The sequence below is a fragment of the Diprion similis genome, chromosome 2 (genome assembly GCF_021155765.1).
Source record: "Diprion similis isolate iyDipSimi1 chromosome 2, iyDipSimi1.1, whole genome shotgun sequence".
NCBI classification, from domain to species: domain Eukaryota; kingdom Metazoa; phylum Arthropoda; class Insecta; order Hymenoptera; family Diprionidae; genus Diprion; species Diprion similis.
The window spans coordinates 15,568,481-15,685,495 of record NC_060106.1 but is presented as its reverse complement, the minus strand read 5'-3'; the positions used below and the strand labels follow the sequence as shown (position 1 = coordinate 15,685,495).

Here is a 117,015-nt window from a genome sequence, read left to right as displayed (position 1 = left end):
AGCCTTGTAGAATCAAAGAAAGATTACCTTTAACAAAAGATAAATGTAAACCATTAAATTATGAGAAAGTATACTACTACTACACACACACACACACACACATATATATATATACATATATATACTATATATTTTATATATCTACGTCTTCTACATCTATATTTATTAAGAATGAGTCACATACGTCTAACATTGACTAATCTGCAAGTAAAAATAAATTTAAAAAACAAACCACCATATAATACTGAAATTAGGAAAATAATTTCCTTATGACCGGTACATAACTGTAGTGATTCCTCTTACTTGTGCCCACTGTCAATCTCGATTTTCCAGAGTAATATTCTTCGCCAATAAATGAAACTATGTACGTAATTATATTGATATTTCCGTCATTCTTATTTTTCATTTATGGAATTGCACGTAGAAAATCCACGCCACGATGCTACTGTCTCGTATCGGTAACTTGATAAAGTTTTAAATCTGCCTGTGAAATGGTTAATTAGTCGCATTTCTAAAAACACTTCTGAATCATGTCGAATTGATTTCGCCTCATCGCCCCATAACGAAAGGCTGTAAATATGAGCATTGATTAAATAAGATAAATTCCCAAAGTATCTCGCAAACAAAATGAAGCTCCACACATGCCTTGTCTGCAGCTCACTAGGATTTACCCAATGAGCATGTGACGCTGTATTACCGACCGTATTTAATAGCGCCGGTCCCATCGCAGCCCCCCCCTGCCCCCCTTCACGCCCAATATCCAGCAAGTGCTGCCCTCTGCGTATCGTTTATTTCAGATCGATATTAACGACGCGATGAAGACTTATCAAATCGAATGAATTGAAACCGTATATAATTCAAACGCGTTATGCAAAGTCATGGGTCGATCTCAGGCCACGCACGACGCACACGTATTTAATTTGCTCTCCATGATCGGTCGATATGATCAACTTATTTCTGTGTTTTGCTTGTGTGCTTGGCTAACGAGAACCGAAGTTATGATGCGGACGATCGATATCTAGAAGAAAGTTTGGAACAGCAATGGTGAATATGTATACGATGAAAAAGTAGTCGAGTGATTTGAAAAAGCGGGAGGGAATCACTTCGGAGGAAAATTTTTCGTTAGACGATGGAACCTCGTGCCTTTCGTTTTCTCGAATCGATCTGTTTATGCAGTATTGCGCGTATTATCGATCAGCCTTGAATGGGACAAACTATTATCCCCATAGATATTTTTTTGCATTTTTTCTCTATGTATTTACGCAGATGCATGCAAAGGTATAAGTACCTGTGTACTTGCTACGAAATAGAACACGCTGAATGGGACGTGGCATACGCAACACAACATAGATGCGTATGCATATGCAAATCTTTTCTTATAACATTTGCGATTCAGTGGTTCTCTATAATTTCATGATTATTCCAAATGACGGGTTGTGACATTCCTTGTTATTTCGCATAATTCCTTGTCTTTGTTTTCTTCCAACTGGTAATTTTGTATGTTACCAACAATGGCACGCGATCAGCAGCAACTCATTTGCCGTTATTATAGCTATGATATCGTAGATTTGACCTAATTGGGATCAACCGGCCTGAATTTGGTATAACTTTTATCGGTTAAGGTAAACAACTGTTACCGCCGCATATGCATTCACACACTTACCATCTGGCTCTTGGACGAATACTTGTTTCGAACTGGCCGATTCCGTGGCTGGTTTCTATCTTACAATGACAATTGTGTAAGATGTTAAAATAGAACTGAAACACCAAGCCGGTATTATTTTCGTTTAAACTACCGCTACACACTAATAAACTTACATAACTAGCTTATACCCACGTGGGTCGTGTCACCGCGTATGCATACAAGACTAATTATATACTCTACGAGCAGCACGTATGTACATACGTACACATCGACGATTTGTGGATATCTCATGAGTACATATCTTTTAGCTCGGAATAATTTTTCGAATTGTTATTCAAATTAAATGTTTCGCGTGCCAACTGATCCAGCGGTACTTCAAACCAGCTGCCCGACCATACGTTCCTTGTTCGCTGTGATATCTCTGGAACACGTTAGGTAACGCGTTAAAAAAGCCTGGCTGACTTTGGATAATATTCATAAAATTTTGCGTAAAGCGGAAAATTGCTTGTTTATTTCAGATGATAAAAGAGACGCTGGAAACTAGATGCTTCAAGGCAACCCGCGAACTAGCTTGCATGAATAAACACGCGTAGGAACGACGTTATTCTTCTTCTGTACACATCGTCGCGTGGTGGATCGGCGGTTCGAACAGAGACTAGCCAGTTTCCTCCCACGTAGTGTTTAGCTTGCTTACTCGCCGACCAGAAAGCGATCGGATTTATCTCACGAGCATGTATTTGTATACGGAGCCTAACCGGCAACGATCTCTGAAGAAGCTGAACAAGATGAGACGAAACAAACATATAGAGAACCATAGAATTACATAATCTTTGACAGAGCAAGTGAGCAATCCAGCCAACCAGCCATCCGTCCGTCCGTCCGTCCGTCCGTCCCCCCAGCTTGAGATTAGTTTGTGAAAAGATTACGTCAACGCAAATACGCGTGTCCCTATATACGTATACCGTATAACCAGTGTATTGCGTAACAACAGAAATACGGACACCGTCCGACGGCGATCGGTGCGTATAATCTCCTTCGAGCAATAGGCGAAGAAAGAGTTTCGTACGGGGCCAAGTTTATTTATCGTACCCAACGCAAGTATTTGAATTACACTTGAAATAACTGTTTAAGCCCAAGACAGAGATAGAAAGAATACCGAGAGAGGCAATAGTTCGTGTCAGCTGTCGCTAAGGGAGTTTACTGGACGGCGGCGTGGCCGGGAGCAAAGCGCGAGGTCGAACGAACTGCGTTATGTATCGCGGATGGATCCAGGGTGCGGAGTGCCGGCGGGGAACTCGAAAAAGACGCGGCAACCCAGCAACGCCGGACTCTCAACGAGGGGAGTGAAACGAAACGGCGCGGAGCGTCGAGGCGACGAGGAAAGAGGTTAGGAGCGGAGGCTAGCGGGCGTCGGAGGGGCGAGACGGAGAGGGGAGTGGAGGTCGTCGTCGTCGTCGTCGTGTCGGCGCGGCGCGCGGCAAGGGCTGGGGTTAGCTCGTTCGACCCGTTATTCCCCATCTCTCCCCCTCTCGCCCCCGGCCCCCGCCTCCTGGCCCATCGAGAGCCGGCGACGGAGTCGCAGTCCCTCCCCCCCATGCGACGCCGCTCGGCGCCTTCCCCTCGCGCCCCACCTGACCGCGTTTTCTCGTTCCCCCACCAGGAGGGATGCAACCGACCGGAGGCAGACTCGCTCCGCTCCCCACCATCGGTCGCTTCCCCACCGCGACCCGCTTGCAGAGGCTGACCAGCGAGCCACGTTCGGATCCCGCCACGGTGACGTCACTCCGAGTAGTGTAGTGCAGTGCGAAGGAGCAAAGTCGGCTCCGTCCATGTACATGCCCAAGTGAACAAATCGTACGTATCACATACACACGAGTAATAAACCGCATACCCCTAATTATAACCTTATAAACATAGATAGATCGAGATCGTTTTATCACCTTGCCGCTGCATTACCGCACGAGTACGAAACGATCACCTATCCTCCCCCAACCCCACCTCCACACACCACCCCTCCCCTCCCTCAACATCTTAGCCAACTTGTTTAATAATCGACAACAGTGTAATAATAAATAGTATGTACCAATATATATATCTATATTTATATATATACATATATACGCATATGCATATATATTATCTATACGGTCAGTGTGAGGTGTGAACTTCTGTAACCGCCGTCATGAGTTAAAGCATTACAGCCTAGTGTGTAATCGATCGAAATCCATCACTTGAAAGGTTTAATGTAAGATACATAATAATAATAATAATATAAATAACAATTAATCGTTAATAATATCGGTATAAATATAAAACCGTATGCACGTAGAGAAACAAAAAAATAAATAAAATAAAAAACGAAAATAACTTAGATGACGGTGTAAAAGTATCCGTGCGTAGGTATCGCCGCGTTGCTCGTCGATTTTAAACTCGGTGCCGAAAGTATAACAACAACCACAATAATAATAATAGTAATAATAATAAATAATCTTAATAACGACGGTAATAGTAATGGTAACAATCGCATAAACGTACAATTAAGAAACGTGTGGTACACCCTGTGTGTAACGGAAAGAAGTATAAATCGCGAGTGAAATAAATAAAAAATAATCGTCGGAGAATGGATAAGTGTGGTAGTAGTGGGTGGTGTGATGTGTGATTAGCGGGTAGATAGATAGTGTGTACGATGTGGTGTCTAGCAACAGCCTATGCTAGTGGTGTCTCCTCCTCAGACCCGTCGCGGTTTTATCACGAGCATCTGATCCCTCTGCGTTGTTGCTACAACCCTCATCGCTGTGCGTGGGGCCATAAGCATCTCCTTGCCATGAGCATCCAGAGTGACTAGTGACCGCGCGTTGTGTGATGATCGTTGATCTACTCGTTCGTCGTTTCATTCGTCGTCCTCCCGCAATCCCTGTTGTTGATGTTAATGTTGTTGTTGGTTTTATTGTGCGTTTACGGCGGTAATATCGCAAGGTATATAGAAGGAAGGAAAAGTGTTGCTAACAAGAATTAGTTTTTGGTATCTATTGTTTTGTTCTCTGTGGATATAAGAGAAGCGAATACCCGCTAGATCTAGATATCGCCGATAGTTGGGCTCTGGCTGTGTGGCTGGCTGGCTGGCTGGTTTGTGACGCTGGCCTCCGATACTAGTTCCTCGTTGGTGCAGAGTGCGCGAGATCGGGCGAGAGTTGTGTGTCGTTGTACAGTGTCGCCAAACGATACCACAACATCCGATCCCAAATGAAGAGTTCGGAGCAAAATGGTTAGAGAGACACGACACCTGTGGGTTGGAAATCTGCCGGAAAACATCCGAGAGGATCGCATAAGAGAGCACTTCAAACGGTAAGTGGTTCTCATTCAAACCTTTATCCATATTTCACCCTTGCATACCCACCGCCATCAACTATCTACACATGTTCCCATGTATAGCGCACGACTCACGACGTTCGGAAACCGGCGTTCGACTGTGCCTTGTTATTTTACCGGCGGACGCGTCCTCCTACGAAGCAAACTATTCCCTGGAAGCGTGCCCTGCCGCATGCCGTCTCTGCGACATGCATTTATAGCTTTCATAGTTTCTCATCGCTCTCGTATGCCCAAACTCGTTTTCCGTGCAGCATCCAGAGGCTACTCGGGCGTTATTTTCCTGTCCTTTGAGCCCGAATCGATGGCTACCCTACCCTACCCTTCCATTCCCTTCTCTTTGCGTCCCTTGCCACGCGGCCTTTCAGATCCAGTTTCAAATGGTCGGTAGGTAGGTAGGTAGGCAGAGGGGAATAGGTAGGTAGGTAGGTAGGTAGGTAGGTAGCCTAGCTAGGTAGTTCCGAGGTACGCGACCGTAATGTTTTTGCCTCAGGGCGTAGTTACCCGAGGTGGTACCCTGCACACAGGGCCTTGGACGCCTCGAACCGTGAGTGCGCCGTCATTTGTTTTTTTCCCCTATGTAATAATAGCGTAGGACAGCCATTTTGATCTCTCGCGGCGGCACGGCGTTATTGTTGCCCAGTGGCTATCAAACCGAGGATCCTGGGGCGACGACTGATCTTCGACTCTCTGTATCTATCTACATATTTCTCTTTCTCTCTTTCTCTTCCGAAATACCGAGCAGGTACACGACCCAGAAGGAGAGTAATGAAAGAAAAGGTCGAAGAAGAAGAAGAAGAGAGGTTTCGAAGAAGCGTTCTCTTCTCGCGTTGACCCAGAGTACGCCCGTTAGGAAATATAATTCCAAGAGCGAGTCGAGACAGCAGGCGCCGCCTCGGGACGACGCTCCGAGGGCAGATGCCAAGCTTAAGTCCAGTTTAATTAAATTCAAGATAGCTCTCTCGCTCTCTCGCTCTCTCGCTAAGCCATTATTTCCGAGTCGGACGTTCGGTATCCTTTCAATGGGCGATCTTTGAGCCTGGGAGGCTCATCTTCCCCCTTGATTAATCTCGGAATCGTGAACCGAAATTACCTACTCCTCTGCGACCATTTGCCCATTTGCTCTCTCTCCGTGGCTCGGGACAATCCTTCAAATAAATTGCGCCTGGAAGGCAAGAGAAACCGTCCAAGTTTTTCAAACGAGTCGTATTCGCCTACACGAAGGTGCGAGACGCTCGTTCTCCCTATAAATATTCTCACACTATGGGTATATCCGATGATCCGCCAGCGCCTGTTTGCAGGTCCGATGACGATTGACGCTATTGCCATAAGCAAAACGCTGTGCGACGTCGTCGTTCTTTTTCGATTCATGCCGTGTTGACAACGGCGACAACCCGGAATATTAATTGGCCGACAATGCGTACCCTGAGTTCATGTTTGTCTCTTTTCGATACATACGTTCGACGAACGGACACGGCGATGACAAAATGGCCGCCCGTCTCGACGCAGCCGTGACCCCTGGTACCGAAGTAAATAAACTCGTAACACCGAACTACTCGCGTATGTGTCTTCCTATACACACGGTTCTCGATATCACGCTTCTTACATACGTTTGGGATAAACGGGACGTTTCATCGATAATTTCGAGTATTCATCGACGACGGATCCAAACATATCCAAGGAATTAGAATTAAGTTAGTAACGTTACTGCAACGATCCACGTTGAGGAAAGATCGTTGCTATGCACTTTTAAGAATGTCTAAAATTCAGTAAACGGTGATAAATAAAATATGCTCGTAATTTGCAAAGCCAGCACTTTGACAGTCATTCTATAAAATTGCGCAATAATTACTTTTTCACTGATGTTTCCTTACGTTAACTTCACTATCTTCGGCCTCGTTCCAAATATTGTTTATACTTCGGGTACTTTTCACCCACCTACGATTAGATTCGAAATGAGTTTTGATTCTTGATGGAAAGTAATCATTTTTGAACCGCACAAGCATCGTTTTGTGTCTAATCTTTTTCCATCTAATCATTATCTATATTCGCAACAAACTTCGCGCATGGAAAAATACTGTCCAAACAAAAATCGCGAGATTTCTTGAACACCGAGTAAAGGCGGTTTTCCCCTGCAGCACCCTGCGGAGCAACGCCTTGTCTTAATCTCGCGTACGTTTCTATCCATCTCAGTTCTTGATTAGAAATGTAATTACGAGGCCACGAGGCGCGGTGAATCGAATCGCAGTGGCGGCATGTACGAACGTGTAAGTATAGACGTGTATGTTTTATATACATATATGTATATATATATATATAACATATATAACATATATAATAACGACTCTCTCAGCTGACTGAGAAAGCCGTGGAAAAATTGGTAACGAACGAGTCTTTCAAGGAAGACGAGGAAGAAACCTCTACTTCTGCAATCACGTGTCGCAACGCGCTTCTTTCGTTAGCACACGTCGTCAGCTGGTGCGAATTTATCGTCTCTACTTATCGCGAAAAGATAAACGGCACATTATCCCGATTTGAATGGAAAATGTCACCGCTCGGCACCTGCCGCTTACATTCTCACATACCTACCAGTCCTATTCTCCAATTCACCGTCACAATTCTGCATACATATGTATATTATACATATACCTAGTATTTATACATACTATACTATTTCTAACCGACGGCAATGCCACTCGATCCCGCATAGCAACTGTTATTCCTAAATAACATCCGTGCTCTCTAGTTTGCGTGTACGTCTTTTTTTCGTCGTGCAGGCAAAGTTTCTCCACTGGAGTTTCGATTTGCGCCGCGGTGTCGTCAATGAGACGGATTTGTGTCTAGGTATAGGGCTCTTTCAAAATTGCATCAACCAGTTTTAATCAGGTTTCACGTTTCCAGCGGGTCGTCAGAATTCATTCAATTAGACTTCCCTCCGGCGTTTGTTTAGACGTTTCGCGTTTATCTAAGGTTAGCTTTGAAACGATCAGTTTGTGTCGTTTTCAGAAGCCTTGATTAACAAATATTTTGAAACAACTCCAAAATTACGGCTTTTTCTTAGCCCTTTAACTCTTTTTCAATACACTGACTGACAATACTCGCCTGTATAAAATTTTATTCTACACTGTCGGACTTTGCGAAAAATGGAATGATTATTCGCACGCAAAAATTACTTAATGTACCAATTTTGTAGAGAATTTTAGTGAAACGTCGATTAGTAAAATGTCCAGATAATTATTCAAAATTAAGATTAGCCCATGTAAATAAGGTGACTCGATATTCAGAATATCATCATAAAATCCTAGAATCTGTTCTACTTATTTCGTATTTAATTTGTATATATATATATGTAAATGAGTCATTGAGAATAAATTTGACATTAGGTAAAAACTGCAGAACCATTGAAAAAAAAGGTGAATAAACAGAGAAATAAATTCTCTGTAAAACTGTTAATAGTATTTTAATCTGTGTAATATACCTATGTGTAAAAAAAAAATACGATTTTGCAGATAAAAAGCTCATATTATCTACATGGGATGATTTTTTTTACACTTATATTGCGTTGAAACGGTTAAAAGTGAATCGTAATCGTACATCCACCTTGTAGAAGAAAATATATGTTATATATACATATATGCCATTTTTCCTCTGGTTTTCATTGCGCCCGCTCAGCCGTTAATCGGCGTCGTATCTCCTTCCGTCTTTTTCTTTTCTCTCGATCTCCTCTTTTTACATCCTTTTATTTACCAATTCTGGGGAGTAAACGAGGAAGAAATGACCGGGAAACGTTACCGAAGTATAAGAAAATACCTAGGGAAGAAAGACTATTTGGGGAGGGGGGCTACTGGGGATGATAACGCGGTCGCTGGCGCCTCGTGCAGCCTGCTGCAATCCACCTTGCCTTATCCTTATCCTCCGTCACCTCCCCGCCTCCCCGCCTCGCTCCTCTCTTGGCTTAAGCTCTGCGCTGCCTGCTGCCGTGGTGGTGGCCTGCCGGCGTATTTTGGTATATTGATCGCGCGACGACTCCTCCACCCTCCTCCACCCACCTCACCCCACTAACACCGCGCCTCTACCCTTGGCTAAACCTACGTTCCGTTCCGTTCCGTTCCCTTCCCTATACGCGTATCTGTACATACACACGTGTCTATATAATTCGTTACATACGCGAACTCTTCTCAGCCCGCATGCATACGCCTCTACTATTCTATACTGTATATCATATATATGTATATACAAACATATATATAAATATATGCGTATTTGTGCGTTTGTAACAGATATTCATACATGTGTATGATATATCCCCACGCATGAATGTCACGTCGATACTATTGCCCCGCGCATTTCGATGTAAGTAGATCTATATGCGTGTGTGTGTGTATACATTCTACATATATCTTTTGTGCCTTATACTCGAATGTGTGTTTGTACATAGTAATATCCGTGAATATGATAAGATGTTTCTGTATTATACGGTGTAAGTCGGTATTTATACCGTATTTTAGGTTTTTTCTTGTATTTTTTATTCTTCATTTCTTTCCTTCTCGCACTTACGCAGAGGCAGACTTGGCTGTATATATATATATATATATATATGTACGATTATTACAACAGTCCAGTTCGCTTTTTGCTTTTTTCTTGAAATGTTCCGGGTTTTAGAATTGTTTGTATAATATACTTGAAGGTTTTGGAAACATATCGGGGAATTAATAGCTGTTAGGAATTCCGATCGTTTTGAAACGACGAGTATATATTGAATAAACATATGTAGGCTTATGTTTGAATATATGAACTAAATCTACGTGATAATGTACAGAAATACTAAAATATTTTCAACTAGAAAGTAAAGAAAGGATCATTTATTCGCTAATAGTTTGAAATTTTTGTCTTATTTAGGTAACGTGCAGATTTATTTACAATTAGTTAATTTATTAGTATTATTCGAACGTAATTCCAACAGTATTCATTCTTGTTGCTTAATTAAAGTATGAAACAAGGAACTTTTTGTCCTTGTCGGCTGGGAAAATGTAGGAAATGTGGGAAAGTTTGAAAAGTGAAAGTTTGCGGGAAAAACCACGATGAGTATACGACTCTATCCGTTGTACTATGCATCATACCCTCGATTATATCGTCGTCTATATACCTACGTTATATCTATATAGCTCCGAAAGTAGCAGCGCTCAGACGAAATTAAGGCACACTGATGATGTTTGGTTGCGGCTAGTGTGTGCAGTCTGCTGCTGTTGGTTCGCCGTCGTCGGTGTTGGCACGTCGGAGAAACTCGAAACCAAACTCTGGGAATCCCCGTCAAACGGGAGGAGAGGATACCTTGCGTTCCCTGCCCTGACGATACACAGTCGCGGACGAAACGAGTCCAGGACTCGCCGGAAGTCATCGGCGTTAAGTTTAGTCCTCCTATTATAGCTGCGGACGATATTCATCCGTGGGAAAAGAAGACATACGCATACGTACGCGGATGAATTCTGAGTGTCGTGTCGCTTCTGCACACCCTAATTTCTACTACCAACCCTGCCACGACATCCGAGGGACAGACAGACGCCGGCCGGGGTGGTGCTGGAGTGGTTTTCGCTTCCCTTTTTCTCCCTCTCTCTTTTTCTCGCACTCGAACTCGAACTCACAGTTCTGTGACTTGAACGATGACGACTATCGCGTCAAGGTCGAATCGACCCTTGGTTAGAAATATTGCTTGCAGACTAGAGTCCTTCCTCGAGGGATAAAGAAGGAAAATTGTTACGAATACGAAAAGCTACGAGGCTTCGGTCGGCGTCGAATATCGAAATTTAAGTGGGTTTTTACTTCTGTAGAGTTTAGGTAAAACTGTAGAGGTATTGTGGTGTGTAATAACTACTTGTTGATAATTTCGAATTTAATTGTACTTTCGAAAATGTAGTATATGGGATAAAAGATACGCGATCAAAAAATTTTCCAGTTATTAGAAGAAAACCGTCGAAATTTTTCAAACCATTCGACGTTTCCTGAGGATTCTCGATTTTTTTAAATGACAATTAATGAGGAAGTGAATTTATTTACAATCGCAACACCTTGCCAAGTTTCGTTTCAAATCTTGGAATCTTAGTGTGATCTGACGATGACAGCTGATTTGCGACCTACGCACTGGATTGTACTACTTCTTTTGTTCATCTCGCCACAAATTAACGGGAGCCTGAGATTTTGTGAATTCGTGTATCCACCCTCGTGAAACCAGATCCTGGATACTATTCACCAGCTCCGTGGGTCGTGGGATACATGTGTATAGATTCTATTAATAATCCCGAAGCCCCTCGATGACCTAATCGCAAGTAAAATAGTTTATCGAACGTGTATATGTATGTATACACAATCTATATACATACATAGATATACATATATATAGGTATTATATATCCAGTGTCATATACATACGTGTATACATATAACATTGTGCTACCCAATACAAGGCAAAGTTGTATCGACGTTGTTTACTCCACGAGGAACAAGCTCAAAGAGAACAACACATTTTGCTGGTTTTGTATGCATGCATGTACATGTGTGCCGTCTCGTTATCGCGACTTTCGTGTGTGTATATATATATATATATATATATATATATATTGTATGTAACAGGTAGCGAGGGACAATTTGATCTTATTTATCATTAGACGGTGTGCATATAACCACCCACGCTCGTACGTTGTAAGTGTACGTTGCCAATCATTGCATACAAAGGTATATATATGAGTATGTCCGAGGCATGGTAACGTGTGTCTGTGCGTATGAGAGACGTCGTGAGGAGGCGGCGGCTGCTGCTGCTGATTGTGAGATAGACGCCCGATTGCCGTTGAGCTTTGACATCATCGAGAGATCGAGTCGCGGCGGGCTGTGCTACTGCTGCTGCTGCTGCTGCTGATCTCGCGTTGTACGTATATCTCGACCTAATTCGAGCATTCGGCATGACGGCATTCGAATCCGAAAGATCCCGGCCGATCTGCGTCTCAAGCACGAAATTTATTGCCCTGCGCGCGAGTGCGATGTCGAATTATTTAAAGAACGGAAAAATTCCCGATTCTAGCTTTCTCTCTTTCTCTCTTTTTCTCTCTCTTTCTCTCCTCGCGACCCCGCAACACTGAAATAAGTGTGTACTAGTCGTCGTTATCTGTACTTCGGCCTTGCCGGTAGGCGTGTAACATCACCTCGTGTAATCTGCCGCCTGTTTTGTAAACTACAATAGTCACGGGCATATAGCAGCGAGGACACAGTAGCGATAGGGCATCGCGATAAAAACTGGACTCGGAAGTTTTATTCGACCGACTGCAGACACTCTGGAGTACCACCGAATAGTTACTCGAATTTTTGACACTTTCGCAGGTGTGTTAACGATTCATGTACCTCTAAGCCATTTCTAAAATCTTGAGCCTACATTTTTATCGACGTTTCTTTCCTGTCACGTCACATATTCACAACTACTCCACCTTGAATTCTTCCTCGCACGCTATCGATGCCTCTCCGTCTATACCGTGCGATATATATGTTTATCTGGGCGTTGTCGCGCCCCCGTTTCTATATAAACACACACGCACTTACACACGTATAAATTTACTATGTGTGAAAATCTGCATGATACACCGAACGACGGGGAAAAAGAACTTTCAAACTCGAAACCCTGGTTCGACGTCACGCGCATATTATACCTGGAAACCCAGACTTGTATAATGTACCCTGCTGCCTACTTATATGTACCTCGATCCATCCATTCGCTGCACCTCAGAACCTCGTGTAGTATTATTTATAATTATAAATAATTACTGTACCACGTAGGCAATGCGATGTAATCGTCCCTGTACGTGCATGTATAGCTGAGTATAATCTCTGCTAATAAACGTGCTTTGCACTGTTCGAATGTTCGGATTTTCTGCAACACTGGTTGGAAAGTGTTGGAATTTGAATTAAAAAAAAAAATCAAAAAGATGATAAAATGGAATCCATTTATTCGTATTTGCGTGTTATATTATGTGTTTGTTTTACTTACCAATTTCTTCTCATAATTCTGCAATCGTTTCAAAAAATAACCATTGTGCAGTTCTTTTTTTTTTTTCGTAGAGTTCTCGTCTTTCCATTGGCGGCGCGGCGAGTTGGATTATAACGCTGATTCTAATCAACCGATGTATTACATTATATAAAGATATCGTGTAGATTTTGTCCTCCGTATAGAGATAAAATTCTTTTTCCAATTGCAGATTATTTGCGTCTTGTATACAGTATATATAGATATATATGTATGTGTTGATAATACATTACGTTACACGTAGAGTTTTGTTTTTCATTATTTTTAACTATTCGGATTATATTTGTTTCACAGCTGTCGTGTAGTTATGAGTAAACAATTTTTTGTTCGCGAAAAAACAAATAAATTTTGATCACCTACATGTGTATATAGGTATATACGTATTTAGTTTATACTGTAAATAACAGGTGTTAAATTTCTCTTGGCGCACGTACGTCCAGGAATTCGCTGTAGAACTTTTCAATTCTCACAATATCGTGGGTAATGTCATTCCTTGAATAATTAACGCTGCATAAGCAGCTGATTGACAACGCATGAAAATTTTCGCAATTTTTGTACCGTGTTCAGCGGCACCATTTGGAATCGGAGCTCAAGCTTTCTGAAATCAATCGATTACATGCAATCGAGCATGCGATTATCGTGAAGAGGTGACAATAGTTTTCAACAATGTTACTCGTTGGATCGTTGGTCTGATTTTGCTTCTTTTTTATTACAGTTTCAATAAAAGTGTTAAAAATTCAACGGTCTGGGAGTGATTTTATTCACACCATCGACAACAATTGTACATGCATTGAGTAAAAGTTAAATACTGAATACCGAAGCGAAAATATCGATATTATTATATTTAATATATATATATATAACCAAATATCGAAGTGTCCACGTGTCTCAAATGTAATTCTGAACAAAAACACTCTGTGTAGCTCTGCTGGTAGCTCATTTTTACGTTTCAGATACGTGAAGACTTTGATATTCGGAAATGTATGCGTTAACGACGAAATCGACCAGGGCAACCCCTCAAGACTGGCAGTGAAATTTTGTTTATTTTGTATGGAAAGTTAAGGCGATCTCCTGCGCATTCGTTCAAGTTCACCAAAGTTATACTCGTATATACATGTATATTTCTGCAGCAATTTACATTCGCAGTTCACCGTTAAGCAAGAATATACGAGCTCATATAACTGCGCGACGCAAGTATGCACAGTATGCATATAGATACGTGTATGCACATCTACAATGTCTATGCTGTGGATGCGGCATGAAAAAGATGAAGAGAAAAAAGGGTCGCCGGCCCAGGAGAGGGGGTAGAGCTGATGGCACATGGAAGAGAGAATATATCTCGGCATATCTCTCTCTCTCTGTCTGTCGTGTGTCGTTTGCGACTGCAGGCCAGTTCTGTATGTGTATCTGTGCGGTCGTTCGGAGAATTGAGTAGTGTCGTAGGCTGACTTTCACCGACTGCAGCAGCAGCAGCAGAACAGAGAACAGAGAATACAGAACAACCGAGTCGAGAACCAGAGGCCGACAACCTACGTCCCTTTCTAAAAACGTATTACTGGGGTAAAACCGAACAAAATTCATCAACGTAAAGTGGATGGATGGATGGATGGATGGATGGATGGATGGATGGGTGGGAGCAGACTAAGAGTGAGACGTGACAAAGACGAAGACGAGGACGAGGACGGAGAAGAAGCCTCTTTGCTGCAAAGAGCAGTAGCAGGTCCAGGGACTCGCGTCCTACTTGTACGGAGGAAGTGCCGAATACGACACGCTTGTCATTATATCTTAAAACTGGATTCGAGGACAAAGAACGGAAAGAGAGACTTTGTCTTCTCTCCCCTTGTGACCACTTGACTTGACGCTTCTTCTTTTCATTCTTCTCTTCTTTTCTACTCTCCGCTCGGTAACTTCCAACAACGCAGTTTCTTTCCCACATTATATGCTGCGGTATTAACGTACCTATTTAACCTGTTATACATGGAGTTGCATAGAACTATATATTTTTCTGTAACAGCTTACTTTAATCTTAAAAATTTCTGTCTTCGGATGCAGAATGAAATAATAATAATGTCTAGTTGCTGGGGAGGGGGAAAAACTAATTTACCTCGTATAATCGTAACGTAATGGATGAAACTAATAAGAAAAGTAAGAATTCGCGTTAATTTTTCATTTCAAATGATATCGTGAAGTTTATTGGAATCTTCGTGAAGGCTCGAAGAAATTTATTGAAAAACAGAATTATTCTGAGCGGTGAAAAAAATACCTTTTATGCGATTCGATTCTTAACAAGAAATGACTGGGTACGGTATTCATACTTTGTGTATTTAAATGTAGAATAAAGTACCTATCCCAAGAGAGAAAATCTCCCAGCTGCTGCTACTACTCATTGTCAGCATGCTTCGCTCGATGCTTCGTATCTTGCGCCATGTGAAATCTCGTTCCCCATTTATGCTAATGCAATTTAGCCACCCAAACGGGCAGATCCGCTTTAGTATACGTAAGTCACCAGGTAATCCAACGTTGAAATAAGGTTTGAACAAAAGAAAAGAAAAAAAGAAAAAACAACCGATAGAAAGAAAAAGAATAATAAAAAACAAAGAACGAAATACGCTCCAGAAAATCCGGGATTAACACGAATACATAAATACATGGATTAATTAGAAGTCGTTTTTTGGAATCTACAGCGTAAAACTAAATCGATAAAATTATTCTTTAACACTGTTTTGTATTTCCTTTCTTCATTCGTATCTATTCATTTCCGATATGTATACGCTACAAGCAGAAAGTACGTCACAGTCGTCATCGTTGACGGCATAGCTTCCTTTGATACAGATAACAGAATTGAAAAGAATGCGGATAGCACGACGTGTTTGTAGGTGGGTGTACACAAACACACAAACACACACACATATAGTACAAGTTTCTGCACGAGTATATCCGATAAAAAAAACCCTCATCTTATGGTAATTCCCAATAGGCGATATAAATTCCACGCTTACTTCCTTCCGTCAACGATACACGAGGCATCAACGTTGTTATCTCTCGTACGCAATAACGGTACGCGTGTAATTAATTGCACAGTTGCCAAGTCTTGATGCAAGCCAACCGACGACGGTGGAACCCCGCGAAAAAAAACTAACGCATAAATGAATGTAATTTAAACATAGCTCAGCACGGACATCGCGAATCAAAATTTCCATACTTCGTATCGAAACCGGAAATGGTACAAGTGAAAAGTTTTGTCGTTGAAACTCGCCACATGGATGCAATTTTTTTTTTTTTTTTCTTGTTGAACGGATATTATCGCATCGCTTTATAGGTACGCGAGATATGTTTGTTTGTTTTTTTATTTTCCTTCTTTATTTCTTCTTTTTTCCAGTTTATTTGTTTACATACATGCATCGTGTCCACGTTCTGGCCACGCATTTGCTCTACCACCAATCCGTCGTTCTCATTAATCATTCCTCCGCACAGTCGGATTAGACTCGATTCTTGACCCCCGCGCCTATTTTTACTTATTTGCAACCGCCGTCCCCGACACACTTAGAGTTCATTTCCATCTCTGAACTCGCGAGAGCCCCGCGATCGAACGGCGGCTCAGGTAAAAGGAAAGGAGAACTCGAATTTCGTACATTGTATACGGATATGGAACAACGCACAACCCTCAGCCTGCATTTCGTCATCAATTTTAATGAAAATATCTTCTATCAAATTGTGATTCTCATTAAATCGTCGCGATCTATTCAACCCTACCACCTACACGTTCACAACTAGATAAAAGCGTGACATTTCTATGTGCAGATGTGAGTGAGCTCTGCCAGTTAGTTTAACGCTAGTTCAACTACCCATTCTCTCGTTCTCTCCCTTTTTACCTTCTTATAAATGTTTGATGATGTTAAATTAGCCGTAATAGTTATGTCGAGGAGATGGAGAAGGTAGATGAGAAGGGCTCAGGGTACCTAATTGCGTCTCTAATATTAACTCCACGAACTAGTGTAGTAGAATTGTTCGTGCGCGATATTTTCGCGCTCCAGAAGACGACGGCAAGGCGTACAACCGAATCGTTTCGTATTCTCCTACAGCGAGTATCTTCCGGAATTAATTTATCAATTTTACGACAGACGTATCAGGAACGGGAATCTAATTCATCGTTTCAAGTTATAATTTTACGCACCCCGGGACACCGTGTTTTGTAATATAACGATTTTCATTGCTGTTGAATGGAATATAATATCCATTATTTACTCGCGAGTTGAATTACATATATTAATTGATATTTCGACACGAGTGAACTCGAATGAAATTTGTTTTTTTTTTTTCTGTCACTTACACTTTACAATTGTATTTTTCATGTAATGTCACAACATGACGATGAACTTTTTCCGAAAATTTTTTCTAATTTCGCAAATTTAAAATTATAATCATTATATGGCAAACGCAATTTCTTCAAAGTTATTCTTCAAGTTTTATCATGGTGTTTTTTTTTTCTTTTCTTTTTCTATTCGATATCCTTACCCTAAAGTTACAATTTTCGACCTTGCAGTTACCGCCAGTGCAGATCATATAATCGCGAGAAAAAAAAAAGAAAAAAATCAAAAAATGTGATTATTCTCTCTCTATTCACGCAATTATAGAAATAAATTATATAAAATAAATAATCAATTGAAAAAGAAGTCAATAAGTTTAAAGATAATTATTTCCGTTCGGTTTTGGGCGAGGCCGGAAAACAGCTTGCATTATATGTATTTATACACATACACACACACCGTGTATACTTGTAGATATATAATTATATCAAGTGCCGACGACGACGACGACGAAGACGAAATTCTGCGTACGGAACATGCGCGCTCTTTCATTCATTGACCGAGAGTCGAGTTTGTGCCGTGCAGCTCTCTCGTCTCGCGGGGCTCGGTTGTTCGTTATCTCTCTCTCTCTCTCTCTCACTCCCCCCTCCCTCACTCTATTTCTCTCTCACTCTCTCTCAACCCCGCCAGGAGCCTTCCGAGCCCGAGAAACGGGCCGCCGCATGAGTCAGGGGTATCCCGGCGTCAGGGGACGACCTCCGCCTCCTCCTTCGTCTTCGTCTTCGTCTTCGTCTTCCTCTCCGTCTTCGTCTTCATCTTTACTGCATCGCGTAGCGCGTGCATCTGTTCCCACAACCTTTGGTTAATTATTCCATATTCCCATCCCGTATTTCAAACCACGCATCAGAACAGACTAACGCGTTTTTGATCATCATTATCATCATCATCATCGTTACTATTATTAATTATTATTGTTGTTGTTGTTGTTCTTCTTCTTAATGTTGTTATGCACAGATATATTTAAGTCAGCTTTGCATTTTCTTTTAATCATATGTACATATCTCTTTTCGTCTCTCCTCTCCTCTCCTCGCATCGCCTCGCATCGCCTTGCCTTGACCTTTGATGTCAGTCTTGTCTACGCGTATTTTCGCCTTTCTCGTTTATAATTCTCCGCCCGCAGCTGCGGTTCTTCGTTAAGACAGCAAAGCTTTATATGTTGCGTATGGAATCCGTACCCAAGAGACTAATGCTTTCATTTTAAACTTGTTTTTCTTTTTCATTTCTCGTATTGATAATTATAGAATTTTGTTTTCGTAAACATTGTCGAAAGAATGCGATATTCAATTCATGGGGGTGGTACGAAGTATATTGCGTAAGAACCAATTAAAACCGTTAGAAATACTTTTCATAAAATTTTTAGTTTCTCTATTCTAACTTGTTTTCACATCCCATATCCGCTGAACGTTGCAACTTTTGCGAGCGTCTCGGTATAGGAACTTGATACATAATTCGTCTGAAAGAACCGTCCGGTCTTTCGGTTGGAATAATTTTGCGAACGGTGTTTCTCGACGAACGTCCGGTGGAAAGTATGCAGCAGTGACGGACGGCAGGGAGGCAGAGGACTACCTGAAACAGGAAGGCTCTCCTTAAAACTTGGGACAGCAAACAAACAAACGAGCACCGAGCATAATGCAATTAGTGGACTCAATACGGAGTCCTCGAGTTCCGCTGCTTCCAACACCGAATGCTGATGCTGCAAACGGTTTTGTGCTCTTTTCTTCACGCTGCAGCCAGCCAAGAGCTCGCCTTCTGGGTTGTAAACTTCATTTTCACCGTCACTTTATCTCTACTTCACATTTCTGTCACTTTTCACAAGGTTAGCGAGATCCTGTATTTTTATTTATGGATTTCCATTCATGCAACTTACGAATTTATCACGTTGTCGTTGTTTCGAGTATCACCCTTTTCTTCGACTTCGATTATGTGCGTGTATGATTCGGTGTTGATGTTGCAGAACAACGTACACCGCGGCTTTTCAAGCTCGTCAACAAGTCCTCGAAGGTTCGGAGACTTTTGGCACTTCGTCACGTCGCGATATTTATATCGTCGACAACCTGGCTTTCTGTTTTTCTCCGTTAATTCGAAGGCGCCTGCTTTTCTCGTTTATCATTTATTCAAGCTTTTAACCGCAAACTTATTGCCAAGAAGATGATTGTTTTTCATTTGCTCACAGTGCATAGTGGGCAAAAGTTTTCTGCAATCAATTGTAAATATCATACAAGTATCAATTGCATTCCAATAGACATTGTGTCGTCGTACAACTGAAATAACAAATTGGCTTCTATGTCCTCGCGAAGTTCAAGTGAATTAGTATATTCTGTGACAAGGATGCAAACTCAGTCTTGTCGGACCGAACGTAAATTTGCAATATGAATCGTAGGTGAGCCAAAGACGAAAGAAAACCTTTAACTCCTAGTACTTGAAAGTGGTCTTTTCTGTACACCGCGCAAGCTCATTCGTGGACTCATTCTACCGTCATTGAAACTGGTACTTCGTGTTTGGAAAATACGCATGAAAAAACGCGTAAAACATGCTCTCGTTACATAAAATTATTTGCTTAATCATAGATATACTTAGCATGAGAAGTTTAAGGAGAAAAGGAAAATGATGAAACGGGAAAACTACGACCATTACATGTAATGAGTAGAAAGTCCAGTGCTGTAAACAACTCTGACAGGCAACAAACAGAATCAGCGGGTGAGTGTTATGCGGTGCACCAATTTAGACGCGCAGGAACGGAAACGAAGGCACTCGACGTGATTCCTTGTGGATATTTTTAGCACTCAACGCGTCCTTTTACTGCAATTCACTATCTCCTTCTCCGCTTCTCTTTCTCTCTGTCTTTCTCTCTGCAGCATGCCTGCACTTGAGTTGGTGCCAGTATTCCGATCGATGAGTAGGAAACATCGTTGTGATTTCTCGTGTCCGTCGCTGATGAGTTTGATTGACATTAGAAACTGAGTCACTAAGTTCGTCTCCTTATCGTTGTATGCTGATGTACATGTGAAATTGTCAGAAATCCGTCAGGAGCGGGATCACGTCATGGATCGTAGGACGAGAAAAGCTCGTCAAGGCGACCGCCTTTCGTCATCTCATTGCCCAAAATTCCCGTTATTAAATATTCCAGCACCGGTGGATGCCGCATATATATAGTATATCAGCTGAAGATGAGCGGTGACACGGGTTTAACATGTAAAAAAAGAGAAAAAAAATTTGAATCTATTAGAATAACAATGAACCATACATACGCTTTTCAGAAATAAGCGAAGAGAGGATGAAAAAAATGAATGAAAAAAGAAGAAAATGAAAAATAAAACTACAACGTTCCGCTAACGAGCCTTTCGTTACATGGCGTATGCATCATTATACCGTACATACGGATATACCTACCTAAGTAGATTATACAATGTGTAACTCACAAAGGTGCAATGCATACCATACCTACCATGTACCCTATGCATTCATCCATCCAGCTGCGTGTAGTCAGCGCGTGCGTATAATATCCGGTCTCTCTCTCTCTTCATTTCTTCCTTCCTTCCTCGTGTTCCATCCATACGAATATTACTCCTGCAATGCATCACGTATGTAGATGAAAATGGATATATTCGTATGTATATATCATGCTAATCAAGGAAGAAAGATGCACGTACGAAAGTACAAGAGTTTCAGGTGGAGCGCGCTTTCCAGCGAATAGAAGCGGTTCACCGCGTACTTCATGTGCATAAATAACTATACGAACTCCTGCCAGGCACCACCTTACACATCGTGCACCTACGATGGCGACGGGTATCCATCCAACATAACGAGCTTCGCAACCAGCCCCAGTCTCTGTAGTATGTAGTGGGTACATACGTAGCAGTCGTAGTACGATGGGTAGACGGTAGGAAGGAAGTTCGCCGTGGTGATCAGATCGATCCGGCAACGTCGCACAAGCCGTCCCTCGCCGAGGAGACGGCAGCGTCGCCCTGCCTGCCGCTGTTATGTAACACCCGGCAACGTCGCCGAGGTGGGGGCAAACCGGCGTTGCCAAGAAGATCGAAGGGCAACGGGGGGGCGGAGAGGGAATGAAATGGAAGGGAAGGGAGCTTCGAGCATCCCCGTATACGACGACTTACTGCGTCACGCGGGCAATCCCACCAACCCCTGTGCATGTAAGCGTCGTTGTTACTACAACTCGCCGATGGCCTTTCTCCTACATTATTGTCCATGGGTCATTATTTTTTCCATGTGACGATTATCGTTATTTTTATTGATGCTCTTGATGTTGTTATTGTTTTTGTTATTTTTGTCATTCGAGGGGGAAGTAATGAGCGCCGAGGTCAAACCTGTTTCTGGCTTTTCTTTTTTATAGTGCTCGTTTTACCTGGACATCTCTCTCTCTCTCTCTCTCTCTCTCTCTCTCTCTCTCTCGAGATCTCTCTCTTTCTTTCTTTATCTCTGTCTTCCTGGTTATATCGCAGCATCGTTTGATATTACAAGGCATCCTACCCACAACTATTATTCCAGAATCGAAGTGGTCGGACGTTACAAGGAACGTAAAGCGTTCTTGGTATATCCTATCTGTATACCTGATGGCGTACAGACTGTGTAGAAGCTAATAGAGAAGACCTTGAAACTTGATGGCGTCCAAGGCAGGAAGAAGAAGAATGAATAGATAGATACTCGTTGCCGCTCATCATCGTTTTTTGTACGCGGCTTTCTTTTTTTCTTTCTTTCTTTCTTTCTTGCCTATTATATATATGCATATTAAATACTATATATGTATATTACATGCGAGCGTGCGTCATCGGTGTATGAAATAACGTGGCTATTATTAGGGACTTGTCAAATCTTCTCGTGACACATTCGACCTTAAAATAAGGAGCTGAACAAAGTATAACCATTTGTAGTTTTTTTTTTCTGTTTTTCATCCTCGACGAGTTCGCCAACGCGCAACGCAAGGAAGTGACGGAAACGAATTGGTGCGTGGTACGCTGGCATAAAGTTATAACAATAATACAACTTACACACAATATGTATGGAGTTACATACTCTAGCCGACTGCATCACAATGTACGCGTATATGTGTGTCTCTGTGTGTGTTTGATGTGTATCAGAGGCTGAGGTATGCATGAATTAACTGCGGATTTATTATGTAGGACGCATTGGTGCGTGGGTGTTACTGTATTATGTAGATCCGTGAAAAATGAAAAATAAAATCCGGAACTTCATATTTGCAACGTTTTTTATTTTCACGTGTAACGAGGCTGTGTCATTGTCAATTTTAATTTCATCTCAACGCAGGGGGGGGGGGATATCGTTGAAAGAAGGGATACCGAAAACTTTTGCTGCTTGTATGAAATCGTTGAATCCCCTCCGATATTTTATTCTTTCAATGTAATTAAGTCAATGGTCGTCAAGGTGAGAGGTAAAAAATTTCTACAGTGAATTGTGAAAATTTTTCGTGTTTTATTTTTGATTTTTTAAACCGTTCTCTAATCGTCGACATCCTCTCGTTGTCGCAACGCGTTCAGTTAGACGGGGAATTGTTTTCATGTACATACTTGTAATTCACGTATACCTACCTGTGAAGACTAGGAGAATGAATAGGACAATCGATAGATTGCTTAACGATGCTTCTCTCGCGCATTGTTTGATCTTGCGATTTTCTACGGTACGGTAAGCGCGACATTGCAAATACCGTCGACTAAAATGACTCGGCGAAATCGTTAGATGTCAGTCAGTCAGGCGTCTTTGACAGCTCGCTACGTTAGCGAATCATATAATAGTTCAATACACGGCCCTCGAGCCATCTGTGCAAGGCTATTTAGGTTTGCGATCGTTATATATATATACTATATATTTACAATCAACGTCTGTTTCTTTGATAGATCGTTTCTCGTCTGCTCATTTTTGTTTGCTCGAGGGTTTTTTTTTTTCGTTTGTTTTTTTCTCCTGGTTTTTGTTTTGTTTATTTTTTTTTTCGACTACCCGTTTTATCGCTTCCTTCTTCTTCTTTTTCTTCGTTTTACTAATCTCCATTTTCTTTTTCTGTTTTTTTTTCTCTTACATTTCTTTCTCTCACCGATGTTTCCTAGCTTCCATAACAATTCCATAACAATTCCATACCACTCACGTTACTTATACATACCGACGCCCGTCACTCTTCCGCCTAGATACGTTGAGCTATAACTGTAACGGTACTCGGTTATAATTACACGTCGCTTCTGCAAACGCTTTTTGTTCGCTACTTATTTATATTACATGCACACAGCTTATATCGTATACATATATTTATGTATATTAGGTGTAATGTTTTTTATGAAAAATTGCTGAGGTGTTTATTGTATATTGTATAATAAACACAGACGCTTGATCGATAAATTGATAAAAAAATTGACAATTCGTTTTAACATTTAATCTGCAATAAAATTTGTAATCACGAATTATGACACGTTATAATAACAACGGTAAATATCTCAAATACAAGTAATTTACATAAAATAAATAGGCGTATCACAATATTATGTTACAAAATTTGCCACTTCTAGTCCAATAAATTTCTATAGAAATTATTAACATCACTGGCATTGCACGGATTTTTAATGAAAATGCAATATAAGAATAAGGATCGTCCAATCGAAAGCAGATATCAGAGCTGATACGTTGTTTATTCCCGGCAACACCTTGGGGCGTTTGTTATCCATTATACACATTTGCAGGCACGATGGCAAGGAGGCGACGTTCGCGAAGATATCTGCAACTGTAACTGCTGCACCCACGGTTAAAAAGGCGGTCGCCCATCGTTCGTTTCTACCTATGTAATGTACGCAGCGTTATAAGAAACAGCAGCAGCAGCAGGATGGAGATACACAGAAGCAGAGAGCGTGTCCAGGCTCCGTTCAGCTAGGCTAGGCTAGGCAAGGCAAGGCTAGGCGAGGCGGCAGTGCCTAGCTGTCGAGAGATCTTCTCGATGTTTTTAGACGGTCACGGTTCTTGTTTTGTAGTTCAACGACACGAACCTCACCAACGTTGTCGCCGCGCCTCCATCGTCTTGTATCTAGTGGGATAGATAGGCGAGAGCTGCGCTGCTACTGTTGCTGGGCTTTTACACGGACATTAAAAATCGCCTGAAAGTGCCCGCCCAAATCTCTGTTATATTTGTGAATAAATATCCATTGGGTCCTAGCCTACCTCTATGCGTGTGTGTAGACGTCCACGTATCCACCTATGTATAACTGTCGCGAGGAATGGCTGGGGAGAAAGATCCGCTAGATTTTTCACTCGGGCTTAAATCCTGAGTTACGACTTTGAGAAGAAATTCACCGGCCTGTGTGCTCCTTTTTACTGGATCTCGAACTATCCAACAGTTTCTTTGCAACTATCTTATTCCTACGTATATTGGATACACGATTAGAGAAAAAAAATGTCCCAGCGGGTTTACTAAAAAAGTTTTGGGTTGATTTAACCATTTTTTAATGCATTAATAAGTTTGTAAAGAAAAAGTAAAAATTACAAATTAAATGTTGATGTGACTACTTGAGTATTGAAATTCAAATTTTTTTTTTCATATTCACTAACAGGTATGTAAGAAAAAAATACAAATGTAAAGATGACTTGCTGGGACATTATGTTTAGTTAAATTTTTCTAACAGTGTATACTCTTATTTTTTTTTTTTCCTCAAATATAAGAAAAAAATTTATTCTGTATCTTCCTCCCTAAAAAAAAAAACAACAAATTTTGCATCATTATTCATTTCAAATTGTATTGGTCGTAGATTTCTGTTCTGGTATCGTTACTGTACTCGTTCCCTGGCGTTGATAATTTATTAATAATCGATTGGCCCCGTATTAAATGGAAACGAATAAATAATTTGTTATATGCCAGGGCGTTTTGTGGTTCGTGTTATTTATCTCGTTTCACGTCGATTACGATTTGTGTTATTGCCATGTTTTTCTCCTTCTCACATCTCCTATATATATCTACCTTTCGTGCCTCGACGCCTGCATTGTACGCAAGTATAAAACCGAGTCGAATTCACGCGGACCGTTATTTAGCACTGTCATATTTTAACAGAATCGTACTCCTCCTCGGCTCGTATTATTGTACCTACACACACGTTGCCCAGTCATTGGAACCGTTGCAGCGTTACATCTCACGACTCGAGATGTATAATTTATTCCACTGCTTACCAAGTCACAGTACCTTTCCGTATAATGATTCCAACTAACCACCTGCAAAAAAAGATGTTGGTAAAAAAATTTTGAAACATCTGCAATGACGATAAACAAAAAAAATTATGATAAATAAAAAATAAATCCCATAACAAACTGTCTGCAACCACAAGGCTCTTGGGAGGCATTATAATGGCGTTGTACATACGACGTAGTCATATACCTACACACATATATTCGTACCTGGGTATCTTACCATCGCTAGGTTATATATATATATATAGACAACTCTATAACGCGTCGTAGTGCAAACATGATGCAGCGGTAGCAGAGGTCTGCTGGAAGTAGCGGGTAGAAGCTAGCTGGGTGCTGTAGTGTTCGAAGGAGGTATAGAGGTTCGTTCCCTACGTTCTCATATCAATCCTGCCTGCCTGCAGGGATTTTAACAGCGTTGCAGGAAGGCTGATGTACAACTAGGGCGTCTTGCCTTGCTCTGCCTGTTGTTGTTGTTATTATTATTATTATCATCGTCGTCGTCGTCGACGTTATTATTGTTATTACACGCATGCCTGCACGCACGAGGTATATCACGAACTACACGAGAGACGGAGGATTGATGGCGGTGATGTGCTCAAAATTGACTCTCAAACCTCGTCGTGCACCGCGTCCGTTCCACCCATCCATCCATCCATCCATCCATCCTTGCGTTCGCTCTTATATATATATATATAGGAGCGTGTTATAGCGGGAGTTGTTGGAAATATTACATATGCCTATATATATATATATATATATATATATATATATATATATATATATATATATATATATGCTTATATTGCTCATGCGTGTGCAGGATAAATTCTGCCCGCAGGTACGAAATTCGGGGGAGGGATTTCGACGCGTGCTTCTATGTCATAATGTGATACAACACAATGTCTAAAATATATTCGAATTCGCCTCCACATGGCATCCATTATGTTACTCATAAGCTCACGCTGTGTTTGTTCCTGGTGCTCCTGCTAGTACCCGCTGTGTAGCAAGGTCAACAGCATTGGCTAGCTACTGCGTATTATTTTCTTCACCTGGCCGGTTAACTTGCTAGCCGGATACACATTTTACATGTTGGGGGTTTCCAGAGAACGTTGGGCCTTTGGACCATTAGAAGTTGTAACTATTTATAGCCGATTGCATACGAGATTCAAGTTGGTAACGTTATCGCAATGAAACATTGGGGAAAGGATCACTAGTTTCTTTATTGTCGTACAATGATTTTTAAGGAACAAAGATTTCGAAGTATGAGTTTGTTTTGGTTTGTTACGATTTACTGAATTTTAAACAATTGAAAAATTATGGAATAACAGTTTTTTTGCTCAGCATGAATCGTGACGATAACGTTTAATAACTTCAACGTAGTGATTGGAGTCTTTTTGAAGATCAACGTACCGAAGAACCACGTGTTTCATGGTACCTAGAACGCATGAAACTTGCCGTGGCGATGGGATCATAAAATTTTTCTTTCCTCATAGAAAAGAAAGATTCTCACGATGTTTTTGTTTCGTGCTGAATTTTGTGCTTGTTCAGAAAATAACTGTTCATTAGAACTGTGCCGCGGGAGCTTCTGAAATGGAATAACGTGACAGTCGAAATTTATGAGATGTCAAGTATCATGAGTTGATTACATCGAGGTTAGAGTAAAAACGGTTACGTCAAGGAGGGACCGTACCTGCAACGACTGATTACATTTCCGGCCTTCGTGGTTTTTATGGTCTCTAATTACAGAGAATGGAAGCCCTACCCGAATAGCTGAAAATACACGCGTGTTTACGCTCTTACCAAATGTAAATTTAACCTATAACGTACTTCCACGAAAATCATACTTAACTTCAACTTCTAACTCACTTATATCCTGGCAGTCCATGGCGATGATTTTTCCGTCTACTAAAAAGACGGTAACGAGGCACGTTCAGAAGGCGTAACTCTAGACGGTTACTTACTAGCGCAACCTTGTAATTATAAACCATTCAGGGTAATGTACCAGTCTTTGTATAGCGTATGTGTATTTAGTGACATTAGTGCTGTACGCAGATATACCCACACTTGGACGAGACCCTCGAGTCGGAGTCTCCGACCATCAAAGCCCATCGCAGCCTTTAATTGTCTCTTTCCCTCCTCGTTTCTTCGCCCTCTCTTAAACCTGCCCTACAATTGTTGTAAACACAGAACTCCACTTCACGTCAGAGTAGTCCTTCCCAATCTTCGAAGCACTCTGTTAATATATTATACAACGACGTCGATGTGTGACGGGTTTTACTTTGTACCTACATATGTACATAACCGTATCTGGTTGTGCACGTCCACTACTACACATCTTTTATGGAAAATTGTTCTTTTCTCAATTGATATTGATTTTTGCATCTCGTAATTATGGGTAGAAGAACACTGTACAATAAGTTTCGGTATCTAGATCGACTGTACTTTGCGGTTGCGACTAACGATTGTGGGAGGAATTTTATTCCGTAACCTTCTTGGATGTTGGCCTGGAAATATGAATCCCATCACGGTCAGCCAACAGACGGCTGCTGCAGAATCGTGGAGAAAACGTTCTCTCCGAAGAAGGAAGAGCAGGGGGTTGAGGAGGGGGAGGGGGAGGAGGGGGAGGAGGCGAAAACAGCTGGTTACAGACGGACCAACGTCCCGATCTCCGTCCGCGCGGCAATAAAACGTGTGTATATAGGGACATTGACTGCATCTGCGAACGGGAAAACACGCGAGCTGGTTGTGCCTCCTTCACCGTCGCTGCCCCCGACGCCGTGTTTGTAGGTAGATATAGAAAGGAACTTGGAAAACCAGGTGCGTTTGACAGCCGCGGCGGCTCTATACGTTTAATTGCCTGCCTGTGAGCAACCAGCGATCGGACTTCTGTTACGTAGAATAGAAGAAGAAAGAGTAGAAGAAGAAGAAGTTCAGAAGCCTTTGGCACCGTTTTATCGTTAATAGTTGTGTCGAAATAATGATGATTCTTATTTTTTCTTTTCTCTCTCTCTCTCTTTCTCTCTCTTCAATCATGCAGCTGTTTATTTTTCTTCCCTCATCGCAGTTCGAAACGACCCAGCGTTTAAATCACCGATGATTTATCCATCTGCAACAGCTGCCCACGCGATTTCTCTAACGGATAATGACAGCCGGTGAACAGCGTTGCCTATATATCGAAGGTTAAAGGAGTAACGAACGAAGAAGGTTACGCACGCATACAACAATGTGTACTTATATCTATGTACCAACAATCGTATACCTCATACCTGACTGCGCCTAATTGCGAAATAAATATCACGCTAAAACACATCGTTACTAATTATCCTCCAACGCGCTTGGTATGCTGCAATTCGAAATTTCTATACTATACTCGGTTCGCGGTATACGCTGGAATTGTGTAACAGGTTATTTATTATTTATTTTTTCATGTCTTCGTTTTCTTTTCTTTTTTCTTGTTATACCTTTTTAAACACACACACGAGCTCGATACGACGCTCTGAACGCTCGAACTATGAATAGGTACACGTATGTATACAAGAAAGTAAAAGATTCTTTTAGCTGTGTGAATCAATTGCTGTTGCATGCTTTACTCGCGAATAACTTTGGCGGTGACCTGCTTTAGAGTTTATTCACCTCGGTTCGCTGATGCTACGTACGCTAAAGAAGAAAAAGAATGAGAAGAAAAAAAAAAAAAAAAAAAAACAGAAAGCTTTATTGAAATAAGAAGGAACGATGTATGTTGTGTACGTAAATACGAATACGTAAGTCTTGCGATCGTTCAACACCGCGGCCATAACGAACCGTCGCGCAATACCAGATCTCTACTCGAATGATAGAATTTTGTTAGGAAATAGTAAATTTCGGTACAAGTGATCTAGAAATCGTTATGCAGGGAAAATTGAAGCGAAATTTTTAATCTTATATTTTTTTAAACTATTGCCAGTTCTCTGAATTAGAAAACTGGAGGTAATTCGAATGAATTAAAAAATATCGCAAGCCAAAGTATGGACAAGTAAAAAAATAAAAAGATCAGAATATAGAAAGCTGAAATATAGAATCGTCAGAATCCGTCTCGATAATATGAGATCGTTTGTAGATTTTAGATTTTGCCGTTCTGTTTGACTTTTCTATATTTCGACTTTCTACATTTCCAATTTTAAATTTCCACGTTTTTGAAAACTCGATATTTTGGCACTTCTAACAATCCCTCATTCTAGTTTTTCACCCCCACTCGACCATACCGGTTCGTTTTATTTTTGGCCAAATTACGACGCCGCGTGGCCCGTTTTCCTCGTCTCGCTGGCATGCACTCACAATCAGAGTCGTCTGACCGTCTGATGCAATTGTGGAAATCGTTGCAGGTTGTTGTTGTAGTACCACCGACTTAGAACTCGATATATTTGTCACGCGTATGTGTGTACAGGCTAGTTGTGTAAAACCTGTCCAGAAAAGTCCCGGCTTTAGCCTATGACCTACCTCAATATATCTATCGTTATATTACGAGCTGCACACACCAGTCAAACACACGTACGTGTTCGTTCTTGGTATGTCTCCCTGACTGCTTGCCTTCTCCTACCAACCAGCTGGCACGCTCACCTTGTCAGGCTAATAAAACATTGCAGGCTGCCCCGCTGTGGACGTCTGGCCGACTCTCATTCCTTGCTTGTTGCAGCCTGGCTTAAGTAATTGCGGTTCCTGGGCTTTCGGATATTTCGGATCTTCTTGTTTGTCTGCGAATTATTCATTTTTTTTTTCACCTCTTTTCGCGTGTAATCAAGGTTGCACAAATTTGTGAAAGTAGGAAAGGTCGGGAACTTTTACTACTTTACTTGTGGATTACACCTATAGTCATGGATGACGCTTTTTTTTTCTTCATTCCAATGATCTGAAAACTCGGTAAAAATCATAGATGATTTCAAATCTAAACATCAGCAACTGTGTACACTTGAATGTTTCTTCTTTTTTTTTTTTTTCCTTCTCTTTTTGTTCTTAAAGAGGGTAAACCTGAAATGAACGCGAGTTTAAGTTTTTATAGGCAAAATTGTGCGCGAGGAGGAAAATATTGATATCGAGGGCGGAAATTTATCGAGAGTGAAGATATTGGGTCGTCGTCGTAGCAACCGGATCGGCGTCTTCGGTGCTTCGCTGCGGCGGAAATTGACGCATTCGACTCCAAACGTCGCCGTGGAAGTGTGTCTGTGCGCGTGATAGTACAATTTTTTTTTTTTTCTTCTATAGCGTATAAGAAGAGTGGGGGCGAGGGCGGTAAATTGGGAGGTCTCGAATCAGCGGGAAGAAGGGTCAGACCTCGCCGGATCGTCACAACCCCCGGGGAGTTTCTTCAACATTTCCATTTTCGAGTCGTTGCGATTCAACGCCTCTTCTTCCCCAGCGAGAGAGCGAGAGATTCAGAGACTGAGAGAGTACACAGGGAGAAAGGCTGAAAGCGGGTGGCGAAAGCGAGACAGAGAATACATATTCAGCCTCGAAAATTTTCCCTTCGGAGAAACCCGTTCGCTCTCCTTAGTCGCCCGGTCCTTTGAGAAGGCTGTGCCCTCTTCTCTCCTCCTCTCGCGGACAGCTTATTGTGCGAGATTCGGTTAAAACTCTTCTTTCTCTCCCCCTCCCCCCCCTTTCTCACCCTGCGCGGACTTTATATTCGAGTACGTTACCTTCACACGTGCGTCGATGTCGTGGGGGACAGGCGACGGTGTATCGCCTCCTCGTCGTCTACGTCGTCGTCGTCGACGTCACGTCTCCGTGGCGGCTACCAATTTAGGTCGCCGCGTTCGAAAACCGGTATGGTAATGCATGATGGGGAAAGGCGGAGGGAGGGGGGAAGGGGGGATACGTCTTGTGGTACAAAAAAACAACCCCCCCCCCTCCTTTCGCGCCGGCTCCTGGTACACAATCGTCACCCCGAATCCTCCTCTCTTCCTCTTTACCCGTTTTTTACAACGCTGACGTCGTTGTTGTGTAATATATTCTCCTATTCTGCTATCGAGCGCGTTTTCCTTCCTATCGTGGAACGGATCCCTACTTTCCTCCCTCCTTGCTGCTTTTTATGTCATACGATTCGAAATGTGCGGGGAAGTTTGTTTTTATTTTTGTTTTTAAAAGAAAAAATACTCTAGTTATTTTCAATTACGTACTATTTTTTCTTGTTGTAAAATTCTTTCGATGATAGTTATTCGATACTTAGTATGTAATGTATAATGTGTGTTGTGGGTAGTTGGATGAATTTTGATAGTCGAAAAAACGTTCGTCCGGTGATAATAATTGAGAATAAAGACGCGGGAGAATAATAAGGAGATACGAGATGGAATTGAAGAGGTAGAAATCTGCGGGTGCAGGGATTTCGGTGAAATTAAGTTTAGAGATATCGCGGCGGGTGGGGAAGAAGCGCAAACCCTACGTAAGCACGACAAATGCTTACCTGGCACGAAAAAAGGCTTAAGGCTTTCGCCAACGAGCCCGTAAAAATACGACGCTGAAGATTTAACGTCAATATGAAATGAAGAGGAGGAAGAACGGGCAATAGGAATGGAAATGGGAATGGGAATGGGAATGGGAATTGGAATGGCAGATAAACGAATCGATCGCATAATTGCCTGCTTACTGTCCTTAAGCTCGGCAATATTGAAATCAAAAACTCATATAGAGGCAGAGAAAAAGAAAGAATTTTATTGGAAATGAGTAATCAGTCCGCAGGAAATAGTTGTGACGCTCTATATGTGTGGCCTCGTACTGCTGCGAGTACTTCGATGCGAAACGTGCATTCAATGTCTTTGAATTAACTTCAATTCCTGCGATTCATTCCGGGATATGGAAAAGTAAGGCATATCGCGTAGGTCCACGGACTGTGTGATTACCTAACGCGAGTCGAGTAGCGGCGCAGAACGCAAAGTGAATGAAACTGGCCTCCGTCCACTTCTCGGAATGAAAGCAAACCTCCTTCCATATTCCGTAACTCCTGATTTCACACGAAGAACCGAACAGTCTTCCACTGTCGAGGGGATCGTGAGACGAGTTTTGACTACACTCGGATGCCAAGTGCACGCTGCAGTTTGTCTTCTCTGTTCGACATTGACCTGATGAAAAGAAATTGGAAAAAGAAGAAAACTCGAAAGAAAAATTCACGATATTTTTACAATAAACCACCTATCAACGTACTATGTTTGTACATGACTTGTTATGTGTGTACTTACCACCCTGCGTAGTTGGTATGCTGCCAGGTTGTGGTACAGCTTTAACACACAGGCTCTCTTGTTGACTTTCGAAAAAGCGGTCGTGGTGGAGTGTAGAAACGGAAGGTGGAGGATGAGGACGAGGAAGAGCTGCTGGAGTTGGAGCTGAAGGTTTAATGAGTTTAAACTTTACATGGGCGCAGGGCTAATCATATTGTTTGGCAAATATTACTTTCAATTTCCGAGTCCTCTAGTCACCTGCAGCTTGGGGAGTTATTATGTTTTAGGTAAGCGAGGAACTAAGGAACAGGTACCTACGTAATACCGATGTTATCCGAACGGTTAGTAGGTCCGGATGCTTTACCTGATGCGCAACCCTGCAGGCGTTTGCTACTTTCCCCGTATTTTACATCGATCGTAACACAAACCAACGTCTATAATGCACTTCCTCCTACTGCGGCTACCATTTACTACATTGTGTCTGATGTACGCGTCTTGCGATGCAATATGCTTGCGGTTGTGGTGCAAAGGTATGTATCCTTGTGCTGCTGCTGCTGCTGTATTCGGGCTGTAGACTCTTCTATAGGGTGTCCCACTTTGGAAAATACGGTCGAATGTATCCCGAAGTGTCTTGAATGAATTTCTCAGAACTTTAAGGTATCCGCAGTCAATCCCAGTGTATCAGTTTCACTACAAAATCACACGGTAATTTCGAGGAATATTCATGTATATATCAGTGGCCAGTTTCGTGAAATGGAGATAGAAATTTTCTCTACTTTATGATATTTCCGGTTCACGAATTCTTGATAATTTTTTCATCGGCCAAAATTTCTTTTATATTCACTAAAAAATTATATCCACAGACAAAATCTAAGAGAAGAAATCTGAGAGAAAAAAATTGTCGAATTAAACTAAATGCACGGTAACGAGCGGCGACATAAATATTGATATGTCGTCATTTAAGATCTGTTAATCTAACAAAATGTTTAAGTTTTTAATAGTAATGTTCAGAGTTTTAAATGTTTGGATTGAAAAAAAAAAAAAAAAAAAAAAAAAAAATACGACTGTTTAGATCAACTAAACATTTTGTCAGCCCAACAGATCTTGAATTAGCATAAATCAATATTTATTTCACCACTCGGGACGGCATATTTAGTCGATTCAACGAATCTATTCCTCTACTGTGCTATTTCATTTTCGACCTGTTTCGAATTTCCTTCGAATTCTGGCCCTCCGATTTACAAAAATTAAACACCCTATGGCACCTGCATGTACAGACAGTGATTATTATCTATCGACAGAATGTTTTTTCGCCTGATACGGCTTAATGCGCATGCGCTAAAATCCGAGAGCAGTCTTTTGCCAGGTTGACCAACCGTCATGAACGTAACTTGACAAATTTTTACAGTTGATCTAAATTCACGACTGTTGGTCACGCTGACAGACAAATGTTATAGAATTTTAGCGCATGCGTATTAAACTATCGAGTCGTTAGCAATTCACTCTGTACATGTACATGAATCGGTGGACACGAAAGGTACGGTACGACCGCCGTTGTAATACCTAACAGAGATCTCAGTTCAAACTGTACTACTTTCTAGTCAGTGTGTTATATACGTGCGTATTACTAATGCAAATAATTTTTATATATACCGTCGACTGAATTAAGGTTGTGTGGGCGCCATGGGTAACACACCGATGGTTTTTGTCCTTTAATTGCAAGTGTGCGGGATGTTATAATACCGATATGTCGTCGGGGCGAAGTACCTGAGTATGTAGGTAGGTATACCGCTTGCTTTCTCGCATGCAGCAGCAGCAACGTGTGTGCTGTGTTACACGCAAGCGCACACATGTGTCACGTTTTGCGGGCAGACACGGATGGCAGGTATAGGCAAGGTATGAGAAGTACGTGTTGAAACGCGACGCGAGTAAAATTCAATGACCTCGACGTGATCATTTTCTAAAATCCAGTTTTGGCTGATGACAGTATGCTGATGCTGCCTCCCCCCCCCCCCCCCCCCCCCCCCTCGCCGGCCCGACTTGCTTGCCTGCCGCTCACAATCAGAGAGAACAGGTTACCGTTTGCGTGTCGAGCCTTGTGGGAAGATAGTCGAGAGTCCGCCTCCAGCGGCTCGCCTTCTTCTTCTTGTTATTCTTGTTATTTTTCTTCTTCTTCTTCTTCTTCTTTTCCTCCTCCACGTCGCACAAGAGCCTCGTTTCGTCTCTATTCAGCTTCATTTCTCTCTCTTACTTCTCTTCTCGCTGTGTTTTCCTCTTTCAGACTTCGGCTGACTTGGCTTGCTGCTCGAAAAGAGGAATAAAAGTAAAGAGAATAAAAAGATTGAGAAGGTCTCAGTAAGTCTCGACACTTCCATCTTTGCTGCTGCTGCTGCTGTTGCTGCTTGCTTCTGCTTGGGCGTTTCGAGATGTCCGCGAGTCAGTTTTATCCCGAAGCGGGCGGGCAAAACTCGTTACGGCTTGCCGGTGCTATAATTATCCGTTTTACTCACCTTTTTTGTACTCTTTTAAACCTCCATTTTCCTATTTTATTATAGTGTCGTCGTTCACAGGATTCTTCCTTCTTTGGGTGAATTTCGCTTAATTATCTCACGGATGATTGGTTTTTTGTGTTTTTCTTTTTAACTTATTTCGTCGTTTTACTCAAACGACGAACTCGATGCATACACTGAACATCCTCTCTCTCTCTCTCTCCCTCTCGCTCTCCACCCTTGAGAAAAGTCAATAACGTCGTCTCGAGGTACCGTTGCCTTCGTCATTGTTTTTCGTGTAAGAAAGCTGGCTCCTTTCATTTCTCTCGAGATGCAAATAAACCCGATAACGGTTTTCTCCTCAAAGTAAACGCTCGAACTGAAAGAAAAATAAAACTGCAGCTCTCAAAAATATAATAATATTATGCACTCTTCGGCGTAGGTCATGGTGCCCGGTTTAACATATTATAATATCCGGAGACGCGAGGATCGTCTTGAGATTCGAAACAGCTATGATGATGAATACACCTTTTTAATTGACACCGCAAAGTGGCGATAAATATTCCAAAGGCAGTTATCATCTCTCTGGCATTCATATCATCCTTCACATTACAAGCTTCTTTTCTTTTCCCTCTCACGACGAGGCACACTCAGCCTCGCGGTTCTTCCTAGATAACCGGTCAAATTGGTATGGACGTACTTTTAATTCTTCCCGTAGAGTCGAACGCTCTTCGAACTGGCCATTTACCTCATATCCGGCCAAGAAACGAGACGTAGGTAGGTACCGAAACGCTTCAGGCACGTATCGTCACGGTTATCTTTAATCGAGTAATCCGTGAAGACGTTTGGTAGCTTCTTCATCTTCTTCTTATTATTAATCTTTCTCCTTTACCGCTCAACGATTCGTGTAAAACAACCTGGAAGAATTATTTACTTTTTCTTCCAAGGGCTGCTGGTCAGATGAAGAAAAAAGATCTATAATACACCAAACGGGATAAATAGATTTCACAGCATCTTCTCGAGAATTTTTCTTAAAATTATTTACTTTTACTATAAGTTGGAGTAGAAACGAAACGTTTTTATATATCTCTCTCTCTCTCTCTCTCTCTCTCTCTTTATCTCCATGTCTTCCACCTACATTATACCTACGTGTCCGTATCATTGGAGGAAAGTGTCGTGACGATGGCGATCGCGATGGTACATAGAGAGAGCGAGCGAGCAAAGATGCGCGTCTCTCGATGATCTCGTAGCTCGGAAGCCGCGGTATATACTCGTGGAATATTTTACCGGCGTCGACACGCGCTTAACGGGAAAATCCCCACCTGCGGGTTAATTACGAGCCAAGCCAGCAACGCGCACCGCACGCGTTCGTTCATTCCTCTTCGAATGGGTTTTGCGCTTTGCGCCGCGCCTGTTCGCCGCCTCCTTCGCGGTTTCTAAGCTCCGCAACGTCGAGCGGAATCTTTTCGGCACGTTTCGTCCGCATCCGCGATTAATGCCTTAATTAAAACACCGGACGGTATAATCAGACATTGTCGTCGGTCGAATTGCCGACTCGAGACACCGATTCCGGAATACATATATATATATATATATATTCATTTATCATCCCACCATCAGCACCGTTGCTGCCACCGTCTTCCTTTTCACACTTCTACGCGTATCCGTCACCTTGTTTACTTCCGCCACCCACCTTGCACCGTTCGTTACACCCTCAATTCTCCACCTTCGCTACGGGATTTCTAATCGAAAGCTCACTCGAGCGAATTATACCCTGTTTGCTCGATAGTCGGTATAAACAACCTCGTTCTCTCTCTCTCTCTCTCTCTCCCTTCCTTTCTTTCTTTCTTTCTTTCTTCTCTCTTCCTCCCTCGCGCTCTGTTTTTACTCCCTTCTCACTGCTCGTACTGTATATACGCGTACGTATTTTCTTTCTTTGTATTTTTCTTGTTTGTTCTGTTAAGAGACAGGAAAAAGCGGCCTCTTTAACAGATAACGTCAAAATTCATAATGCTAAATAAAATCTTTCTATACAGATAACTTGTAGAATTAAAAGAAAAACCGACTCGCAATCGGTTTAGCTGTTTTAGACACTCTAGAACATGTACGAAAAAAAAAAAAAAAACGGTGAATTCACTCACGTTGTGTACAATTTAAATGTGTAATAGAGAAAATAGAATAAATTATAAGTAATTTTGTCTGACGATCGAGCTGTGAACTTATTTCGTCGCCATTATCAATCCGTCTTAAATGCATAGAATTAAAGATGAAAAGTATAATACATGTATTCAAAGAACAGTCTACATATGTACGTGCATACAAAGTATGGACCGTGACGGTGTGCGTGTAACGCGTAAATTAGGTTCAAGCAAAGTGGCTGCTTCGGAGGTTGAATTCGCCTTCCAAAGAAAGAAGAGGCCCGGATGGACGGACCCAGAACGAACTGTCTGTCTGTCTGTCTGTCTGTCTGTCTGTCTGTCTGTCTGTATACGTAAATTTAAGCTCCGCTCTGCTCTGCTCTGCTCTGCTCGGTTCTGCTCTGCTTCGGAGGGATATAGATTGGAAAGGGGGTGGGGATGGGGATGGGGATGAGGATGGGGGCGCCCCGAGGAGGAGGACCCAGCAGTCTGCGGCGGGTTTGGGTTAGGAATTCTGCCTGCGCCGTGGCTCGGCGGCTCGGCCGGGTCGCTCGAGGTCGGAGGGCGAGTTCGGGGGAGGCGAATCCATTCTCGACCCTTCCACTCCCCCCGAACCACCGTCGGCTCTCTATTCCCTAGCTGATCAGGGACGTCCCACGCTCCCGGCGAACCCGACCCCACGGGATAAACCGCGTGTACCTACCTACCTACCTAACTACCCTCGAATTCCTTGTGGCTTCGGGTAGGTATTCCACGATCTAATTTCATCGGGCTCGGGTTCACTCTCTTCTCATTTCGCAAGGCCTCGAGCTGTTCCTCGGCAATATTCTGCGATACCGAAACACCGCGTTTTTATAACATTTCGATATACATTTCTAAAATTCTACTTCTATTAATGAATCCTTTCGAAGTTGCGGCGAAAATCTTGAATTTAATCGAGATTCTTTTCTGTAGATTTATTTACTTGCAAAATTGCAACGACTTGAATTCGTTGCCGAAGTTCCGCACATTATACGTAACTACGTCAAAGAGGCGTCTCTCTTTTTCTCTCACCTGTATATCACGTATTGATCGTAAAGAAACACGAGGCGGGATGTCCGAGCCGTGCACAGAGAGTCGTTCGGTTAATTCTCTCTAGAAGAGTAACGTTATACACCGATATATACATATATACATATAATATGGGTGCAGCGACTTCTAGCTTCGGGCCCCGTTTCGGCTAGGCGCGGCCCTAACCACCCACCCCCGACCGGCCGGTCGATATTCCAGCGTTGCCGTTTTAGCCCGCACGCGCTCTCTTTCCCCCTCGCGTACTCGCCCCAACCCCCAACCCCAACCCCAAACCCAAACCCAAACCCCAAACTTGAAACCCCGCAGCCCGGTTGCCCTCACCCACTTCAATGTCTCCACTTGTCTTTTCTACGCGGGCCACCCAGTGCCACGAGGACAGTAATTTTCCCTCCTCTATCTGTGTACCGCGGATTAAACTTTCCAACCCTTCCTCGCCCCTCCCTCCCTTCCTCCATCCCTCTCTCCCTGCGATGCATTCCCTCCTAGCTGCTGTATACGCAGGTCCGCCTCGTTTTTCACGCGTACGTGTGAGTGGAAACGCGTCAGAACCCCGCCTTTGGCTCGATCTCCCTCGTTCTTTTCCACCCTCCGATAATCTCTTTTCTATATCGTATATGTATACACGTGCAAGCGCGCATGGCGATCGGTTGGTATGCGTTCGGACGGACAAGGCCACTGGCAAAATTCACTCGCTCTTACTGCTGCGTTATCCTCTCCCCTGCCCCTCTTTCTCTCTCTCTCTATGTATATATATATATATATGTATATATATTATAGATCTATACAATAAAAATCCCTCCAGCTTCCCTGACGGTGTGCTGCGGCTGCTACTGGTGGTGCTGCTGCAACGTTGCTTTGTAACCACGAGTACACATTTATATTGTATATTGTACATATATGTATAGATGGGTATGTAATACCTAGTGAAAGTTGTGAATCGATGCTGAGGTATATTGTTTACTGCGCCTCCTGAATTCGTTCGTTCGTTCGTTCCATGTTACTTTATGCATACATTGTCATTCTCGTTATGACGTCTGATTGGCATTCGTTATGTTTGACGGTATTTGTATACACAATATCTCTACTGGTAATGTACACTACGCTTCGTACAATGTAAATTAGCGTTACGTGTTGGGTTGTTATATATGAATAAGCACGTGGCTATTACACTTTCGTTGAAAATGTATGAAAATAAAAAGATATTATATCTTACTGATACGAATTCCGAGAAAAAAAGGTAATTGCAAGAGAGATTCAAAATTACGATATATATAAACGATGATGAAAATTATAATTGATGGATAAATAAAAATACACCGAAAACGTGTGTTTTGAACACTTGCACAGTTGTAACAAGTCAATTGTAATTGTCCAGTACGTATGTTATTATTTTTTCAAAGTATCCGCGCATTTATCTCGGGTTCTTTAATTGACAATGACAACCGCGCATAACCCGGTTATAATCGATGCTCCACTGTATCGTTATTATTTGTTATGACGTACTCGAGTGGGTGGATACGCATGCATCGAATCTTCCATGCACCTATTTTCAATTGATTGGCTGACAACCCGTTCCGAATGCCTTCTTCCCGTCTCGCTCTTCGTCATTTATAATTATTATCTCACCGTATATTATCGGTTTTCCCATGATATTTCGCTACCTACCTCGCGGCTCTCGGATGTTGATAAAATCATGTATATTTTTACTCCATTTCTTTTACGTGTCCGCGAACGACTGCAGGGTAAAAAAAAAGTTGCGCAACTTTTAACGTCTCAATGTCTTTTCACTGATTTGTTATGAGTTTTTATACCGAGTCAAGAAATCTACTCTTACTTCCCTCTGAAATTTATCGCCGATTAATTACCTATCGGTTTTACAATCAACTATTGCAGGCAACTTTGCGCTGCTTTCCTTTTCTGCAATTTTTCTTTCATTGCTTTCTTCTTCTTATAAAACAGCGGAAGACGGTAAACTGGCAGAACAATTGCAAATTTTATATAGCAAACCGTACGCAAGCATGCATACAGTGAGTTAAAGAATTGACGATTGTATCGTGAAAAGTGCAATAATGTTTACTGGCACTCAGGAACACCAGTCGTTTCGATTTGTCTGCAATAGTGCTGTTGTTGTTCGTTGTTTTTTTTTTATCTCGTTGTTGTAGGAGTGCCCAGCTTTCAACGAAGGCGGTAAAATCATTCGACGTGTACTTTTGCAACCGCAAAACAACGTGGTTTCAAAACCGAATGAACGTATCTTGCGGTGTTTGGTCAAGGAATATTACTGGTTTATACGGATCTGCGAAATCACTGATGTGCTCATATTATTATACCTACTCTAGACGATAAGCTTGCTGCAGTGGAAAGTAGAAAGTATTTAAATAAACAATGGTAATGAAAGATTACGGTATCTTTCTGAAAATAACAAATTACATACCAACGTTCATTCGAATTACATCGTGACTGGAAAACGAACGACATGGTGGCTGAGATTGTTATTACCGTTTACTGGATACTATTCATATTTTTTAATCTAACATGCACTACACGTGATGAGATTGATTATTCTGTTGAGAAAACTGAAATCAAAAGGCTTCAATAAAATGTAAAATCGCACAGAGAAACTAGGTATTACGAAATTTCGCAAGAACAGAAATTCTGATTCACATTGACCCCTGTCGTCCAAAGTCACGAGAAGCGCCAGGAGAGTTTCTTTCTAAATTCAGGCCTTATCCTTATACTGTATAAAAATAAAACCTTCTCCACGCAGTAAGTATATTCGCAAATAAACACCGCGTGGCCATTGTAGGTTCTCGCCTACCTTATACGTGCAAAACGCGACCGTTATACCGTCCGACCTAGTTTTTGCGGGGAGTCATAAAATTCTGTATGGTAGCATCCGGGAGTACAGGTAGAGTATATTATATAGCACAATATGCTAGCAGAAGCAACACAGGCGTACAGTGCGCGGAGAAACATGTAGAACGTTTTCTCGATTTGAACCTGGCGCTTCTCGTCGCGTCGCATCGTATCGGAGATGACGAGAAGAGTGTCTCCCTGTCATTCGTGTCGTATCTCATACGTATACCTATATGTATACGTACGTATTATACATATAGTGAGTTCCCGGCTTTGTGCTCGTTTTCATCCTTTTGTATCCCCTTTCATTTCCCTTCCCTATCCCGCCTCTTCCTCCTTCTCCTCCTCCTCCTCATCCTCCTTCTCGCTCGTCCGGCTTCGGCTTTGGCTTTGGCTTTGGCTTTGGATCTGGCTTCGCGGCCACAGAGAAGCGAAGGAGCAAAACCATAGAATTGGTCCAGCGGATGAGAAGCAGCGAGCACAACGACGCGTTCTATTTCTGTATTATGTACATATATACATATATACACGTAGGTATATGTAACGAACTCTGTTGCGCCTATCTCATGTATGTATGTATGAACGAATGTCCCACATATCTCATATACCGTCTTTCGCGTTTGTATATTATGGCCTGTCTATTTCTTTTTCTATGTATCCATGTCCTTTTCTTCTTCTTTTTCTTTTTCTTTTTCTTCTTCCTTTTTTCATCATCCATTTTATACGCTTCTTTTTTCCTCTCTCCCTTATAGATTTTTCATCCTGCACCGCAGATTCAATAAAACCTTCAACACCCCGTCCCTCTCGTCCCTCTCATTCCATCCACAAATTCCAATATCCAATCTGAAGTTAACACCGAGCAGAATCGTACTTTCATCCTCCTTTCGTTCGCGCTCGGGTTTCGTCGATGAGACAATTATTTTTTTACTTTTCTTTCATTTCGTTACATATATATATATATATATATATATATATATATATATATATATATATATATATATATATATATATATATATATATATATATATATATATATATATATATATATATATATATATATGTATTTTCGCCCGGTTATACTCGATATTCTTTCCGGCAATTATTTTTGTTAATTAACAACGACGGCGACGATAACCGAGGATCCAACTTGACGATGCACCCCTCTCCCTTTCCCTTTCCTGTTACCTTCCAAGATTTCTACCCTCGGTTGACGTATTATAAAGGCGATGGTGCGGTTCATGGTCGATTAAAATTTTTCACCCTTGGATTATTACGCAGGTATAACCAAAGGGCGGTGTTGCTTTTGTTCTCTCCCATCGTTCGAAGACAAAAGACTATTATTACATGATGTTCAAGCTCGTGAGAAAAAATGAATAAAAACACTCTGTCGTTCTTTGATTCTAACGAATATAATAAAAATATACTATACGTATATATATATATATATATGTATATAAAATAACGTTCAAGATTCAGGGAGAGTGTCGAAAAAGAAGGTGGGATATAAAAGAAAAGTAAAGTAAAGAAAAGAAATTATACACCGCAGGCGAACGAGGATGAGCTAAGAGTGGCAGTTGGGTGCAGGCAGGAGCTGCTTTCCTCTTCTTCGCTACCGTCGTCGTCGACGACGACGACGATGCGATCAATTGAATTCCGACCGAGAGAGAAAGAACTGGCGGGGGCTGAAGGGCGGAGGGGGGGGGGGGGGGGGGGGAGAAAATAAAAAGGAAGAAGAGAGGTCATAAAAAAACGAGAGAGGGGAAAAAATGAGTTCCTGATTACCAGGCTCCCCGTGGCACGCATTTGTGACTTCGGAACGTTCAATTCCTTCAATTTGGAGTCCTATATTGCCCCTAGACCCGAACCTTCGCATTTGTGTATACGTGTCCATGAAGACGCTGCAGTGGTGGTAACGCGTGTGTAGACGTGTGTATGCATGCTCGTATACTACGAACTCCAATTTTCCCTGTTCGGGGAAATCCCTTTCTCCCCTGCCGCGCCCCTTCCATATCGGCTGATTCCCTTTCCCCTTCTACCTACCTACCATTCTTCCTTCCTTCCTTCCTTCCTTCCTTCCTTCCTTCCTGCGTGCAGGCAGGCAGGCAGCCAGCGTGCGAGGCTTCGTGTGCGTGATTCTTTGCACGAAATCCCCCGAGTCTGCGCCCTGCGAACCCCTCTTCCTGCCTCCCCTGCAACCCCGTGCGTCCCAACATCGACCGATCCGTCCTCAACGTCCTCCCTCTTCCCTTCCTCTTCCTTTCGCTCTCGCTCTCTGTCTCTCTCTCTCTCTTTCTCTTTCTCTTTCTCTTTCTCTCCACCCGGTTGGTTCCATCAACAAACCCCTACCATCAGCCGGTGCTCCCCGCAGTCTGGGATGGAGAGAAACGCCTCCGCGACCACGTCGAACACTGCATCGAAGACGAGGACGACGTCACTATGGCATGAAGTATAACACGCGGATACGCGGGGAGAATTATTCCAAATGTTTCTATACCTATAAGGGGGTGAACGTTATGTTTTTTTTTTGTTTTTTTTTTGTTTTTTTTTTACGGAATTTTTTTCCACCAGTATAGTCAGATATACTGCGGTATATCCGCCAATGGCGTCACGCTATCCGAGGATAGAGCGCTTTTCGCTATACTGACTCTGACTTATGGCTGTATCGCGCAACGTGCTTATACGCCTGAACTCACGATGCTGAATTATTTACATACCCTAGTTATGCCCTACACACACACACACACCCACAGGCATGTAAAACTGAGGATGAAGACAAAATTTATTATATATATGTCTATTAATATTGTACGCAAAAGTTATTCCATGTATCGCCATGCAGACTTGACGAAATGAAGGATCTGGCTATGGGAAGTATACGATAAGGATGAAAGAAAATTGTACTGATCGTAGATGATGAGGTTGACGGTTTAAAATTCAGTGTAATAAGGATATTTTCCGTAGGTACCGGGAAGAAAAGTAATTATACTGAAATTCGCCCTTCGCAATTGTGCTTGCGAAGGGTTAAAATCAAAATATCGTATTATGCCGGCTGTGTGACAGAAGATCTGAAATATAGCCGGTTCCTCTGCTAGTCTGCAGCTGAATTGTTTCGCTGAAAGTCGTAACCCCCATCCACATAACGAACTAGTACAATTAACTACAGTGTTCTACGTATCCATACACGATATGCATACTTGTACATACATGTGTAGGTACGATACTCGATTGTCGCAGACTGTTTTATTAAGAGTAAATTTCAAAACCGAAGTCGCCTTCCTGCGTACAGTGAAGTACGCGGGTATATATGATGTTGATGTATGTTCTCCCAATGTTCGTCTTATGCGAGCAAATTTGAATACACTTTAAACGTATATATGTATAGATATATAAATATATATATATATGTTTTATGTATGTACACACATACGTATAGCGAACGAGGCGGACTCGCTGACACGTCGTGAATGCAGATCCCCTACTGAATGCGGTACACTCACTCGTACATGTGTCTTGTGCAGATATATATGCGTGTATAAATGGTGGATAGATTATACCTACACACGACGAGGTATAAGCCCGCGTATCACACACGTATACGGCTGTTGCGGACGCGGTATAATGGATGGACCTCATTCAGTCACCTCTGCGCACTGACGAGATAAGGCTTGAATTGAGTTAAATTGGATCTTTGGCCTGCCCGGGATGAAATATGGCAGTGCGGAATAACCGAGGAGAACATCTTGAATGCCAATACGAGGGGTAAAGTCCTTGCTGCTACTCTTTATTCCACCACGACCTGCCGATTACCTACATATTGCATTCATATTGCATGGATGTATATTATGTATATACATATATGTACCTTAAATTTCTTTTCACGGAATCATTATTTTGCTAATTCGTTTTTTCTTATTACGCGTACCTTGGCTACTGGTGTCGTCTTAACAGGACCATGAATTCACGACCCGCAATCAAGAAGCGTCATCATATATTTCACTTTTTAAACGATCCCAATTCACTCGCGGGCAATAAATGTCAGTGTATGAAAATTATGCTTCTGGCAATTATTAATTAGAAAATAAAACACGCGTTATCATGCGCGTGTCGTACGTTTATTCAGGGAATTTCTTTTGGTCGACGTCGATGTGCTTTATATATGTATCGTATTATCAGCATCGTCTACTGGTACGTAGACTCGTTCAAAAGGGACGATGAAACCTAGTTTAACTAGAAACCGGAAATTAGTGGGAATGTTTTAGCTTGAATATTTAACGCACTTGCATTCCACGCGCCTTATGTATCCACATGTGTATTCAAAATAGCCGGAGAATCATTCATTCTTCTTTATCCATCGTCGTATGACGTCAAAAAGGTTACAGCGTTCACGGGCTCGATGACAATGTGCTTTCTGCATGGTGGTTGGTATCACGTGGCTCATTCAGGACGAGACTCGTGCACGAAAATCGTGATTGATAATTAATTCTTCGTCTGTAGCACACGTTTTGATCGGTGGTATTAACGTCGTTGCATAATTTGGCTGTTCATCGTTAGCCGCGATGAAAACTATTTATTCTACGACTTTGGAAAGAGATTATGTGTTATTCGTACAAACGGTCTTACAAAGCAATTCTTTTGCACAACGAAGTTGAAGTATAACGTGTATTTACGCACATCGAATTCCGCCGATTCGATCGCGGAACTTGACTGTGCAAAACGGAAGTTGTCCTGAGGGTTGGACGCGCCAATTATACGTCAAGCCTCGCGTTCCTTCCTCCTGAATATTCCATCCTCCAGTCCTCGGCCGACCTGTACTAAAGTCTTCTTCTCTGTGCAGCAGGTATAACGAGAACGACATGTAAAGAAAAGAAAGAATCGTTAATTCTTAACGACTCAACCCATGGCTTATTGCTCACACAGACGACATAATTATCTCTTGTTATAAAACAAAAGGCCCGTTTTCCTGCATGTGGCTGTGTTGAAATGTGTTTCTGTTTCTCTCTCTCTCTTTCTCTCTCTCCTCTTTGCACTCAACTCGTCGAACTTTATTTCTTACCCAACCACGCTCTCCGCTCTTTATAATCACTCTTTGTACACCGTCGTCGAGTCGCTGCCGCAGATTGTCTTGACGAAGAACGGGGCGCGGCTGGCTGCCGTCGTTGACGGTCGCATTCTCACGACGCCAACGAAGCCAACTTACAGCTCACACCCATAACACTCGCAATCCGTTAATCGATGGTAGGTACGGGTGTGAATCGGGCCTCGAGAGCAGGATATGCGCCATTTTTTACCTTAGAAAGTTCTTGGTGTTTCTGTTGTTGTTTCAAAAGAAGACCGTGTTGGGTCAAAAACAAAGACCATGTTAGATAGCTACGAATTTTATTTCCAAGTCTGTGACAATAATTCAATATTCGCCAGTTAAAATTATCTACTTTGACTGCAGTGAGTGAATTGAACATCGTTTTTTTATATAGTATTAGTCGCGTATGAAATTATGTGGTGAAATTCTTTTTGACCTTGAGCAATTTTTTTCTTTCGCTCAGGGTTGTTGGTAATCAGGAAAAACCTGTAGACTATTCTTTATGTCTCTATGCCACTGGTGTAAGGCAAGCTAGTGTTTTTTCTGTATACTTTCTCACCAACTTGTGCCAAAGTCACCTTGCCTCAGGGTAGGGTGGATAGAGGATGACGTGCCAATTGAAATTTGCCGTCTGAGATGCGCCAAATGAAAACCGCGGTATCTTTAGCTTGTCGACAACTAAACTTTGAAAGATAAAAACATGGAGTTTCAAATTCACCCTAACGGAGAAAAGTAAAAAAACGAAATTCGTTTCGAAAGAAACGTATAACCAGAATTGGTATCCAAGGTTCAAGTACAAATATGCTCGGTAAAAAATATCCCAGCGTACCATCGCTATGAATGAAAGTCCCCTCGTTCTTCTTCACGAAAAAAAACGACAACAACAATAACAATAAACAACACGCAGAACGGAAAGTTTATTTAAGTCAAATCAATCAATCTCACCGTACATCAAATGGTTATATTTTCAAGTTTACTTTGAACAAGTGCTCGCGTCATGTATAAGATACGGTAATGCAACGTCAATCGTTCAGTTTTGCACGTGTCGGTGAAATTGCGATGCAGCGTATCGACGAGCAGTGCTATAACTGCAGCGGAGCACGAATATAGCTATTATATGCATGCACACGTGTCTCGCAGATTATTTTCAAGATGGTCGATTATACCTATGACTGCATTTAGAAACTTGTTTTGCATGCTCGGCCCAAAGTCACTCCCAATTGGTCAGGAGTCACCCTCAGACTGGGTCATGTTTTTCTCAACTTCTTATGCTTCTGATTTATCGTCTCACTTTCACATTTATTACTACTTGAGACATTTTTTATTCACCAAACACATATACGCTTACGTTATATCGAATACCCAGCAAGGTCGCTCTGTACAGTCAGACTAAACTTAGACTACTCTTTATCGCTCCTTTTGTTTCTATACATTTTCCACACACGTCAGTTTCCGATACCATTCAATTCCCGCAAATTACGTTCGATTACCAAATTGGCGCCATTTCCAACGAGACGTGTCTGGCTTGTTGTAAAACGTCTTGCGCCACGGTCTTCTGGACGTTCAGAGATCGGTGAATGGTTGCGCTACAACGTAAGAAATACTCGAGCCAGCCCTGCGTGGGTGGGCACACCTTGAGCCAGGAGGCTGCGGAGGTTACGAGCCAACTTGTCTTTCATCTTTCACATCTACGTGTCCACCATATCTTATCCTTCGTCCATCTTCTCGTATTCTGTCCACTCCATTATTATTATTATCATCATCATCATCGCCATCGCCACCCCCCCCCCCTCTCGTCAACGTTTTATTGTACGCAACGGTCGGGTCACATTTGTATCTATTTCTCTATTCTACTGTATGTATATAATTCATCCGTTCTCTCCGCACCATATTCATTGCTCGATCAGTCGTCTGCTCCGTCTCTTTTTCTCTTTCTCCTTCACTCCTTCACTTCTTCTCTATTTCTTTCCGTCATAGACGAGCGCAACTCGCTGCCATGCAGGTCAGGCCATCCGCTATAAGTTCAACTCCGCCAGTACGACCATCTTCTCTTGCGCAAGACTGTTATATACGTACATGATGTACAACGGCGGAGGCGGTATATAAAACGACGAAACGGTGTACAAGACTAAAAGAGGAAGGAAAAAAAATAAATAAATTTGAAAAAAAAATTCTTTCTTCTCTATGGCAATAGTTCTTCAATTTTTTATATCTCTGTTCTTTTTCTCAATTTTCACCTGTCATACACCGTCTCGTCAGACTTTCGTATACACTGCCTGCTGGCTGACAATGATTGACAACTGCTCTTCTCAGCGTACGGAACTGTAATTATATATTTTAATTTTAAGTTTTATTTTTTCTTCATATCACTGTACCTACATAACGATAATTCCGTTGCGTCGATGTTGACTTACGGCAAATCTTATTTTTGTCCTTGTTTGTTTTTTGTTTTTTTTTTTTTTCTTTTCCCTCGCGGCGCAAACTCCAAGTACTTCATCATGGCTTCGAATTACATAGAAAATGTCAGTATGCATTTGTAGTGTGCGTGCGTCTGTGTGTGTGTGTGTGTGTATATATCGAGCTACAGGTACTTAATCCCCTCACGTATAACTTTGCACATAACATAGATAGAATCGCTCGCTTCTAATTCGTAACAAATTACGGCCACTTTACATAATAATCGGTATGGTCCCCTCGGTCAAACTATGTTTTATATCTACACACGCACGAGTACCTACCTACAGGTACATACACGCGGTCATGTCCTAGCTGCGCGTTTACCTTGCCTTCGTTACGCAACAATGTAACAACATAACGTGGTAATAGTCGATGTGTAACGATAATTTGACAAGTTGACCAATTTAGAGCTTGAAGTTTTTTTTGTTTTTTTTTTCTTTCCTTCTCTTTTTACTTTTGTTCGTTGTTGTTAATTTTCTATCTTCCTCCTAAGGCTTCCCTCTTTTAATTCGACGCTGCCCTCTTTTTGCTACCAAAGAACTGCTGCTGCTGCTGCTGTTGCTGCTGTACTGTTACGTCACACAGCCCACGTCACTACTACTCCCTGCTATACTTATTTATACCTACCGGGCTTGCTTATGGACGGAACCATACGTATGTCCATATAAGATTCAGGCAAGGCTCGAGTTCAAATGCCTAATAATCTATACACCAGCAACAGAGGGGCGAAGGGAATTCGGACATGCGTTGGTAGGCTGTTTAGTTGTGTTATTTTATGTACCTTCTCTCTCGTCTGACAAGATATCAGATTCGAGAAGTCTACAGGTGAGATCCGCATATAGGTTACAAGCAAGGAAATAAAAGGTATCGTACGCTCGAAATGTGCGGCATCGTCTAGACGTCGTAAATTGATAAATTGATCGAACCTGAGTCTTTCTTGTCCAGTCTTTCTTATTTTTCTTCTCTCGTTTTTACCCATGTATCTATCAACAAAGCTGAAACAGATGAGCTGAACTTTTTATTTATATTATATAAACTAAAAAAGAAAAAAAAAAAAAGAAAAATTTATACACCTCGATTGTTGGTAGAAATTTTTTTGTCCAAAGGATTTGTCGCACTTTTTTACTACCAAGGATCGATTACAGTTATCGAATAATGTATAGTAAAAATATACTTCGCGCAGTGATGATGGTATTTTCAATTCATTTTGCTTGTCTACGCGCTCGTCTGCCTGTATCCATCATGTCGGTCTTAACGAAGGTGTGCAAAAACTCTCATCCTCTGCAGGCTTCTGCGATATTATAGTCAGCTAAGTGAAGTATCGTTCCTCTTTGCGTTCTTCGGTGGCTGGTAAATGCATCCCTTGTGTAAATTGACTTTATCGGTACGTGAATTCTGTACGTGTATAACGAACTTTACGCCGAACTTTACGGCGGGAAAGTGCACTGTACACAGCGATGAGCAATCGACCTCAGAGTGTGTTGTTATGGGTATAGAACGATGGGAGGAAGGAAAAGGCGAGACTTGCTTGAAAGCCAGAAGACAACCTGATGGCATTTCACTTCACCTAGAAGCCGAGCCTCGCGATGGAGGTTTGGTATGCAGATTTATTATATATACCGACGACATTCATTGTAGATTGTACATGTATGTCATGTTGAAACGAAATAGACTCTGAACCGAAGTCTATGGGCTGCGTGGACATCCAAAATTGGAATCTAGGTCCAGTGCGTACGGGATATTATGTAATAGCTTTTTCTTGTGGTAATAAAATTTTTCTCGTCATGAAAATGTTGAGAATACAGATGTTGAATCGCGAGATTTTGTTTCCAGTGAGAAATTGACGTCGACTTGTTATTCGAGTTATTACTAAGTATTTGGAATAACCAACAGGCGGAATTTAATTCAACGGTTAGTCTGCTCTTTTTCGAAGCTGCATAGGTACGTTCGTATATAAGAGAACTAAAGAAACTTGGTTTTTTTCCATCGTCGTTCCTGCTCCTGCTGTTGCTGTTGCTCGTGATATGACAATGATTATATCGTATCGCCGAGCTGTAAGGACGAGTAAAATAAAAACTCGATGATAAAGTGTAACGAAAGTAGACGAGATGATGCCGTGTCATGTTACAAAAAACAGCTCCGTAACTGCAGCCGCACGGAAAGGTTGTTTTCTTGGAAATTTAATCGATTAACTCACTAGTGGCCAAACGCTCTCGTTTTCTTTTCGAAATTTTTTTTTGTTTTCGTTTTTACCTCGATCTTCCACACCAGAGCGTAACAATTTCTATATCCCGGTATCCTGTAAATCGGTCGGGATCAGAATTCGTTTACTCTGTACGTGAGTGAATATCTTGTTCATTTGCAATTACAGCCATGTATAATTATTGAGGAATAGATCAAAACTATAATTGCAATCCTTATAGGTAGAACGGTGAAGGTCTTTCATGCAGGCAATCTTATTTTTGTTAATGCGATCACATCAGCATGGTGAAATTACCAATATAAATATGTAACGAATGTTGTATAAGGAGTCTATGTTGGTATACGGATATTACAATAATGATAATAATAATGACAATAATAATAATACTCTTCCTCGTGCACGTCGATAGTCCTGCAGGAGAGAGACTATCGTGCTCTCGAAAGGCTGATGCGATCGAATAAGAGTTGCGAAGGCGATCCGGTTACACCGTTACGTGCTGCAACACGGTCTAATCTCCTCTGCCGACTTCGTTGGCTCGTGATCAAGTGTAATGAAAGCAGGAGAAAAAAGGAGAAAGAAATAAAATGAAAAGAAAAGAAAAGAAAGAAAAAGGAAAACAACAACAACAACAACAATAATAATAAGAAGGATACTGTTTTGCCGCACGTGCTGCATGCAGGGTGCATGGGAGTTAGTTGCATTCGAAGCCTGCAGCGGCAATGAACGATAATATGTATAATAACGAGGAAAAATATAATCGCATTGTTATCCGACAGAATTTTCTCTACGAGTTTAATAAATACACATGTGCGATGATGGTTGGCAATTCCAATCAACTCTAGTGCATACGGTGTATACAGAGCGGTACAAATAAACAAGCACAGCTTGTAAATATGATTGCAATTATATTATACATATATATATATATGTATATTATAACCGAACTAAATTTCGAACTTGTTATGTAACCGCAGGCTTGTAGCGTACGTTACGCAACGTTTTCCACGTTGGTTAAAATGACTAAATATCGCAATGCGTCGTCGTTGCAGCAGGAGCAGCAGCAGCAGCAGGTCTCTCGAGGGCCTCGATTCGGGTTCTAATAACTTCGCTCTGATCAACGACAGATGAAAGAGTGTGTACTCTACACATACACACATTGCATGCAATACGCGGCCTTATATAGCCTGCAACGCGTCAGCGTTAATCGAATTCAATTCAAATATTTCAACCACATACTGCGGACGTGGATACGCTATCATGCAACTGCAGCAATTCGCACCCCAGTGTTAGTATCGACTTTGTGATTATATATATGTAACGTATAATTGCATATTTGCTTCGTTCGTCGCACGTAGAATGAAGTCAAATAATGAAACGATCTCGCGTTTATATAAAGAGAAGCGAAACGCCGAGGTCAGGAATATTCTTCCTCTCTTCGTTGCAGCACTCCATTGCAATTTACGCTTTATGTATACATACACTTGTTGTGTTGTTATACGTACTTCGGTTTAGGTACATTCACGACGACGGTGCATGTCTTGTAGATACAATCATCGGCGCTTCGAAGAACCTACGGTGTATAGAAAATTGTGCAAGTGACGGTGTTACGTACTGTATTTGTCATTATTCGCTGCTGCTGCTTCTGCTGCGGCTGCGGTTGCCATTTCGTTATTAAACAACCTGGAGATAGATTTTTCGTATTTGCAGACTGACCTTTATACATTATATGGTATATGAAACGACTACCTATCTATCCAGATATACCTACGTAGTTTTGCGCGCTCCGCTGGTGTCTCAAATCTATAATCTATATTGTAGCAAGTCATGTGACGAGGCGATTGTGGAAAGAGAATTATTCTCAAGTCCTTGATTGCGGTGACTCGGTGAATTTGTCGAAGCGAACTTTATGCGATTGTTATACTTATATAGCTCACGACAGCCCATCGCGACGACTATTGAAGAATCGATATTCACGCTCCTATTATCATTATTCTTATATATACACATATATAAACGGATTCGAATTCGTGTCGCGATGTTTGTGGGCGGGTTTTTTAATACTTATTATGTATACACCTGGGTAAACGCACTGCAGATATGTAGGTAAAGTATGCGCTTAGCACCGGCGCAGAAGACGATTTACGTTGTAAAACGTACTTGCGGCACACGGAACTGAAAATATTTGCCTTCAGGCTCGTTTACATGGAGTATGCGAGGAGAGTGTGTTTGTTTTTATTTGCTTATCGCCAACACAATCTGACTGAATTTTTTTTTCTCTTCTTTTTTTTCAATTCTTTCTTCTTCTCTTCTCTTTTTTCTTTTATGGTCTGAATGTTGATAAGCTCTGCAGGCATTAGGCAGATCGATTACATTGACGCCGCAAAATCATTATCGTAGAACTATAGTATTTCATTCAGGTAAATCACAATGCTACTTTGTTTTTGTTTCTTTTCTTATATTCTTTGAATCTATTTATGCAAGAATACCTTCTTCATCGTCATTATTTAAATATTTAAACAAGCAAGGCTGTAGACACGTACGTTTATGAAATCTGTCTGCAGTAACAATTACGCATATGCAAACGGAATTATATTTGAATTTTACAATTTTCATTCCGTTATTATTTGCTCATTTCCACTGTAATATTACACCATTTCAGAGGTTGCCTCAACTTGTCATTTGTTGTTTTCATTAGCAGTCAAGGTATTTAACAACTTATTTTCTGTCTTAGGTTACTATAGATGTAGGATATTGTTTTTTTTCTGCTTTTTCACTTTCGAAACCCAAACTGACGATAAATCGAATCAGTGATATATGGTGTGTAAAATATTGGGCAAAAACGCGTTAATCATTTATTCAGAATCACTTTGGAAAGTGAGTATGTCAAATAGGTACAATATAATATAAAACATCATCGACAGGTCGTATGACAATGTCAAACAATAAACACACGAACCGGGTTTCGACGAATGAAATTGGTGATTATTCCATTTGCACAAGCAGACGTAACTGCCTTAATTAAAGAGCCAATCATACGCCTTCGCTATCCATTAAGGCATCGTCATTGTACAGTTACTGCTTGTACTGTTGCATCGCAGTGCCGTCGCCTGACTGTCTCCTCGGTCTTACAATCTTCAATTCTTTCAAGTGTCAAAAATTTGTAATCAACAACTCTATATCTGCGCATTTTTACTCTTCACTTATCACGTGCGTGAAAAGATATTCTTTTCTGGCAAAGTAGAAAGAAAAAGAAAAAAATTCAAGTCACAAATAATCGTTAATATGAATCGCACAATTGAAAATATATTTTGTTTACCCAGCTTCCTCAGCTGCGTGGAAAACTTCGTTGTAAGGTTTTAATTATCGCAGGCTTTCTTTTTGAAATATTTTATTTGTCTGTGTATGATTATTATTCCAAGTTTCCAAGTTTTAACGCCGTTATCATACTCGTTCGATTTGTCGTTGTCGTTGTATGAACAACAATGATTCGTTGGCAAACCTAAAAGCAATTCGCAATGTATACCCGTGTAACGTATATTATACATACTCGTAGACCGTTAATGAAGTAGCCAATAACGATTTTTCCACTTATTCCAACGACAAAGCATGCTACTATACTACCAATTTATGTATACCCAATGTACTGTTACACCTATTCTATTGTGAAGTAACACGCTCGTTTCAATTTATTTTTAATTAGCTTTTAAATATAACGGCTGCCGAATCATGTCTATCGTCTGATACATTTAACTATTTTAAATCACGGTTATACCTTTGTATCCGTGGATTTTTTAAACGAATTGTTAAAACAAAATTATTTATCTTGTTGTCGCGTTTAAAATATGACGTAAATTGTGTATCAAGCCAACTTCCGGCTTTATCTATTCAGCATCATGTACGTACACTATGTACACAGTATAGTAGTACGTAGAGACACAATAGACGAGCTTGTTTTACAACAGTTTTGTATTCGCGAGAGCGGAAACTAGGTGCATGGCATTTTATTCGAATCATCCGTCGATTGTTTTGACAAACCTGCGACAGAAATGACGTCGTGCAGTGAAGAGAATAAATTAATCAACGAACAAGTAGATGGCAACACAAATGAAGTACAAACTTTGAAAGGTAAATCAAATAAAGAAAGTGCAGAGAAATAGATTAAAATAACAGTTTATTTATCTCCATAACAATGCACGTTAGACAAGGTATACCAGATCGCAGAACATTACAAAGAACTTGCTCCACGACGAAGGACAAATAGGGATAGTAATTGTAACACAGCAAGAGGGAAGTAAACGAAATAATGTTTTTCTTATCATGTAGATGTGATGATTATAAATCGCCATTTCAAGTACGCGCACATTCGTACATCGCATAAAACACATTTTCTGTGAATTTTAATGAAGTGGAAGTGGAAAAGTCAGATGCGTTATATGGATGTATATAATACATAACATTATATATATATATATATATATATATATATATATATATGGAATACTATGTTAAAGTAACCGGTGACCTGCCCACATGTTTCTTCGCCCTCTCTGGCACGGTGTTAAAGTCGGAACAGTTTGTGTTACTTTTGATGCCTAATTTTATTTACGTTAACACCGTTGCCAAGTTGTCTTCGTCGTCGTCGTCGTCGTCGTCGTCGTCGTCAGTTTCGGAAGGTGATGGAGGGGGGTGGCGAGCTTGTATAAAAACCAATTCGTTCCGCGGCCTCCACACAAAGGCAAACGCCAGTTTTAACCTTGGCCTTCGAATGTCAGCTGAACGACGTGTGACGTTTACGGCAAAGATTGGTGTATACACTATACATATGTATAATATATCATTCGGTATAATGCTAACCCAATAATAATACCCTGTATTTATAAAGGACAAATCTGAAATTATTTAACCGCTACCGCAACGACAAAAAAACATTATTTTTTCTTTTTTTCTTTCGTTACACTTCGGGACAATGGATTTTTTTTTCATCCACGAGCTGTATGTGTTCGCTGTATGTGTTTGTTTTTAATAGTTGTTTGGCCGCGACAAATTTCAAGACAGTATGGAATGTCTTCAAGGATTTGTCACTGCAAAAAAATGGTTTTTTTTCTTCTTCTTTTTCTAGTAAGGAGCAATTCTCTTAGTCAACTTGAAAATACAGTGCGTATTTCGTCATTTGCCATTTCGAGCTACTTATTAAATATTGAAGAAGTGTGAAATTACTGACGCCTACGTAGGTTCTTGTATCAGGTATACCTGTGACCTTGACTTATGGCAAAACCAGACAATGAATATCGATATTGCGTGTATTGTAGTGCCCCCCCCCCCCCCCTCCCTGTTATTGGGATAATAATTAATAATCATTCCGCTGTACGCTATTATTGCAACTCGGGAGGTGTGCGGAAATACTTGTTACGTATGCAACGTATACGCACTTCGGTTATCCGCATTGATAACATCATTGTATATGAGTATGTGTAAATACACATTCACTATAAATTCATACACACGCTACGACGAGGTCATGCGAAATACCTGAGCCACAACTGCGACGCGATACGATCTATCGTGTGATAAAATTTATTATAAAAATTGTATAGTAAAATGAATACAAATTCAACTTTAAACTAAATTTATACGCGTTACGAAGAAATAATTAAAGTCAGTCCGCATCTTATGTGGATACTCTGCGTATGGTGAATAGCACCGAAGATACGTGAGGTAAGTCAATGTACGTTGCAGTCGGGAGAAAGTCCCGGTGATACTAGAGTTCCATGTGCTAGGGTATCGGGTGTCTGTCTATATATATGTATATTTATATATATATTTATACAAACTCCAAGAAATGCGTCTGCGCATGACTGAGTATAGGTATGTATATACATATATATACATATATATATATGCATCAACAGTGGCATTCCTTGAAATTTTTCTCCGCCTTCTTATTCCCCGCAGTATGCATGAAACGACGTCATGTACGTTTCTATAAAAGTTATACTACGTCCCCTACACTAAACTCGTAGTCACTAAACCGTATAAAATCGATCGAACCACCCAGTTCGATAATGATAATAACAACGAACTGACACTTACGTGGTAGTATATATGTATACCATATAGGAATCAATGTATACGTTGTATGCAGGTTTGGGTTTGTGTGTAGATAGATGTATGATGCTGCAACAACAAAACGTGGCGACGTCGATAAATCCGCCTCCTCGGCTGCACGTGGTGGTCGGCGTGTACCTGTGCAGAGATTAAAATCTCGCGCGATATCTTCGATTTATCGACGATGCACAATACCAATACACACATATGTTAGCACGTTATGTATATGACGATGCATTCATACTCGGCGAAAGCTACGGAAACGAACAAATTTCTGGGCTGCCAAGTCAGCTCGCGTTTCGTTCAATCTTGTGGAAAGATAGGAGTATATACACGCGTTAAACTCATTCCTCTTTCACGGAATTGTGCTCGTGGTGTATTGGCAAGTTTTGGAATTGGAATTTGATTTGAAAAATGGAAGAAGCGATGCTCTTTTGAGTTGATTAAACTTAACATTAAATGTCTAATTATCTATTTGCTGTTAGGTTCTTGGATCATTCGTTTCGTGCAATGTTGTTCTTTCCAGATCGACTGCGTGTAGGTATTACGAAAGAGGATCGACCGAATAGTGACTGCTGCCAACCTTGAACATTGCACTTTTTCAACCGCACACGTGTTAACCATTACGATTCGCGATGTATTTCGAATCGCTCGAAGCGTGACAAGCTCCGGGAGTTTATATCCTGTGTAAGTACAGTTCGGAGGTGGTTGTAGGAGGAGAAACGGCAGCCTTGTTATATCGCGTACATTGTATGTACATACACCGGTATTATAGTATACGTGTAGTAACGCGGTGGGTGGTGCGCTGTCCGAGAGTCGTGTGGCGTCTGTTTGGTAACGTTGCTCTATTTTCTCCCTCGCAGTAGCGGGGGGGATGTTTTTTTGAGTATTTTTGGTCGCCGCGCGTTTGCGTTTCAGACAGGTTCCGTTGCTCCAGGCATCGGTGTCGATGTTGCCGAGAGACCGCTGCAGCAGACGCACGTTGCCTCGAGTTTCTCTTCTGGCGGTGCCGCCCGACCGACGAAGCTGATGCTGCACCGGCTCCGCAACGCCAACGTCCTTTGTCGCTATTTTTAGGGTAAGAAACAGACGAGACAGACCCCGCGAGTTATGGACGCCGAGGGTCGAGTGGCAAACGTCTCTCGCGATGCCAGGTTATTCAAATTCTATCTCCGGACAATTACTGTCGTTACGTTTAATCTCTCCCGGATTTCGAAACCACCGCGTTTTTGGGTACAGGGTTTCGCGTTAGAGCAGGAACATATTCATTATCCATAATTGAAACGGTGTAAGTGGATTAGACAGTGCCAGAGCGAATATTTTGAACAGTGGGATTTCAAAACCTGGTGGAAACGATAGAGTTCACGTAGTCACTGATCTAACTACCTGAAGTCGAAGTACCTGGATGTCATTTTATACGATGAAACGTGTTACACGGATAGGGGATACATAGTAATAATAATAATAATAATAATGATCGCATCAGGGAATAATTTAGCGGAGGTGAATTTGCGGGAACTGGTCTCGTGATGGTGATGGTAGTGGTTAGTAGTACAGTAGTATTACACCAGTGTACCTGGATGGTCGGGGAAGGCTGGGGAAATACACCGAGGAACGATGCGAATTAACATTTTATCAAGGTTACAGGCTCGTTGCGTTACGCATCGAGTATATAACGGTTACGAATACTAGGTATATACCTATAGATACGTACGATCGCCTTATCGGCTACACCTCGAGAGTCAGACCACCATATACGTGCGAATTTCCCCACGCAGGCACGCGCTAAGCTGTTTTGCTTCGCGCCATTTTTCTTTTTTTTTTTTTTTTGCACGCACGTGTGAAAATATTATATATATATATGTGTGTGTGTGTGTTTAATTAATTGGTACATAATAATAGTGGCAATAATAATCAGAATAATAATAGAAAACTGGATTTGTCATTGCAATTGTAATGTAACTGCGTATATATGGTGGTCACGTTTGCGGTGTGTAATTCGCAGTAAGTTTCGTGTGTGTGTGCGTGCCTGCGCTGTACAATAAGGAAATAACTGCCGGAGGATGACTTCCGTCATTGTACGTCGTTATCCATGTGCGTCAACGGCGACCTTCTCTCGTATGTAAGTATAGTATATAGACGGCGATTAATTGTAGAACTGAATAAAAAAAGTATGAAAAAAAATCAACGATACCAACAAACGGGATCGAATTGCTTTACGAAATTTAGCATGGTCTTCGAGTTTGCAAGGTGTTTCCTCAGTTGCCACGTCGAGATTTCTCCAGACGTTAGGCAAGCACGTTTACGATGTCATATGAGGAGAAGTCTCGCGGTTCTCGCCAAATGCGAAATACATATTCTATTATATGTATTATATATATACATATACATATACATATATCTATACCGCGGGCAAACTTTGCGGTACAAACAAAAGAATCGAATTTCTGCATTCTAATTTAAAACCATTCCTATATCCTGCGAAAGCTTCGAACCGCTCACCGAATAACTTTTATAGGTAGAGAAGTACACACTTTAGAAGGAGAGCTTCTCTTGCATAACGATGAAACCCAACGATGACGGTATTCTTTTTCAATGTGAGTTTGAGTTTATTGTGCGCGCGCTGCTTTGTGTTACGTGCGCATTGAAGAGTCTCCGGAGAGGGTATAGAAAAATTCATCTATAGCGCTTACGTGTGAACATTCTGTTCTCGAGATTCTGATGGTGGTATTTGCTGGCGCAATGGACAACTTGTGTGTGTGCGTGCGTGTGTGTATTATACGGCGTGTAGGTAAAGCGCGAGAGCGCGGGGCTTCTTCTTCTCTCTTTGGAAAGCAGAATGCGTTCCTGTTTTCTTCTCCGTCCCTCCCTCCTACCCCCCCTTTATTTTTCATACAACACAAGTGAAGTATGCGCACATTCGTGTCCCGATTGCACTGAATTGTCGAACCGTGCCAGGGACGATACGGAAAATAAAAAGAGTCAAAATATAAACATTCTGATCGAATATTTTTCGCATTCAAACCCCGCTAGTGTGAACCGAGAGAGATATATGCTAGTTGCACTCGCGGAATACAATGGCAAGCTTTCTCTGCCACGCCATGCCATGCCATGTCATGCAGGCTCAGCTCACTGTCTTGAACAGGAAGAAATCGGACCTCCGCGCGCGTTTACGAGGTCAATAAATTATATCCCTGGCATTTTGCGAGTCGTATAATGAGATTGTTGTGTTCAGGTATACGCGAGCCTAGGCGGCTATGTATCTGCACGGATAAATGATAAATTGCATTTAGGATATACGCGTCGGCAGGTACGAGGGTTGTAATAAAACGAATGCTTACCCGCGTATGGACAAAATGTTCTACAGTATACCGTGTACGCTTCGATAGAAGAGAAATTATTATTATTATCATCACCATCATCATCATACGGACGAAGGCGTAACGAGGTTTCTTCCCCTCCGCTTTTCGCTGGAATACGTTATGCTCTTCGAAGGGGGAATTTTCTTTCCTACCTTAGTCGTTCGACGTGCGCGGTTCAGGGGGAGACAAATTATTTCTATATTATCACTGTTTGTTTGTTTGTTTGTTTGGTTGGTTATTTGTTTGCTCACTGGATCGCGTGTTGTTTGAGAAAATGGGGCGATACGAGGACGGGTGGTCACAGGGGCGAGGGAGGGCGGCTGGTTACCCTCGACCTCGTGCCTTCGACGCACGCCTATAAATTTCTCTCTAATAAACGGTCCTGGTTATGGCGACAAATTACGCACCCAGCTATGACCCTTACTCCTATACCCGAGCTGTCCCGTTCCTGTGGTTCAAGGTTACCCACTTATAGACGAGCAAAGCTACTTGCGTGACATTTCGATTGGCCCATATGTGGTAACTAACTATGTGTTCATTTCTTGTCGCACGATCGCAAAATCTGTGTATACCTATTGCGAAAGAGTTTACATGTATCCAGTAAAAGTTTTATACACGCGAAAACAGTATAATTGTTTAACTCGGGGTAAATAACGGACTTGAAAAAACATTTAATGCAATAACATTCGACAATCTCGTGATTAACGGGTTGTTACATCGCGCGGAGTCACGACATGCAAAATTGCTCTGTCAGAGGAGAGTAACAAAACGAAGAAAAAAAAACAGAACTTTATTTAATCGGTAAATTTAGGTGCAGTTTTGTGCTCGTGTGAGATCGTCGCTTACCGCTTCTATTAGCGCCTCTGCGTTAGTCAATGCTTTTCGTGTGTGTTTACACACACACATACGTTGTGTGTACAGAAAACCGTAGTTAAAAGCAAGAGAAAAACGAATGGCTTGGAACTCGGATAACTGGCAACACCTCGGGGCCAACAACGCGCGCTTTTGCTAATATTATAATTCGTTTGTATCTGTACGCGACGGAAGGAATGTGGTAGCAGCCGGAGGGAATAGCAGCATTAATACACACAACAGAGACAGGTAGGAAGGTAGGAAGGTAGGAAGGTAGGGTATTGCTGCAACGGTATCGAAAGGGGCCCCGAGAGAGTCGAACACTGTAACCATGTTTTACGAGGTGCCAACGCCACGGCGGGCATAACGCGGTTCTGCAAAGCCCGAAAAAGCGAAGAAAACGAGGTGGACGCAGGAACGAACGAACGAGCGAACGAACGCGGGCGTCGTCGCAGGTGTATCGCGACGTTGCCAAATCTACTCCGCTGCTGCATGCCATAGAACCAACGAACCAACCAATGAACCAACCAACCAACCAACCAACCAACCAACCAACCAACTAACCAACGCTGTGGTGTTTGGCGACGAGTAACGTCGTGCTTCAATAGTGCCGCAGAAAATTACTCGGCAAAAGCGAGAACGTGTCGTCACGCTGCGGAGGCACGTTGTTGAAAACTGCTGAACTCGACTAGGCAAAAAGAAGGCTTATTTCGGAGGCTGAGTTTTAAGAGATGATATATTTTTCTTCTTCTCTCGGAATTGAGAGAATAATAATCGTCCGTGATGTGCAACAAAAACTTACGAGATGCACGCTACGCCACGTCACTCGCAGCACAGCTGACACCGCCGCTCCCTTCGGCCGCGCTCGATCTCTTTCTCTCTCTCTCTCTTTTCAGTTTTTCTTCCCCCTCCCCGGCCCTCGGCGCGTCTTCTTTCTTCTTCTCTTTCGTCACGGGCCGCCCGCTCTGATCGTTCAATTGTTGCCAGTGGATGCATACATGCATGTACACACATATACAAAGAATACAATAGCGACGAAGAGTCGCATGGCGGCGGGTCGTCTTCGTCGACGTCTTATGTTTTTTCCTCCGCCTTGGTGGGTTTTTGCGTTCGCTTCGCACGTCGTCCTCGTCCTCGTCGTCGTCGTCGTCTTTCTACCACCGATGCGTTGGGGGAAAAGAAAAGAACAGCAGCAGCAGCAGCATCGGCATCAGCGGTGGAGGCGATAGTGCGGCAACACCAGGAGGGGGAGACATAGAGAGAGAGTGTGTGTGTGAGAGAGAGTGAGAGAAGTTTAGAGAGGGGATCTGAGGCACGGAACAGGAGGAACGATATTCGGCGGGGGAAGGGGACGAGGAGTGGAGCTGAGTCATAGCAGCGTTGCCATGTCGTCTCCGTCGCAGTTCCGTACCTCTGGCCATTTCAACGCTGCCACGAGATATCCCAGGAGCTCGCTGGTTCTCTCTTGGTCGCTCTCGCTCTCTCTCTCTCTCTAGTTGTATTTTGTTTGTTTCCTTTTCCCCCCTCTTCTTCCTCTTTTATCACGCGCTCGGATAGCAACTTTGATCCCCCCGTACCGATAGCGCGTTGTTTTCACCGCTAGTATGATGCGATACGTGCGTCACGTCCTCGTTTTTCCCAGACGGTTATTTTAGACACTCAAAATTTACACTCTGGCGTATGCGTAGTCGACTATTCGATAAAACCGTATGGTTATGTTATGGTTATTCATACACGGAGTATCGTATGTTTGCGTTAATTTCGTATTCCTCGACGCGGTTTTCTTAGATATGTATAGGTGGTGTACTGCGATTTTGACGGTTGGTTGCCTCGGTATCGTTGCGATTCCGACGCGCCCCGCTAACCTTCAAGAAAGAAGAAGAATAACAAGGAAGAAGAAAAAAAAAGTTTTCTTTCAAAAGCCTCCGTGGCGGCGGTGATGCCATATTTAGCCTAGCTTTACTTTCGGCCTCAGGTCTATATGTGTATATATATATATATATATATATATACATTCTTTATGATGCAGAAATCGATGATGCGCCTTCGCGGCACGTCAACCCGTCGAAAGTCTCCGGATGCCGCCTCTGACGGGTTCTCCAGGTTCAGTTCCCACCTCCTCCATTCTCGCCGAATCGTCGTCAACTATCGGATGCCGACTTATTGATTTCCTCTTCACCTTTCCGCTTCGTATGTACGTCGAAGGTACACACACACCCTCCCCTCTCACCCTTGTGACGGGGGGTAATTGTGTTCACCAAACGAAGATCAGACGAACGAGCACCAAATGTGCGCAATTACGTATCGTCGTTATTTTTTTGCAAGCCATTTGTCCAAGGCGGATAGAAATCGAAGCGATAACATTTTTCGCATCAGTCGCAGCTTAACGCAATCGATCGACTCGACATCGTCGGGTCACATGGCTTCCTTCGCGGATAATGTCAAAATACGTTGCGTAACCTCGCAACCTTATCGATATAATAATCATCATCGGTTATAATTGTTGTGCTGTTGTTATTCTGCGTGTGTATAGAACGAGACATAATTACAGGGGTATGCATTTTACCCTGTGTATGTATGCGTGTTTGTATGCATGGATGTGTGTATGTACGTACGAACGATGGACTTTGGACCGAAGGCACTTTTTGGCTTACAGACGAACGAGTAATAAGTCGGTGCATATTGTAGCGTGGCGATAAATCTGCAACCATTTCACACTCACACGACTCACTGTCGTAGAATATTGTCAAATTTTTTTCGTCTTTAACGGAGCTCTGTGTTTTGCCTGTGCGTAGAAATCGTCTCTTTCTTTATCTACGTCTCTCCTCTCGCGGTGTAAGTATCATATATGTATGTATGTAACCATCGACAAATTTTCATAAATTTATTCATTATCCAGTAGTTTCGACTGTTCGGAAGCAACGGTTTAATAATTCCTATTCCGTAACTTTGCCACAACGTGACCGCATTCTGGGCTGAGCTTCGAAACGGAACGGTTTATACGCGACGCGGAGAAACAGCAGTGGTGGACGACCGGAGTACCATGTTCGTTCATGTCGTTCGTTTCGTGGCTGCGAATCGTTGCGTTGTTTATATCGCAGCCCATCGAATGCATATTCCCGAGGTGGGAAAGTTACAGAATAACCAGCCTGACCTACAGACTCTCCAATTTTCCGTACTTTATTATAAAACGGCGACGGGAACACACCACGCTCTCAAATGTCTCTTGATCAAACTTTTCGCCAGGCAAAGTACTATCCTCCTCCACTAATACGCGCCATTGCGCCGTCGGAGCAGCCAGGGAGCGAGTCTTCCTCCGGTCTAAGATTCCTCGGCGGAATTGCATGAGTGGGGGACAAGTAGAACCTGGCCGAGCCAAGGCTTGCCGGGGTGGAGTGGAGTGGAGTGAAGTGAAGTGAAGTGGTGTGGTGTGTAGTGGCGTGGCGTGGCTCGTAGGCTCGCTCGCCAGCCCCGCCATCGTGGCGTTTATACCTCGCCTCCACCTCCACCTCACCCTCCTCCCCGCCGCCCCTCCTCCTCGTCATTCCATCTCCACGGAACTCCGTAGAGGCCGTAGTCCGTGGAAGTTGGATGGGGATGCGTATACCGTGCGCGGTGCGCCGCACCGTTGAGGAGAGGCCCCGGGGATAGCTTGTGTGCGTCGGACTTCGTTCGTTCGTGTTCCTGACTCTTCCCGCCTGCCTGCCTGCCTGCTTGCCTGCTTGCTTGCTCGCTTGCCGCGCTTGCGTGCGTCGTGAGAAGAAAGGGGCTCCGGCGGCCGCACGGAAACTCGCTTGCCTGCTTGTCTGACTGGCTCGCCAGCTTTAGCCACGGTTCTTCGGAGCGATGACGATCACGATGCGACGTGGACTTGGTCGACGCACGTATTTATTCCCTTGTAGGTATTATGTACGTGGTCCCGGTATCACCGTGTCATCCTCGCACACACTTACACACCGATACAGAGAGAGATATAGAGAGAGAGCGAGGGAGAGAGAGTGAGAGAGAAAAAACTCTGTTCACTGTTCATCGTTCGTTCGTTCGTTCGTTCGTTCGTTCGATGACGAAGCAACGGCGTTATATTTCTCTCCCTGGCATTAAAACCCCCGTGTTCTCGTTATAATGTTTGTCGTCGAAGACGGAGAACCGTTCGTCGATCGTAAGGGTGTGCGCCGATACGAAGGGTATTTTATGTACTCTTTTTACTCCGCGTTAAATTCGTTCGTACGTACGAAACTGACGGAAAGGAGGCCTTGACTTTTCGTCGGGACACACTCAACACAACGTATATTGTATGGACCGATGGACAATCGCGTTGCAGTTTATCCCTTATCCTTGGAACATGAATAAAAAAGGAAAAACCAAAAAAAACTAAATCAAACCAACGAACGAACACACTGGCGTGCAGAGGGATGATCTATCTCTCCCAGCGAAGCCCCGAAAACAAGGAGGGCAAAAAGAACGGCGACGCTGACGCTGACGGTGACTGTGACTCCGAAGCTTCGAGAGAAGAGCCCCACCCATCTTGTTTCCAGCGAACCAGCCGCCATTTCCGTGTGTGTAATCCAATAAATAATTATGTAACCATGGGCAGGCACACTAAAGCATCCGAATATCGTGTTGCTGTGTATAATCCTTAAAATCTTCATTGATGATAATTTTATATATATAATCCAAATGCTTTTCGTAAAAAGGCGTGCAAGGAATTTTTTTTATATTTGTTTGAAATAACAAACTCCTATAACGTCGATCGTAGGTTTTTCTTTGTGCTTTCGGTCTCTCTTACTAAAACCCAGGCCGATAAACTTTCTACTTATAACTCTACGTCGATAAATTTGTACGAATTTTCTTACTATTCTCATCTCGATATAAACGATAGTTATACGATGAGTCGGGCTACAACAGTACGGTTTTCTGTAATATTAGCGAAATGATAAGGGATCTAGAAAACGTGAATATAATACTGCGCAGATTTGGTCGCAAGTATTTTTGTCTCAGAAATATAAGAAAACGGAAACACTCGATGCTCTGTTGTTGTTCTTGTCCTTGTTCTTGTTCTTGTTCTTGTTCTTGTATAAAATTGAAATTGAGATTTTTATTCTGACGACGTGATGTACAGATGGATATGTTAAATGATAATTCCAAGCAGAGAGCGAAACGAGAGGACGTGCGACTCCCGCGACTAGGCACGAGCTACTCCCCGGACGAAGCGAACGCTGCCCGGGACGCCGCGCCTGCGCGACTCTCCTCCACCTCCACCTCCACCTCCACCTTCACCTCCTCAACCTCCTCAACACTCCTCCCAGGAACGACGCTCGTCGTCGAGCTGCGTCGGCATCCCCACTCCGCGGTTCTCTTCTGTGTTTATCCGTATTTCATTCCCACTCCGAGTACCTACTCCGGTCGGCCGGGCCGTCATGGCCTCTCTCTCGACAAAAACATCCGAGAATTTTTATCTTTATGGATCCAAACGGAGATGGAAAACTTTTGACCCCGGCGCTGCCTTTGATAGCTAGCTATTCTCGGTCTTATTCTCGTTCGATAATTAACCGAGATTCTATTTGAATCGTTTCTTTATTATTTCTTTTTCACATCTTTTTTTTCTTTCATCTTTCTTCATCTTCTGTTGAGCTAAGGCGAGTCTAGGTACGCGTCCACCTTCACCTTTTACTCGGTTTTTTTCTACATCTTTTTCTCTTTCTTCTTATACCCGTCATTTGAATCTAACTTTTATACGACGAGATGCCCGGCGTTCTTACATACGTTTCCATACCACGGAGATAAGCAGAGTGTGTACGAGATGTGCGCAATCTCCTCTTTTCGCTCTACGACATCCACGAGTTTTATCGTTCTGTTTTTCGCATTCATTTGTTACGCTGAGCCCCGGTGTTATTTCGAAGTTGTCGCTCATTTCAAGGCACTTCCTGTTGTATCTGTTACACGACCCTTTCACCGATGGAGGAACATCGTCCTTGCTAGGACGTGGCGTATTCGGAAATTACTTTTATGTGTAGCGATAAGGCTTGCCCAGACGTATACGACTGGCAAGAATTATTAACGAGCAACTCGATCTTTGGGGGGACACAAAAAAAATTCACATTAAACAGACAGAAACCTGGCACGGACTGCGACTAACGCGAAATGAACTTTGCTGTTATACTCTCCAGGAAGCTGGCTTAAAGTCAAGGCCAGCAGCATCGTTTAACTGATATATGGCGTTGAGATACTTTTTCCAAGGCATATTCTTGTGCCTCTGTAATGTTTGTTTATACCCAAGTAATCCATAATTGCTTGTACAATATCGTTTCGCCATGTCTACGTATGTGTATATTCGGCTATTGATGTACATGCAATTAGGTACTATGCAAAAACTTTATGGACACAGTTGCGGTATCGCGTTGTCAATAAGATGATTTTGGCGACCCTCTATCTCTCACCCTGCTTCTCAATTACGAATAGATGTTCATTTTTGCTCGCAATCCAAGCGCACTGGCGAATATATATTTTTTTTTTTAGCATGTTACAAATTCGCTTTGCAAATGTATCTTTGTATTACTGTTATACGCGCGGAAAATAACTGTGCACCGTGCTTATTTCGTTATACGTAATATGTAGCGGTATTCCGAAACAGAAGATTATCCGATTCGATACAACCGATTCTGAATGGTGTTGGGTAACCACGTTGACGTATGTATAACAGTTCCCGATCAATGATGGATGCACCACGATTTTTAACCCCGCTCTTTCCGTTCCTCTTTCTCGTTGGATATACGCTGGATTGTATATATTTATAGAAATATATACAGGCGAGTAACGGAGTTGTAACCGCGATTTACGCGTGCTCGTTTTGCGAGTGTGCGCTTTCAACTATACACCTGGAACCTCGTACCCGCAACTACGAAACGTCCTATACGTGACCGCAGGTGATGTCAGCGTTTAGACATTTTGAAATATTTATATCCAAGCACCAGTTCTTTGCAGCGTTCCCTCTCCATCTAATCTCCCCACCCCCACCCCCACCCTTAGCCCACATGGGCATCAATCACCTGTTCCCCGGGTCGCCTCGCGCCTCTCCTTAGCGAAACGGGAAGGCAGTACAACACCTAGTCACCGATTGTCACGTTCATTCGCGTTGTGCATGTCTCTCATGCAGCAGTCATATTTACACATATACGGTGCATGTGGGTGAAAGCAGTAGGCTTATCGGCGCAGGCGCGCGAGACGTTAGGCATTGCCGTGTATACATATATGCAGAACACTCGTCGCGTGTGACACCACACCACGTTTACAAAGGCTATTTATCCGCTCTTCGAAATGCGTGGAACGAGACGGTAGTCAGTAACGCTGAGTTTCGGAGCAGCCTCGTGTATTTATATTGAGAACATTGTAAGGTCGAGATTTGATTTAGGATTTTTATAGCTTTAAAATTTCACGACATTAAACCGGAACATTTATATCTACACCTAATCTATGTATTATATAGATTTTTACTTATCGGTGGTTGTTATCTCGTTTCAGGTATGGACGCGTACAAAGCGTCAAGCTGCTGCCACGGGGAGAAGAATGCCCCGTCGATGGGAGCTCCGGCGGTGAGGGGAGCGAGGGCGGGGGCGTCGGTGTCGGCGGCGTCGGCGTCGGGAGCGTCGGGTCGACGGGCACCGGGGGTGCCTCAGCGACGGTCGCGTTCATGGACATTAAATCCGCTGCGAAGGCTCACGCCACCGAACACACCCTGGACGAAAGAGCCCTCACAACACAGTACTACGAGCCACAGCATCTTCAACATAGGTTTCCTCCCCACGGGTACGTTGCGATCTTTTATGCTTCTTATTGTCGTCAGTTGAACCATCTACCCCCCCGTTCCATCTTATCCTATATATATTATCGATTTATATCATTCAAGTCAGCGTGCGTGAGTGCAAAATGCATGCTCGATCTGTCGCATTTCGTCTTATATTGTATGTATACATTGGTATATATGCATTTATTCCGCAGGCAACGTTGACTGTGTAACGCGTAACGCTAATGTGCTTTATATCGTGAGGTCAGACCACCGATCGTCGCAGTTGACAAAACATTCGTAAGAAGTTTGAAAATGAGAGAAAGGAAAAAAGAAGAAACGAATAATGTCGCGGAAATAAACGCTATGTGTTAAAAAACTCTTTTTTTCCTCCCCAGTGTCGGTTTGGAGAAGTTGCCTAACTCCGATATTATATTAACATCTTCTTTTAATTATCATATAAATTTGAATAGTTATACTTTATGCGAATGTGTCGAGAGAATACAGCGACGCCGGATCGGATGCTGTGACGATGCCTAAAATTCCTGACTCGCTTAACAAGGTTGAATAGATATTTTGTAGTAATTTTGTTATACCGGTATCAGCGGACCAGTCTCGCGAAAAATTGCCAAAGCGTGACTTCCCACAGTTTATTATCCTTGATTCGCGATTCTTTTACAGAGGTATTAACTTTTACTTATGTATTAGAAATACTGGCTTTGAAAGAAGGAATAAATTTAAACACCGCGTGTTTCTACCGATGAGGAAAAAAATGTCTGTCTTAGTCCACAAGTTAGGTAGGTACGTCAGCGTTTAACAAAACATTAATTCCTGTAGAAATTTTTTTTTTTTTCCAACGAGTTTGAAAATTAAACTGATAGTATATTTTTTACTCGTTTTTGGTAATATCTGAATGGTGATTATCGCGTTTGCATAATGAAAACCTGTGACAATGACTCGCGGAAAGAGTCTTTCTCCGATTTGTAAGCCTGAATCCGATTCGTCGTCGAGTTTTGCGCATCGCCTCGATTGTATCAGGTATATATGCATATAAATATTCATAGCACAAAACATGTCTGGAATGAAATTTAAAACGGTTGCAATTGATTAAGTGGACGATCTTCGCAGATTGAGTCGTCGGTATTGTTCAGAACGTATAGTATATAATTTTATTTCTCTTATTTCACACACGACTCGTCTGAAACCATTATTCATTATATTGTAATTTATCTTTTGTTTTTCAATACTCCGCAGTCCCTCGTTCGCCTTATATTCTTGTTCACTGCTAATCGTAAGCGGGAAGCTAACCGGAGAGTAAAAAATACTTTATATCTCTTACGGAGATTCGGTAAACGTGACTTTCGTGTCCTGTTTGAACGTATACCTCGTCAGAGGATTCTTAGTGGAGCACGCCTATGATTTCACTCCGAAGTTTCATTATTGGATATACGTGCAACCGATAAGGCGTCACATGTATAACAAGGATTAGCATAGAGGAGGTATATTTTATAGATCCTAGACGAAGGCGAGGCGGAACGAGCTGCCCGTTGGTTAGTCGTATAAATGAATAATGCCCGCAATGTCCCTGGATTACGTTTCATTCACTCGCTAGACTATCTGCATCTCTGAGGCTGATCTGAACGGTATTTGGACAGACGCCCATTCGTCTGTCTCCTCTTCCTCCTCCTACTACTCTTCTCTGGAGTCGTTTTAATGCTACTCTGTTAAATAATAAGGAATCACCGCGACTTGCCGAGGTCGCGACCTTCGCGGTCTCGTCAATCGTTCCTCTGCCGGTAGATAGATTCGAAGGATTTGTGAGTAGTTCGTATGTAACGCGACCCTATTAGAATACGATTTGAAAACTCTTTATTCCGCAAACAAGCAACGCAACGCGCGAGTTGTTGAGGTAGGCTTATTATATAAGTCGGAAAATTTGTGTAAACTCTAAAAGGTAAAAACCTGGAACGTTGGGTGTTCGACACTTAATTGTAAAACTTACAACAGCTGAAGTACGATCTGCGTATTTTTTTCGCAATAAATTACGATTTTCTTTCTTATATCTTTACACCAATGTACAGCAGGATAACCAGGATGCCATTTTGAGGATGCTGGTCAAGTGTGTATGATAATAATAAATAATAAATGTTAAACAGTGATAAAGTGACGTTATAATCTACAGTGATCTTGAAGAAGTTAAACAAAGTTCAGTGATATGTGAATGTATTGGTGGTACTCAATCTATGCACAAAATTTCCTACAATTTATACCGAAGGATTTGTCGGTAGAGGAAACCAAAAAAATAACCCCCTCCTCTCCCCCGGTATTGGATGCAGTGTTGGAATACAGTGGATCGGATTATTGTGCGGCCTACGACGGTTTTTTTAAATAATATTATTTAATATATATACCACTGTGAGATGGACGGTATATATTTTTAAACGAACGCTTTCGGATATTTTCTCTATGGAGTATTCAGGTAACAGGCAAGTATCGGAGGTGAGTATTTACGCTTATTCCCGCGTACGCAGATCGTACAAATTTTTCTTTTTCTTTTTTTGTTTTCAATTTATAATCACTAGGTACTCTGTAAAGCGGACGAAATGCGACAGATCGTTGAATCGACCTCCATTATCCATATCTGAGTTTTGTAAGTGTTAAGCTGGCTTTTTGACAAATTTTGATAAATCTTATTATAGATTTAGACATAATTTGTTAGCAAATGACGTGAAATGGTTGGCATGTGGGTAAAATTGTTGCGAATTATGAAATTTCAGCAACTAAAAAATTTATACAGCAATTTACAAGAATATAAATACATTTAGAGAAGTTCCACTGAAATATTAGATATCTTTTTTTTACGATATATGTATATACGTCGATAAAATTCACCTTGAAGCCGAAATATTCGTTGAAAGGCTGAACATTTTTTGGAAGAAGAATAACTGTAAGTTTCAGTTGGTCTGGTTTTACTCCTCATGGAAAACGGTAAAAGTATATGTTGTTCATTCGAATTAGGAAGGAAAACGGTTCGTTCCGTCAGTGAGACGCAAATGAAATCCTCGCACGCTAATATATTTCGAAGGAGTGAGAAAGCATCACGCGATTCGCGAGTATATTGCTTATTGATTTCGAGCGAGTTAGTTTTTAAAATGCTTCCTGAGATCTTTCTCTGATAGAAGAAAAGTCGCTTGAAAAAAAAGGAGAGGGGAAAAAAAAAAAAGAAAAAACCATCGAAGTATTTTCATCTTGTATAAAATATTCACGGAAGTTTTCTTACGACTCTGGAATAAGAATAGAGAATAAAGCGACGTTGAAAGTTGTCGAGTTTTAACCAAGATGAAAAAAGACCAGCGCCTAACGAACACCGTTTCCATCAAGAGGAAAGAATTCACCGCAATACTGATAATAAAGTGGAATTCCCATCAACCACTAGATTGTAGGCAACGGGTATACATAGATACATATTATACATGTGCCTACGTACGGTCAGCAGCATGAAACTACTTGAAAGTCGATAAAAGTCGACGTGGAATCACCACTGTGAAAGCTTCTTATTCATTTTATATCTTATAGCGCGCACGAATCTGACCCGACCTTGATATTCGGACGATTGTTGACCTTTGTGCCGCTAAATTGGTTCAGCAATTTCAAACCGATTTCGTACAATGTGCATTGGTATTTCCGATTTCTCATACACAGCTAAACATAAATCTAATTATTACGTAATATCTTTGCAGAGGGATGGTCCCGATATGGCCTTGCCCTCCTGTGCAGTTGTTCGACGGTCTTTCTATCCTCTCTTTGCACATCGCGCATGTGTGGACGAATCTTGTGAGAAGTAGGTGTATTATTGAAGTAGGGGAAGGAGGTAGATACGCGATGGTTAGCTTAAAAAGTCTTCTTGTTCCGTCGCGTGAGCTTATCCTGACATAGGCACATATGTGTATACATGTATACATGTATAATAAAATGAGATACGCTATCGATGTGCTGCTGCTGCCGTCGTCGCCTTCGTCGTCGTCGGCTTCGTCGTCGTCGTCGACGTGACCCACGCTTACATAGATATTGGTGCTGCTGCGTAACACGGTGCCACGTGTTCACGTATGGAAACCGAGTGTACAAAGTGCTACGTGGCCGTCGGCGTCTCGATTGTTTTTTGTTGTTGCATCATATTCGGGTTGTTATTGGTCTTCTTCGTATCCCTGAAAGAATATGCATATATATATATGTATTTATTTTTTCTTTACTTTTTCTTGTTTTCCAACTCTCCTTTCAATTTTTCTTGAATTTTTTTTTTTTTTATTTTGTCCGCTCTAACACGCACACTTTTATTATATTATTTACTCGTGTTATATATATATATATAAATATACCTATATATACCACGTACAAGCTATAGGCCAATCTCTCTTCAACACGATAAATAATAATTGCGAAAATAAGGCCTTCGAGCTGGTGCTGATTCCGGCTGTTAAGTTTCGTGCAATTTGTCACGCATAGATACAACGTTTTCTTCATACGCACGCTGTCGAAAGCATCAACCGTGCCTCGACACAAAGCGAAGATACGTGTACTACCTCCTATGCCTATTTGCGCGCGCGTACGAGCTTCGTGCTCGATTTTTTTTTCCCTTATACCCTTCATTTTCCGTAATATACAGAAAGTCTGCGATGTTGGGATGTAACCACATTATACGGATAAAATTGAAAGGTCGAATAAGAGGAAAAAAATATTTACCTACTTGTTAGACTTGTTTGACTTGTTTTACTAACCTGTAACTGTGCACATTGCACGCGAAATTGATTGTAACGATACGTTCTCGGAATTGAATTACACAGACATTTATGCGTGTATATGCATATGTGTATGAATAACACAGGCTGCCACGTATCGCTTTCAGGGTATGATAACAATTACACGTACATGTTCGTGGCGAAAACAATGGATTATAATTGAAATTCCACTCGCGCCTTCCGGCGATAATAATATAATTGCACGTAGTCGGTCGATTTGATATATTTTTTATGTATATCTATATATATATATCTATATATATGTATATTCGCGGGGCGATGAAGCTACCTACCTACGTGGCGATCGACGAGGGGAATGATCGAGTCTTCGTCAGCACCGCATTCGATACATGCGTGTTTATGTATTTATATATTTAATGTAACGCATGAAATCAGCTGCCGATCGTGGCGGGAGTTTCTACTTGATGGCGAATATCCATTTGACGTTGCTGCTTTTAGCGCGATTTTAATACCTGACATAGACGTCGAACGACGTCGAAGACGTTGACCACCTGCATCGACTCACTCACTCGATTCGCCATCGGCAGGCGCGTGTCTCGTTTTGCAAACGATTACGAGCAGCGCCGATTGTCATAGGCATACCCTACTTATACTTATAAGCTGAACGTTGCCTTGGCGCGTTTCCACTCACCTTGGCACCCAGTTAAAGACTTCGTTATGCACTTTTGCCCGCCTGCAATTGCTCGTTCCGTTTGCATAAATTAGACGAAATGAAAAATATCTTCTTTCTCCAGTGTACAAGTGAGTCGCAAGCGTATCACGCACGTGGGTATAATAAACAGTCGTGACTAACGACGTAATTGGCGGAAAAAGAAATAAAAAAAAATTGATGAGACGATATTTTATACCTTATACGTCTCGTCGTTTTATACACTATTACGGGCAACGTATGAATTACTAATCGACTAACGTGAAATTTCTACCTATAATCAACAGATGTACATTACGTAATAAGTAATTAGTCCTCGATAGTGCTTCACAGAAAATTAATGTTTGAATATTGGTCTCAAGTTTGACGTGTGCAGGGAATTTTATTTTATATGAATTTCTAGACAACACTTGACGGAGATTTTCAATTTTAACTAAGTTAAATTTCGCAAAAAGTTTTCGCAAATTTATTTATTGTTTTAAACACTTTTGAATCAGCCTTTTATTTATCAATTACCTTACGCCATTCTTTTATACACAGGCTCTTGCAGGGAGGAGTACATAAAATGATCGATTAGTCTTATAAATAAAGGTTGAAACTGTCCAGCCGACCTTAATTATGACGAGTGATAATAATGGAAACGCTGGTACCGCTTCAGTGCGTTATACGCATCTGGATTTGACATCGAGTCAGGATATTGCCAATCTCGCAGTAGAATAATATAGAATAGCTACGGTTGGTTATTTTCAGCACCGGACGACGATTCGAACATGCTCGGCAAACAAACTTCTCAACATCGTGACGCAATTGTTGTCTCCTCTTTTTGTTACGAATTCGCCCTTGGATTTATATCGTATGTGTCAAGTATTTTTAGTGTTAGATTGAAGTTATCAAAGTATAACTTTGACAAAGTTATCGTATTATAATTAGTTAGACGATTTAAACGATTCGCTCTACTACCTTCGGCAACATAATATTAGTATTATTTAATTACTATTAACGAGTGGAATCTATAAGTATTCTATGTAATCTCAATCATGTTATTTCGAAATTTACTTACGTGTTTTTCCCTCAATTATTATATTACTTTGAATTGAGTCAATCAAGTTTAATAACCCAAATTATTTGTACGTAATTATTCGAGGGGCGAAAATTATTCTAGAAAGATTCACACGCAATCTGAAAATTTGTTTAGCGTATAGGATTTTCGACTGTTTTTTTTTTTTTTTTTTTTTTATCTCTAGATGCTTAAAAGAGGCTGGTTATTATTCAAATTCTCTTTGTTTGGTTTGCGAGTCATGAAATTTCATCACTTTGCTATTCTAAATTTCGTTTACCACTCGAAAAATTTTATTTGCCAACAGCCAGTTGATGGGCACAACCGTACGGGTAAAAATGTACTTGTGATATACGTGGGCATAGAACATTCCTGAAAAGACGCGTGCAAGTTACGATCTACCGCAGATGCGAGGAGAAACTTTGTGGATTTGAATTTTTAACCAATGTGTTTGATAATACATTCCAGTCTGGGATTTGCCAGAATCGTAAAACACTATTCAAACACATGAATCTATCGATTTTATGTCTAGGAGAACAAATAGCTGTCCATAAATTATCGTTCGTTCATTTGTATGAAATATATTATTCAACTCATGCCGAATGCCATTATAATATAACTCTACGATATATGTATTATTATTCAAACGCAGAAAGCGTAAAATTTAATATCCTACAAAAATTGTTATACATACATGTCGTTATACTCGGTATGCTTGTACTATTTGTAACTATACAAATATTCAGACTTCCATCTGGAATTTTTTTTTTTTTTTTTTCTGTCGTGGGTAGAAGAAGATTTCATTTATTTCGATTTGACGTAAGAAATGATGCGCTTACAAAGTTGCGTGACAATGTGCAAGGGGTTTTGTCTCAGGCCTGTATTTTATTGACCCTTATCTTTCTGTAGGAAACACGCAAACAAAATACTTGATTGTACATTATTAATCATTCGTGAATTTTTATTCATGACTGTGGTTATTTTGTTGTGTTAATCTTTGTACAGGTACAACATAAACGTAGATACAGATACCGAGTTATTTTAGGTACATACATTTTTTTTCGCTGCCTGTATAAAGATTGACGAATTACGTTAAAAATTGTGTACGTATAATCGGCGGTCGAAAAAATAACGTACGTAGCTACGTATGTATGTATGTTGCCACTGCGCAGACGACGCTTTTACATGAGCATTACGTGTAATCGCTGGTTAGTCATCAGTCGTGTTTTATTTAGCACAAAGATAACGGTATATTATCAAGTTCATTGAGCAATCGTAAATTTTGATCGATGCTGCACGTACAACACACAATAATGCACAGTATCGACTAGCTACGCCAGCGATTTGCGGTCTACCTGTGAAAATAATCGTTCGTAATTAGATCACCCGTCATACACGGGCGATAATCTTTCATTTCTTTTTTACTAATGTATTTTTATTTCTCGACGCTCGAATTGTACCCACGTGTAATATCGTTTTCACCATTGCTGACAGCGGACGGACGATTTGCTTAATACTCCCACACCTACAATTATGTGTTCATTATTTGTACCTTGTACGCCGGTTATACTCGCATCAAACTGCAGTCGGGTCAACCCCGGTACAATGACTCTGCCAAGAATTCTTTGCGCAATTAGTATAAACCTACATATGTGTACATGATACGTATATTGTATTATATTATATTCGCCGTGCTGTTGTTCGCTTCGAATAGGGAGTCAGTCAGCCGCAGTTTTTGACCCCCATAATTGATGTTAATCTTACGAGTTTACGCGTTTATTCCCAATGCGCTATGGATAGGTTTTCCAAACGCTGTTCTTTACGTTTAATGCTCTTATTCTTATTCACTTATCTTTACTTCTTAAGGATTATTGATTATTTTAGAGATTTCTTGGAAAGATGTAAGAAATTCAGATAAGTTGCGATTATCTGTTTTTTAAACTCGAATCACATGATTGTACGGATCAATCATATGATCGAAGCTCCGAGCTTTCTCAAACTCATTGTCAGTCAGTCGGTTATCGCGAATTCGTAACAGTTGTCTACGAATTTAACGAATTGCTCGTTTATAGGAAAATTATTTCAAACTTCCGGTTCGGCTGATCCGATTTTTAATGCTAGGTAATTAGAGCTCGACCGAAATCGTGCAATCCGTATAATTTTTGTCACTCGTCAAATTCAACTTGATAAGAAAGCATCTTGATTCTCACTTGGACGGCATTCTTTCACCTCCCATAAGCTGCCGTTTGCAATTATACGATGCATGTTCAATGTACATAAAACAGACACGCGGTGTACATATAATATAATATACTCGTTAACTTATATACTCGAGTACCAGCCACTCGACGATGGCGAAGTTCACTCTGCATTCTACGTTTCGAGTAGGCAGGTATGAACATTCCTGTGAATGCCTAGGTCGCAAACTTCAAATTTCAAAGCTAACTGACTAACCATCGAGCGTCAAGGATATGACAAGGTCTCACTGGGTTTCCGATTTCAAAGCATTCCCTCGCGATGCTCTTTTTACCATTTCCCATTTCCCATTTACCTTTCACGTGGCAGGTTTATGACGTGTCGAGACCGGGAGAACGACGCGTTTGATTTTCCGACAACCTGGTTTTGACCTTCGTTTCTTTTTTCCTTCTTTTAGAAATAATACGCGGTGTGAATTATACACGGATAAAACTTGAAAACCGTGTCAGCGAATTAAGTTGTTTTCGATCCTAGTACGTACGTGGCAAAATACGTTTCCACCAAAAAAATGCAGCCTGTAACGATAGAATTTCGTTTTTCCGTACAGTTTCATACAAACGGTTTAAAGCGTCAAGATTTAGCAATTGACCTAACTTAAGGCTTATCATCTCGTTGAGTCACAGACCCCTCTCGACTTTTCAGCACGTACATACATATTACACGCGTTCATTTGATTGCGAAAGCTATCGGAACACTTCGTCTCGTCTCGTGTGCCGAAGGACGCGGAAGAGGCCAACCTGCGGTGACCCATGCATGATAACACCGATAGGTTGACGTACGTTCCTCGATCATCGATGTGTAAGAGATTGGAAACAGGCGTTTGTGCCAGTCCCGGACGTGCGTACGGACGTGACACGTACCTACCGGGGGAACAACCCAACATAGAAACATTTTGCCTGACAAGGCAGCGAGTGTGGTCGTCGGTCGTCGGTCCTCGTCGGTGGGTATTGCGGGCGCAGCGGCGGCGTTCGCGATGTATGTCGTTCTTCCAAAGCCCACCAAAGCCAGCCAGCCAGCCACTCGAAGTGGTTGGGCTCTGGCTCACCAGACTCTCTCAGTGTGCTCGGTGCAATCGACGTGATCGGTTTACGCATCCAGAACCAGCAGGCTTCCCGGTGGGCGGTGCTCGATCGAATTGTTATTTCCTCGAGAGCAACGCTGAACGCTCTTATCGTAGGATCAAATTACCCGCGGTTTTTTTTTTTTTTTTTTTTTCACGCCATCGTCAAAATCTGGATGCAGCTCGATTCAACACGGGAGATTTGACAATTTCATAAAATCGGGATATGCAGGCGTGTCTTATCGTCGTTTGTATTTTAATGAAAATATCTACATTTTTAAACTGATTCGTTTTGGCGCGTTTACTTTTTTGTGATTGTGATGTTTTTATGCAATTTTTTATACGCGAAATGAACTTATTTATCGTTAAACAAGACCCTGGCTTTCACGATGGATTTGACGTTGTTGGAATACCGCTGCAACAACGAGACTGCTTAACAAATTACGACAAAGAAAATGTAATACTAATTGCTTATGAAAAATTGGACAGATAGAGAGAAAGAGAGTTGAACTAACTGTATTACATGATACATAGTTTCGTCATATTCAAAGAGTGACAACGCGATGCGGTCATTACGCAGTGTTGCCGTCGGTTTCCGTTAATTGAAATTCTTGCGGGTTTTTGTGTCGTAATAATGTTGTTTTATTATTATTGTCCTTATTTTTATTTCTTTGCTTGTGGTTGACGAGTCACTTTGTAAAATCTTTTCAAAATTGAATGGCATTGGACGTGACGTTATAAATATAATTAAATCAACTCGTAGAATTGCATCGACATAATTAAATAGCATGCTTCATGAACTTCTATAACCTGATTTACGTAGTTGCGTTTCCTAGACCGATGGAGGGATGCATAAGTGGAAACTCTGCCAAATCACAATCGATGTACGACGTGAAAATGCATCGAAATCAAATTTACGTCGTTCGTCGCCCAACAGGTGCGATGAATTTGAATTTTAATATACCTACATATGTATATATATAAATGCATTTGATTTCACTATGAATTTATAAAAATCGACTTGTTTGTCGTGACGAAATTATGCTTCGAATACGTGAAATCGTTACGGCGTTCTAAGTGCGAAGTTTCGTAACGCCAATGCCAGAAATAACGTGAGGTTGAAATCAGTAACGTTACTGTAACCATGCATGGTTATTAGAAATTGTTGTCTGAAATTTAGTTAACCGTAATAAACGAAACGTAGTTATATTTTGTAAAGCCAACTCGTTGTAAGTCTCTCTAGAATTGCACAATAACAAATTTTCCCTCATTTTTCGTTACTCTAACGTTATCAATTTCAGCCTCGTGAAATACTAAAGTGCTCGTTGCTCGCAGCTCCCATATGTGGCTGTAGGCTCGACGAAGTACCATGCATAATCCGTATTATACACGAGTGTTACAATGATTGAGAATGCTAGTTGTTATCGTATAGCAAAACGTTCGCGGAATGCCAAGGGCCTTAAAGTAGAGCTTCTCGTCAAAGTCTGCATATGAAAGAACCGAATGCTTTTATTCGAACCTCGTTTTGCATATTTCGATGACGAATACTTTTTGATGATCGGCACACAAAGCGTTTGACTTGGATCTTTAGCAACGTACGAAGCGTCTGCACCGAGACATCCGCCACACGTTGATCTAGATATCCAAGTTATGTAAAAACTTTACTTTGGCATTATAATGTTTTGAAAAATACGTTCAATAGACTGAAAATTTTAACTCTTCGTATCGTCACTGATAACTGATTTCGGCAGGAATTAGAGTCATATTTTAATTTTGAATCCTACCGCAAACTTCACTACGAATTAGGAGGAATCTTTGTAACAACGAGGACTTAGATGATGTATCTACTCAACTGGACAGCTATTTTATCCCTCTAAGATCCCGGAATTAAAATCATTATTCTAGAATGTTTTTCTTGTGGTTGGGGAAAGACTATCTACGCATTTTGGAATATCGAACAATCCATATTGCAGACCATGTATGGATGATTTTTATTTGATGTGAATGTTTTTTTGGTCGATTTAACAATCCTTCGATTAAACAGCAAAAACATGTTTTGTGCATGCAACAAATAGTAAGCATACAGCGAAAGGATTTGCTGAATTTACCAAATGTGGCGATCAAATATCGGGAAAGAAATGTTTCTTAGACTCAAATTAATGTTATTTGATTCAACAAAAAAATGGTCGAAAGAGTAATTTAAAATCAGTAATTTGAAATAATAATCGTTATCGAGCGAAAGCACATTTATTTGAATGATCGAAACATTTCTTTCGCTATACTTGAGAGCTTTGTTTGGTAAATTCGACAATTTTTGAACTGCGCGTGTGGCGAACGAGGCACAAGGTCGTTTTAAATGAAAAATGAACAAAAAATTCTGTTTCCACAAGATTGTTTTCCCATTCAATTTTATGCTTATTTATTTTATCGATAATATATATATATATATATTGAGGAAAGAATGTAACCTAAAAATCATAGTGATATACCTATCAGGTTCTAAAGAATAATCGATAACATATACTAGTCAGTGAAATAAAAAACGATATTCCCAGTGAGTAGCGATTCGGCAATTCGATTTAAAATAGGCGTTTAGAGCAGACGCGAAGAAACATGCGCCATTTAAGTTATCCGATACGTTCAAATTATGATTATTAACACCTGTTTCCACACGTCACTTAATATCGGCGTATGACGCGTAAATGTAAACATGTACTTATTCATAGCTATGGATAATATGGAGACGATATGAAAGTGATTAATACAACGTGTCGGTTGTTTGTTTAGAAGTTCGGAGGATCATGGAACCAGCGGTGGTAGCGCTGGAGGTCCAACGGAAGTGTTCGAGCCACGTGGATCCCACGTGGGTTTCTACACGAGCGAGAGAGGGAATCGCGTTGGCGGCGGTGGCGGTATGCCTGAATCTGCCGGCGATCCCGGAGGCTACATTCCTCGCGGTCGACCTCCCCCAGTCAGCGGTTACCACGTGACGTCAGCCAGGGCGAGGGATCGGCTATATCCGCGAACGGGCCCTTACGCAGCCGGCCCACCACCTCCACATATAGAACGTCATCGCAGTAGCCTAGCACCCTCGTCCTGGTCCTCCTATGAGTCTGCGACATCTCGGTACACCTCGGCGCCGCCTCCACCATCGCCGGCGACTACGGACGCCTACGAAGAGCCGAGCGGCGGTAGAACCCAGCACAAAAAACAACGGCGAAAATCACGAAGCGGTAGCAGCTCGCCGAGCGGCTCGAGCCGATCCGGGAGCAGCAGTAGCAGCCGGAGTGGTAGTTCCGGTGGTAGCAGTTCCGCCGGAAGCAGCTCTCCGAGCAGTTCACCTCACCGCGGCAGCAACGCCGTGACGGAAGACCGGAGACCGCTAGCGATATGCGTGCGAAATCTGCCGGCAAGGAGCAGTGATACGTCATTGAAGGATGGACTTTTTCACGAGTATAAAAAACACGGTAAAGTGACGTGGGTTAAAGTGGTCGGTGCTGCCGGTGATCGTTACGCGTTGGTATGCTTTAAAAAACCCGAGGATGTTGAAAAGGCGCTTGAGGTGTCGCACGACAAGCTTTTCTTTGGCTGTAAAATCGAGGTCGGACCCTATCAGGGTTACGACGTTGAGGACAATGAGTTCAGGCCGTATGAGGCTGAACTCGACGAGTATCATCCCAAGGCTACGCGGACATTGTTTATTGGAAATTTGGAGAAGGAAGTGACGGCCTCTGAATTGAGGAAACATTTTGAACCATTTGGAGAGATAATTGTGCGTATAAAATATATAAACTAGCGACCGGCTCATCTCGTATAGTACATATATTAATTTGAGTGTCCTGTTTTTGCAGGAAATCGATATAAAGAAGCAGGGTGCCGTATCGAGTTATGCCTTCTGTCAGTACTCGGACATCAGCAGCGTCGTCAAAGCTATGAGGACTATGGACGGGGAACATCTCGGTGCGAATCGAATAAAACTCGGTTTCGGCAAATCCATGCCCACTTCCTGCGTTTGGGTAGATGGGATTGGAGGTATCATCAGAAAAGGATTTATAACTAATAACGATTAGCTTAATCTCGATTCACGAGATACATCTACATATATACAAATATATATGGACGCCTGCTTGTCTAAATATAAAGAAATTTCCATTTTTTTCCAGAGTGTATGTCGGAAAAATATATAAACATGCAGTTTCATCAATTTGGACCAATAACGCAGGTGGCAGTAGACAGGGAACGCGGTCATGCGCTAGTCTTTTTCGAGCAAATTAGCTGCGCCCAAAACGCCGTTAAAGAGATGAGGGGTATCGCGCTTCGCGGACGTCGACTTCAGGTCGATTTTGCATCTAGAGAATGCCAGGAGGCATTTTACGAACATCTGGAACGACAGGGAATTGCCGGCGAAAGACCTTGGGACACGAGGCCTGCTGCCGCGGCAGCTTTTGAACCAACGTAAATATTTTGCTCAGAATTAATTTCTAAAGCTTGTTGAAAATGTCGGCCAGAGTATCCGAGAAAAAATTCACACATTCTTCTTACCTTTCGGTGTCTAAAATTGAACTGCAAACTCGACGATAACTTTGATTTAGCCTTTTTTTCACATAAACTGTTTCGTTCTTACAGGAGAGAACGCAGCTTTGAGTCAGCAGTGACGGTTCCAAATGCGGGTAGCAGGTTTACCCGCTACGAAACGCCACCCAGAGCACGAACGGCGAGTTACACTCGGACTCCTGGAGGCAGTAGTACGCCAGGAGCGAGTCCTGCCCATCCAACAGCAGTCTCGCGAAGTACGCGACGCTACCAAACCGATCCGTATTATGAGGGTGATTACACGGACCCAAACCCCAGGAGGTTTCGAAGCTACGACGAATTCAGTCAAGGCAGTGGCGCCAGTCATGACGATTACGAGGCCAGTTCAATCGGTGACACAAAACTACCCGATGAAGATTGTCCGCCGCCGCGTCGTCATACCGTGCAAAGTGTCGTGACAAGTGTCGATCCACCCATACCACCCCCGCCGTTACTCCCACCCCCGGATATACGGCATCTCCAAAAGGAGCGAGTGCACCTTTTGGAACAGCTCGAGGAGTGTCACAGCAGTGGTGACGAGAGTTTCACGCCTAAGAAGCGAATGAAGCTTGACAACGCTGTGATGTGCGAGGACGACGAACCTGAGCTGGCCTGTCTTTTGGTCACTTCTCATTCCGGCAGAAAAGGATTGGACGTGAGAAGAGTCAGCGAGAGCAAAACCCTCATACACCATGGGACGCGTCGGGGTAGCTGCGAGGGAAGGGGACCGGGGCCTTGCAAGCGGCGAAGGGATACCGGGAGACATCATGAGCATCATGACGGTTCGAGACCAGGAACGCCACTGGTGGACGAGAGACCGGAAAACTTGGTTCCCTGCGAGCCGCGGACGTATCGAGAACGAACTCACGATAGGCCAATGTCACTACCTCTGCCTAGGTTTGCTGCCGAACTCATGAACAACAACAATAACAGCAGCAGTCGTGCGTCTACGGTGCCACCTGCAAAGGTGGCTAGTCCTCCCGCACTTCTACCGTCAACTAGTCCCAGAGCACCACCTCAGCCACCAGCGTCTCCACCTCCGAGGTATCTGAGCTCGAGTCCTACGAGTTCGGATAGCGAGACAGCGCCGCAATCCCCCAGCCTGGAAGAGAGAATTCGTTCGCTCGATGAAAAGTACGAAAAGTGGTCTGGATCCAGGGCATTGAGTGCCGCCGGTGGCGACGCGCTCGCCAAACTTGACACCACGTTGGAGAGGTTCAGGTTTCGTCATAAACTACTTGACCTTGAACTACACGAAGTACAGCCATCTGACATTGTGAAGTCTGTGCTCGCGAAGAGAAGCGTATTCGACGAGGACTCGAAAAGACTAGAGAACTTTAACGAAAAGTATGAACCGAGAGAGTTCACTGGTGTTAGCGGTGTTGGTTCGATGATGGGTGGAGGAAGCTTGATCGGAAATGCGGGGAAAGTTGGTCTCCAGTACCCCTTTCCGAGTCATCCACCTGTTCAACCTACAACCACGGTGACGACCCTCGTCAGCACTACCTCGTCCACGTTAACGGTGTCTCCATCCCAAAAGACTGATTCAAGAACAGCCATTCATAATTGTGTGCATCCCCCAACCCCCACAACCCCAATTACCCCTAGTGTAACCGTAAAAACAGTAAGCCCCGAACTACCGCCAGTTTCCGTGACAGTGGGTGTAACTAGTGTAAGCGCAGTAAACAGTAACAGCAGTGTATCTGTGAGTAGTCTTAGCAGCAACAGTAGTATAATTAGCGTAGTAATCACACCTAGCATCGCAGCAGCCCGAACTGGAAACTCAAGTTTATGCACGAGTCCGGCGGTTGTTACCTTGGTCACGGCCACGACGACCTGTCAAATTTCGTCGACTGTAAGCAGTCAGGCGGAAACGCCGCGAGCCCGATTACGGAAAGACGGTGGAAACTGTCGAGATAGTCGTGACTCCAGAGACAGCAGAGATAGTCGAGACAGTAAGGACAGCCGGGACAGTAGAGATTCCAGGCATAGTAAGAGCAAGGAAACGTCAAGAAGATCTCGTAAAGATGCGGCTAGTGCGGAGAGAAGAAGGGAGAAGGACGAGAAAGAAGACAGATTGCATTCTTCCAGCAATAATGAAACTGAACAACAGGACAACCATGGTAAAGACGTCAAAGAGAACAAAGAAAACAAACATGATCGGAGAGATCGCGATGATAAGGATAGGAAGGAAAGGGAGGAGCGTGAAAAACAACAAGAGAAAAAGGATAAGGAAGACAGAGAAAGCCAAGAGCGTAAAGAACGAGAGGAGCGAGAAAAACGGGAAAGAGAAGAGGAGAGGTGGGAAAAGGAGCGGCAAGAGAGGTGTGACCGAGAAGAAAAAGAGAGGAGAGATAGAGAGAATAAGGAAAAAGAAGAAAGTGAACGGAAAGAAAGGGAGGAAAAAGAAACAAAGGAACGAGAGAGAAAAGAGAGAGAAGAAAAAGAAAGGCGGGAGAAAGAAGAACGAAAAGAGCGGGAAGATAAAGAAAGACGAGAAAAGGAAAGGTTAGATAAGGAGAGGCGGGAACGTGAAGAAAAAGACAGGCAGGAGCGGGAGCGAAAAGAAAATGAACGACTGGAAAGGGATAAACAGGACAAGGAACGCCTTAGAAAGGAAAAAGAAGAACAAGAAAAACGAGAAAAAGAGGAACGAGAACGATTGGAGAAAGATCGGAAACGAGAACGTGAAGAAAAAGAGCGATTAGAAAAGGAAAGGAGGCGGGATCGAGAGGAAAAAGAAAGACGAGAGAGGGACGAGAAGGAAAGGCTAGAACGAGAGCGACGAAAGGAGAAGGAAGAAAGAGAACGACTTGACAAGGAAAGGCGTGAAAAGGAAGAGAAAGAGAAGCTCGATAAGGAAAAACATGAAAGAGAAAAGCGTAAGGAACGCGAGGAGAGAGAAAGGCGTGAGAAAGAAGATCAGGAAAGGCGGGAGAAAGAAAAAATGGATAGAGAAAAACGCCGGGAACGAGAAGATAAAGAAAAACGGGAACGGGAAGATAGAAGGCAGGTAACTGAAAATCATTACATGCCATCGCAATTACAACCATCGCCGGCTCCAGTTAATACGAAAAGGCGCGGATCTTCGCAAGATGGTCCTGAAGATGAATCCAAACGAATGAGGATATCAGAGCATAGACGAGATAGTAAGGACAGGCCACGACAAAATCGAAAATCTGAAGACAGGAAGCATCGGAACGAGCATAGAATAAGTAGAGAAAGCAGAGAAGGTCGCGAAAATCGAGAGCCAACCATCCAACCAGATATGAGAGACATCAGAGATTCGAGGGAAAGTAGAGATAATCGAGAAAACCGGGAGAATCGAGATAATAGAGATAATAGAGATAATAGAGATAATAGAGATAATAGAGAAAATAGAGAAAATAGAGAAAATAAAGATAACAGAGATAATAGAGATAATAGAGATAATAGAGATAATAGAGATAATAGAGATAACAGAGATAACAGAGATAACAGAGATAACAGAGATAACAGAGATAACAGAGATATTAGAGATATTAGAGATAATAGAGATATCAGAGAAAACAGAGACAATAGAGATAGTCAAACACGCGATTCGTCTCATTGTGAATTATCGAAAGACCAGAACCGTGAGTCTCGCGAAAGTCGTGATGGAAAGGACAAACAACGTAAAAAGAGTCGTTCTGAACGTAGTGAAAAGGAGATCAGAGAGAGGAGTCCTCGAGTCTCACATGAACCTGATAAAGAATTTTTGAACCGATTAGAACTATCAAGGCGAAGTGAATCAAATGATCAACCGGTCGCTCATCATGGAAGAGACAGCCAATCTATGTTGGCGATGCACAGTGACGTTGACAATGGCATTCTTTCGACACCAGAAATGCAAAGAATGAGACATACTTCTGCTACTGACACAGACAGTGACGAACCTAAGAAACATTCAATATTCGATATAATTGATGATGAACCAGCTTACATCAGTATGTATGATAAAGTCAAGGCACGCTCTACAAAGAACATGCAAAAATTAGAAGAAGAAAAACGGCAGGTGCGTCTCAAAGATAAATTCTCACAATTAAAACAGAGCCGAGCGAGGCGTGAGGAAAAGAAACAAAGTACGTCTTGGGATGGTGACTCTGCGAGTAGTAAAGCTATGACTGAAGATGATGGCACCTCAGAATCAGATTCAGCTCGGGCAAAATCATTGTCCAGAAAGGGGTCACGATCCCGTATTCACTCGGATACCAGCGAGGAAGAGGAATCCTTGACCAAAGTACACAAAGTGAAAACCGAACGCTTTTCCGAAAGTGATGTAGACCTCGGTTTTGCTGACACTGAGGAAAAGCACAATCCGCTCAAGTCTTCTGTTCTTCTCAATAGCAGTACCATCAAAGATGAGCCGAGAACGTCAGATGAAGAAGAAAGAGTTCCTGTACCATTTCACATGAATCATCCAGTTAATAATCATGAGAGAGAATCACGGAAAAAATCACATAAGAAGAAACAAAAACGGCAGAAAAATTCTATCTCTAGTGAAGAAGGGTCTAAAATGGACGCATCTGAGAATATAAATCACAAAAGTAAATCAAACCCTGTAACAACAGACATTATCATTAAGACGGAACCCACAGTTGAAAACTCTGAAGATAGAATGCATGCTGAAAAGAAACAACGTAATAAAAAAGAAAAGCGTAGAGAACGCAATGGTGAAGATAAAGCTAAGGCTAGACGAAAAAGACTCAACAGGCAAGAAGCTAGAGATACACAAAGAATGGAGGATATATTTGGCCCTCTATCGGAGGAGGATGATCTTCCCAATCGGTTTTTCAACAGGCTCAATAATCTTCCAGTTCAAAATACCTATGGTTCCGACAGTGATGGTGTACACAGTCCAGTTTTAGAAGTAGAGCGAGAAAAAAGAAAAAAAGAGAAGAAACGACGGCACCAAACAGAAGATGAAAATAGCGTTGATCTGGCTGAAGCAGGAAGAGAAATTGAAGCTAAACTGCTGGGTCTGCCGAATTCGCCCAAGCCATCTGTTGGAGAACACCACGATCATGATGTATTTAGATTCACAGATGACAATGATAGTATTGAACCATCTACTCCAACCACAGTCTTAGAAAAAGTTAAAGAAAAGAAAAAGAAACGGAAGAAGTCCAAAGAAGAGCGTGGTCGAAAGGAATATCATCACCATCATCATCACGATAAAACTGGAACCTTGCCACACCTTGGTGCGGATCCGAGCCCACCTCGAGCCAGTAGTCCATTGATAGCAAAAATGGTATCACCAACATCGTCAGCATCTAGGGAAACACTCTTGAGCCCTATACCTAAAGTCCCGTCAAGCGTGTCTGCCATCAAACCTCCAACGCCACTACCTGCACATACGAATAAACCGGAAAAGAAAAAAGACAAATTGATACCAGGTTTCGGTACTGATATCGATGAGACAATCCATGAAAATGCAGTTAAAAGTATATCTGAACCTGAAGAAAAAGAGAATGGAAAACAATCGTGTGGCAGAGATGACTCTGAGACTGTGATTCCATCACCACCACCGCCGCAAGTCGAGGACAAGCCCCGTGTGGTTATTTCTCAAGAGGAAACCGAAGACGCGGTGGCTGCTCTGCTTGAAGAAACATTTGGTGGTTCGACGGAAGATTTCTCATACGAAGGTGAAGAAGAAGCTGAAGCTGATAATACTAACGAACCAGCTACAGATGCCCCCCAGGAAGATGTTGAAGAGATGCAGCAAGCTGTTGAGAGTTTGAATGCATCAACCGAAGCAGAAACGGACTTGAAACCAGATACACCTCAAAGTGAACATGACTTGCAAATTGATACAGATACAGAGGAAGATCACAGTTATGAATCATTTGATCTATCACAACCACCAAAGACTCCTGATATACCCTCATTTTATAAATCTCCTGCAAAAACAGAACTCGCAGAAAAGCCAATGGACAATCATTTGAACACACCTGCCAAGGCCTCAAGCCCCTCAGCATGTGTTGTACCACACTCATGGAACTTGAGTGATCACAAACCTCGGATTGTAAAGCCTGTGGTTGAAGCAGAACCTGCCAAAGAAGCTCCACTTCGGACGTCAACACCTCCTTCTCAATACAAACCACCATTGCCTAGTCCAACAAGTCTTCCGATGTTACCTGACACGTTGAGATTACCAGCTAACAGTCCTCGGCCTTTCACCACTCAGTCTTCTCATCAAAGACTGCCAGTGTCACCTCAATCTCAGCTAGGTCCATTGCGACAATCTTGTCCAAGGACACAGAATTCTGCTTTAACACCTGGTCTTACGCCTCTACCGCCGTTGGTACCTTCAAGAATTCCTCCTTTGGTGCCAGCTCAGCTTTCTCCAAGAGTCCCACAGCAGATATCTCTCAATGGTCAATGGTGTCGTCCTTCAATGCCATATATACAAAATATTAACAAGTCGTCACCGCCTCCTCCCCCACCTCCTCTACCACCACCACCACTGCCTCCACCACCAGCAAGATTACCCGTTAGTGTGCCAATTGCAGCTCATCGACCGGATACGCCTGCTCAGCAAATATACTCAACAGCTGCTAGCCAACAACCAGTTATACAACATACACCTGGTGCCAGGGCCTTGGTACCAAGTCACCCTCGTGGCGGATTACCTCCGCTTACTTTGAATATACCACCTCGACCTTATATGCCAATTCCATCTCTTGCATCAAGTTCAATAAAAAATCCAAGGGATGCTGAGTCTATGAATAAATCCGTCATTGAGACTCTGTTACCAGTTAATCCAAACGCACCTCAACGTATGGTAGAACCTAAATTATCGCCAGCTGTAATACCAGAACCTCCAAGTAAAGCTTCTACCTCGCCAAAAGTTCCATCACCTAATCAGCCACCAACTTATATACCAGAAACAGCGAAAATTGAGATTAATGCTAGTACTTCTAGTCCTGGGTTTGGAAAACCTATTGGCACTGAAGACTGTTTACTCTCGCCCAAGCCGCATAAACCAACTGTAATCACCGACAACACTATGTTGTCGCCAAGACAGAAGCAGGAACCACCAACCATGCAATTACTGACAACCCATATACCACGAACATCTACACCGAGTCCAGTTATTGTCGCCCATAGTCAGCAACATGTCTCTCCCAAATCTATGCTCAATATAGGACAACCAATAGTCTCTGTAAACCAGTCTATGGCAAAAACCGTTGTACCAGTAATTTCGCAAGCACCTCCAAAATCTCAAACTCCTACGGCGATACCAAAGTGTGCATTAATAATGACCCAATCAACTATCCAGCAGCAGACTGTGAATAATCAAAGACCACCTATTTCTCAAGGGCTATTGCATACTAAACCTCATATGCCGGTTGTTTCGAGTTCTCAGCAAACTGTTGTAACACATGTGACAACATCAATCATATCATCAAATACCATGACGGTGCAAACATCGCCAAAACAGCCAACAGTTTTCTCCCCAAGCCAGCCGCAAGCCAGCTCCGAAGTTCAGGGAGCACAGTTTGGTCAGAATACGCATTCCATCCAACCCATGCAACTTACACCACCTATACAACCTGCGCAGCCATTACAAATTAAGGAGGAGGATACAACTTGTGATGTCCGGAAACCTAACACTATAGAAACTGGAAAATTAATGGAACAAATGTCAAATGAACTTGACATGAAGCTGAAACAAGAGAAACAAGAATTAGGCAACTTGTCATCACAAATAGAAAAGGTCAACTTGACCAATTGCATATCCGAAAATAAAGATATTCTGGTACCGAAGATTGAGCCGAAACTATTGGAAAAATCTGAAATCAAAGAAGAAATAAAGGAAGAAGTCGTCATAAAAGAAGAAAAAGTAGATGATATGGAATTAGAAGACGAATCGGTAGACCCATTGAGAGAACCAAGCAGTGATCCCTTAGCACTAGATCCAACGAAAGAAGATCCAACGGATAGTAAAGAAGATAGTGACTATTGGTCTGCTAAGGAAGTAAACATTGAGAGTGTGATTAAAAAAGTTGATGCTTTATGTGATGGAGAAGCGAATGATGCAGAAGAAGAGACACAACACAGTCAAGAATTGAATAGCGATTCTCATGATACAATCAAGAATGAAACTGATTGGTTCGATTCTGAGCAGGCTGAAATTGAAGAGAAAAAAGACATGGCACACGACGAACAGGACGAAGGTGTAGAAACTTGTGAAACAGAATTGACAAAAGGAAGACGACTTAGATCTAAGGTTCGTCGAGGAGGCAGTGGCCGTGGGGGTGTTACTACAAGACGTGGAGGTAGGACTTCAACTAATGTACCTCAACGACGTGGTGGTAAATCATCCAGAGGAGGTAAGCATCATACTGAGAAGAAATTACCAGCAGATGTTTATGAATTCCACGATGACAGTGAGGAAGACAATGCTGGTCGCCCACGTTTAATACTAACTATTAAATCACCAGGACCTAATTCTACAGGACCTAATGCACAACCCGCAACACCAGTTGCTGCTGTCAAAGAAGTACCACCTGAGGAATTTATTTCACCCGCAGCAAATACGCGCAAGTCGAGACGGCTGGCTGAGAAAGATGGTAGTCGCAGTACAGTGGATGATGTTATTGACGAAGTTATCCGTGGCTCTGCTGTAAACAGATCTATTGTTGCAGGTGTTCATGCAACTAGACGTAGTACTAGACACAACAATGTTCCACGAGGTGCTCAACAATTACAACCGCAGCCAACCGCAACCGAGTCCCGTAAATCACCTAGAGCAACTCGCAAGGCTACTGCTCGCAGAGCTTCGGAAAATAATGATGATAGCAGCGAAGAAAAGAGTAAGGAAGTGCAAACACCGCAGGATGTTCCGATCAAACAGGAGACTCCTATCAACGAAGAAAGTTCAAAAACTGTTACAGTTCCGAGAGAAGTATCCTTGCAGAATCCAAAATCTGCCCCACTGGAACCAATGACACTAATTGATCCAGTGACAGGAGTGCTAACTCCAATGCGAGAATCTGAAGAAGGGCAATACATACCAGTGTCAACTGCAGGTGGAATTGCGCAAAATGCTCGGGTTACATCAGAATCACAAGTTCCAGTCGTTGTGAGCTCTCCGAGTATACAGCAGGAGGCTAAGTCTCATACTATTTCATCAAATTCAGCTCCAGCAACAGCAAAATTGAAATCGGAAGTTAATATACCACCTGCCATTGCAGAACCACCAACTTGTCAGCCGCAATCGCAACCACATGTGCAGACGAAGCCTCAGCCAACTGTAATAGCTACACCACAATCTCCTGTTGTGCAAACACCAATATCAGTAGCAAAACCTAAAGCACCTGCGTCACCCAACATGGTTGTGAGTCAGTCACCGACCATGACTACGAGTCAGATCAAAACACCTACCAGCCTTAAAGCTCACGTTTTGAACGCTAGCAAGCATGTGAATTCAATTCCGCAACCGATTATCACTAAACCAGCAATGCCCAACCTGACTAGCCAAACTATTGTTCAAAACGTTGTAAAGCAACCTGCGCAAGCGGTACCAGGTCTACATTTGCAAATACCCGGAGGAAAAATTCCTTCCGCAAGTCTCAGTCCATGTTTGAAGGTGCATCAAAGTAATGGAGCTAATATAAAACAAGGACAGCCAATGTCCCCTGTGCTAAACTGCACCGCTCCACCTAATCCCAAACAGCATTTGCTACAAGCCGTTAAACAACAGTCTCCGACTATCGTTAATCTTCCGCAAAAGTTGCCAGTTAGCGTGCATCCTAGTAATGTTGTAACAGTTACAACGCAAAGAGTTCATCAACCACCGGCACAGCCTGCTACGTTAAAATCCATCGGAGGACAACAACACCCATTGAATCCAAAAGCACACTTGCTCCAAGCTGTGGGTCCTCCAATAATGACTGGATCAGTAGCTAGCCCTCCGACACAGCCCCATCTCATCGGTTTACAGCCGGTTGTAACTGGTGCAAGCTCTTCAAGATCTGCAATACCAAAATCTCAGGTAATACTTGCTTTTTTCACTCCAGATTCATGCCCAATTGTAACGTTATTTTTACTAATCATGATTTGATTTTTCAGATTTCTGCAGCAATGGAACCACCAAAAGTGGAAGTATCCATAGGTGGCTGTATAATGGTCCCAACAGCAAGCTCACAAAGTCGCGGAGTGCCGATCCCAAACTACGAAGCCTCATTGGTAAATATTTTATTGAGTTGCTAGCAATGTAATAACATAGGCATGACGAACTAACAATAACAATCAAAATTCCAACGATTGTCGATATAGAGGATTTCAGGTCGTTAATTGTTTCCGATCGGTTCTGTAAGTATTGATCACAAAAGAATCGAGGCAATTTGGATACTCTTTGTTGAACGATTAAATATGGTTTTTACAGATTTGAACAAATTTCGAATGTTGAGAATGGTTAGGATATTATTTCTATGATTGGATGAAGGTTGCATATGTATCAATGTACAAAAATTGATGAAAAGTCATTTGTCCAAGTCACTATAGAATTCAAAGTTGAACGTCATGGTTTGATGCTCTATTTAATTTTATTGATTATGAATATCAGACATAATCCTCATTACTTTTCATAAAATCCATGTAAAAAAATTAATTTTTAGTTTTCAACATGTTGGCATGAATAACAGTTTTACGAAGTAATATTAAGATCTTAATAATGTGTACTAACTACGAACACCTTAAGAAGTGCAATTAATAATGCTTGGTTTTGGTAGCATGGCGCGGGTACCACTCCGTCCCCAGGGAGTCAATATGGGCTAGGCCCACTTCGTCGCTCCCAGAGCCCTCCATTGCCCCCACCTGCCCATCATCATGCTAATACTCCTCAGGTACTTAACTCCCTGCTTTTGCAAAATTCAATTAATAATATTGCACGATTACAGGATATATTGACACTCAAAGCGATTATAGAAGTGAATGAAATAAATTTTGTTACACTATGATTATCGAATAATTTGAAATACTGAAGTTAGCTTGATCCATTTACACAACTCATGTTGAATTCTGTTAACATTGAATAATCTCATCCAGTTTGTGTGAAGAATTTTATAATCAAATCTCGTGTAATTTTAGGGCGAAGTCGTCAACCACTACGGAGGAATAACTCGCGGTGATCTTCAGGCTCACTATATGCACCCACAAGTGTTGCAATATCAATATCTCCGTGCCCAACAAGAAGCACTAACGACTCCCCGCATTGCCGCGTATCATGGACCAGGAACCAGATCGCCTCACCTACCATTGGATCCAAAACTTGAGGCAGGCGGAGAAGAGAGCCACAGTCCACCTTTGGAATTGAGACGAGCAACAAGAACTCCTCAAGATCGAGCAACAGATAGTCCTCAAGTGGCTCAAGTCTACATGTTACACAGTACGGCTCGTCTGCCTCCACAATATAGTGTTGGTAATGCATCGATGGGTGCTGTAGGCACAGGTGCAAGAGCAGCATACTATGAACCACCACCTGCACATATAAGATCGCCATACCCGTTAGCAGCGAGCGAAGCTCCGACGGACAGAGCCATTACTCCAGAACGCCCCAGGAGATTGCAGGTTTCTACGCCACCTCATGCGTCTCAAGTTCCACCACCTGCGGATTCGTTATTGATGTTACTTCAACGGTACCCTGTCATGTGGCAAGGACTGCTTGCACTTAAGAACGACCAAGCGGCTGTACAAATGCATTTTGTCTTTGGAAATCCCAACGTAGCCCGAGACAGTTTACCATGTAATAGCGACGGATCTACGCCCCCGCTCAGAATAGCTCAGAGAATGAGATTGGAGCAAACACAGGTGGATGGAGTTGCTAGGAAAATGCAGGTACGTTTTTGAGAATATTACGGTATTATCGTACTTTTTTGGCAACACTGTGAAAAAAGGATCAAGAGAATTGCATTGTATGGTATAAGTCATGTCACTGGCCACTCCTTAGGGCTTGTCGCATATATGTCAGATACATGTCATGTGCTTACAGCAGCTATTGATTTATTCAAAATTATTCGTAAATAGTTTGAATGTAATTAACTTTAACAGCTGCTTTGAATTTGAAAATTAAATAACAGAAAATGATACAGCTGTTCTAGTAAAGTACTACCATCGTTTATCATTGTGCTACAGTCAGAGTTTAATGTTTTTATGGAGTTTCATAGAAATTAGTATAAATGGTAACTTGAAAATGTGGTCCAGTGTATCATTAAGCGATTATTGAATGGTGTCATTTTCTTTCAGACTGACAATGAACACTGTATGTTGTTGGCGCTTCCATGTGGGCGAGACCATATGGACGTTCTTCAGCAGAGTAAAAATCTTCAAACCGGATTTATAACCTACCTTCAACAGAAACAAGCTGCAGGAATTGTTAACATAGCTGCACCAGGCTCACAACAGGTTAATATACGTTTTTCATAAGTTTAAGTTAAAGGAGGAGTCACATATGATAAATATAATCATTCTAAAAGTAACTCAATCTTATGGTTTGGACATTTTTTTGTGACATGACTTTTATTATTTCTCAGGCTGCCTATGTGGTGCACATATTCCCATCATGCGATTTTGCTAATGACAGTCTAGCTCGCATTGCACCAGACTTGTTATCCCGAGTTGCGGAAATTGCCCACCTATTGATCGTTATTGCAACAGTTTGAGACTGGTTGGCTTTAGCTGCAACTACTTCCTTCCTTGGTCGGATGTTTCGACGATGGCATGAAGCCTTGGAACATCCTGTAATACCTATTGGGTCATATGGACATTGGATGAAAATGATTCAGTCGCACCCTTGACAATCAGATGCAGAACTGGCTAAGTGTCAGATCTACGTAAGATTGTAGGCTTAGAGGGGGGTGGGGTTATAGGAGAGGCTAGCACGGTTTTGAAACTGTGCGTTCCTCCCCTTTGGCATTGTGGACTAAGCTTTAATCGGCTCGTTTGCTATTTACTGACAGTTTGTGGGGGCGACCGACGTCACTCTTGGTCTCCCCGACAAGTGAGTTAGACGCTCCTCTTCCCTCCACAGAGTCTTCTACCGCCCTGATGTGAACACTTACTATACTCACTTCTCCAGACAAAGTAATGTACCCCTAACTATATGGGTAGTACACAGCTAACTAATAAAATAATCTACCTATACACAAGCTACTTTGTAAGCTTAGACATAAGCATTGTAAATTAAGTGAGCCAGCGAGGGCATAACTACTGTGATTTTAATTATTTAACGATATCTGGATAAAATATAAAGGCCCTTCTCGGTCCGCAATATGTGATGTGTTTTTGTATAATATTGCTCTATATAAATACCTATGTATTATACTATAATGATAATGATGATGATAATTGCTGCTGTTGCTGCTGTTGCTGCTGCTACTGCTGCTACTGTCGAAGTAGAGGGAAAAAACTAAGTTAGATTTAAAGAGAAAAGTAAGATCTACCTATGTAGAATTATCCCTAGTGTATGATATTCCCCCAACATGATGTAACATATTATTATGCTTAGCGTTATGTACATTATAAAAATTTGTAATATTAATTATTATTATTAAAATTATTAAAATTTATTATTATTATTATTATAAATATATAAAATTAATATACGGGCTAGTTAGATTGTACCATGCCGCAAACTAAGGGGCTTAAAGAATATCATACCACTGTTGAGTATGATTGATCTCATTCATCATTGACGCTGCCCCATGTGCACCCTTTCCCACACCTACCACCCTGCAATGCTCAAGTGCGAACTCATCAAATGTTGCGTCATAGAGTCTTTAGGATTTGTGTCCAAGATGATAATGCGCTTACATATGTATAGACCATAACTTACACTATGTTATATTACACAAGGCCCTAAAAATAAAACTACAATAAGTAACTATCTATTTACTATAATACGCTGCTGTGCATAGAGCGTACGCCGTTAGGGTTAAAAAAAAATGTAAAAACTACAGGGGTGGACGGGAAACATGATTATAGATCAATTAAAAGAGTATGCAAAAACATTTAAGTATCTTTATATCGTTTGTCACTTCCAAATTTCAATCAATGGCAACAGAGAATAGTCATGTACATGACATTATTTTGTTCTTACGATTCGAGTGCAGAGTTTTCGAACATACACACGGTTTTAAATATTTTTGCGTTTACTTCGTGAATCTACCAGCCAGTGTTACAGCTTATCAACTTCACCTCATATACACATGACTGCGCAAATTGTTAAATCATGGTGAAATGGTCCAAGTGTTATTATCGAGTTTAATGTTGTGGTAATATATATATATATATATTATCATTTATCTCAGCTCATTTAAAACAACTTAAAATAGTACAGTGTAATTGGAACATGTTGTACTAAGCGATAAAAATTGATGGGCAACAGTACGGTATATTGCATTCCGAGTAACTGAACTAAATGCTGTACATATTTTTAGCTGAAGTATCATAGATAAATGAATGATCAAGAAATAAAATTTTTCCGGCATTTCGAGGATCCCGTTCATCCCTTAAAAATAGCTGAGTTAAGGCAGCGCAGATGCTTGTGGATCGTGTGCATGTACAGTGTAAAAGATGCGATGTGCATATGTACAGTGTAAATGTAGGAATAATATGAACGCACGAGTAAAAAAAAGGAAAAGAGAATATGAGCAAAACTTATATTGCGTATGTGAATATGAATCAAGGTGTTTATGGTGCACACACTTCGTAAACATTTTAGTTTATATATTTAATTGCGGAGGGATGGTGTTTTTTTTTTTTTTGTTTTTACATGTGATTGTTTAGGTACAAACAAAAACGCAGTGTGTGCACTTGCCGCGCCTCTTCTACCTTGTAAAATATCTGTGAATATTATGATTTAGTTTCTTCCTATCGTAAGCTATCATACTGGTATACAAGAGTTTATGTTATTCATGTAGGGAGAATGTACAGGTATCACATTTTTTGTTTTGTGTTTTACTGTAGTTATTGATAATTATATGGATATTAACGATAATAATAACTATGATAAAAAAAAGTTCACCGCGGAATTTATTTATTTGCAATTCCATTATCTCTTTCCAAATTTTTCCCACAACTTTGGAAAGTAGATACAGAAGCAGTAAGATATTCAATTGAAAGATTTCCTTTAAAGTTACTGAAAAAGTTTCACGAAGTATATAGTCTTAAAATGGCTGCATGAAATTCTTTTCTCACTCATATTCCAAAAAATATACAATCGATCAAATGCTTTCGGATGATAAAAGAATTAAAAATATTGAATAATGTTGGGTTTCGATGGTTCTTGATAAGTGTGTATGTAACATCACGTATCTGGATTCAGGTGGAATTTCATTGATAATATGTATGTGAGTAATAATATTTTGGAGTGCGAAAGAATTTAAAAAAATAACTAAAGTTTGAAAATTGTCACGCCCACAATACAGCGCATTTTAGAATGGCGCAACTTCTGCAGAATGGAATACAGCGCCTCAGCCATAAACTGTTCAAGAGATGAGGGAGAATCACGGGTTGAGTACATATTCAGCCCATGAATCGGTGAGTAGCGCTAGTGTTACGCTTACGTCATCGCTCGGATTCTCGGATGTCGCCATTGATATAGTTAGACAACGATGTCACGGAATAAACATTCATAAGCATATTTATCAATGCTCGATGCCGTCTCGGATTGATAGGTCGACAGTGAATGAAAATGGCTAATTGTCAGATTTGTTGGTGTAACAGGTGAGGTGCTAATTGTAGTTATAAGTGATACTAGGCTCAGCTATACAATTTCTGAGACACTTGACTGTCGAAGTTACTGTCGTGGTGGTCAAATAAGAGTGTGTGATGTTAGTTAACGTGCAATGGAACTGTCTCACAGGGAAGGAGTGCGATAAGTGGAACAACATGAATGGATAATTCAGTTTTTCCTCGTCAGACGTAACGATTAAACAGGCGCCGTGTGATCGCGACGTCTCAACCAGGATCCAGTTAATCCGATCTGTATTTTTTTACCGAATATCAGAAAGATGTTATCTCTGAATATTACCGTGAAATGACACAAAGTGTAGGCTTGAACACATCATCAAAATGTAGACTAGCCCGACTTATGACCATTCAAAAAACATACGGTTTTCCTTTCATTCTTAAAATTAAATCTCCACTCTTCAATACGTTCGTATATATAATATTATAATTTCCAATAGTTATTTTCAAAGTTGTTCGTTCCTTGGCTGGTGAATACTTTAGTGCCCGTAACGTTCACTTTGCCTTTCGACACAATAAAATTCCACACTAGTACAAGTATGAGGTTTGTAAATGATTTTTGCAGTTAAAATCAGCCGTTACATCTGTCAAAGTTTTTACATGAAGCATGCGACTGTGTTTATAAAATGATGTATATATATATGCATATGTACATAATATACAGGGATACATATATATATATATCAATCATTTAACAAACTTTCACCACTCTGTTCTGCGTAATAAATCCCTTTGTTCCTTCGTCGACTGGAAAAAATCTAACCGTGTCCTTGATTTTCAGGCTGATTTCAATACCCTTAGCTGCGGAAATATACACATGCTAGGATTTCACGAGTGATTGAGCAACATGGCTTCTGGTACATCTTCCCTGGATAGCGCTGGCAGTAGCGGTAAGTTTTTCAATTCTTTTCTCTAATTACAAATATTTCTATACGCATACTGATTTCCTTACCTTGCGTCCGTACCATGTACCCCTGAAAAAAGTGAAGCTCAAGAGCAGAACCTTGTTTGACTACAAAATATATAGACATCTAAAAGTTCGATTATGATTCATGGCTCTTGGTGAAAATTTGATCTAACCGAAACTTGTAGCAATAATATATGATTATTTTTTATACTGAGATGAATTCAAATGTATTATTCCATGTCTTTTAAGTTTCGTGTAATTCTTCTTTGAAACAATCACAAACATTTCTTTAATGAAACATAAACTGATTTCTTATAATAAATGAAAATTCAAGTTAAAATTATGTGCTGGTTAAGAAAGCATGAATAGCAGAATCCCAAAGCGTAACATACCGACTCATCATTGGTGAAAGCGATGAAAAACTAAATACCTTGCGACTGCTACCATAGCAACTAACTCATTACTCGAGCCCTGTTCCATTTTAGACACGTAGTTGATTTAATTTTTCATTTTATGATGAACAAATTATAATGTGTGTATTTTCAAATAGATTTGAAGTAACATTGAATTGGTATTATCAAAGAGGAACAATGATTTGCCCTTTGTGTAGTAAATAACTTGGCTGTGTTTACCGACTTTTTCTTAACTCGCGAATCGAGGCACAGTAAATGAGAGTGTATATACATGTATCCTGTATAGTTTTTCAGTGTATTGTGCTATACAAAAATAAATCAACTGCTTTTCTTGTTCCATAGATGGCGCACTTAACATAGGTAAGCAATATCATTACTAGAAATTTGTTGTTATTTGTAAATACAATTTCTGTCATTTATTCGTCATCCATTCGGTCAATGTATCGATAATTGCATATTCTATGTAAATTGAAAATAGACGAAACTGACCTGCTTATTATCCAGTTTATCAAAAGATTGAATAATTCTCAATGGATGATTAGAGAAACCTTTTCGATTCTGAACAGGGTAATTGAACTCAATAAATGATCAATTTGGGAATATCGATGTATCTCTTAATTTTTCTAAAAAGCATGTCACAGAGTTTGTTTTTGTAGTGGTATGTATATGACTGCTATTTTATGTTTTATTGTATTGTTTTTGCTGTACTGCTATGTGTGCTGTTGGAATTGCGTTACGTACATGGGTTCAGAGAGGGATAGCGGAGGCTACGGCAGTGTTGGGAGTCCTGTAGGGGGAGCCGAATGTCATAGCGACTACGATGGCTTGCAGGCTCAATGTGATCCAACTATGCACCAACTTCAGCTGCTTAGGCATAAGCATTCCGACACTATTCGACGGTTTGTTTTGTTTGCATATTCATCTTCATTTTTTCCATTTCCAGTATTGGAAACCATTAAAATTACATTGCATTGTTTCTCTTGTATTTTAAGACATTTTATTTTGCTCGATTTTTTGTAACAAATTTCATTGATAAGATAAGCGATTATGTGTGATCTGGAGCATCTGAAAAAGCACGGCCTTGATAGCTTTCTGGTTAAGAGCAATGGAAAATGTGTCTTCTCGGTCGAGACTTCAATTTCTTAATAACCCTTACAAATCACTCAACTTGCCAACAGCTATGTATAGCAATAGTTCTGGAATAGATTTATCAGTTCGTCACTATTAACTTATTGCACTGATATTTTACATTATTGCTTCAGTAGAGTGATAAATAATTTATTCACAGCTGTGAGCATACTATGAAAGAGTTGAAATATTATCGGGGGCAACATAGGGCAGCCATGAATCAATTGGAAGCAACGGCTCAAGAAAGCTCCACCCTGAGGGGAAAATATAGTGATATGGTAAATGATAAGCAACGTCTCGATCGAGAAGTCCAAGCTTTGCAGAAGGAGGTATCGGAGTTGCGATGCCAAAATCAGGAAGTCTTAGTCACAGATGCGAATAATACTGATGCTATGAATCAACACTACTTATCAGCCCTTAGAAAGTACGAGGCTATCAAAGATGAATATGATTCTCTTAGGAAGAGGTACGATGATCTCATATCGTCACATTCATCTGCCGTTAACAAGGTAAGCTTGTCTATGTTGAATTATGGTAACACCGTTTTGTAATCACTTACAATGGTACCTAATCGTCCTGAAAGTCTGTAAAGTCTTGACACATCTTGGCAATCGGGATTCCTTGATCGTTGTGGACGAATGAATCTTTCAGCCTGAATATCTGAATATCCACGTGAAAAATTCTGCAGATTAACATAGGATATTATGATAAGGATCAGCGGATTTTGATTTAACCCGTTGACATTTGATTACAGTAAATCGTCACTATTCTGAACAGCCAGTTAAGTAGCTATCAACACAATGAGTATCAACAAAAGTCATCGCCTATTACTTGGCTGGTCTGTTGCACATGAGAGGATAGACATCATATATAATTATATATACAATACTGCGTTTATTTGTTCCATACTAACACATGACAATGATAGATACGTCACATCATGTACTTATGAATACTTGTGTAATCTTATTTCAAGCACTGAAATGCTTAGGGCCCCTCATTATTCAGAATGGTAGACGTTTCACTAGAATCAATTTGTCGCTGATTGGAAAATACACCAGCAAGATTGATATGTTGAATATAAATAATATTTCACACATCAGGTCAACTAAAGTTGCTTGATTTTTTTTCCTCATCTAGCTGGAATTGGCACAAGAAGGTGCTGCCAGGTTAAAGAAACAATGTGAAGAAATAGCACAGGAGCGGATCAGTGCTGTGAGAGAGCGTAACGGGTTGAAACAGCAGTGTACAGCTGCTATCCGGCAATGGGATATTGCATTGAGAGAACGAAATGAATACAGAGAAGCTCTAGCCAAGATTCAGCAGCAACATGAAGAAGCAGTCAAAGAGATTAACCAGGCTATGGTTGTACGTATGAAGGCTAGTAAGGATATGAAGCGATTGACAGAAGAGAGAAACGCTGCTTTGCAGGAGTATAGTTTAATCATGGGAGAACGTGATACAGTTCATAAAGAAATGGAAAAACTTGGTGATGATCTTACTCAAGCTTACAACAAAATAACACATTTGGAAAACCAGAATAAGCAGTTTGTTGAAGAAGTAAGTTTGCTTTCATATTCGTTTATAAATTGTTAAGGTATTTGGCAGCCATCCGAGTCTCCATGAGGCATTCATGGAATGTAAAACATTAAACTGTGACGTTTGCCTGGCTGAGATCCAATCTTCAAATATTTTTAGTATTTCATTCACGTCAGGGTTCGATTTCAGAGATTATTGATAATGGTTGATCAAATTTATTCGTTAATTACCAATAAAAATTTATTTCTCTGCTATGTTTTTACAATTCACTAATAGTCCTTTGTAATTCGGATTATTTTTAGAAAAAGACACTTTCCTACCAAATTGAAACTTTAAGGAGAGAAATTTCGTCGGCCCTGCATGATCGTGACGAAGCACTCAAAGAGTGTAATGATCTTCGGAAAAAATTCGGCGATTATTCAGAAGGCTCCAGCAGGGATTATAAGCATCGCTTGGAGTCACATTCGTATAACTGTGAGAGAGATAATGCTAATAAAGAAGCAGAGCGTGAAACAAGTACACGAGATTATGCGAAAAGAGAAAAAGAACGAATGGATAATTTGGACCAAGCGAATCTTGAGCTTGATAAGTTACGAAAATCCGTTGATACTCTGCAAGCAGAACTTGAAGAGGCTATTCAAGAAGCTGAGGTTTCTAAACGTAGAAGAGATTGGGCTTTTAGTGAAAGAGATAAAATTGTATTAGAGAGAGAAAGTATTAGAACTTTGTGTGACAGACTTAGAAAGGAGAGAGATCGTGCTGTTTCTGAACTTGCCAGTGCTCTGCGGGACTCAGATGACATAAAGAAACAACGAAATGAGGCTTCCAAAGAGTTAAAAGACCTAAAAGTGAAAATTGAATCAGGGGATCACGCATTGCGGTCCAGTCAATTTGGTCAAAGTCATGGACATAGTCATGATTCTGCTATTGATGCTGATCTTACTGAATGGGAAGCGCTGACAGTTCACCTAGACTTAACAAGATTGTGTCTTGAGTCAGATCGGGAGCTGGGGTTCTTATTAGTTGGAGGCAGAGATGATCCTCAATATCCAAACGATGGAGGAATTTACGTCGCCCAAGTCACACAAGGAAGTGTTGCTGATGGTAAACTTAGAGTTAATGATTGCATAATCAGAGTTAACAATGTCGATTGTACGGCAGTCTCAACTAGAATGGTGCTTGAGACACTAAGAACAAGTAGCGTCAGTCCAGCAATATTGACCATTAGGAGGCGTCGTTTAGGAAGACGTTCGCTGCGGACTACTCAGCTTCCTGTGGGATCAGTTCCTCACGGAATTGCACTTGAACTTGGCGTTTACATATCGAAGATTTCTCCTGGTAGTCTGGCTGCTAAAGAAGGAAATTTGGCTGTTGGTGATCGTGTGTTGAATGTAAGCATTTTTAAACTTTGAACTCTTGATTAAGGATTAGTTTTAATCCGATTTAAAAATCTTCAAAATTGACCCTAAATAGATTTTTATGGCACTTTGTATGAGTGATGTTAATGAAAAACATGATACGTGATGAATAAATTTTGGAAACATACAATCATTTCAATACATGTAAATTTTTGCAGATCAATAGTAAGCCAATGGACCGGTTAAATTCAGCGCACGAAGCAATGGCAATATTAAATGACAATTCTACAGATGTGCTGACAATCACAACACTGAAAGGAATACCCTTACCTCCGAGTAACAGTAAATCTTTGTCTGCTGACAGTAATTTTAGTTCAGAGAAGCATAAAATGGTAAATAGCTTTTCGCAAACTGAACAGGAGAGGTTAATGTTAAAAACGACTCCTGAAGATTATGATAGACGATACGTAACATCAAATTTTGGCAGTGTGTATAAAGTGTCAAAATCAACGAATGGAGATAAACCAAGCGGTATTAGCAATGCTTGGGATAATATCAGGGAGAAAATTGATATCGTCAGAGGTCGTAGGCATAGCAAAGACAGGGAAGAAAAAAAGAAAAGACATCGCAATTCTAGTCCAAATACTTTTGAACAGGAACAAGATGCTATAGCGGAGCTTGATTCTGTGATAGAAAGCTATCATAAAAAAGCTAATAACGGTGTTTTAAAACGAAGTAAACGAAGAGGAGAGAAATTAGAAAAAAATGGTGGTACTTGGCCAAAGGCTAGAGGCGGTCCTCAAATACAGAATGGAACAGGTACTATACTGCATCCACGGAAAACCAAAGAAAGGCTTCCATTGAGTGTACTTCTGAATCACCCTCCGAAATATGAGAGCTACAATTATAATCGCAACTCTAATCCCATCCCTGCGGCAACATTTTCAAACGTTAGCAACAGGCATACTGTCTACAAGGCAGTTGAAAGTCCATTGCCTAATTTCAGTAAATCTGGTAAGCTTTTCAGTCAGAAATCGTTTTCACCTGCTGTACAGTTCAAGGATATCCAAATAGATAAGAAATCTGTAAATGAATTTGAGGTGAATGAAAGTCGTTTAAGTGCTGCTCTTGCTCCTTCCGAAACGAGCATCGATTTTTCCGTAAAATCATGCAATATTGGAAAAGAATTGGATTACTATACCAAGAAAAAAGCCCAGAAATATCTAAGCAATGACAACCAGATGGATGCCATGCAACACAACAGAGTACACTCGCAACTCTACAGTCTAGGCTCGGCATCGACTGGGCCACGACAACTAGCGGCTAATTTCTCTTTCCCCCCTTACACTCATTCCCATCCCCATCCTCATCAACAAAATTCTCTACCTTCCAGGTACCCTTCACCCCCATCCTTACCGTCCGCACAGTCCGGAGAGTCTATAGGTCTCCCTGATCCGAGATCGTATTGTTTCGAGCCGCCTTATAGCCCATCAACACAACCGGGGTTTGGGCATTTGCACACGCCATCAATGGATCTGCACTATCACAAGTCTCGTCCTCATCCTATAACTACTGCTTACGACGTACCAGCGTATACTCATGGGTACGAAGGAGGAACCTTTCCTCGGAAGAAAGAGAATCAAAGATTTCGCATTCCATCCAATCCCAGTGTGACATCAAAGAGTAGTGTTGGCAAACTATCTACTGGAAGCATAGAACGAACCTCCGACAGAGGCAGTCCAATGCCTACTTTTCACGTCGAAGTTCTAAGCCCTGGGACAGGAACTACTAGAGGGGATAACAAACGGTCCAGTATGCCAGAATATTGTTATGCACAACCGAGACCAGCACCAGGAGAATTACGACGTGTTCACATTGATAAATCTGTCGAACCATTGGGTATTCAAATCTCCTGTTTGGAGAGCGGTGGAGTATTTGTGTCAACAGTAAGTGAGCACAGTTTGGCTTCACAAGTTGGACTGCAAATTGGAGACCAGCTGCTGGAGGTCTGTGGCATTAACATGAGGAGCGCCACTTACCAGCTTGCAGCAAATGTATTACGCCAGTGTGGTAATTCTATTACTATGCTGGTACAATACAGTCCAGACAGTAAGTGTTACTAAAAAGTTGTTCATAAATTGTTGCATCACTGTAGATGAACCCACCGTTTTTTCATTTCGGAGACATCCGACTATAGTGGTTGTTCAGTTCTGAATTCTTTTTCCGATTGTTTTAGAGTACAATGAATTAGAAGGCTCGGCATCTTCTAGTTCTTCGGAAGCTGGTGGAGAAGAAGAAGCGAGCAGAAGTGGTTCACCAACACCTTGTAATAGTCCTGAAGCTTCCCGTAAGGCAGCTCAAAGCTTAGATTCATCTGAACCTGAGCGAGATGCTTCGTCTTTGAGCGTGATGAGAGGAGACAGAGAAGCTAGAAATTCCGCATCTCTAGATATTAGGAGTACTCAAGACAGAGAACGAGACATCAGAAATTCAGCATCACTTGATATCAATGTGCGGAATCCAGAACTTCGAAATTCTACTGCACTAGACCTCAGAAACAGCACAGCATTAGATAGCATTAGAAATTCTGCAACAATGGAAACCTTGAGAAGTGGTAACAATACTTTGACTCGTGCGCAAATAAATCAAGCAGTTACGACGTTGCAACGTCAAAATGCTACTGTCCGAAGTCCGACACAAGATGAGCAAAGTAGACAGAGTCCACCACCCGGGGACCCTAGGTATCTGTTCATAGAAACTCGAAAATGTTCTAATCTTGGTATTTCCCTTGTCGGAGGTAACAGCGTTGGTATTTTTGTAAACTCTGTGCAACCTGGGTGTCTGGCAGAAGGTGCTGGGCTGCGAACCGGTGATCGTATTCTTGAATATAACGGAGCTGACCTGCGGCAAGCTACCGCCGAACAGGCTGCTTTAGAGCTTGCCAGGCCAGCAGACAAAGTCACGTTAATAGCGCAACACTTACCTGATCACTACAAAGAAGTTAAGGACAAGCCAGGTGATAGTTTCTATATACGAGCAATGTTTGACAGAGTGGGAGAGCTCGGTAATAACTTGCAACTGCGATTCAACAAGGACGATGTTCTATATGTCGATAATACTATGTTTAACGGTACACCAGGATATTGGAGAGCTTGGCTAGTAGATCAAGCAGGAAGACGCCAACAATGTGGCATTATTCCCAGTAGGTTTAAGTAAGTATAGGACAAATTAAGTTTTCTAAATTTACCTTCGAACCACGTAATTAACCTTGTCCTGAATATTTACCATTTTTGTTTTTTAGAGTTGAAGAAGAGTTATTGTTACGACGATCCTTGGGTGATTTGGAGACAGATGCTGGCAGACGAGGTACAACTAGTGCTAGACGAAGTTTTTTCCGTCGTAAAAAGCATCAACGATCGTCTAGTAGAGACAGCAAAGAGCTTTCTCAACTTACTGGAGTGAACCTTGGCTGGTATAGCGATAGTGGTACTCTTAACGAAGAAAACATACCAGCCACCTACCAGCGTGTCGAACGACTTGATTGTATGTAGATAGAAATTAATATGTGTAGCATAAGATTAAATGTTTCATTACTAGGGCTTCGCGAAGAAATTCTAGATGGTGGATAGACCACCACTAGGTGGTTATTGCTGACTATTTGTTATAATATTCTGAGGAAAAATCATAATACCAATCAAAAATATTTATTTATTTATTTATAAATAGATCCTACTTTGAGACCGGTGTTAATAATCGGCCCACTGAGCGAGTGTGTAGCAACAAAACTCCTGCAAGAGTTTCCTCGAGAGTTTATCAGATGTTTGCCGGAAGCTATGCACTGCTCACAGGTTACCTTAGAGCAGCACTTGCGTGATTCACTTTATGTTGACTACAAAAAGAAAGGCAGCTATTTTGAGTGCACCACTGTTCAGGCAGTTAAGGAAATTTGTGAAAAGGTAAAACTAAATTTTATTCTATACAATGGAGAATTTATCTGTGAATTGCATCGAAACTTCTTGCACTAAGCGGTGCTTCTCATGCTCAGGTTGTGAATTTTTATCAACAGTTTAAAGTTATCAATGATGATTAATGCTTGCGTTACTCTTTACAGAATTCACACTGCATCTTAGATGTGTCTATTGCTTCTATTGAACGATTACATAGACACCAGATATATCCGATCGTTTTGCTAATCAAGTTTAAGAGCACAAAACAAATAAAGGAAGTTAAGGATTCCAGGTATCCAAGTGATAAAGTTAGTGCAAAGGCGGCTAAAGAGATGTATGAACATGCTCTTAAACTGGAGGCGGAATATAAGCACTATATCTCTGGTGAGTCATCATTCATGTATAGTTAACTAATGTTCATCTGATTTCTTTAATTGAGAAATGTATATAATTTATATCAAACATTAATGAGCTTTACAAATTGTAGCTGTGATACCAGCTGGCGTAAATGTGGCATACATATGCACGCAAGTGAAAGCAGCAGTAGATGATGAGCAAAGCAAAGCGTTATGGGTTGCCCGTGGACCACCTTGACAGCAGCGGGGGGGGTCCCATAAGCCACAGTGGAAATCGATCTAACTGCTTGACAGGGTCCTCATAAAAAGTATGCAATCACTCTTTTTATTGGCAAATTATTATTCATTTTGATTTTTTTAACAGATTGAAAACAATTGACTTATCTACATTATGTATATGTATAATGGGTGACTAATTATTTGAGCCAGAAATTGCACGTTTGAGTTCGTAATGTGTTGATGTTACCTTTATTCTTACTTTACCTATATTTTACTCTCAGAGCCGCACTCGTGACAAGTATCCAATACACTTTTGTATGTAATCTGAAACCCTTTTACGGAAATATTCATAAACATTTTTTTAATCTTTGTCATATTGTTAGTCGAAGCTTTAATGCTCAGTTGGGTTAACAAATTGGATAACATGAAGTAAATTTTGAGCTCGGGTTTCTTTTGCCTCCCGTTGTATTTTATTTACGTTATAAATATCTTGACATGTACAATGGTTATCAACTTAGAAATTTAACAATAAAGTAAATTTTAGTAAGTGATTAAAGATTGGCCTTGAATGAGGAAAAGTAGATATTTGCAAAGCAGTGTCCACATTTGAGTCTTACAATGAATTATCAACTGTATGACAGAAACGAAAATCTATACAGTAAATATGCCGTATATAATAATAATAACATGAATGATAATGATAATAACAATAATAGTAACCGTAATAATACCATAACAATAATAATAACTCTACATCCTGAATTGGAAATACAATTGTAATAGAGATGTACTCAATTGCCCCTGCAATCCAAGATTCTAATTAAACCTAACGGTTGAGCAGAACTTTATGTTTGAATGAGAATTGAGCATCGATTGGGAGGCATATAATCGTTGATAGCATTATTTTTTATTTGAAGTACGAATAACATTAGATGGTAAAAATACCAGAATTATCCCATCATTTACTTCATTTTTAAATAAATTGTGATATCAAGTTGATTCTTTGTTATTTAGAGATAGGTATGGAAGAGTGTCATGAAACATGATTCATCGTGCTTTAATAAATCGACCACAAAAAGAGGAAAAAAGTGAAAAAATTTCGATATCAACTGTTTGGGTCCATTCGTCGAGTAAGATCAAGTTCTGCATTTTGGTTTCGTCTGCTACGTGCTAAGCATAATTTTTAAATGAGACACGGTGTTGCCTTGATGTACTGATGTGGAGGTAGGATTAATGCCACCTTGAAGCTCTGGTTGTGAGTAGCTATAGGCATTAAATAATTACACGTTCTTATGTTAAAACCTTGGTGGTACCTGGGTAAGTTATTTTCAAACAATAGCTAATCACTTTCTTGGTAATTGACATCTTTGGAATATTTTAAGCTGGCATATAATAATCTTCGATCCACAGTGCATATAATATCATGTTATAATATATATAGTACTTGAAGTTATAATATATAATGTAAAAATTCAATCGGCCAAGTATTTGAAAATATACAGTAGGTATATAAAGAAAGAAATTAAACGAAAATTCATACTCGTTGCTAGATTACATGAACTTGAATTGGTACAGATTATCAATAGCAATGAAAACCAAATGACTGGTCGTGTAGTGTCAATTAAAAAAGTTAGAAATTTCTAAGCGCTTAAGTCACAATACAATGGAATTGGTAGAGAAAAAAATACACAAACAGGAATTAATCTTTATACAGCAGTTCCTGATTCTAATTTGTAAATATAATGTGGAAAAATAAGTATTTCTATAAAAAAATCAACACAATTATGTTTTAATAATAATTTATAGTAGTTACGGTGAGGTGTCGTATTATTATGTAAGTTATATAATCCGATTAACTAAATGTTTGGCAAAAGGTAGATTTCCCAATTACTGATACCTATGTTTGTAAGCTATTATTTCAATCAAAGTAAAATTTGAAATTTGAATGAATAGGCTTTCAATTATTACCTGTATAAAATTTTACATTTTTTATTTATAATCGATAACCTTGAAAAATTAAAGGCTCAGTATTTGGAAAAGCTACTTCACGTGGCAAATGTGGTATTGAATTATATAGAAACAGTTTTGTAATTAGTTAGAAATCACAAGATGATTTTCAATGGATTTCGTTTCTTGTTTTTGGAGTTAAGCTAGTTGTACTGGAAATATTGTCATAAGATGCTTCATGTTTCAAGTGCAACTAAATATTTTCAAAATTGTATTATTTATTGTACTCTGAACGATATCGAGCTTATTGTACTAACCACATGAAGATCTAAGTGGCACGATCTAGCTTTAACCATTTATTATTTTCTTCATGCCATCTTATGTTCTTGAGTCCGGTAATTATTATTGTTAGCTGTGGACTTCTAAAATCGTATGAATCGAGAATGAGATTTATTCGGTCTCTATTGTTTTTCGTGATTGTTTTTTGCTTTGTTGCTTTTACGTTTTCTTGTAAAATTAAGTTTTCTAATCGGACAATATTTAGGCATAAGTTTACCCAGACCAAAAATTACAAGGATATAATAATTGATAAGGGTACGATTAATCTTGTTTCCATTGGCAGTTGGCAATGACTTATAAAGTGATATTTAGTGGAGCCACAATGCTACTTTAACGTAGCCAAAATGATCTTAAATAGTGACTTTAGGAACAAAGAACAAATTACTGGCATATGTTTTAAATATTATATTTGCTATGTGATTTTACAAAGACTTGCTTGAATATTTGTCGATGTTTGAACGTATTTCTGTAATTTTACTATTGGAAAACGGAAAATCATTCGACCGGGTCATTTATTGAATACAGGTCACCCAACCCTTGAGTGAGGGAGATACGTTTATGCGGACCTCAGGTAAAATCGGTTGCGTCAGTCGCATTCGTCGCCAATATTCACTGATACTGTTTGTATGAATAGCATTTCACCATTTCGATTTTCAGAAAAATTTGTTTTTAACATTGGTTCGTATGATATTGAGGGTCACTGGAAATTCTACAGTTTATCGTAGAATGAGTCACAGATGTATCAAATTCAAGCAAGTCCGATACTAAATATTAAAATAAGCAATCGTAAAGTTTAGAAACTTGACAGCTCAATAATAGTGATTCTAATGATACAATCACAGTTTTGCAGATACTGCGTTAACAACATATCATTGTAACAATGTTCACTTATACACGTGACACGAATGTTTTAGACAATCTGTATCCAATCATACATTTAGACGTACATACATAAACTACAGTAGACAAAGACATATACATTGAAATAGCGTTAATAGTAATATACCTAATAAAATAATGTTACATTCACATAGGTAGTTGCACTTTGCACTTACAATAAGATGACTAGTATTCATTGAAGCATTGCTGGTGATATATTGTAGCTAAAGGGGCTGATGGCATTGACTTTGTCGTAGAAATCTCAAATAGTTCATCAGACTGTCTTTGAATTTCTGTCACTCAAGTCATGCCTGGTCTTGAGTAGTATTCTATTTTTACGAATTTAACATCTCTGTGTTACTCGACTATTCACAGATACTTTTCTTCTTTCCATCATATTGTCTATGATAATTTTTCTTCTGATCTTCGATCGTTGTAATTATCCCTTGTCCGTTTAATCTGAGATTGCAACTTTTCACACTTTAAACCTCGATACCTAAAGGCAGATAGAATATGGAGATCGATTATTATAAATTGATCATGGGCTGGTAAAAGTTTTATTTTATCTTGTTGGTACATCGATTATCCCAACGAGGGGGAAGAGAAGGAGAAGCTTATTAAAATTTGTGAAGTAAATTGCATACCGTTGCAAAATTTTTCATATATTATTTACTTACGTAACTATTCGCAATAACGAAAAAATGATTCAACGAATACTATTTAATGGTGGTATGTACGGAGTTTTAATGTGAATATCACGTTTTTAATCAAGAAATTTAATAATAAATTATTGAATATGCGAAATGGCCGAAAAAAGGTGTCCACTTATCACTTACTTAACAAACGCTAAGGTTATTTTTATTGTATTATGGATAGACAATGGAAGTAGCTTTTGTTATTATCGAGTTTCGTATGAATAATATTTGAAACCAGGTACATATCACAAAATAGTAACTGAGAATAGTATTATTGATTTTATTTTTAAATTCACTATTCCCAAGTACATTCAAAGTCCTCCCATACTTGAATTGCAAAAAGTCAAACATGGTTTATTAATTTTATATCGAAATTTGATCGGCAAGCGTTCGTAATGTGTACATTTTTTTTTTATTGATGACTCCATTTAAGAGAACTCTGTTTGATTAGAACATAAGTCCATACGATTTTTATGTATTCTACTTGGTGCTTTTGAAATGTTCACTACCGATTATAATATTCATTATTGTGCCTTGGTACTGATGATGATGTATAAATTGCCAATCCAATGTTTTAGAAATAATATATTTTAACTTTTGGTGCCCTGTGATTAATGATATATTGCAGTATCCTGTAATATTTGCAAAGGTGAAGTGTTCTTAGCTCGAAAAGTTTATAGCAATCTGATTATTGAGTTTATACCATAAAATTGGCTACACAGCTACTCCACTCAGTGCATTATACAATTAAATATACTTGTGACAAGTAGTACAACTTTACTAATATATTTCGCTAGCTATTGCATCGTGCAATTGATTAGAACGAAGTGTTATTTCATAGCAATAACTGTAGGTTTTACCCGTAAGATTGAGAAGAGTAGTGAATTGAAGAATGGTATTCTACTGAAAGTGACGGTATTATTGCATTTGCCAAACATATGATTCAGTCGCAAAGCGTTTCAACGAAAAAAGAAATGTGTGCTCAAGTATAGCACTGTCTAGAGTAGTATGTATACGATTTTCTTACTCAAAAAGTGAGCCAATGTTGTTCAGCAGTCACTACTATTGTTGTGTTCCTATAATGTGCTCTTCTTGTAATTTGTACACATAATACACATAATATTCAGTTAGGCTGTCTCGGTGCATTCATAATAATAAATTATATTATCCGAACATGGGTAATACGTTTGTGGAGCAATTATATGATATAGATTAGAGCAGTCCACTTTTCACTGCGATTCAATTCAATGCGAATTAATTAAATCTTACTATATTATGTACCACACTATATGCTAAGAGACTATGAGAGAATTTGAGATGAATTTTTCGACATTTTTTCCTGCAATGGTTTTGATACCAAATGTTTTAGCACGTATTTATAAATATTTATATTTATACACAGCTTCTTTATATAATATATATTTGACATTGATTCTTATACAGTAGTTGTAGGTAATATTGTTGAATATGGAGGTTGTTTTTGAGCAATTTCTGCTCTAAGTGGATGCCCAATAAAAATACTAACGTTCAACGTTTATCATTGTTTAATTTGTTTTTTACAATGCAGCATTTATAATTCGTATAATGAAAATAAATACAATGAAAATTACAAATAAATCATTATCTAGTGAATGGCGGATACTCGTTAGCCAATGTTCAAACATATAGATAGTCAGGTAAAATCTGCATTTTTGCTTTTCATTGATGAAGCGAAGATTATGAGCCGTTCGTGTTTCGGTATGTTATAACACATGCAATTTCAATCTACAATGATTTTTTTTATAAAAAATTTAAATATTCGGAAATTTATAGAATACTGTTATGACAATAGGCAGCTTTAGTTCGTAATATTATTGTTATTATATATTATCCAGTAAGTTAAGGAATATGGTGTATATATATTCATAATTTAAACAATAAAATTAAAGTAATGAATTAACAAGAAATGGATTACTAATTGCAATTATGAGCCTTTTCAAATACGCAAATAATTTCCGATTCGCCAATTGGTTTTGTAACGATATAAATTTTTGTTGCGAATGGTGGAAAAAAAATATACATATTTTTGCCACTGAAGTCGCATTTATAATGCTTACGATCTTTTGTCGTTGGACACGCGATATTAAATTACATCCGAAAATCTTTTTACTTATCTATTTGATTTCTATCGTGAGAGCAAACTTTTACTTTATTTTGTTCGTCACACAAATTGAATAAAGTGCATGAATTCCCGTATTATTCATTAAGTTCTATAAAACGTAAGTTCGTTCTTTTACAAAAAACCAAATTTCTCCCTTCTACTTTTTGAACGGTCATGCTTCTGTCAGTTTGCACTGAAATTACATCAGTTTTATGGCAGACCGTTGAAGAATGTAAAAATCATGTCACTTGTACAAAGTGACCTGAGTATTTTTCAACCAGTTACAATGTTGTACAGTATATAAGTGTAAGTTATAATAACATTATACGTATGTTAACGTATCTCAAAGAAAATGGATTTTTATAATGGGCAAACAAAGCTTTATAATAAGTTATAATTATCACCAGGCGTAGTCACGGGCAGTAGTGAGTAGACACTGGGACGTGGGTCGGTTCTTTCTGAATTTAGGTATGTCTGCGGTGATTGTCAAGTAACATGTACATATATTCAACAAAAACGGCCACATAGTAAAAAATCTTAAGAATATGTTTCATTTTCGTTATTAATTGTTTTAACAACCTGTTGTTGTGAGTATGTTATTCATATTCAATCGTTAATAGAGCATAAAAATATAATTAACGTGCTAAAATTTTGAGAATTACCATGAAAATGAAAGTTTGTGCGTTTACATGTGACATATTATTTTTTTCTTCATTTGAACAGTGACAAACTGATTTTGGATTCCGCTCACGACTCTCATCGCTCATTCGGAATTTGGCACTCCCAAAGTGAACATAAATTTAATCTCAATCACAGTGGCAGATACTCAACGTTATATCTACGTATAATAAATATTCTCGATGATTTGACCTCGTCATCAGACAATTAATACTACGTATTTAAAAGCTTTGTGTTGTATTGCGGATAATTCTCCAACCGATGTTCTGTAGGCTGTGTTTTGACCTCCGATCTGTGCTCAGTGCGTGTACCATTGGGACTGCACTTGATTTTTAGTTTTACGACGGGGTTTTTGCGCCCTTGGCGAACGAGACGTGACTCGAAATTCAACCGGTAAATCGTAACATCGACAGACGCAACAACTTGGAAACTTGAACCAGTCGCTGAAGATGCCTCGGCACTCATTATTTGGATCATAGGCCAGCAACCTGTGAAGTCTGAACTGCTGTTCACACCTACACCCATCCCGGCAGTGCATCTGTTTGTTCTCGTTCCTAATCAATGGATTCGGCTCGATATCAACACTAATATATTGTGATTATAGCACAATGGCGACGGAAAATTTTACTCACGTGCATTTCTCCCAATGTACGTACTGCTCGAACGGATAAAGGTTTAGGAGGGCGAGTACCTCGCCACGAGTGTTATTCGCCCAGAACGGTGCGACGACTTCTTCTTTTACTGGACAGGCGTTTCTGAAGAATAATGATATTTAGAAAAATTAAAACTGAGACAAAATCATATAATTTATCAAGTAGTCCATTCCGTACAACGTGAAAGAGCCCTTACACTCCTCTTGGCCTCAGGATCGGCGGCGCTTGATCTTTCGCAGCAACGTCTTGGAACAGTTGTCCTCCCGCATTTGGCGAAGCAGTTCCCGGTCTCACTTCTGGTGGTCTGTATTCTGGTCTCGGTCGAAAGTGCTGCTCTGTGGCAGCAAATAGCTGCTCGATACCTGGACCTTTGTTCGGACTGTTTCTGGCTGGTTCGTCACCGAGTTCGACATCAAGGGGG

General features: G+C 41.0%; 3 protein-coding genes and 1 long non-coding RNA gene across 19 annotated transcripts in view; 3 read left to right on the top strand and 1 right to left on the bottom strand.

Moving 5' to 3' along the window:
- The first annotated feature begins 3,998 nt into the window (after positions 1 to 3,998).
- Positions 3,999 to 98,119, top strand: LOC124412335 (protein split ends). 11 transcript variants are annotated; one of them, XM_046892178.1, is made up of 13 exons: positions 3,999 to 4,990; positions 68,950 to 69,234; positions 81,838 to 82,822; positions 82,902 to 83,082; positions 83,214 to 83,505; positions 83,677 to 91,976; positions 92,088 to 92,216; positions 92,292 to 93,640; positions 93,718 to 93,834; positions 94,380 to 94,493; positions 94,738 to 95,484; positions 95,893 to 96,051; positions 96,180 to 98,119. In XM_046892178.1, the coding sequence occupies exons 1-13, from the start codon at positions 4,908 to 4,910 to the stop codon at positions 96,306 to 96,308; spliced, it is 12,870 nt and encodes a 4,289-aa protein (XP_046748134.1). In that variant the 5' UTR covers positions 3,999 to 4,907; the 3' UTR covers positions 96,309 to 98,119. The 11 variants fall into 11 exon arrangements, with proteins under 11 accessions (XP_046748134.1, XP_046748109.1, XP_046748098.1 ...); XM_046892153.1 differs by having other exon boundaries at positions 92,088 to 93,640; XM_046892142.1 differs by having other exon boundaries at positions 83,677 to 92,216.
- A 997-nt stretch (positions 98,120 to 99,116) lies between these two features.
- Positions 99,117 to 110,353, top strand: LOC124412387 (disks large homolog 5). Of its 6 annotated transcripts, none has more exons than XM_046892225.1 (14): positions 99,117 to 99,372; positions 100,178 to 100,286; positions 101,059 to 101,076; positions 101,468 to 101,615; positions 102,005 to 102,353; positions 102,985 to 103,404; positions 103,686 to 104,774; positions 104,960 to 106,850; positions 106,978 to 107,953; positions 108,043 to 108,284; positions 108,468 to 108,697; positions 108,853 to 109,072; positions 109,176 to 109,352; positions 110,278 to 110,353. In XM_046892225.1, the coding sequence occupies exons 2-13, from the start codon at positions 100,244 to 100,246 to the stop codon at positions 109,280 to 109,282; spliced, it is 5,733 nt and encodes a 1,910-aa protein (XP_046748181.1). In that variant the 5' UTR covers positions 99,117 to 99,372; positions 100,178 to 100,243; the 3' UTR covers positions 109,283 to 109,352; positions 110,278 to 110,353. The 6 variants fall into 6 exon arrangements, with proteins under 6 accessions (XP_046748181.1, XP_046748207.1, XP_046748198.1 ...); XM_046892251.1 differs by having other exon boundaries at positions 99,117 to 99,620; XM_046892242.1 differs by having other exon boundaries at positions 99,117 to 99,722.
- Positions 110,354 to 114,905: 4,552 nt separating this feature from the next.
- LOC124412418 (protein spaetzle 4) overlaps positions 114,906 to 117,015 on the bottom strand; it is a 6,596-nt gene continuing 4,486 nt past the window's right edge. The window contains exons 4-6 of the mRNA XM_046892279.1: positions 116,791 to 117,015; positions 116,574 to 116,696; positions 114,906 to 116,495 (exon numbers count right to left, since the gene is read on the bottom strand). The exon at positions 116,791 to 117,015 is cut by the window's right edge and continues 501 nt beyond it. Coding sequence (XP_046748235.1) covers positions 116,240 to 116,495; positions 116,574 to 116,696; positions 116,791 to 117,015 — 604 coding nt within the window. The 3' untranslated portion in view covers positions 114,906 to 116,239. The remainder of the gene's footprint in view (positions 116,496 to 116,573; positions 116,697 to 116,790) is intronic.
- Positions 116,899 to 117,015, top strand: part of LOC124412428 — a 6,505-nt gene continuing 6,388 nt past the window's right edge. The window contains exon 1 of the long non-coding RNA XR_006929794.1: positions 116,899 to 117,015. This exon is cut by the window's right edge and continues 19 nt beyond it. This is a non-coding gene — a long non-coding RNA (uncharacterized LOC124412428).

Coding starts and splice junctions, on each gene's coding strand:
- LOC124412335 (XM_046892125.1), top strand. CDS start 4,908: ATGGTTAGAGAGACACGACACCTGTGGGTTGGAAATCTGCCGGAAAAC. Junction 69,235..81,837: donor CATAGGTTTCCTCCCCACGG/GTACGTTGCGAT, acceptor TTGTTTGTTTAG/AAGTTCGGAGGATCATGGAA. Junction 96,052..96,179: donor CTGCACCAGGCTCACAACAG/GTTAATATACGT, acceptor ATTATTTCTCAG/GCTGCCTATGTGGTGCACAT.
- LOC124412387 (XM_046892225.1), top strand. CDS start 100,244: ATGGCTTCTGGTACATCTTCCCTGGATAGCGCTGGCAGTAGCG. Junction 103,405..103,685: donor ATAAGCAGTTTGTTGAAGAA/GTAAGTTTGCTT, acceptor GATTATTTTTAG/AAAAAGACACTTTCCTACCA. Junction 109,073..109,175: donor ATATAAGCACTATATCTCTG/GTGAGTCATCAT, acceptor TACAAATTGTAG/CTGTGATACCAGCTGGCGTA.